At 49.1% G+C, this 139937-nt stretch overlaps 7 protein-coding genes and 1 pseudogene across 8 annotated transcripts; 3 read left to right on the forward strand and 5 right to left on the reverse strand.

Moving 5' to 3' along the window:
• Positions 1–9854: 9854 nt before the first annotated feature.
• RAD54L (RAD54 like) lies at positions 9855–21504 on the forward strand (the record flags this gene model as incomplete). Its single annotated transcript, XM_082003265.1, has 12 exons — positions 9855–10095; positions 10568–10692; positions 12492–12642; positions 14539–14665; positions 16724–16798; positions 17238–17368; positions 17474–17584; positions 17730–17853; positions 18172–18250; positions 18358–18537; positions 19952–20115; positions 21303–21504. Exons 1-12 carry the CDS (start codon positions 9870–9872, stop codon positions 21502–21504), a joined length of 1695 nt encoding a protein of 564 aa, XP_081859391.1. The 5' UTR covers positions 9855–9869.
• Positions 21505–22965: 1461 nt separating this feature from the next.
• Positions 22966–30969, reverse strand: LRRC41 (leucine rich repeat containing 41; the record flags this gene model as incomplete). The annotated part of the gene is made up of 10 exons (XM_082002632.1): positions 30867–30969; positions 30688–30774; positions 30122–30192; positions 28155–29322; positions 27486–27731; positions 26462–26626; positions 26018–26116; positions 25425–25547; positions 24442–24517; positions 22966–23200 (listed from the first exon to the last, which is right to left on the reverse strand). Exons 1-10 carry the CDS (start codon positions 30952–30954, stop codon positions 22966–22968), a joined length of 2358 nt encoding a protein of 785 aa, XP_081858758.1. The 5' UTR covers positions 30955–30969.
• Positions 30970–31268: 299 nt separating this feature from the next.
• Positions 31269–32803, forward strand: UQCRH (ubiquinol-cytochrome c reductase hinge protein). Its single transcript, XM_082002666.1, has 4 exons — positions 31269–31423; positions 31525–31548; positions 31878–32039; positions 32538–32803. Exons 1-4 carry the CDS (start codon positions 31382–31384, stop codon positions 32568–32570), a joined length of 261 nt encoding a protein of 86 aa, XP_081858792.1. The 5' UTR covers positions 31269–31381; the 3' UTR covers positions 32571–32803.
• A 932-nt stretch (positions 32804–33735) lies between these two features.
• Positions 33736–37387, forward strand: NSUN4 (NOP2/Sun RNA methyltransferase 4; the record flags this gene model as incomplete). The annotated part of the gene is made up of 6 exons (XM_082002713.1): positions 33736–33855; positions 34455–34885; positions 35047–35201; positions 35368–35522; positions 36191–36315; positions 37114–37387. 6 exons carry the CDS (start codon positions 33736–33738, stop codon positions 37385–37387), a joined length of 1260 nt encoding a protein of 419 aa, XP_081858839.1.
• A 1178-nt stretch (positions 37388–38565) lies between these two features.
• Positions 38566–49545, reverse strand: LOC309407307 (vitamin D3 hydroxylase-associated protein-like; the record flags this gene model as incomplete). The annotated part of the gene is made up of 15 exons (XM_082002793.1): positions 38566–38691; positions 39347–39492; positions 39830–39938; positions 40411–40450; positions 40937–40980; positions 42596–42695; positions 42858–42955; positions 44036–44161; positions 44798–44922; positions 45149–45189; positions 45664–45870; positions 46262–46395; positions 47381–47524; positions 47873–47986; positions 49336–49545. 15 exons carry the CDS (start codon positions 49543–49545, stop codon positions 38566–38568), a joined length of 1764 nt encoding a protein of 587 aa, XP_081858919.1.
• Positions 49546–55861: 6316 nt separating this feature from the next.
• LOC309407526 (vitamin D3 hydroxylase-associated protein-like) lies at positions 55862–66877 on the reverse strand (annotated as a pseudogene). The gene is made up of 15 exons: positions 66465–66877; positions 65346–65463; positions 64862–64998; positions 64402–64535; positions 63870–64076; positions 62832–62857; positions 62512–62635; positions 61609–61734; positions 60750–60847; positions 60352–60397; positions 60233–60276; positions 59541–59580; positions 57344–57451; positions 56325–56470; positions 55862–56050 (listed from the first exon to the last, which is right to left on the reverse strand). The product of its transcript is annotated as a vitamin D3 hydroxylase-associated protein-like (transcript).
• Positions 66878–69625: 2748 nt separating this feature from the next.
• Positions 69626–79643, reverse strand: LOC309407527 (fatty-acid amide hydrolase 1-like; the record flags this gene model as incomplete). The annotated part of the gene is made up of 15 exons (XM_082003073.1): positions 79341–79643; positions 78003–78116; positions 77170–77313; positions 76711–76844; positions 75427–75633; positions 74975–75015; positions 74284–74408; positions 73921–74046; positions 72671–72768; positions 72189–72288; positions 71855–71895; positions 70986–71025; positions 70323–70431; positions 69846–69991; positions 69626–69754 (listed from the first exon to the last, which is right to left on the reverse strand). Exons 1-15 carry the CDS (start codon positions 79509–79511, stop codon positions 69626–69628), a joined length of 1725 nt encoding a protein of 574 aa, XP_081859199.1. The 5' UTR covers positions 79512–79643.
• A 32444-nt stretch (positions 79644–112087) lies between these two features.
• DMBX1 (diencephalon/mesencephalon homeobox 1) lies at positions 112088–134164 on the reverse strand (the record flags this gene model as incomplete). Its single annotated transcript, XM_082002633.1, is given in 7 exon segments — positions 112088–112488; positions 112970–113324; positions 114518–114696; positions 118756–118921; positions 133738–133820; positions 133823–133857; positions 133859–134164. Coding segments are annotated over 7 exon segments (1266 nt in total). The 5' UTR covers positions 133906–134164.
• Between the last annotated feature and the right edge of the window lie 5773 nt (positions 134165–139937).

Raw genomic sequence — 139937 nt, forward strand, 5'->3', positions numbered from 1 at the left:
GCCTCCTTTTCTCCAAACTAAATGACCCCAGTTCCCTCAGCCGCTCCTTGTAAGACTTGTGCTCCAGACCTCTCACCAGCTTCATCGCCCTTCTCTGGACACGCTCAAGCACCTCAACGTCCTTCTTGTAGTGAGGGGCCCAAAACTGAACACAGTATTCGAGGTGCGGCCTCACCAGTGCCGAGTACAGGGGCACGATCACTTCCCTACTCCTGCTGGCCACACTATTCCTGATACAGGCCAGGATGCTGTTGGCCTTCTTGGCCACCTGGGCATACTGCCAGCTCATGTTCAGCCAGCCATCAACCAGCACCCCCAGGTCCTTTTCCACCGGGCAGCTCTCCAGCCACTCCTCCCCAAGCCTGTAGCGTTGTGTGGGGTTGTTGTGGCCCAGGTGCAGGACCCGGCACTTGGCCTTGTTGAACATCATACAGTTGACCATCGATCAGTTGAACATCATACAGTTGGCCCATCGATCCAGCCTGTCCAGATCCCTCTGCAGAGCCCTCCTACCCTCTAGCAGATCAACACTCCCACCCAACTTGGTGTCACCTGCAAACTTACTGAGGGAGCACTTGATCCCCTCATCTGGATCACTGATGAAAATATTAATCAGAACTGGCCCCAAAACTGAGCCCTGGGGAAACCGCTTGTGGCCAGCCTCCAGCTGGATTCAGTTCCATTCACTACAGCTCTTTGGGCCCAGTCACCCCGCCTGTTTTTCACCAGCAGACAGTACACCCATCCAAGCCATGAGCAGCCAGTTTCTCCAGGAGATGCTGTGGGAGATGGCATCAAAATCAAGTTGCTTCACTTTAAGCTCAAACTCTCGTCCTCGCACCTTCGTGCAGAGACAGCGCCTATCCTGCCAGCGCCTGATCCCTGGTACCGACAGAGCATGAGCAGGGCCGCCGCCTGCCCGTTACCGGGGAGCGGCAGGAAGGCCCCTGCCCCGCCTGTGGAAGCCCAATCCCGCCCTTCCTCTCGCCGCTGCCCGCCCATCAGTCTTCTTCCCGCCTCCTTTCCCTCCTTCAGCGGCGCCCCGAGCGAGTCGATGCGGCTCGGTAATCGCGCGGCCATGCCTGTTGCCTGGGGAAGGGGCGGGGCGGAGCCCGCCCCACTCCTTTCCCGCCTCCAGCACGGCGCGCGCGGGACGTTACCACTCCCCCTCATCCACTTCCCCGTGAGGCGATGGTGAGCGCGGGGCGGGCGGGGGGCGTAGGGCCGGCCCGCGGGTTCCCCCGGCCCCGCCGCCCCCTCAGGGTGTGTGTGTTGTGCCCTTCTTCCAGAGAAGGAGCCTGGCCCCCAGCCAGCTGGCCAAGAGGAAGGCGGGCGACGAGGAAGAGGAGGACCGGCATCCTCCGACGGTGAGCCAGGGGACCCGGGACGTGGCCGCCTCGGGGGGGGGGGGGGGCGGGGAGGAGAACGCCCGTGCGCCTCGGCACGGGCGGGGCTGGGGTGGTGTCCTGGTTCCAGCCAGGGTAGAGTTAATGTCCTGGCTGTGTCCCGTCCCAGCTTCCCGTGCACCCCCAGCTTTCCTGCTAGCAGGCCAGCACGAGTAGCTGGACTGTCCTTGACTGCTTAGCAACAGCTCAAACCATCAGCACGTTATCAACACTTTCTCATCCCAACTCCAAAACATGGCCTCGCGCTAGCTTCGGTAAAGAAATTACCTCTGCTCTGGCTGAAACCAGGACAGGCGGGCTCGGCCCGGTGGGACGCCCGTAGCCGCTCCAGCCGTGGGCGGGGGGACGCGGGGTTGGCCGGTCGCGGAGCCGCCGCTGCCCGAGTCAGTCCCTGGTGCCTGATGCGAGGTTGTCATCGCCGCCGTCTTCTGGGGGTGGAGGGTCGAGCCCTAGCTGCACGTCGTTTTCGTCTCTTTGGGGAAAGCTTGAGTCTGGGCGTGTAGTTGGTAGAACAACATCGTTGTGCGTAGGTGATGCTTCGTGGTTATGGAAAAACCTATCCCTGGGAGAGCTTCCAAGTGTTTTGTGAGAGGGCTGGTAACTAGGAATAGGTAGATGTTTAAGACAAAACAGAATGTTATGATGCTCTATGTCACACAGGTCAGAGAGTCTCACCTAGTGCTTTCTGTGTCAAATTCCTTTTTCTATAGCAGCAGGTGGTTAAAACCATGCCTCAATCTGAAGAGGCCTGTGTTAAATCAGGAAACAGATCAATGACTTACTTGTCTTTATGCCTTGCTGAGTGTCTGAAATTTTGGTTTCAGTGTGAGGCCTTTCACCTGCTTAACAACAGATGCCATGGGAGCCTCTGGGGACTTTGATGTAGCTTGTTCCATACTATCGACCCTTCCTTTTTTTTTTTTTCTTCTGCTTTTTTTTGGGCAGGGGCAGGGAGGCAGCATGAATCTTATTACAGACAAGCCTGATCTTCTACAGGTTGGAATGTGGTAGCTATTTTTGTAATTAGGAGAGTATTTTAGCTCCTGTGCAGGTTAAACATTGGGGCATTGGGACCCTGGTGGTGTTGCTGGCTCTGTCCTTTGACAGTGGAGGTGAGTAATGATTGGGTCTGTTCAGAGATACTTAGCTGGCTGGGTGGATTGTCTGTGTGGTTAGGTGCTTACTGAGTGTGACAGCAATGCATTTGTCTTCTGGCCTCTCCAGATGCTCCTGAGTTATTTTGCCTTGATTCTGTTTTTCAGACTCGGAAGAGACAGAAGCCTGTCAGGGAGACAGAGAGTGGAGAATGTTACAGGTCGCCTTTCCGGAAACCCTTGGCTCAGTTGACCAATAGGCCTCACTGCCTGGATAGCAGTCAACATGTAAGTGGGTGTTACTGCTAGCACACCATAGCAGGTGGGTTGCATGTGGAGCTCATTCATCAGGGAAGTCCCAGCAGGGCTAAATTTCCATGGACCCATTTAATCAGAGGTGTTATGGAAGTGCCCCACACACAGAGTCTTTGGGGGAAATCTTTTGCTAGCTCCAGGCATTTAATGTTGAAGGTGTGGTGGGGGTACTTTCTATAATGGAAGTCCTGGGTAAGAGAGTTCTGTGGAGCCTTTGTGAAGGACAGTGCCAAGGGATGTGGGAAGCTTTCCACACAAATGGCTCAAGTGCTGTCTGCTCGGTTCTCTCTGAGCTTCCATTGCTGGAGACCAGGTGCTGGACTGGCTGGGTCCTCACTGATCTGGCATGGATGTTTCTACAATGGTAACACAGCTCCTCTACAGGACATGAAAGCCTGACTGAATTACCAAGGCAGGGGGAAGCAATAGCGTTTAAAGTGAATAATGCCAGTGGATTTAAGATGATGGGAGTTATGAAAAATTAATTTCACACATTAGAAAACCCAAGGGAAAATAGTTGTGAAAAGCAGAGTTGGTGGGGGGAATTGTGCTCGTTGTTACTTTCTTCCTTTCAGATATTTTTGAAAGTAGTTGGGGTTGAAGCTTGAATAGATTGAATAGAGAGACTTTCAGCACTTGGCAAAGTTGAGTTCTCAAAAAATGTCCTGGGCTTGCCTTCTTGAAATCCCTGACTTCAGACTTCTTAAGTGCGTTTCTTTCTGAATTCCTAGGAGGCTTTTATCCGCAGTATTTTGTCCAGGCCCTTCAAAGTTCCCATTCCAAATTATAAAGGTAAGATGAGGAGGTTTAAGGATTGTCTGTGTGGACTGACTTGGGTAAAACAGATGACACTCAGGCCTGTCAAATGTATCTGTGGGGATTATTGTTATTTTTTGCACTGATGCGTATGTTCCAGAAATACTGACTTAATTCCAAAAGAAGAATACTGGCACATTAGCAAAGTCTTCATATTTCTTACTAGTGTTTAGTTTGGATAATCCTACATTTCAGAATTGGATTTTGTATTCTTACTGTTATGTATTTGATGTAGTGCCAGAAGATTGTATTTGCAGTATGGTGTACAAAAGCAAGATGAATTCCAAGCGATGGAGATTTACCATCTGAATAATATCCTAATGATACTAACAGACAAGGCTGTAGGTGAAAAAGATAGTATATGCCAGTTTTCTTTCTACTTGGCTTGGTGTGTTGAGTCTCAAGGTGATCTTCAAAGCAAGGCAGTTTTGAAGTTCAAAGCATCAGCTGGTTTGAATCAGTGAAACCCAAGATCTCAGAAACAAATGGGCCTGTTCTTGTCCCCTTCCCCTTCATGCTCCAGCTGAAAAATTCAAACACAGATCAACCAGTTTCACTCAAACTTTAGTTATAAAAATACATCTGTAGGCAGACACTGACTATTAAATGACAAGCCCCAAAAGAGTTTGACAAGGTTAGCTTGTGGAAAAGCAGATTTGTTAGGAGGCTGAAACAGAACTGTAACTAGAGAAGCTGCTTTCCATGGCTGTTATCTTCCTCTTTTAATTGGGAGAGGAGGCTGTTTCATGTGCTTTTTTCTTGGTGTGCATGCGCTGTTGCCTCAGCTTGTGATACACTCTCTTTTTGCAAGGAGCTTTAGCAAGCAGTGGGCAAATTGATCCTGCTTGAACCTTTCCCAAGCAAAATCATAGAATCTTTGCATTGGAAGGGACCTTTTAAGGTCATCTAGTCTAACCCCCCCGCAATGACCAGAGACGTCTTTGACTACATCAGGTTGCTCAGAGCCCCGTCCAACCTGACCTTGAATGTTTTGCGGGATGGGGCATCTCCCACCTCGCTGGGCAGCCTGTCCTAGTGTTTCACCACCCTCATTGTGAAAAATTTCTTCCTTATGTCTAGTCTAAGTCTACCCTTTTTTAGTTTAAAACTATTACCCCTTGTCCTATCACTACAGACCCTGTTAAAAAGTCTGTCCTCATCTTTCTTCTTAGCCCCCTTTAAGTACTGGAAGGCTGCAATAAGGTCCCCCTGGAGCCTTTTCTTCTCCAGGCTGAACAACCCCAACTCTCTCAGCCTGTCCTCACAGCAGAGGTGTTCCATCCTGCTGATCGTTTTTGTGGCCCTCCTCTGGATCCGCTCCAACAGGTCCATGTCTTTCCTGTGCTGAGGGCTCCAGAGCTGGACGCAGCACTGCAGGGGGAGTCTCACCAGAGCAGAGTAGAGGGGCAGAATCCCCTCCCTTGACCTGCTGGCCACGCTTCTTTTGATGCAGCCCAGGATATGGTTGGCCTTCTGGACTGCGAGTGCACATTGCTGGCTCATGTCCAGCTTTTCATCCAGCAGTACCTCCAAGTCCTTCTCAGCAGGGCTGCTCTCGATCCCTTCATCCCCCAGCCTGTACTGATGCCAGGGGTTGCCCTGACCCAGGTGCAGGACCCTGCACTTGGCCTTGTGAACCTCACAAGGTTCACACAGGCCCATTCCTTGAGCTTGTCCGCATCCTTCTGGATGGCATCCCATCCCTCAGGCACGTCAAGTGTACCACTCAGCTTGGTGTCATCTGCAAACCTGCTGAGGGTGCACTTGATCCCACTGTCTATGTTATTGATAAAGATATTAAAGAGTACTGGTCCCAATATGGACCCCTGAGGGACACCACTCATCACTGATCTCCATAAATCCTGACAGCACGGTTACCTGAATTTTGATGGGGAAAAAGGATTTATGTGCATGTCATCTTTATGTTCATCTACATTCCAAAACTGTCACATCAAAATATAATACTAGGAAATGGGAGTCATGCTTGATTTCTGTTTTTCACAGAAATTGGCTCCAAGGCCAAACATTTACTATTGCTCAGCAGAGAGAAAATAATACCCTAGAGTAGGTAATGGCAGTATGGTGCTAACTATGATACTGTAAAACTTCATCACTCTTAAAGATCACTTCTGACCTTTGCATAAAACATACAACTCTTGGATAAGTCTGGGTTAGGTGTCCAAGAAGAGGATTTGACCCAGTATATACTGTGTACGTGGGAATGTATTTATTGAGCTGCTGAGATGTATGTTCTGAAATCCTGCTTGTCTTTCAAAAAACCAGAAAAACCATCTTTGGGTACTGGCAGTAGCTCTAATGCCCACAGATAGTCAAGGAAGACATTGTGCCTGTTTATGGTTGGATGCCTGTCACACAGGTCTGGGACGAAGCTGTCAGTCACCTTGCAATACAGCTTATACCGTTGAATGACAGCATATATGGCATCTGCTGCACACAGTTGTACCCATTTTGGTGCGCTCAATGTGGTGGGCAGTGCCATTGCTCCATCTTTGCCTCTGCTCCTTCATTCTGTTCTTTCCTGCTGCAGAGCTACCTGCTCTGTGCTGGCGGAGTGCTGCCAAACAACCGCCCTGCCTGGGTTTGCTCTCTGCACCAGTTGTGCCTGCATCTCCACTCCAGCACCCAATTAATTCATTGCTCCTAAACGTAATCAGACTCCTCTGCAAGGCTCTGCTTTCTTCCAGGAAGAAGTTGTTCTTTGAGTTGTACCTTTGTTTGCTTTCAGGGCCACTGGGCTTGCGTGCGCTGGGTATCAAACGGGCAGGGCTGAGGAGTCCTCTCCATGACCCTTTTGAGGAAGGAGCTCTGGTTCTGTACGAGCCTCCACTGCTGAGTGCCCATGACCAGCTGAAAACAGACAAGTGAGTCATCACCTGGCACAAATGCTTCAGCTCTGACCTCCTTGTACACGTAGGTTTGTGTGCTTTCTTCCCAATTGTGTCTGAGCTGGAGTCTGAACATGAAGGGAAGTTTGGTTCCAAGTATTCTGCCTCTGAATTGGTTCAGGTATGGTAGCAATCAAAGAAGGGATGTACCCATGCTTGATTGATTGCGTTCTTCTGCAGGCTGTTGCATCTCCTAATCCTCAAATTTAAACTTGTTGCAGGGAATGAGCATGCACACATGGAGAAGCTGCTTAGAAAATCTTATGGCTTAGTTGTTAGTCAGGAAGCATCAGCATCTAGGGACAAGCAAAGGGAGATAACTGACAGTCAAATGTTAGGCTGCCTAATGGTTTTTATTTTTAAGTAGTTTCTTCTGTGCTGCTGTTACAACTTTTAAGGGCTGTTAGATGGATATTCATGGACAGAGGTTGGGGGTTCCTTGCTCCAGCAATGTAGTTACAATATTGTTATTGAAACAAGGAAAATAATGACGTTTTAACTTTGTCTCTGAACCACATTCTGCCCTTGTTTTAACCACAGCCCAAATACATGGTTTCACTGATGTGTTAGACTGTAGATCAGGCCCCTATAACTTCATTCTCAAAACGGAATTAATCCATTTTTCACTTTCTTGTTGGCAGTTGCTTCCCTCATGCCACTGGGGAGTCCTCAGTATAGCAAGTGAGATTTTAAAAAAAAACTAAACATATGCTGTATGGAGTTCATTAATCACTCTGTCTTCTTCCTTGACTGCCTCCTGCAGGGACAAAGCACCTGTCCATGTTGTGGTGGATCCTGTCCTCAGCCGTGTTTTACGGCCCCATCAGAGAGAAGTAAGTTTTCCATTGGGACCTGAGGGTATGGCAGGAGGACTTGGTGCATTTTAAAAAGCTGCAGTTTCTCTGCTGGAATTGTTACCCACCAACTGTGAGGCCTACATAGACCTCACAGACTAGCAGTCTGTGACAGTCTAACAGACTCCAGTCTGTTGCAAATGCAGTGAAAAACTTGTTTTAACTGTCCTCTTAGAGGCCTGAATGCTGCAAATATTCTCTGTCCTGTGTTAAGCAGGAGAACATACTGGGAGTATTACAACAGTCCTCTTTCTCCTTAAAAATGTGGAAGTTTACTGTTTTGTTGTGGGTAAGAACTTTCTCTTTTGCCTCTGATCTAGAAGGGTCAGAGCACTCCCAGCCTAAACACAATGCTGCCTAATGCACAGGTTTGTTCTCTGGGGGGTTTTAGGTCAGGTCAGCTCATAGTGGAAACCATTGTGCACTGGTTGCACGCGTCTGGGAAAAGCACCTTGGCTGAATTTTGTGTCACCAGTGATACCGTAGGAATAGAGAATATTCTGCAGGGAGGTGGAATCTTGCAGTCAGGGCTGAAAGTCTAGCCTTTACTTATTGTAAAGTCCGGAGATGTAGCTCTGCTAAGTGGAACTCAGTGTGGAAGGTGGTGGGATATAGTTGCAATAAATTATATTGCAGCCCAGTCTTGAGTTAGGCAGGGCAGACTGTCCACCACTGTTATTTTGCTGGTCAGCAGAATTAATTAGATCTGCAGTATTTAAGCCAGGAAACGCTGAAGCTCTTCTTTCTGGTACCATGGTTCCCAACACAAAGTGGAGTAGACTCCTACTTCATTGTGTTTTATTCAGAGTCTACCCTTTGTAGGTGTGAGCTGTCCCTGACCTATGTAGACTTGGAGTTTGCCAGTGGAGAGTGCTGAAAAGCATTTTATGTTGTAAATACATGCAACATCACAATATCGAAGCAGTGTGTACTAATATCAAAATACCTGATGTAGGTATCTGGGCAGTTTGGAGTTCATCACAGATGCAGTATGTGATCATTTAGGCCTAGAGGCAGTACAGATGGAAGCTCTGATTGCTGATCTTGCAGACTAAGGAAGGTCAAGCTGGATGTGTCCCTGTGTGAGAGAACTTCAGATGGCTCTGAGTGTGCTGTAGGCTGCTCCTAGCTTGTACTTTTATTTCAGAATTGGTACTGAACCTGTGATCCAGTGTAATGCTTGTCTCTGGCTACATAGCTGGAGGCACTGTGGTTTTGGGTAAGATACTGCCCGCTGGTGCGTTTGTATCAAGTAATGTTAGTTATGTTGGTGTCCTAGGCATGTTGGGGTTTTTTTTGACAGCTAGGTACCTCTGCTGATGCAGCCTCTGTTCTAGTCTGACTCGTAAGTCTTTGCCAGCTAAGATTCCTGTGCTGCTTTATTCAAGTAGTGCTCCCAGACTGTTGTACAGCTTCACTCTGTCTTGTCATGTCTTTTGGCCAGTTGCTGGGAGGTTACCCAACTGGATCCCCAGCCAAATGCACTCTTTTAGTCAGTAATGTATTTCATAGTTGTTCAACTGGCTTAAATAAACTTCATTAACCTAAGGGCCCAAGAAAGAAAGAAAAGGACTTGAAAGTGCAGATGAAGGTGTTCCATCTTCCAGTCCTAAATAATGGAGCACAGAGGGGTGAATCCATGCGGGTGTGTTTAGGTTGTATCCCTTACTCCCTGCTCTGTTGGCACAATGCAGAGAGGTGGTATGTTCCAAGGACAATGCCCCAGTTTTCTCTGACTATCATCATATGATAGAGGAACATTTTGCAGAGCCTTTTTTTTCCCCTTTTATCTGTCTTGGTGATGTGTCAGAGCCTAATGCAGGGCTGAACTCTTCTCCCACCACGTGATGTGGGCTATAACCTCAGCCCTGTGTCTTCTCTGAAGCTAAATCTGTTTTGGGCCTCGAGTCCCCAGGTGAGTCATTGTGCTTCTAGGCAGAAGCAATGAGGGCTGCTGAGGGTATTCTGGGAGTTAATCAGGCAGCAATTCTGCTCACTCTGTGATTCTATGTTTTTAAAACTACCTAAGTGGGTGGTGTTAAGGTGATTAACGTGTTTGCAGTGATTGATGCAGGTTAGCTGATGGCCTGGGCCTATCTAATCTAGAAATTTCTGGGAATTCATGTCAGGAAGCTTGTTATAATTGTACAGTTAAAATGTAGTAAGATTTCATGCATGTTATGATGTATGTGTTGGCACCAGTAATGTTGTTCCAAACCAAATGGGGCTGCATTTTAGCTGTGTCTCGGGTGATTTCCCTGTGTCTCATTAAAACACCGCATGTCCCCAGGGATGTGCTACACAGATTTGCTGTCTGTTGTGTATCAGTCCTGTGCATTGTGGTAATGAAGCTGCAATGAAGCTGTCATTCTGTTGATGTCCCCATCCTGCTCTGAGAGAACAATTTTTTGGCAGGGAGTGAAATTCCTCTGGGACTGTGTGACGAGCCGGCGGATCCCTGGGAGTCATGGCTGTATCATGGCAGATGAAATGGGGCTGGGCAAAACCCTGCAGTGCATCACACTCATGTGGACGCTTCTCCGGCAAAGTCCAGACTGCAAGCCTGAAATCGATAAAGCCATGGTGGTGTCTCCCTCCAGCCTGGTGAGAAACTGGTACAATGAAGTAGAGAAATGGCTGGGGGGAAGGATCCAGCCGCTGGCCATTGATGGAGGCTCCAAAGAAGAGATTGACCGTAAACTAGGTACAGAAATGTTTGCAACCGGTGTGGTTGGCTGGCTTAGGTCAAAATCTGCATTGGAAGAAGCCTACAGCAGCTGATATGAACATCTCTGAGCTGTCACTAGTGCTCTAGAGACTCATAAAAGTCTCTCTACTAACATGTTTAGATTAGACCCTTCTATGTTTGGCAATAGTTGGTCTTTTGGAATAAGCCAAGTCCAGTCATGTGCTGAAGTTAGGGCAGTCCCAGTGCCTCTTCTTTGCTCCAGCCAGAAGCTGGGAAAGGAGTGGGCAGAGGTGGGAGGGAGATGGAAATGGGGATGGTTGTGGGGAAAGGAGCATGGGTATATGTGGGTGGAAGGGATGCTACAGAGTAATTGAAATAGACAAGTTTTCCTAGATTTTTAAGGCAAAAGTTTTGACTACAGAGCTTGAACCCTTTTCTATTAGTTTTCCTCATCCCTCTTTTTTATCTTTTCCCCCTTTGTTCGCAGTTGGCTTTATGAACCAGCGTGGCCTGCGAGTGCCTTCACCCATCCTGATCATCTCCTATGAGACCTTCCGACTCCACGCCGAGGCATTACAGAGGGGCAGTGTTGGGCTGGTCATATGTGATGAGGTATGTGGGAATCTGTTCCTGGTATTTTCTTGAGATCTGGGCAAAACTGTCTCCACTTTCTTAAAGCAGGGGAGGGCAGCAGGAAACAAGGTTCAGCTGTGGACGGCACCCATTCTGGTGTTTGAGAGGCTCTGGGTAACCGGGTAACTCGCCATACTAGGTGAGCCTGAACAAGAGAGGGTGTTTTTGGGAGCTGAGATATGAAGAAAATCCAGGTGGTTGTAACCGTGGCCACTTCATAGGTCCCTGGCAGAGTGGGGGCACCTACTAGGGCCCTCTCAGTGTGAAATATGTAGCAGAAAGGAGATCTGCTGCCTGTCTCTGACTCTGAAAGAGGCCATGCTCTATTGGGATGGTAGTGCCCTGGCTCACTGATCTGGTTTTCATTTGTTTGTGTCTGTCTTTGCTAAATTGAGAAGTACTTTCTGTTTGGCCTGGCCTCATGTTCTGCCCAGTAATTTTTAAGTTGGCTCTGTTTTGAGCAAGAGGTTGGAGTGGAGACTCCTGAGGTCTCTCCCAACCTAAACGATTCTGTGATTCAGCACGTTCTTGTGTGTAGCGTTGGCTGCTCTCAGCCACCTTATCTGGCCATCTTATTCTGCTCTTGTGAGGGGGTTGACGGGCACTCACATGGCAGGACCCTCTTCCCTCTCTGTAGCCTCTTGTTTGGGGCAGAGGTAGGAGAGCTGGGTGAGGAGTTACCTCGTGTTTTTTGTTCAAGACAAGAAAGAGCTGGCTTGACTCCCTGCTCACTGACTGCTGGATCTAGCTTTGCCAAGCCTTTGTTGTCAAACTCTGCTTTCACATGGCTGAAATGGAGTTGTTTTTTCATTTATCGTTCCGTGTTTGTGGTTATAGGTAGTGAGAGACAGATGCTCTGAACGACAAAGTAAAACAAATGCCCTATGCCTCCTTGAAACGATCAAACTGGGGCCCTCAGCCACTGTTGGAGTGCCCTCCGCTGCCAGTTAGAGGGGATTTGTTAAATAGCGGTGCCACCCCGTGGCTTGATTTTGTATTTGCTAGAACAGTGCTGAGAGGAGCTTAGAGAGGGTGAGCATCCTCACAAGTGTAACTCCCACACCTCTCAGTGCCCCTGGGATGAGGCCAGCAGTTATGGATGCTGGGAATGCAGGTCCATGGCCTTGTGTCTTCTGTATGTTCCCAGTAAATACTCAGCTCTGCAGTGGTCTAGTGCTTGTAAAAAGCATCTCATCACTTATGCTTTGTCCTACAGCATAGCACTCGGATGTTAATAATGTTGCTTATCCCAGGCATTGGAAATGGGCATGTATTCAGATTACCCCTGTAAGAGGTGCAGAACCTCTTTTGTCAGTGTACAAAGGCCTGATAGTTCTGGATATAGGTGGTGTTGAATGGCTTGTGATCTTGACCTTGGGTGATGCAATGTTACTGGTCCAGAGTTCACTGCCTAGTGTTGGTAGCTGAAAATGTCCCCATGTTTGAACAGGAAACACTTCTTATAGTTAGACCATGTGGTAGTGGTTATTTTCATGGTAGGCCCTCTTGCCTGGGTGCGACTCAGATGTTCCTAGTCTGGGAAGCTTGTAATGTCATGTTTCATCACGTAATGGCTTTGCACCAGATTCTTGCCTTTGAAAGAAGTCTGTCACAACAGTTGAATACACATACAACACTTAGTCCACTCACAGGATTGGCAAAAGTGGTGAGATGCCTTGTGGGAGATACAGGATGTCAGCATTGATGAGGATCTCCAAGCTGCTTCCCATCAGGGCCGCTGGATTTATCATCTTCATTCCTTTTTTCTTTTTTCAAAGGGCCATAGACTGAAGAACTCTGAAAACCAAACATACCAGGCTCTCAACAGCTTAAATACACCTCGACGAGTCCTTATCTCAGGCACACCCATTCAGAATGACCTTCTTGAATATTTCAGCCTGGTGCACTTTGTCAATTCAGGCATCCTAGGTAAGATGTGAATGTGTGAGACATGAGGGAGGGGGATGTTGCTGGTAAGGCGTCCCTTAGCTACCAGTGCCAGGGAAAGCAGCAACCAAGACATCAGAGAGAGGAAAGGTCATGTACATGTTAGAGACCTATTCTCCTTCAGTTTGTATACAGAAAGACTAGATTGGAGTCCCCTGTTCTAGAGGCTGTATATCATCAGAGTTCTGTTTCAAGAAGATTGTAATTTAAAGTACACCAGTCTAACAGGTGTTTTGGAAGGGGAATTAATTATTAAGGTAAAATGAATATATGTCCTTGAGTACTACATGGCTGATCTTGTACAGCTATACTGGTCAGCCAAAATGTTCACGTAGGCTAAGAGTTTCTCTGACAATAAGCTCTTGGAGATACTGCAGGAGCTGCTGGGCAGGAAGAGCCAGCTCATAATGGTACTTCCCCCAACACTCCCAGGCTACAGCAAATTCAGAATTCTAAGCCAGGAATGATGTCTTTCTAGGGAGAGGCTCTGCAGAGAGGCAGGTTTGACATGACATGCTCTCTGTCAAGTACAGAGGCAGCCTGGGAGACAGCTTTTCCTTGTTCTCTCTCATATCCATCTGGCACAGGAGGTTGAAGTGACTGGTGCAAGGCAGAACAGTGTACCTTGTGGCGGAGTTAGGCAACAAAGCATGAATTTCTGGCAGTCTGCCATCCCACTTCCAGATAATCTGAGAGTAAGTGGAGGGTGATGTCTAGCATTTGGAATTAAGACTGCTCGTGTTTTTTAAGGTAAGGGAGGCCTGTGAATATGGGGTTAACATCCGAGATAGAATGAAAAAAGTCTGGAGGAGAGGTACTGAGTAGTGTGAGTTTACAGGATCAAACACCTTCTACAATTGCTGGTAGCAGACTGAAATATTCTGTCTCTGACTCCTATGCTCTGCTTAAGTCTGCAAGCTCTGTTTTCCTTTTAAAAGCAAAATACTCTTTGCATGCTCTCCTGCATCACTGGGTTAGGAGCCGGTCTACTGCTTTCCAGTGTAGAGCGGCTTGTCTTTGTCAAGAGAGGTCATTTTTATTTTTTCTGTCAAGGAATGAAAAATAAACCAATCTCTAAATCATTTCGTTATTGCTATAACTTGTCACCCATGTTTGTCTCAGATTGTTTGGTGTCCAGTCCAAGAGGCTTCTCATTCATTCCACAGCATGCACAACTCTAGTTCAACACCATTCTTCAGATTCTTAATCTTAGGAGCAGCATTTGGGCTGTATCTTTTTCTGTTCAGCTGTTCTGCCCCCGGGATTTCTCAAGGAAAAGATAGGATGGGGTGGTAGATGTTCCACATCTGCTTTTTCCATGTGCTTCAATTTTGGGTAGTTATTACAGACAGCTGATGTGAGTTCCCCTGCTCCCCTTGGCCTGTACTTTGGGCAAAACTAGTCTCCCTGTACTTCAAATGTGTTCTTCCTGGGATGAGGTTAATACTGCATGCATGCAGGAGTCTTTTTTTCCCTTTTTCAGACTGTCACCAGTAATAAGCAACTGATTACAGATAATTTTGGAACAGGCACACGTAATGCCTGTGCTGTTGTTTGCAAGGACAAAATCTGGGAGAAAAAGTATAGCTGGAATGTGAGCAAAAACAGTACATGCCTGACTGGACTCAGGTTTAACTAAAATTATATGACCTTTGGCAGTGCATTGTTGTTGGAGTACAAAATGATTTTCTGTTGTACAAGTTTGCCTGCTTTGTTTCAATCTTTCCTGTCTAGAAAGGAAAACAAATGATACTAATGGGGTGGGAGTTTGTTTTATCTGCTGGGCGCCATGCTTGTGGTATGGTAACTGGGACTGTGGGGTACTGATCAAAGGTTATTTGGTAGTAGTTGTCACCTTTTCACTTCTGTTTTGTACAGGGACTGCACAGGAATTTAAAAGACATTTTGAAATTCCCATCTTGAAAGGCAGAGATGCGGATGCAAGTGAAGCTGAGCGACACAAAGGAGAAGAGAGGCTTAAAGAACTGATCAGCATTGTGAACAGGTGAACTTCATCCATCTTGTCTTTACAGAGCTTTTGCATAAACCCTTGGTGTACGCTGGTATCTTTCCAAATCACAGTTGTAGCTGTAATGAATTCTCTTGCCAGTTACAATTCAGCAGTGATTGTGCAAGTATTTATTGCCTAAGAAATCCACATAGCATATAGCTTTAGTCTGAAAAATAGCACATTGAAATGGCACAGTTAGCTGCAGTCACCCCCAAGTACTTGGATACTGAATCATGATTTGACTCTTATGTTGCTGTTTTCTCCTAGGATCTGAATAGTCAGGGAGCAACCTTTTATTTGTGTTAACATAACTACAGTGTAGACTGGGTCAGTCTTGAGATCCAGCCAGCCCAGATGTTGAGTGGTAGACAGAGTATAAGGAATGTTGCTTAGTTCTGCTTGTTGATTGCCCAAGTCACAAGAGTCCAGGTCATACTTTCATAGCTGTGCTGGCTCTGTAGGGCTAATAGGAGTAGACTACTAGTGTCAGAGGTGTGACTTTTGGTCCCCAAGAAGCACCTCTGTGATGTAAAATGCTGTCTTATTTCTCTTTGGTTGATTTTTGGTATTTGTTTAAACTTGGCTTCTTTTCTATTTGTGAATACAACCAGTTTATCCACATCTGCTGGCAATCATTTGTCTCTCTAGAAGAACTCTTAATAGAGACTCTTCTGAATTCTCAGCATTGCTGGTGGCTTCATTTCTTTTTCTTTTTAATCTGAACTTTTGCAACCATCACAAATACAGTCCTGCAGTTCCTTGTCTGTACACGCTGAGTACAGCCTCTCTCTATAGAGAGAGCCCTGACCTTGACTCAGGTCAGCTTGCAGAAGCCTAAGAGAAAGGAAAAGTTGGGAGGAGAAGAGCTTCTTCATTCTTGAGGTGCATTTATTTCTTTTTATAGTTGATGGAAAGGGGCTGTAAAAGTGTGTTTGGGAATGCTTGTGCCTGGCTATGTTGAGGTCTGTATCCTTTAATGTGCAACGCCCATGACACATAAATAGGGAAGATGAAGCACGTAAGTAGTAACAGATGAATTGGTTGAATTTGATAGGGATTACAAATGAGGCAGTGATGCAAAGATATGTAGAATCATAGGCATAAGGCTGGAATGGCCCTGGAGAAAGCGTCTAATCCATCTTGGTGTCGCAAGGTAGAAGGTGTTAGACCTAAACCATCCCTTACTTAACCCCCACCCAGCACTGAAAACCTTACAAATTCCCCAGGACACTTCTTCCAGGGCATCACTGTCTTTGCAGTTAGAAAATGCTCTTAAAGTGTAATGTAAATCTTCCTTACTGCAGCTTAAGCCTGTTACCTTTCATCCTACTTCTTATGGATTTGGAGACCAGATCATTCCTTTCTTTAACAGCCTTTGGCAGATTTTTGGGTCTGTCATATATCCCTGCTGTCTTTCTTCTATATGTTTTGTAACATATTTTCAATGTTTCCTGGCAGAACTAGGTTTCTGCATCTCTTATTCTGGTTGCTCAGTTCAGCACTTTTTCTAGTCTTTTCCATCTTTTCTAAAGTGCGGTAGAACTGCTCCCTGGGGCATTTCTAGAGCCCCAAAGGATATATGCTCTTTGCTGAAATCTTGGGCCAGACAATGAACCCATCTTGGCTGAGGACAGCTACTGAGTTATTACAAGCAGAGGAGCTGCCTGCTTGTACTTTGGGTTATGTCCATAGCATGTGGTGGTTAAATCCTGTAGCTCAAGTTGAGAATGCTGTTGGTAGTCTGAGGAAGAGCGAGTTTCTCTTGTAGGGGACTGTGCTTCCTTAGATGGGATCACACCTGATTCCTCCAAATCTCATGAACCAAATTTGGAAGCCTCACAAAGACAGAGCCATACTGGGCTCTGCAGCATGGGCTGATGGAGCCTCTTAGTGTGGATGGTGGGTGTCTGGCCTTTGACAGTCCAACACATGGCACAGGCTTTTGGAGATTAGATATCAAAGGGACTTTGTATTGACTTCAAGAGGAATAATACTGATAAAACAGAGTTTTGATGACATCCAAGCATCTGATCTTCATTTCCCTCCCTGCAGGTGTTTAATCCGAAGAACTTCAGACATCCTCTCCAAATACCTGCCGGTGAAGATTGAGCAGGTGGTCTGCTGCAGGTACCAAAAAACTTGTACTGTGCATGGGAAAAGGGAGGAGCAACAGGAAGGACTAAAAAGGCACAAAAATCCCTTCATGTCTGTGGTGACTGCTTCTGTCTAGGAAAGAGATTGTAGTCATCAGCAGTATGTTGTTTTTCCTCCTGAAGCAGGGATAGACAACCCAAAACTGGTGGTTCTGCCAGCCAGCTGGCATGCTCTGGGCAGCTGTGTACAGCAGAGCCCTGGGCTGTGCAAAGTATCTGCAAGCTTCTCTTCCAGCTCTGGGCTGAGATAGCAGTGCTTTACCATCAGCCTTGGAGGCAGTTCTAGGCTGTCCATGCTGTAGGTAAAAAAATTGGGCACTGGAGCTAAAAGGAACATGCTGTGTGGATGGAGGTGGAAGGATGGAGTTGGTTTGGGGGCAGGCTGAGACTGCAGAGCTCTTGTTCTGTTTCAGGTTGACACCTCTGCAGGCTGAGCTGTATAAGAATTTCCTGAAGCAAGCCAAGCCAGTGGAGGAGCTGAAGGAGGGCAAAATCAGTGTGTCCTCTCTCTCTTCCATCACTTCCCTGAAGAAGCTCTGCAATCGTGAGTTGTTCCGCTCTTGTAATGGGTTTGGTTTTTGCACTGTTGGTGGGGTTTTTTTGGGTCTCCCTTGTGCACTTCGCAGTCTGAGCTCTGTTTGCTCTCCAGACCCTGCTCTTATCCATGATAAGTGTGTGGAAGAGGAAGAAGGTTTTATGGGAGCTCTGGACTTGTTCCCTGCTGGCTACAGCACCAAATCCGTGGAGCCCCAGCTTTCAGGTACTGTGGAACTCGACAGTACAAACGTGCTGCCCTAACACAGGCAACCATGAGGCTGTATTTAGCATATTACCAAGTGCCCCTCCAAGGTCTGGAATTTGCGAACTTCTGCTCTAGCTTGCTTCTTTCTTTCCCTTTTACCCAGGAAAGATGCTGGTTTTGGACTACATCCTTGCTGTTACAAAAAGCACCAGTAACGACAAAGTGGTTTTAGTGTCTAACTACACTCAGACACTGGACCTATTTGAAAAGCTCTGCAGGAACAGAAGGTTTGTCGTTGGGATTCATGTGTTTAATCTTGCAAGACTGTACTTGCAGCCTATACTGTGAAAGAAACTGACTATTTTTAAAGTTTCTGTCAGCAGGAACTTGTGATTTGTCTTTTACCTCAGAGGTTCCTGAATTGGAACTAATGTGTTTCATGCTTTAGCTACTGGAGTCTCTCACTAGAAAAGCTCTGGCCCTCTGCAGAAGCTCCTAAAGCCCAGGCCCTTGTTATAAGGCTGTTTGTGAAAGATTTTTCTCTTTCGAGTAGGATGCTCTAAAGGTCACAGCAGTCAGATTGTAGTAAATGCTGTATGTTCTAGGTATTTATATGTCCGGCTGGATGGTACCATGTCCATTAAGAAGAGAGCGAAGATAGTGGAGCGATTCAACAGCCTCTCGGTAAGTAGAACCTGCCAGATGTAAGGAGCTCTCCTGCCAGTTCTGAATGCTGTGAGTAAAAGTATGGCTGCTGTTGTAGTTTAATCCAAGCCTGCCTTTTTCCACAGAGCCCTGAATTTATCTTCATGTTAAGCAGCAAAGCAGGTGGCTGCGGTTTGAATTTGATTGGGGCTAACAGACTGGTTATGTTTGACCCAGACTGGAATCCAGCCAACGATGAGCAGGCCATGGCTCGTGTGTGGCGGGATGGCCAGAAGAAGACATGCTACATCTATCGACTGCTTTCAGTAAGTCTTATTCTTCTCACCTCCTCAACATGGAGTTCTTGGTGCCAGTCCAGACTGCAGCTGCTACAATTGGGATAAGAAGGGGAAGAACCCTTTTGTGTCGGTGACCAGAACTGACTGGAGCTTAATTGCTTCCTACCCTTAGATGTGTTACCATGGAAAACTATGAAGGTTCAAGCTGGAGGGTCATTACTGCAAGCCTTGTTTTCTGATGGTGACTGGCTTCTGAGAAATAGAAACAACTGTGGCTTTCCAGATCAGATGCTCCTTTGCAGTCATTTAGGCATCTGGCTGCTTTAATTTTGTGGGGTGTCTGATGCCAAAGTTTCTGTTTTTTTCAGTCTGACTGCAGTCTGTTTTGGATGGGTAGATATGTACTTAATAAACAGCAAGTACATTCCCAGAATTACAGTAGCTTTTGGAACGGGGCTACCAGTTAGCAGGTGGAGTAACTGGTCCGTAAAGGAAAAGCATGAAGGAGACTAGTCTTTTCAGGCTATTGTAACACTTTGTCCAGCAGTGCCAGTAGTGATGACTCAGAAATGTCCCCTCTCTGCCCTTATTCACCTTCACCTCTTACTAGTTTGGACTGTGGGTTTTGTTGTTTTGGTTTGTGGGTTTTTTTCTTGTTGTTGGGTGTTTTTGGTAAGCTTGTGTTCCTTGATCAATCATTATTTTACTTTGATAAAACAGATGTTCTTTGTCCATATCTTCCTTATGGTGTTACTCTCTTTCTCTGACCTGGCTGCACCTAGAAGCAGGGAGGTCCTTTGCTTTTAGAACTAGCAAACCGGTCTGCAAATCATGACTAATCACCCCCCTCCTTTGTATGACACTTTGTTTGCAAACAGACATTTTGCTTTTAGATTTTTGCCTTAAAAATGTAGCATACTGGGTTTTCTGCACATCTGTTCTAGAAGTAGTCATCTCCCTCCAGAGAGCAGGTGTGATTGATCTGTGTGGGAGTGAACCAGTAAATACTGCTGATGCTTGTGTCACCCAGGACTAGCCCTTGTTGCTGTTTTTTGGGGGAGGTTGTGTTTGGGGTGTTTTTGTCAGGGAGTGGCTGTAGTTGCTCAGCTCCTTTCCCTTCCTTTCTGTCAGCACAACCTGGTGCGGTGCGTGAGCTTCAGCCACAAGTGGCAGTTCCATTTCTTCCTCATCCTTATCTCCTGGATCCATTACTGTAGCCACAGTGAAAGACAAGAGAAGCAGAGTTGGGTTAGATCAGCAACCAAATAGGACATCATTGGAGTGCAGCTAGTAAAACTTGCCTGTCATCTGTACTGGTCTGGCAAGGTACTAAATGGTCCTGACAGCTTACTGCCATTTGATCTGTGACACTTTACCAATGTAGTGCTCCTTTAACACTAGTGTCCCAACTGTGCTTCATCTCTGAGTCTCTCTCCTGTAGACGGGGACCATAGAGGAGAAGATATTCCAACGCCAGACCCACAAGAAGGCCCTCAGCAGCTGTGTGGTGGATGAAGAACAGGATGTAGAAAGACACTTCTCACTCGGGGAGCTGAAGGAGCTCTTTACATTGAATGAGACCACCACCAGTGACACCCATGACAAGTGAGTATACTGAATGACTGATGGATGGAGTTAGCAAAAACAAAAACCTCCACAGTTTGGCCTACTGATTCAGGGGTTCCTCAGGCAGCAAGAGGAAGCTCAAGAGAGGGAGGGCGTCAAGTGTCTCTGCTTCTGAAGCTGTTAACAACCTGGAGATCAGCGCTTCCTTGCTGTCCTCCCTTTTTGTTGTCTTAGAAAAGCTGTGCTGGCAGGACAAGTGAGCAAACTATCTTGTTGCTGCCTGTGTTTGGAGGCTTTGAAATCCTGCAGCTAATGAAAAGACAGAAACTGATCAGAGCTGTTCAAATTGATGGAGCCTGACTTGGTCCTTTCTTGCCACTCTCTTCCTGGTGGTTTGTGATTTCCAAATGCTGAACTGCTGCTGCTGCCAGGGCTATTCCCATCTGCTAATTCATGAGGCCAACCCAAGTGCTGTTCTGGGGACTAAAAGAATTCTCTTCTCTGTCTGCCCTTTTCCCCCACGTGTGAGACCTATGGTGGTATAGCCACCAGAAAGGAGACAGGGAGTGCAGGAAAATGCTTCACTGTGAAGTGAAGACTCCTAGTTCAGGCAAGAAGTGAAGAGGATTAGTTTTAAGCGGACTCAAAGCTTAGCTCTCTGTAGATACCTTGTCTGCATGGCAATGAGCTTTGCTGGCAGGGCTGATGCTGCTCTATGTCTCCTTATGTGGCAGCTCAGCAGGGCACCTCCAAAATAGTCTGAGCACAACCCAGTGGCTGTGTTTGGAGCCAGGATGGAGTGGTTTGGAGCACGGTGTACTCTCTTGAATTTGGGAAGCCTAGTGTAGTGCTAATAATGTGTTAGCAGTGGGGGTGTTCACTCAAGATTTGCTCTAAGCAACATCCCTCACCTTTTGGCAGAACTCCTGAACTTCCTCTGGGTCCTGCTGGACCATTCCCACAAAGCTAAACATGGAGGGGGAGTGCCATTAGAAACAGAACCCTGGGGTTTTAAAAATGTGGCATTCCTTATCTGTCACACATGCCAGAAGGTGGTTGTGTGTTTAAATGAAATGTGTAGTAATTCATCCTGTCTGAAAATCCAGTTGCCAGTGTTGCAGGTGAAGGGGAGTTAATCCAAACGTTACTGGGCTGCATTTTTAAACAACCCATATGCTAAAGTAGTGGAGGAACCTTGTGCTGATCTTGCACTGACTGTGTTCCAGGATCAAGTGTCGTCGCTGTGTGAATGGCCACCAGGTACGGCCCCCTCCTGAAGGGTCGGACTGCACCTCTGACCTCTCCCAGTGGAACCACTGTGCTGATAAGCGGGGACTGCAGGACTCCGTGTTGAAGGCTGCATGGGATGCTGCCATCACCTTCACCTTTCATCATCACTCCCATGAGGAGCAGCGAGGGATTCCCTAACAGGTTACTGTCCCCTGTGGGGGCAAGTGCAGGCTGCTGTGGTGGTCCACCCACTTTAATCCCTTTCAAGGAAAGAGGCAGTGGGTAGCAGTACATGCTGGATTGTTGTGTGGCTCTGGAATAGTGAACAGCATGGTTTCTGAGAGGCTGGAAGGCCCTTAGCCTTGGTCAGTCGACTGCAACAGGAGTCCATGGCTTTTTCTCTGCTGTTGTATTGTGTGCCTGAAAAACAGCCCTTTGTGAACTGGGAATAACTGGACCTTGTGTGCTTGATCAGATTTGGCACTGGTTCTCATGCTGTTGGTGTGTATGCCCTCTACTCAGCCAAGTTCTGCCAAGGTTTATGTTAAGCCTGCAATTATATAGCACTTGATGTGCACAGTCATGTTTTTTCCTTGACAGCGCTGGCTTATAGCTGCTTATCAGAAACTTGCAGGATCCATTTCTGTTGTGAAATGTGATCCTTGCAGATTACTCGGGAACAAGAGGATTTGTGCAAGGAAAAAAAAAGCTTATGTATTGAACATCTGTTGAAAGATCATGCACGCAGTAGGAAATCAGGCTCTATTAAGGTAACTCTATTTCTAAAACCACTTCCTTTGTCATGGGCAGGATCCCCTGGTCTAGCAGAGTGTTTTAATTAAATCACTTTACAAGCCAGTAACAAAACTCACACTTTGGTACATGATGGGTCTTAATTATATTTTCATTATAAAAATGTTATAAAAGAACAAAAACCGTTCAAAATGTCTGTAAAATGACTGCACACATTGGAGAGGGGCATGAAGAATTCTTGTCCCAAACACCTTGATAAATGGTTGCAAATAAACAGCAGGCTACTTTGTATGTAATTTTTTTTTTATAAAGTAAAATTTTCCAAATGTAAAAGGTCAAGGCTGTGGGCTTTTATGCTTGTTTGCTACTCCCTTGCAGTGGAGGAAGGAGTTCTTATTTCACAGATCACAGAATGGTTGAAGTTGGAAGGGACCTCAAGGTCATATTTTCTAATACCCCTCTTCAAAAGTGAGGTCACCTAGAGCTGGTTCTGGAAGACAACCACCACATAGCTTTTGAGTTTCTCCAACTATGGAGATAGTTATTGATGAGACATTGGCTGAAACAACATGAAAGTTGTAACAACACTCACTGAAAGAAATAACTGCTTGTCTAAAGATCTGCAGGAAGTCACAGAAGCTCACTTGATACCCGTTCCACTTAAAAATATTCAAACTAAGAAGATGGTAGAATTAGATCACCTGCAAATGCAGCTGTTGACCCATGTGGTCTTGTGTGTCACTTCACTGTGGTACCCCATTTTCAAATGAATGAAGTGACAAGCACAACTGTATACTGCCTGAACCAGGGGAAGAAAACCCCACCTGTGCTGTGAAATAAATCTTATTGGCCTGGGACTGAACGCTTTAGTTCAAGCTGATCGGTTTTCTCCTGCTCCTGTGTCCATCACATGACACTGATGTAGTCAGCAAAGGCCTGGGAGGAGTCCCATGAGTCATTGACCACACTGCACATGGCTTTGAGACGCCGAAGTGCTTCTTGAGCTGTTTCAGCATCCTGGTCCAGCCAATTTTGGAAGAGGCGGAGGTGTGTGAACTGTATCTGTCCCCCTCTCTGCTGGATGTGGCCTTCCAGCTTCTTTGTGAACTCCAGGAGCCCATCAGGTTTGATGCAATTTGAGCTTTCCAGGGAAAGGAGGACAAAAAAAAGTCATTAAGAGTCTAGGCTATAATTTGAGCAGTCTAAATTTCTGTTCTTTCTAGTAACTGCCAGTGCAGGTACTTGAGGATGCTTCAATGCAAAGTACAACTTTCTTCAGCAATACAAAGTATGAGTGGTCTGTTGTTTTTCATCAAAACTAAAACTGAAGCACAGTAATATGAAAGGCTGAAAGCTTTTTAAAACTAAGGTGGTAACCACTGACAAGTTAAACTCATTATCCTGGCCTACTTACTACTGACTTGAGTAGTAAGGTCTTAAAATGTTGCTGGACTCAAGCTTCTGGCTAAGCAGTGCCAGGAGCACTTCAGTCTCTTGGCAGCTGTCAACTGCCTGGACCAAGGGACCTAGCCCAACCTACAGGTCCCAGTGCAAGCCTCAGCAGTAAGTGATCATTTATCTCTTCCGTCTGAGAAAATCAGGAGAGCATGTGTCAGGTCCTGCTGTTTCTAGGAGATTAAAAGGTCTGTTCCCCTGCATGGATGTGTAAATAAATACGAAGTTGCATGCTGGACTTAATCTTATGAGAGGCACAGTAACCATCAGGGTTCAAGGCTGCTGAAGGAGTGGCCATGGTTAAATAAGTTGTCAAGCCTGTGTACTCGCAGCAACCTGAGCCATTAGGATCTAAAAAAGTGGTGGAGGAAAATCAAGCAAAACAGGCATTAGTACTGCAGAAATGCCCCCCTCCATGTGCTTCATGAAGGTTACTGCCTATTTATCTTTATGGTCATTCTGGCTCAAAAAGAGAACAGCAGTTAAGATTGAAGACCAAAGACAATGAAAGGAACACAGAGGCATTCACAGATCTGACAGGAGCAATGACAGCATTCCCCTCCTATGCAGGAGCAGTGGGAACACAACTATTCACACTGATGTCTAAGAATAAATGTACATAGGGGAGTTAGTTCTAACCTACAGTGTAGGAAGGGTTTACAGCAGCCTCCCAAGGGAGCAGCAAACCAAAGCTGCTTTTAAGATGGAGCTTGACTCATTCATAAAAGGGACACTGAGATGCCTCAGAGATGCTGGAGTTCCCTGAGGTGGTATGTGTCCACTGCAGCATTCTCTAAGCTTTTCTTGGGCACACATTCCCTTGAGGAAGGAACAAAACCATGGTCTGGCTTCTCCTGCTATCTGAGCCCAGTTCAGCTCTGGCCCTCCCAAAAGAAGAAATTCTGTGTACGTAGAACAGCAGAATACCTGACATCCAGCTGGCAAAGAGAAGAGGAAGAATCTTCAGAGAAAATGTCTGCAAGGGCAACCAACCTGTGATTCCCTAAGAGGGGAGAAATGCAGGTGTTAGATGGGAACTGTCTTTAATATTTAAATGACCACAGGGCTGGGATAATATTGCAGAAAGGAGCTATAAGCATGTGCATGCAGCACAAAGGGCTCATCTCTCCCCTTCAGTGGCCTAAAGCAAGTTCATCCCCCAGAGCAGTGTTCAAGGCAATTGAAAGATTTGCTGAAAGGGCAGTTTGTTTCACTAGAAAAGTTCTGATTTTGTTTGAGAAGTCAATACGCAGCATATTTTAAAAAACAGCCAAAAGCACAGGGTTAAACGCAGACTTTAGAAATCATGTGTATTTCAGGTGATCCTAAGCTTTCCCATTTCATTTAATTAAAATAATAGAAAACAATATTCTGGATTTATCTGGAATTAATTCCTCAAACATTTCTACTTGGCCTGTGATCCCAAAAGCCTATAATTTCTGTAAATTCAGTTCCACTTCTTTGACACAAACCCTTCCTTTACTTGTTCTCATCTCTCCAGTAGCTGCCAACAGTTTTTAAGGCACAAAATGCCTACACTTGGGCAAAACCTGCACCTGTAAATGAGAGGCAATGCATCTGCTGCTGGATCTGTGCCTGTTAAAGAGTTGAAGCAGATCAGTATTCAGTCAAATCTGGAGTCCCCCGATACTTGCTTTTGCTGCAGAGAAAAGCAACCATAATGCCTGCACAGCACCTGGGCTGTACGTTGCTGAACACAACTGAAGTTCTGCCTTTAAAAAATTAACTCGATGCTCTTTATTTGGTGAACTAAATCCTCTCTGTCCATGCATGTGTTAAGTTCAACACTGAGGTCACCAGCTAGCAATGGTCCTAATTCCAACCCTGAAGTTATCTCCAAGAGAGCTGGTCTAAGGTCAAGGCCCCATAGCAACATTCACTGTACGCACCAAGGCGATTCCCAGGCAGTCTGAGGCTCTTCAAAGATGAATTTCTTTTCACTGTATTGATTATTTCCAACAAAAACTCAGTAGTAGAGCTTTCAAACAGCCGGCAGAAGGAAAATGTGATTTCTACGGAAGAAATGGATTGACAGTACATGTTAGTACTCCCTCTGCACTTCTTTATTCCATAATTACATCCTGCAGACAGCATGTAATCCATATGCAAGAACAAAGCTTCCCCAGCAGTGGATTGCATACAGCAGCACCACCACTTTGTTGCAGGAAGAGAGCAGAGTTTACACCCAGGGAAGTGGCTTTGTCACCTGACCCAGTCAAAGGCTGATGTCCTCTGCAGGTTAAAAGTCTAATTTATAGCCCAGGCTATGGACTCTTCTCTGCAGCATACGCCAGCTTTGCAGCTGCTCCTCTCTCTGCCCTGCTGGCACAAAGAAGCAGACGCATTCCCACTCTGCCAACAGCTACAGATCTGCTCCTGGGGCAGTGACGTTTGGCTAAACTTTACACATCCAACATCAGCCAGCAAAAAGCAGCCACCTGCAGCATCCTTCCAAGCAACAGCACCCAGGAGTTGGCTGTACCTTGCAGAATGGGATCCTGAAGCAAAAGCAGAACTTCTTTCTGGTGTTCAGCCAGGTTCATATCGTGAAAGCTCAGTTTCTTCAAATTTGGATTACACTCTAAAAGCAAAACAAGTCCTCAGGTAAAGTACCGTACATCCTTGGGATAAAAAAACCCCAACCCAACTACCAGCTAATGCCCAGAAACTGAGTGGGACTGTGGATAATTTGTGCTGGATTGTGGGTAATTAAAAAGGAACCATCCTGCTGTGCAGGATCACTCACACGCTGAGCACAGAAAGTGGGAGGGCTGACAGACATTTCCTTTTCTCAGGAGACTTTCCAGGATGTCCACACTGAAGAAATGGACCCGCCTAAGTTGGCTTCATGCTAAAGGATGGAAGATCACAGCAAGGAAGCTACTCTGTGTGTCACAGTGATGCTACCTACAGGTTAGCAGAGTACCTTTGAGGGCCTCCAAAAGGAGCCCAAGCTCCTGAGAACAGGGCAGCGTGGCGCTGTCAAGGGACAACTGCTGGAGGGACTTTGACGCCTTGAGCACTGGCAGCAGGAACGTGGTGTGCAGAGGTTCCCTGGGGAATCGGATCTCCAGCTGCTCCAGGCAGCTCTCTAAGGGAAGAAAAAAAAACAATGAAAGAGCTTAATCTGGAGTGCCTGTCTTCAACGTAGCTAGGTCCTAGAGCAAGCAAGAGGTCCGTGTACTTGACACAACTATCATTTAAGTTGGTAGAAAGTGCCTATGTGACACACCCTGTCCCACAGAGCTCTACGGCAACTTGGACCTATGGTAATATATATCACTTCGGCTCATTTCAGGACTCCTGCCAGACCACAGGACCACCAATTTCTACTGTGTGTTGGCAGTGAAACTCTTGAGAACAGGTCACCCTTTACGGACAAACCAGTCAGTGCCATCCCAGAGCACAGCTCTTCACTGACCCCACTCCATACTCGCTCAGGCTTTGTCTACTGCTTTTCTGGTCGTTCAAGGGCTAATAAGGGCAATGAGAGACCTGTGAGCTGAGAACACACTGCTATAGCTCCTAGACTGTAATCCAGAGGCTTGGGCCATGCTTTGCCATCACCTGTGGTATTGTGATGATGAAGAGATGCTTTCCTCCTGCTTAAGGGTACATCTAAGGCTTAGAGCCTCACAGTCAATAGGATAGACAAAGCAAAACTCCCAACCAATTTACAGTTCTGGCGGAACACCCTCCCTGTGGGCTGCATGGACAGTCACCACTAGCAGGTTATGACTGGCCTGTACAAAGTTGATGTTGCAGCAGGTTGGTACACAGCAATAAAATGCTTTGTCCAAGACTCAAGCTCCACAGAGCACGTCACAGACTAGAAATGACAAACTGCAACACCATCTAAATCAGAAAAGTGAGGCTATAAAGGTGTGCCAAGCTTTTACAGCTCTATCTGCCTGCCACATCCTGGTGATCGCTCAGAATCTGTTTCCTACCTGGAATTTCTGCCTCACTGCAGCTTGGATTCCCCTCTGGCCTGTTCCCCTCCAGCTGGTTTTTGAGGTCGAAGCTGACTGAGAGTGTGTGGAGCTGGGGAAAGACGCTCAGGATGCATCGAACAAGCTCCATGCAGGGCATGTGGGAGAAGACGTCGCTCACACGCACCACGCGGAGGTGGCAGTCTGAGTGGTGGGAGAGGGCCCGGAGCCCAGAGAGGATGCAGAAGACGTTAGCACCCAGGCCTGGAATAGCATTTGTACAGAAAGGTGTTAGCTGTGCCTCTACAGACACCAACGCACACGCAGCTGGAGCTGCACCAACAGCCAAGCAACCTAAGTCAAAGGCTAAACTCACAGCCTGCTTTATCCACACGTTCTTAAGCTAGACTGTGTATATGGGAGATGGAGATCTGGCTCTTCCCTTCGCCCTCTCTGGGTGGCGTTTAAGCACAGGGCTGAGGGCTGTTCTGGTGCAGAAGGGCCCCATTTTCTCCCTGTAACAAGTTCTCACACTCAGTAACCATCTCTACCGATGCCATTCTCAAGATAGGGTACCAATACTCTTACAATGCCCATAACAGTAAAAATAAAATCAGGGTAAACCTGAGCAATAAGTCAGACCATTAGACCAAGTCTGGAAGGAAGCAACCTGTTCACACCACTAACCGTTGTAAGACAGAACCAAGTTTTCTAAAGACACCCAGGAGCTCAGCAGGTTACTCAGAGTCCGACATGTCTCCCCAGTCAAAGGAATGGAGAACAGTTCCAGCGTGGACACGCTTCGGAAGCGGTGAGCAGCCTTCAGAGATAAGATCCCAGCAGATCCTCCTCTTTTCTTACAGCCAGCATGGCCAGTGCATGGAGATCCCAGGGAGGAACTAGTCCAGTTCTCAGTGTTTTCTCCCTCTGTGGTGCTGTTTTTGTTGAGTAACCCTGAATTATCCTCTCTAGCAACAGTAAAAACAAAATCATACAGGTCTTCTGGGTCAGTATATGGTCCCCTGCTTCGTCTGAGGCAGCGACGTTTCTTCCCTACTGCAGATTTCAGCCGTCTGCATGTCTTTCGACGACTGGGGCAACAGGACAGCTGGTCTGAGATGCAATGAGGCGAAGATCCTACACGAATGCTGGTGTGGTCACAGGGCACCTTGCTGCTTGCCTCACTGCATGCTTGGTTTTGCAGAGGAGGACTTCTCAGTCCAGAGAGGACAGAGTTCAGGTGAGCATCAGCCCCGTATCCACTGACCTCTGCATCAGCCTCCTCCGGGGCCCTGGGGGATCCCTTCTGGTTCTCACCATTGCTCCACTCCTTCTCATCGTCACGGCCCCTCTCTGCTCGCTCTTGTGCTGACTCCTGGCTTTGGGCTTTGTCCTCCTCCCTGCAAAGGCCACACGGGCTGCCGTGATATGTGAGGGCATTTCCTGAGCGCCAAAACCCAGCACTCATGCTCAAAATAAGAACGAGAAGAACTGTGTCAGGAACGGGCCAGGAATACATGGACACCTGGCTGACAGAGCCATGGTGAATCAGCCGGTGAAGAAGTAAAACCAGCGAATGCCTGATGGACTGGTCAGAGGAGAGAAGGTGCTGGAACTTCAGGATCCGCAGGGAGCTAGCCAGGTTTTCAAGCACTTTCTGGTTGTGCTCAGCAGTGAGCTCCACTGCGCCCTGCAGCATATTGCAGAGGGTAAGCTGGGAAACATGCGGGGAGCTATGGAGCAGTGGCGAAAAGTGATGGTCATTGAGGCGCCAGTCAGAGGAAACATCCAAGACACCGTGAAGAACGTTTGAGAAAAATGTTTCAAGGAACTTCTTCCTCCAACAGGTTATACTCTGCAATTAAGCAACAGGGCCACGTTAACAAAAAGTCAGCCACAATTTTTCTCATTCTGAGTTAAATTATTGCTATCTGCTAACCTGGTAAACATGATGTGCAAAAAAACCTACTGCCAGTACAACTGAGATGACCTTTCTAGTTCTCAACATCCTTCTTTAGTGTATTTGTTGAAAAAATGACTTACTCTCATGGCTTTCTCTTCATCCTGCTTCTGGCCTAATTTAAAAATATTCAGTGGTTTGAAGCTAAGCCATGTTTTTGCCTATTAAAAACAACATCATCAGGAATTTGCTTCCCCAGACTCTATTTATAGGCTGTGATTAATTGTCTGTTAACAATTCTTTTGCAATGCTGAATCAATGGAATTGTTTCAGATTTCCTACGTAAAACCATTCTTCCAAACCCACTGTCTTCTATAAGTATTTTTCTAGTGCTTTCTAAGACATCAGCACATTTTTTTGCCAGTGTAGGTGTAAGCATGATATAAGATACTGTTTTTATCCTCTGTTTCCCTAAGAATGACATCTCTAAAGACAGGATTTATTCTTTCAGCAAACTCACTGTTGTGGGTAGAAGGGTGTGACTATACACTACAGTTCCTTTTATGAACCCCGTTTCCCAAAATTACTGTAATACCAGGATCATGCCTTGGTCCTGAGCTCTATGAACGCTTATAAACAAGTGCCAGCAATTGCTTGGAGGCAGCCAGCAGGCTTCAAAAAGAAACCTCATGGAAGATGTCGGAAACGGGGCACCTGCATAGTGCCCCTTCTCCCACTGGCAGCATCTCCTCACCTCCGCGTTGGGCGGCCTGGTTTTCATCACGTCGTCCCACAGCTTGCGCCAGATGGGCTGCGTCGAGAGGCCTGGGGGAAAAAAATGATCAACTGGGCGCTTTCACCCCCTTTCATCGTCTGAGTGCCCTGCCCCGGAGCTTGCAGAGGCACTGGGTAGAGGAGGGGCAGCACTGAGGGGCACAGACCCAGACCCCTGCAGCAAAAGGACGGTGCTGTGCAGCGAGGGGAAGACCACCATCCTTTAAGGGACACCAGTAAAAAAAATGACAGGTTTTGTTGGTTCTTGAAAGGAGCGGAGCGAGTTACAGCAGGGGCATCCGTGCCCCGGGGCAGGGTCTGCGCTCCAGGGGTGTGTGTCCCCGGCCCGGGGTCCCATTTCCAGTCTGGGGGGGATTCGTCCCTCCAGCGCTGGTTCCTCTCTCCAGCTGGGGGTCCCCCCCGGTGTGGGGCTCACCCCTCCCTCAAGTGGGTGTGTGGGTTTGTCCACCCCATCAATTTTGGGGGGCTTGTCCCTCCCGTCCGGGGGCACCCCCAAGGGTTTGTCGCCGCCCCGGCCGGTGTCACCTGCTCTCCGCGCGGCGCCCTCGGCCCGCTCGAGGCGGAAGACGGTGAGAAGCGGCAGGAGCCCCCGCAGGAGGTGCCCGGGCAGCGCTGCGGAGAGCCAGAGGGAGACGGCGGCAGGGTGCGGGCAGGCCTCAGAACCCGCGCCCCGCCGCCCCGCCCCGTCGCCGCCGGCGCCTTACCCCAGACGTCCCGCTCCAGAGCCCCAATGCTGCGGCTCACCGCCGCCGCGCTCAGCGCGAACAGGCTGCGCGGACCCTCCGCCGCCATCGCCCCACTCAGCGCCGCCGCGCCGCCGCCATCTTGGGAAGGGACAACCCTTCCCTCTCTCCCGACGGCCCGCGCACCAACGCCATCTTGGGAGGAGGAGTGAGCTGGCGGCCATGTTGGGGAGGTCGCGCCGAGCGGCGACGGGGCCGGACAGGCCGGCAGCGCCAGCCAAGCCGAACCAGCTCCAGTGTTGCGATCCCCAGAAAGAAGGGCAAAAAGGCGGCCGTGAACGGCGCGGTAGCCATCTCGAGGCGGTCACTGGCGCAGCCGCTGCCAGCTGCCATGTTTGGAAGGGAAGCGCCCAGGCCTGAAGCACCACCCTCTGGAGTGGCCCCAGCGCTCGGGGGGCGCTTCCGCTTCCGGGTCGGGCCGCGGCAATTCCGGTGGGTGACCCTGGCGAGTCCTTCTGGGCGGCGGGAGCGGAGTGATGGGGTTGCGCGACAGCGTTGTTCACGCCGGGGAGCCCGAGGTGAGTGGAGCCGGGCCGGGCCGGGCCGGAGCCCCGCGGGACGGGGGCGGCCGGCCGGCCGGTCGGTAACGGCTGTGCTTTCTTTGTTTTTTTTTCCCCAGGAGGAGGAGGAGGAAGAGCTGGTGGTAAGTCCTGGGGAGTGGGGCCGGGGTGCAGCTGGGCCGCTACTGCCCAGGGAGCTGGCAGGCCTCGCCGGCGGCGGGGGAGGCCCGTAGCTGCGGCAGAGACTCGTTGCTCCCAGGGGTAGATGCCCGGTGCCTTTCAGCACTGGTAAACGAACTCGTAGGGGCCTGGGCCCCTGTCACTGCTCTGTGCTGGCAATCCAAAGCTTAGCGCGGAGGCAGCTTGGATCCGGCCTTCGTTCTGGATATATGGCTCCCTGTTAAAGCAAGGGCCTCGGGGGAGAATGGCGTTTCGGGGCCTCTCTGTTCTCACAGCCGTCCCATGTCTACAGGATCCTTTAACCACGATCCGGGAGCACTGCGAGCAGACGGAGCAATGCGTGAAGGCACGGGAGCGGCTGGAGCTGTGCGACGCGCGGGTGTCCTCCAGGTCCCAGACAGAAGAGCAGTGCACAGAGGAGCTTTTTGACTTCCTGCATGCCAGGGACCACTGCGTAAGTGAGCGCCCGTGGATGTGACATCCCTGTTGGGAGCAGAGCTGCTTTTAGCTGCGCTTCCCAGCATGCAGACAGTTCAAGCATGAGGTGTGGTAGCTGTTCAGTCACAGTAAGCTCTGAAGAGCTGTGAGCCTTGATGCTTTTTCTTGTCTAGTGTTTGGTTTCTCTGTGTTACAACAGTCCCGGCTGGAATTCAGTAGGTTATTAAACACTGGAATAAGTCAAACACATTGTTTCTGCCCTGCAAATGACACTTTGCTGTTTTGGTGTTGTACTTGCCATTTTAAAGTTAAACCTTTTTAACCAGAACTGAAACTGTGTAAGAAATTTCAGCTTCCTAGTTTTCTTGAATGACTTGCTGCAAAACAATGAGAGGAGTGCCAGGCTGCGGGGCTGTGTCTGTTAGTGGCCCAGAAACCCAAGAGGCAGGTAGTAACACCCTGGTGATTTCCAGCCCTAAACTAAGTCACCGAGTGTTTTGTCTCTTCTTTTCAGGTTGCTCACAAACTCTTTAAGAACCTGAAGTGAGGGCGGGCGTAATTGTCCATCTGCTTCCACAGCCCGTGTCAGCGGTTCCTGGATCACGGTGCTGCTTCCTGCCTGTTCATTGTCCAAGTATAAATGAAATGGCTTCCTGGCAGCGTCCGAGCGTCAGCGTGTTGCTACGTCTGTTCTTGTGAAAGATACGCAGCCACACAAAAAACATGTTAATGTTCTGTAATTTTCCATATTAAACATCCAGAGTTCCCATGGAAATACTATCTGTTTATTTCCTAGTTCTTGTGCTTCTGACTTTTGCTGGGTTAAGATGAAGTCAGTGGGTGTCAGAGCCCAGTTTGAGGGGGGAAGACTTTTCCTCACTTGTGGGAATGTCCTCCCTGCGCAGCCATGATGTGCAGTGGCTGGAGCCCAATCCCAGGGGGAAGAATTTTGCCTCTTGGAGCCACAAAGATTATTTCCAAGCCCCACAATACCAATATTGTTCATGTAGTAAGTTCTGACTGAATTAAACTAAAGGGAGTGGCCCTTCTCTAGGAGAGAAAAGTCTCTCCCCTCCTTGGGGGAGAATTCTCACCTATTGCTGCCAGCAGCTGGAAGAGCCTCCTGGCTGTGGCCAGCTTTGCTTTCTTGCCCAGAACACCTGACCGCATGGCTGCGGACAGATGTGGTGGTGGTTCCACCTGTTCAAAGCCCAAGCAGAGCGTGAAGGATCACCTGGGGGAGCTAAAGCCCTTCTGCTGACCGGCAGAAGGGTCAGGTTCGTGCTCTGCCTGGTTTTCTTCCGAGTAGGATGTTTAGTAGCAGGCAAAGTGATGCTTCACAGGGCAGTAAACCCTTTCTCAGCTATTCTTCAAGGTAAAAAACCCCACCTTTTAAAATTCGGTAGGTGAAAATCAACGCAGCAGTCTGCAGCCCTGCTGCTGGCGGGTTTCAAGTTCAATGCCCAGCGGGCTGAAGCGGAGCTGTACTGGGGTAAATGCAGCACATAAATGTTGGGAGTTTTGGGGTGTTTGTATTTTCCCGCCGCCAAGCCCGTTTCGCTGCTGGACCCTTTCCAGCCGCTGACGCCCAAACCCAGCTCCTTCCCCACACCTGGGGAGCCCACGCAGGGTTATTCGCGCGGGAGGCGGAGCGGTTGCCGCTGCCGGCGCCGGTCCCGCCCCGGAAGGCGCCGCGGCGGCGGCGGGCGGCGATGGCGGCGCTGGGCGGTGGCGGCGGGCGGGCGGCGGCGGCGGCGGCGCTGCTGCTGCGGCGGGGGCCGCCGCCGGGGCTGGGGCCGGGGCCGCGCCGGCACCGGTACAAGGAGAAGTGGGTGAGCGGGTCCCGCCGCGGGGCTGCCCTGCCCGCCCCCCACTGCACCCCCTTCCCCCCGGCGCTGCCTTGCGACCCCTCCGCTCCCCGCTGCCCCCCCTTCCCCGCCGCTGCCCCCTCCCTTCTGTCTCCCCCGCCCCCGTTGCGCTCGCACTATGCCCCCGCCGCACCCCTTCCCCTCTCCCCCATCCCACCTTCCCTATGCCCCTTCTGTCCCTGGTCCATGCCGCGTTGCGCCCCCTCCGCCTCCCCATTTTACCCCATTACATTGCAGTTGCAGCCCTCTGATCTCGCTGCACCTCTCATTGCACCCCATAGCACCCCCTCACCCACTGCACCCCCGTTAATGCTGCTCCGTAGGCAGCCATCCCCCTCCTTGCATGACCACCCGGTCCTGAACTCTCCCCTGGGGACTCCCAGCCCGTGGGTGTCGGGGGCACAGTCCCTTTCTGGGGCTGCAGAAGGGCCCCAGGGACTTTGGGCAGCACAGAACCCTGCGCTGGATTCTCCCGGAAAAACGTTGCGGCTGCGGGGGGGCGAGCACTGGGATATTGAAGTATTTTGTCTTTTACCATCTCTGATACTTTTTCCCCCCCAAAGGCTGCCACGGCCCCCCGCATCCCGCCCACGCGGCTGGCGCTGCACCACTTCGATGTGAGCTACAGCCTGCAGCTGAAGGACCTGTGGCCGTCTGTGCGCGCCAGCCTGCTCTGCGAGCAGAAGTACGGTGCCCTCCTCAACAACTTCTCGCTCGTCGACCACGTCGCCCAAGAGCTGGAGCTGCTGAACGCCACCGATTTTGTTTCCGAAGCCCCCAAAAAGGCGCAGCGATTGCAGCGGGGCGCAGCCACAGAGGAAGCGGGGAGAGGGGAAAGCGGGTCCCAGGAGGGGTCTGGCGAGGGCAGGACAGCAGCGCAGGCAGGGATGACTGCGCAGGCAGAGGTGTCACCACCGCTTCGTGCCTCCGTCACCTCCAACATCAAGTGTTACACCTTCCCCAGGGGTGACATCACGCGCTTTCGCCCTGCACGGTGAGACACCCCGGGGACAGACCGCCCGCTGTCATTGCGAGCCTTGGGGGCTGCCCGTGTGTGAGCACCCGCTGCTTCTGTGCTCCCCATCCCTGCTTCCAGCTGCTGTTTTCTTTTCCCCTCACATGTTTGCTTTTTCTGTGCAAACTGGTGGTTTCCAGGCCAGACACTCTGGGTCTCTTCGACTATTATCTCATGGACGCAGCATCTCTCCTGCCCGTCCTGGCGCTCAACGTGCAGCCGGGTGACTTTGTCCTTGACCTCTGTGCGGCTCCGGGTGGCAAGACTCTGGCTCTGCTGCAGACTGGGGTTTGTGGTAAGTGGAGGTGGGTGTTCCTTGTCCCCGTGTGTAAAACAGGGATGGAAGGGTGTGCTGTGCCCATTAACGTCTGACCGCTAACCATTTCTGGTTACAAGAGTTGGGAGTCGGGTGTGTTTTTGCAGGAGTGACATTCCCAGTGTGCCTCTTTTATCCTCTGAAGGGCATCTGGCAGCCAACGATGTCTCCATTTCCCGGACAAAGAGGCTGTACCAGATTCTCCACAGCTACGTTCCCAAGGAAATCAGGGAAACTGTGAGTGTCACATCCTGCGACGGAAGGGACTGGGGGCAGCTGGAAGGTGGCACTTTCCATAAGGTAGGTGATGGGGACCGGTGAAGATAAACCCATCTAGTTCACTTTCCTCCTGTTTCAGAGGAAGACAGCAGCTTGTCCTACAGTATAATCGTATAGTTTTCCATAACCTTAAATGCAGAGAAAGAAGACTAAACCGCATACAGAGTAGTAGTTTCTCCTGCTACACCCTTCCTGCAGGATCCGGTGCATATGGGCATCTGGAGTTCACCTGTGTAACACCCCTTAAAAATCCTGTCCTAATCCATCACCTGCAAGGGGTTAAATGTGAAGATGAGATAATTCTTGTTTCTCAGCCATGTCCAGCCGCGGGAGCTGGGTTTGTTACTGCGGGAGGCGTCGCTGCAGGAGCTCTGGCCGCGCGTGGTTGCAGCCGTCGGAGCTGCAGTCACGCCTGCCAGGAAGACGCACAGAGTAGAAACGTTAAACGAGGACACGTGCGAGAGCGGGATGCTATCCACCGTTTCCGTGTCTGTTTGCAAGAACAGCCAGGCGAGTTAGAGCTCAGCGTGGGTGCACGCCCGCGCTCGGGCAGCATCAGCTAGGCAAGGTACCGAGAGCTGCTCAGTGCGTGGCAAGGGTGGAGGGGTTGGGCAAGGGGTGGGCTGCTCCGGGAGACTCGCTGAGCCTGACCTGGGCCCAGGACCGATGCAGGACCTCTGGTGCTGCAGGTCCTGGTGGATGTGCCCTGCACGACGGACAGGCACTCTGTCATGGAGCAGGACAACAACATCTTCCACAGGAGGCGAACCAAGGAGCGTCAGATGTTGCCCATGCTGCAGCTGCAGCTGCTGATGTGAGTGAGCTTGATGCTGTGTTTTGGTGCTGTTTGTGTTACGGTAGCAGCTCTCCGTGGCCAGCACTGAAACCTCTTCTTACTCTATGGGTCCCCGACTGGGAAATGTGGAAACCTTGTGTAGTTATGTGGAATGGCAATAGTTGAACACATCAAATCATGTAAGTGTAAGACAGTGCAGATATTCTCAGTCAGATCAAATGCCCTTCCTGTACCCAGCAGTAGCCATAGGAGGTAGGGAGGAAGGTCTAAGGAACAGGATGGTGGTGTCCTTTTGTATAGTGTTCTTTTGTGTGGTGATCTTCTGGGTCCCAGCAGTCAGCCCTGGAGGATTCCGGAGTGTCCACATCTCCCAGCACATGGGAGGACATGGGGCACTTCATCACCCCGTTTCGCTGGGAAGGCTGGATGGGCTGAGTGCAAGCTGGGGCAATAAGGAAACAGATCAGAGAGTCCCATGGCAGCGCTTGAACTGCAAGAGCCTCTTCCCCTATACGTACTCTTGCCCCATTCCCTTGGAGTTGAGTACAGGATTAGTCCTTCCAGCTACTCTCAAATAGCATCTCTCCCATGGTGAGTACTTTATCAATCTAAGCATCTACTTGATGGCCCTGGTCTAAAACTGTCCTCAGGCTGCAGTGACACAGTGAGGCTGCTGAGCCTGTGGAGTTCACAGAGATTTGCCTCTTGCCTCCTGTGAGTTACGTGCAGGCTTCCCAATTTCGGTGGCTGGGAGTGCTGGTGTCCCACACAGTCCTCTCCTTCCCGTGACGGTGTGTGCGTTCATCTTGCTTGCAGGGCTGGGATCCTCGCTACCAAGCCGGGAGGAGAGGTGGTGTATTCTACATGCTCCCTCTCCCCGCTGCAGAATGAGTATGTGGTCGAGAGAGCAGTAGAAATTGCAGAAACACAGTTTAACATCAGTATCCACGTTGAGGACTTGAGCCACTTTCAGACGCTCTTCCAGGACACATTTTCCTTCTTCTTGGATTGCCGGCTGGGGGAGCTCGTTCTGCCTCACCTCACAGCCAACTTCGGACCGATGTATTTCTGCAAATTACGTCGGATGTAGAAGGGATGACAGACTATGAGACTATGTATGCTGGCTATCATATACCCCAGATTTCCAGGGAAAGCAAAACTGCATTGTATTTTTCTTTTTAAAATGTCCCAAAGGAAGTCTGCTTTTTTACTGCAGACATAGAGAATAAATGAGAAAGACCTGCTGTCGAGTCTCCTGAGTATTTTATCTGTTTGAGACAGAAGTGTTGAATCTGGAAAAGAGAGGTCGGTCACATCAGAGGGAGCGATTTATCCATTTGTCTCGGGACAGGGTAAATGGCCCTGTGTGGATGCTGCTCTCTCCCTCCTGTCTGACTGCTTTGATCCTACATGAGCAGGTTTGGGTTAGCAAACACCATCTGGGGATCTCAACCTTTCTGTCCTAGATCTCACCGTCTGCATAATTGAGCTGCATGTGTCTGTCTGTCTCCTACCTTCAGAAAGAGCAGCCTGAGGTCCTGAAGTAAGAGGTTCCTAAGAATGGCCCTGCTGTGAGGTTGAAAATGTGGTTGGGATGCTTGAGATGTGGTGGTGGAAAGGCCAGCGACTGTTCGACAGGAAAGCTGGGGTTGAGAGGGAAGGTGTGAACACTCCCATGCTGGGTGCCATTTAATGTCCAGTGGGAAAGTGTTTGTATGATTTTGAGCAATAACTCTGCATTTGTATAATTGCAGCCATCAGCGAAGGATTACTGCGGTTTATGGTAAGAGCTGCTTAATAGCTACATCTTTATTTTTGTGAGCAAGATACAGTGATGGGGAGAGCAGACATGGCTGTATGCCTCACAGGGCAGCCTATAGTTACATCCATATGAAGTTACTTCGGTGCCAGCAAGAAAACACTATTCAGTTTTTGTAATCTTTTTCTCTCAGCATGGCCCTGCTTCCGCAAGAGGCAGCACAGATGAAAATGGGGGTGAACCCCCATCCGTGTCCATCCTTCCAGGAAGGTGCAGTTCACAGATGTACCATCGTGTGAACCCAGCTTAAGCCAGTCCTGCCCTCCGCATAGCATCTTGGCTCCTTACAGGATCCGTGCTTATTGGCAAGGAGCGGGGGTCGGGAAAGGGCTTTTCCTTCCTCCTTCCCGCCTCGCTGAAGTCTTTGCGCTTCCCATTGCGGAGGAGGAGTCGTGCAGCGCTGTCCCTTTCGCCTCGCCTCTGGCCCTGCGGGCGTGGGACCCCGGAGGCTACGCCGCGCTCTTCTCGCGGCTGAGGGTCTCCACCTCCTTCATCAACCGGAGGCACAGCTCCTCCCGCCACGGCAAGGCCACGCACTGCACGGCCACGGGCAGCCCCGCGGCTCCCGCCACAGCCTGCGGCGGGGACACAAGCAGCGAGGGGTTACTCGGGGGGCTCAGACTTCCAGCAGCTTTTGGAAACTTGGTTCAGGCACGTGGCTCACGCTGGAGAGCGGGGAGGTCGTGGGCTGAGCCCTGCCATTCAAGCAGCGTTAGGACGCCGGGGCAGAGGGAAGGCTCCTGCTCTTCTTGTGGTAGAAATGGTTGCCAAACCTTGGGCAAAGTGTTTAAGACATCCCTCCCACGCGCCCCAGCCAGCTCTGCTTTGAGCTGCCGTGCAGCCAGATCGCTATTCCTTCAGCGTCCTCACTCCTGCCCCACGCTCCCCTGACAGCCTGCGCCTGGCCAAGGCGTCACGGAGCAGGAGGAGGGTGCAGGGGGCTGTGGCTGCCACAAGGACCTAGTCAAAGCAGCCTTGCTGCATGGCTCCCTTCTGGTTTCATCCTATAATCCAGCCTGAGGGTGCTCCCCCGGTCTCCCCAAAGCTTAGTGACTGATGGGTTTTGGTGCTTAGCAGAAAAGGGATTTGCAAGGGACGTATAAAGAAGTGGTGAGGTTTTTTGCACTGTACCCATGTTGATGGAGACATTTAGGAGCCACTGATTTCAGTGAAACTATTACTTGAACATCCACCAGCAGTCTCTGCTCCACCACTTTCCATGTTGCATACCTGTTTCAGCGTCCGGTCCCAGGGGTCATCACAGCATCCCTGGTAAAGCTTTAGCTCTTCCTCATCAGCTTCTGTCACTGTGCTGACGGGTACAACCCCAGCGGGGAAATTTAAGACATTGTACAACATTGTGGAGGAGATGGCAGCTAAGAGAAGCACAAGAGAGAATGCTGGTAGTCACAGCCTCCTGTCTTCCTTCAAATGTACACATTTTGTGTTCATTGAAGGCCCTGAGAACCAGCTGCTGCTGAGAGGAGACATTGCACAGGACTGGTCATCTGCAGGTCCAAGTTCTACGGCAAGAAACAACTGCCATCTGATCACTTCATCCATGTATCTGTCTCCAACTGATCAGACAGCTTTATGGTAGTTATTTTTCCTTCCTAAGTGGGTGGTGAAGCTCCACGGTAGTGGACATTTCCGTCCAGCCTCAACCACTGTGGTTCTCTGCCCCCACCCCGGGAAGGTCCCAAACTCACTTACTGAGGAGTTTCCCGGGGTATCCCGTGGTGAAGGCAGGCCCCAGGACAGGGCACAGTACAACATCCAGACGGAGTTCCCTCCACCGGGCGATGAACTCTGTGCGGTATGCCTTGGGGAGGAGAGGGGAGATGACATGGAGGCCGTGTCCACGCCTGGAGCATCTCAGCACCAGGCTCTGGCACGGCCAAGGAGGCCAGAGCAGAGAGCTGTGCTCGAGGGAAGAGGCAGGGGCACGTGTAAGTGTCTGCCTCCACCGCACGCAGCCAGACCGCGGCCAGGAATTGGTACAGTCCCTCTTTAGCTGTCCCCACTCCCAGGGACAGCCTTTGACCTGCTGGGACCACCGAACGTGGGCATTTGGGCATGAGCACTGTGGGCAACTGATAAAGTCCTGGCTGTGGTGACCCGAAAGCCCACCTACCCCATTCCTATCTTGCTTTTGTGCTTTTCCCACCGTCTTGTCTCCTCCCCAGCACCTCCCTGCACAACTCCTTTCCTAACTAATGACCCTCCGAGCTGGCACTTGCCATAAAGCTTCAACTTGTAGCATGATGCCAGAGAGAAAAGTCCTTAAAACATACCTCTATTTGATGGTGATGATTCCACATCTCCTTCACTGACCTGCAAGTGGAAATGGTAGCAACATTTTTAGGCTTTAAGAGGAGGAAGAATCTCTTAAATAATCCTCCACACTGATAAGCCCCGGTGATTTTAGCAATTACTTAAAACAACACATCTTTCACAATTCGTCTAAAGTTTCCTGGGGCATTTGGCCAAGCAATTAAGCAACACATGTCTGGAAGTGGTGGAAAGAAAGCTTCTCTTGTGAGCCTGGATTTAGCACTCGTCTCTGCCACAGGCTGCCTGTATGACCTTGTCCATCCAAGTCCCTCAGTCCCTTCAGGATAACACTAGGGGCAGTGAAACACTGGGGAGATGCGTCCCTAAAGGCTGAAGCCGTGCCCAGGATGGAGGGACAGCCCCTGCAGAGAGCAGGTCAGAGCCTGTCGTGAACCCAGTTGTCCCCCCAACCCTGGCCACGGACACTTAGAGGAGAGAAGGTACGGTTCATTTTCACGGGTATCCTTGGGGACGATGCCATCTTACCTCATCCCACCCAAGGCACTCAGATAGTCAGCCAGACGGGGAAACTGGAAAGGCAAAAGGTTCCTGTTAGGGACATGATATGGGGGTGCAGTAACTTGTGCCATCCTGGGAAAGCCCTGGTGCTGTCCTGCCTCCGTCCCTGGGGATGCTGCACTGAGGGTGAACGGCGATGATTAAAAATGCTCCTCACGGTTCTGAATTTACTTTGCTTCCAAATTCTGGTTGTTGGTTCCCAATTTGTTTCTTATAGCCCAATATTTCCTGCTCACAGAGGAATGTGCTGACTTGAACCACATCACCTTTCATTATTTTTGATAAATCATTTTTTAGCTCAGCATCTCACAGAAACAAGACCTCTACAAGCACTTTGATTGCATCCCGCTCACTGCTACCTTTTTGATCCTGTCAGCTGAGAACAACCCAACTGGACAGAGAGGCAGAGAAAATGGAGGATGGAGGAGAGAAGCCCTACAAAAGGATGCTCAGCTGGTGAAAGGCCAGCCCTTATTAATCACTGGGAGTCCCCATGAAGATGTGCTCTTTGGGAGGCCTCCGACACAGGGATAGAGCTTCAGCCTTGAGTCCCTGTGCATGCTGCAGTGATCCCAGTGCATGAGTCTGTAGGAAACTGGGCACTGCTAGGTCTAGCATTTGAAGAACCCCTTGCTGTGGGCTCTGCATTAGTCTTTTACAGCTCTTGGCTGGTCCTGGGGAGGCATTGGAAACTCCACAAAAAAATGAGATTTTGGAAAAATCTTGTTTGAAAATTAAAGAAAACCTGTGGCAGATTTCTCTTTAAGAATCTCTGACACTCCCAGGGAAGAGACACATAAAATTCACCGAAGAAGGTGACTGTCAGAAGTGGCTTCTGACTTACCTGCTTGAAAAATCTACCAATTCCTTTTCAGTTTATAAAGCTGCAATTCATAACCTCTGTGTAGAGACTCTTTAAAGCGCTGTTGCCAAATTCAGCAGTTTCTTGCATTTCAGAAAAGAGCGGTGTTCTTTCATCATCTGGACCTTCCCTGGTCCTAACCTTTCTGCAAGGATTTACACAGCTTTTCCAAAAATCTGCACCTCAATCTTCAGTCCACCTGAGTAAAAACAGTCTGTGTTCCCTAGCGTAAACTACAAAAAGCCCACGCAACTGAAACTCCAGGAGGAGCTTGCCATGGGTTTGTCCGGTCAGCTGCTTCCTCCTTGATCAGGCACCCTGCCTTCCATCCTTCGTCAGTCCTCAGCTTACCACACCACACATGTGCACACCCTCACACACACACCTCACTAATGAAGAAGAGAAAACTTTTATGGAAGGAAGGACATAATAGAGAAAAGAAGAAGGAGGAGGAAAAAGGGTCAGATGGAATGATGTAGCTGTGGTGCTAAGAACATGGTTTAGTGGTGGACTCGGCAGTGCTAGGTTAATGGTTGGAGCTGATGATCTTAAAGGTCTTTTCCAACTGAAACGATTCTATGATTCCCCTTTGCACTGGATAAATCCCAGCAGGGGTATAGAAAAGACCTTCCAAAGCGATAGCATGTGCCTTGGCCTGAAATCCGTGTTTCCAGTCAAAGGTGTCTCTCGGTACCGTCATGCTTTCAAGCATCTCAGGGCCTTGCTGACACCACTCTGCTTTGAGCCTGAGGCCAGAGACTCACCAGAGGTTTAAGAATCAGAGCCAGCAGCTTCTTCCCCAGCCTCGGGATCTTGCAGGAATTCACCTGTGCTTTCAAGCTTGGATCTACGATATCTCCTGTGCTGAGAGATGACAAGAGAAGGGGATCATGCCAGAGAAACTGTTTGCCCTTTCTCAGAAACCTAAGTGTCTCCTGTTCGGGGTGGGAGAGATGGTCTTGTTTTTCCTGTGCGTTGTGCTCGTGGCTGTGGGAATGGAAGTGTTGCCAGAGGACTCCTACTTACAACAGGTCCAACCAAGCACGGCCTCCATCCGCAAAAAACGTCTTCAAAAACAGTTCAGTCATGACATAGTGGATCCGAGGTGGAGAAAAGGGCACCAGCTGCACCAAAACACAAGATTATGTGGAAGCTTGGGGATGTGAACGATTTCGAAGGCCTGACTGTGGATATACTTCACAGGCAGTGCAGCACCTCCCTGGGCTTCACATGCCAACAGAGGTCATGGTTCAACCCTTTACAGCCCAGGCACGTCCCCATGGGATTATTCCTCCTTGATGGCTGTTTGGCTCAGCTCTGAGATCTCTCCAGAGCTGTTTCATCCCGCATCCTGCTCCAGGCAGTCCCCAAGACAGAAACCTTTCTGTAGGTTTAGACTAGATATTAGGAAAAATTTATTTACTGAGAGAATGCTCAAGCATTGGAACAGGCTGCCCAGGGAGGTGATGGAGTCACCATCACTGGAAGTGTTCAAAAAACATGTAGACGTGGCACTTTAGGACATGGTTTAATGGACTTGGTGTTGGGTTGACGGTTGGACTTAAAGGTCTTTTCCAGCCTTAACGGTTCTGTGATTCTGTAGAAACTGCACCAGTTCCCTGCCTGTCCCAGCAGAATTGACATCTCTCAGTCATGGACTCACTTTGCTTTGAAGAGCACCACTAGTATGTTTCCACAGGTAGGTCTAGATGAATGGAAAGGTATTTCCCATCCCCTGCCCCTTGTCCCTTTTCCCTCAGTGGTCCAGGAAGGACAGAGGTCTCCATGGGCACTGGGGAAGAAGGAGAAAAATGCCTCTCAGAGCCCTCCTGGGGAAGGACAGACCTAGAGAATGACGGGGCAACCTTCCAGGGTCAATTGCAGCACTTCAGGGATGCTGCTGTCTGGTGTGGAGCACAGCCACCAGGAGAGCAGAGGTGGATTCGTTACACCCCTGTCCCCTTGCAGGTACGAGTTCGCTAATTGCTAGTGCTGTTTCCCCATGAGATGCACTGCTACCCTGGGTAGGCGTGTGTCTGCGTTGTGTTACGTGGCTGTAGTAACTTCATCTCATACCTCTGGTAGGTCATTTATACCACAGCTGGGCTTGGGAGTTAACGCCTGGTTTCTGAAGGGTGATTTCAGCAGCAAGGAGCAAAGCTGGGGACCCCCTGGGGAGGGGAGCGCGGGGTGGTTGTGCTCACCTGGTGCCCGGCTGCCTGCAGAGCCTCCCTGGTTTCCCGCACCGCCCGCCGCATGCAGGGGGGCAGCGGGAAGTAGCCGTCTGTGTCGTAGTACCCGACGCGCAGAGGAGCGGAGCTGGAGTACACCTGGAGCAAAGAGCCACCAGCTAAGCATTTCCAACCCTGCTGGGGGTAGGGCTGCCCCCACGCTGAAGCCCACTGCAGAAGGGGACAAAAGCTCCAGATGTTAGGGAGTAACTAATTTTCTGGTTTGCTGCTTATAGTTTCCATAGGTTACCCTTCTCAAATGTCCATCCCCATCTTTTCCTCCAGCTTCCCCTTCATCCCTCCCTCCAGATGCAGCACAGCCACTCAAGACCAGTAGATTCAACCATTGCTGGTTGATGGAGGTCGAAAAACCTCCTAAAGTTTGTTTGCTGCAGGGGCAAACGAAATGCCCTCAGTCAAGAGATTTGCCGCAGGAGTTCCTGATTCTGTCTTGTTTTCCCCAAAAGATCTCCAGTTTTTTGCTCCTGGTGTTGCCTTCCTCCCCACGCTTTTCTGGGGTCTCTCAATCTGATAAGCTACATGCCAACTGAGAAGGCAGAAAGGTTAACTACTCATTAACCTATTTTTTTCACATAATTATGAATTGTGCCCTTAAAGACAGCTAACAAGTTACTGGAAACCAGTACTGTAAAGATAACTGGACCCTTAAAGACTGCATACATTGTGCGTGCAGCACCCTCAAAAGAACCAGTGCTTGCTGTCTTAGGGACTCACCTCCTCATCAAAGGGGATGGGGGGCACAGTGGGGTCCAGCCAGAACATCTCCTGGCAGAGCAGCGCCTTCATGCACAGGGCCAGGCTGTCCACGTCCCTCGCCATCGGCCCCAGCGCACAAGGAACTGGAGTGAGATGAGAGCAGATGTCCACATTAAGCAAACGGGTGCGCCATACACTGGTCCACCCCTCTGCACGGCCACGTTGGCTGCAAGGGGTGATCAGGCAATGAGGTGGGATGTTTTGGATGGACTCTGGACAGATCTTGGTTGTCTCAGGCTTTCCTCAGGCCTACAGGAGGACATAGGACTCTTCACAGCATATAAGAAAAGCAATTAAAAATTCATGTACCTGCCAGGATTCCACTAACTGGGGCACTCGCTCCGGACAGGCTGTGGGAAAAGAAGAAGTATATTGACATTTTGGTAATGGTGAGATATTCCCAATACATTTCAATAGCATAGTGGGGTCTTCAGTTCAGGACCTGAACCAGAAGGAAATTATTAGAAGTATTTCATTTGTGTAATGTGAAACAGAAAATTTTGGTCAAAATGAAAAAAAAAAAACCCAAACCAAACCCCAACACATCTTAGTTTTGGTTTAACCAAAATGTCCCATTTTGGCATTATTTAACCACTTGAGCCCCCTTTTCCTTTTAATTCCAGGCCAGATTTACAACAAAAACATGGCCATTTCCCCATGAAACCCAGCAATGCTGCCTCTTGGGAGGGGTTTTGAGCAAAGCAAGCCAGCCTTTAAGAAACTGTCCTTTCTTTTCCCCCCCAAGTACTCACTGAGTACCTTGCCCCTTCTGCTGGGTTTGACAGGCTCTTTGCTGGGTGGGAAGGGCAGAACCCAGCACCTACCTGAGCCTTTCGGCCGTGGGTTTGAGCCCGCACAGCCCGCAGAAGCTGGACGGCAGGCGGATGCTGCCACCGATGTCCGAGCCGATGCCCAGGATGGAGCCTCCCCCTGCGATCAGAGCTCCCTCCCCTCCTGAGGAGCCCCCGGGGCTCTTCTGGTGGTTGAAGGGGTTGAAGGTCTGGCCGAAGATGGGATTGCTGCAGTCATAGCTGAGAAGAAGAAAACCAGCAAGCAGGCTGTCAGGAACAGCCTAATGCCTTGAGTTTGTTGGCTGTCCCTTACAGTGAGCTTATGTGGCATAGCCAACCCCATCCTTCCATTCTGTGAATCCCTTGGGACACAGCTCATTTCCATGAGCCTCCACTCTCCCTCCCATGCGCAAGTGCACTTGATTTCTCTTATGTCGTGGTAGGTTTATTTTCCTCTTAATCTTATCTGAAAGCTATTTTCAGTTGAACTGAGATTGTTGGCAGTTGATGGAAGAGGGACCTATCCAGGCAACGTCTCAGGATACAGGAAGGACCCTGTCCCTGGGCCTACAGGCTGGGTTTTAGCTTCAGGAGCACAACCAGAGGAAAGATTTCTAATGATGTATGTTACTTGAACAGGGACTGCGGCACGTTGGTCATTGCAAATGGGATGGCCCCCTGGCCCTTCAAAACCTTGACTAGGACACTGTCCTCCTGCACCGGCGTGCCCAGGCATTGCACAAGCCCACAGGTCGACAGATGTCCCTGCAGAGAGGAGAAGTGACAATGGACATGGTCAGCACAGTTCCCCTGCAGGCTGATGATGATCAGTCCCCATCATCATCCCCTGATGATCTCCCCTGCAGATCATCACCAAAGGATGATCTGGTGTCCCCTTTGGTGGGTGGTGGGTACTAACCCACTCCCTTGCAAGCGCTTGCATGAAGAGCCGAGGACTCCCTTTCCTTCCATCCTTGGCAGAGAGCTGCCAAGCACTTACAGCGCTAGGGCTTCTCGTGAAGCTCTCCTTGCTCTTTTCCATGCTATTTCTCTCCCCTGACCCAGATGTAACTCCATAGGTGCACTACGTCAAGATCAAATGCAGTGTCCTGCTGTCCAAGTGGCTACCAGTGGATGTTCAGGGAGGGACTATACACTCCAGGCAAACACAGCGTGATCCTTTTTCTGTTAGGTGTATGGGGCTTGCTTTGGGCTGAGAGCCTTCTTAACTGTATTGGTACGTTAACATGGAGGAGACTGCCTAACAAGTTCAGCTCGGGAGTGTGTGGTCAATCCTCATCAGGGCTTGTCTGTGAGGGGGTCCCTGGTGTGCCTCATGCACAGGCTCTTGGCTAAGGGGCTCAGTGGCCAGGCTACAGCACAACAGGGGTCCAAGGATAAGGTTTCTGCTACTAATGACTTTCTAGAAGCTAAGCCATGTTCTTATCCCTGATACTGCAGACCTCTGAGTAGAAGTCTGAGTTATGGCCCAAACAACCACGTAGCCTAGCCTGTGCTGTCTCACATACCAGAGAAGAAATCATTTGTGTGTGTAACTATTCACCCCTTGCTTTTTTGCTGATGGAGGCTTTTAACTGCCATGAGATGTGGGGCCACAGCCTCAGACCCAGCCAGGCTTTCTGTGGTGTAAGCAGGGAGGGATCAGGCCCTCTCCCATTCTCTGTGTCCCACCACTTCACCACCCAGCCCAGCTCATGATGGAACACTTCACGGGCACAAAGAGAAGCACCTTGTGGCCAATGTGATCCTTGATGCTGACAGGGACGCCATAGAGCAGACCTTTCTCCTTCTGCTGTTGTATGTCCTGGAGCTGCTCCTCACACTCTGGGATAAAATGTCGCAAGCAGTTTGTCTGCTGGGTCACTTCCAGGGCCTGTGCCAGACACGTGGAGGAATAGGTGTTAGTTAAGAGCAGCATCGTTACACAACTGCATTCAGTAGCTACCTGGACCTTCAAAACAAGGGCTAGTGGCTTGGTGTGAATGGTAACCCCCTCCCCAGAGCACCCCAGCTCAAGCCATCTCAAAGGACTGTCCAGTGATGGGTCTGACCAAGGAGACAGAGATCCCTCCCTTTTCATAGGTTTCTCTTGATATATGCTATATTAAAGACTTGTCATAATCACCAGCTCCAACAAGTCTTCTCAGCCACCAGCCCACACACCATGGCACGGAGAACATAAGTAAGTGATATGCCCATCATACTGTGGACAGGCACTCACCTTCTCTAAGTAGGTGTAGAGGACAGTCCTGGGGGACAGAGACCCTTCCCGCAGTTTCCCAGTGAGTTCCAGCAGCGGCAGGGACAGGACGGCATCCGTCTGGACATGAGGCACCTGCAAGGGGAAGATGAAGGGGATGCCAGGACAGCAGCTCCAGTTGCCCTTTCCCTCAGAGGAGATAAGTCTCTTAAGTTTTGCCAACTTTATCAACAGAGCTTGCTGGAAAGGTGGAACCTGCATGTGGGAGTTCAGACCTTGAGCTGCTGTTTCATCCGGAGTTTGGATGTAATGAACACGACGCAAACACAGGAGCCCAGCTGTCTCTGAAGGTGTAGAAGAGCTGCATGCATCTGCTGCAGCAGAGGACAAGGCAACGCTTCACATCAGAGCCTCCTCCTGGCACTGTAGGACTTACTCACTGACCAAGAAGTATCCTCAGCTGAGCAAACACCAGCCTGGGCAGAATGTACCAAAGTCCTTGCACACAAGTCCCAGGCTGGCCCTTAACCCCTCAGAAGGGGTACAGGCACCGTGAGTCAGCCCAGTCTGAGGTCAAACATCTAATAGCTCCAGCCCAGGAAACTGCAAAGGTGTCAGTAGGGACTCACAGCTGAGTAAGGTCTGCTCAGGTGAAGACGACTGGCAGTCCTAAGTGCCACCAGCTTTTTTTTTTTTAAGATTTTATATGATATTTATAGAAATATATATTTAAGAAAAAGGTTGCAAAGATTTGTAGCTGGTTGCTTTATCTCCAGGTACGTTACTTGTGTAAACATAAGCTGGTTTAACCAGTACCTACTCAGAAGTGAATGGGCCAGGAAGGAAAGGTGGTTAGAAATGAGTGTTGCAGTAGGAATTCAGGGCCACATCTATGCTGGCTGGGTGCCTGCCTCATTCGTCCCCATGTCGTCTCCTGGTTGCTCCCAGGGGACACTGAATGCCCTGTGCTTCATTAGTGTTAAGTTAGGCCAAGTATCTTCTGGGCAGCCTGCTGGGCTGGGAACCCCAGTGAAAGATTTGAAAAGTCTCTGAGAGCCATCCAGAAGCCAGGTTTTAGTGACAAAGATATAGGGGTGTGGACGAATGTGTAAACTTAGACTTAGGAAGAGCAAAAGGCTTTCTCGCTTGGGCCCATAGAGGTAAGAGACATTTCTAGATCCCAAAAGAACTGGGATGTGGATCAATGAAGATCCAATGCTTCATCACCTGTGTCGACCAAAACCTCTTCCCAGTGAGTAATTCACGTCTCCCTGGCTGTAGACTCCCACAGCATCTCATCCAGCTCGAGAGCAGTGATCTCCCTTCCTCCCAAGGCAGCATTTCCTCTTGTTGAGGGCTGCTGGCACATCTCCCCTGGACTCCTCATTATAAAAGATATGGAGGCATGAGCTGGAAGGAGGAGCTGAAGAACAACATCAGCAGACACCCCGGAGGGACTCAGACCCCTGAGAAGGATGGGTTACCTGCTCCCTGAACTGCTGCACAGCCTTTGCCATTTTCTTCAAACCCTCATCCCGGGTCCTCCGAGCCTCTTCCATTTTCTTCTGGATCTGCCTTTTGCCCAGCCATTTCCAGACCACCACGGCTGCCGCCGAGCCGCAGAGCAGGGCAAGGGCAGCAGAAGGATCGACCTCCCGCTCTGGCAGGACCTGTCTCAGCTGTTGCTGGATCATAACGTGGCCTTCTGGTCTCCGGGGATGGAGCGAGAAAGAAAAGCAAGGCAGGAGCAGGAGACTTTCCCCGCGTCCCCAGACCCGTCTGTCCTCGCAGCACCAATGCCACGGGTCAGCAAATAGGTTGTAAGTCCAAAGCTGACCCCTGCAAAGCTGCCTTCAGTGGAGAATGATTGACTGGGAAATGGAAAAGGTGAAGTTTGGCCAGTGAACCTTGGGGCGTCAGGTTTACAGGGGCTTTCTGGACTGCGGGAAGTTCTCTGCTGGGGAGGAAGGGCTGTGGGATCAGCGGAACAAAAGAGGCAAGGAAATAGCTGCTCTCCCACTTCCTGCGTAGCCTGAGAGGACAATGGGAGAAGGGGAAAAAACAGCTTGAAATCACAAGATTTCCCTGCACGGGCATGGGGAATGGTATGACGAGAGGATGAATAGCTGTGGGGTACTCACTCGCTCACCAAATCCCTTAGCCTGTGCTGCTCCCGTGGTGGCCAGAGGCTGCTTCAGGAGGCCGGTGGATCGGGCTCAGCACTGCCTTGACGTCTGCATGCACCAGAAGGAGAGGCCATTCCACCCCATGACGGAGCGTGCTGGTATTGCCTTGGGAGTGGAAAATCCCACAGGGTTGCAGGCCAGAAGAAGCAAACTATTTCCAACAGACACTGGGACAGCTAGTGTGTGAGGTCTTTCCAGCACAGAGGCCTCTCACTACAAGCACACAAGAACCATGCACTGAGCTGAAGGCAGCAACCCAGCCAACATCAGCCCCAAAACAAATGCCATGGTCTGTCTGTGATCCGCTGATTTTGGGTGGTGGGTCCTCCTACGGGTCCCACCTTAAAAAAGGGTTTTGGGCAGTTAGATCGTGCATTACAAAACTTTTCAAGGTTGCACTTGATGGCCAGAGGCCCAGAACCTGATCCTGATCCAACGGAGTGTGGAACTGGATATGGAAAGGAAGGTGAAGAGTCTTCTCCCCTCAGGGCTAGGTAGTCCTCTAATGCTTGAATTTTCATCCATTGTCATGTCCATTCTTAGCGGTTATAAGAGGTCACTGTTGTTTTCTGTAAGAAGTTGTGTCAGTAGGGAATGTTCTTCTCTCTGTTCTTAACTGGGGGAATTTTTGAAGGACTGTGAGCAAAATTGGCTTTGGCATCCTCTAAGAAACAGTCCGGAGCCGACAGCAATTAGCTACGTGGTAAGAAATTAAGCCGGCCTCTTACTGTGTTCTCTTTCAGCGGCACCCTTGCTCAGAGGATGCCTCCTTGGCTCAGGCACTGCTGGTTTTAGGAAAGCGGCGGCATGGGGACATGGCAGGCTCTTTGCCTACGTGACAGCAAGATAACCTCTATGACGGGCCAAGCAGACGTGGGAGCTTTGTTTCCCCACGCTGGGAAGCGTCAGGGCATTGGCTTCCTGCATCCGCTTGTGCACTGGGACCTGTGCTCCGATCCTGCCCTTTAGACGCTCGGCAAATGTTTAACGGAGACAGAGCCAGCCGTGTCCGGACCCACTTGGTATTTCAAAGGGCAGATTTATCAGCAGGCACAGCTGCAATTCCAGGTGGCCGGATGCTGCTGAGGAAGCCCCTTTCCCTATCAACGTACGTCTCCTCCTGCCACGCGAGGCCACGCAAAGCACGGCCACGGGCAGCCTCGCAGCTCCTGCCACAGCCTGTGGCGGGGACACAGGCGGTGGGGAGTGACCGGAGGGAGTGAAGGTTGAATCCACCCTCAGGACTGGGATGGTTTCAAAACCCAAGCCTATTTTGCACCCTTCGAGTAGACCTGCGGAGGCACTCCCAGAGCCATAAGGAATTAAAGAGTCCCTGGCACAGAGGGGAGCAGCTACACAGAGGGGTCACAGGGGATGGCGTTGTGTGGACCCACATCTAGGCAAAGGGGAGCAAGGGATGCCTGGGAGAAAAGTCTGCTGAGAAAGAGGCCGCTGTCCCCATAGGGAAACCAAGGCAAGGAAGCAAAGGGCCAAAACAAAGGCAGGGAAGCCCAGGTGAAATCTCAAGTCCATAGCAGAGGAGAGAGACCTGCCTGACTCGCAGGTCAGTGTTCACTCCTCCACATTGCACTGGTGTGCACTAAATCACCAAGGCCAAGTGCAACGCTTTTGCAATGTTTTTCTCGCCTGAATTGACCCAAGTCCAAGGTCAAACTCACCAGTGGAGTTACGATGAAAGCCAAAGAAGAGTCAGCCTGTAGCAACTAGTCTGGGATTTCATTGTGCATCCTTGACATCTCCTTCGCTTCGGACCACCATAGAAAAAAGGCAGTTAGACCAACTCAGACAGCCCACTCCTGTCCTCAGCAAGAGCTGCACCATCTTTGCTTGCAAAAGCAAAACTGCACTGACTTACTGTCATCACACTCCATCCAACACCTTCAGCTCTCAAGCAGGCTGGGTTTTGACAGAAATTTTCTATAAGGAAACTACCTCTAAATTGGTAATAATAATTATTTTTAAGTCAGCTTTGACTCCATTTTGATTAAAATGACAAAGAATAAACCCTGACAGTTGTATTTCATGTTCATGTTTTTGGAACCAAACACTCTGATGTGCTTTTTCAAAACAATTTACAAAATGAGGTATGTTAACTATGCTGCTCTGAAAGAATTTTAAAGACATTTCACAAAATGCTGAAATCACAGTGAAATGGGCTGGTCCCCTCTGGAGAAGTTGTTCCAGTTGGCTCAGAGGGCTGAATAAATGTTTTCTGGGAACTCTCCAGTTTCTGACTCATTTCAGCCTGGAATATCTATTGGAAGCATGAGACTTTCCTCAATTCCAGTCCAACTCCACCAACACTCATGGAACATAACAGCTGGTAAGAAACTTGCCACTACTTAATCTGCACCTTTCCAGCAACGAAGAACATCAGTTGGGAGGTGAGGGTCTATCAACCCTTTTTTGCATTGCTGAGCCAGGACCCCATTGGTCCTCCCTGAATAAACTGCAATAGGATGGGGGGAGAAACCTCCCGTACCAACCCTCACACCTCTGACAGCATAGGCTCCTTTCTCTCCTGACCATCGCTACCTCTTTCCCACTTTTGTGGGTATTGCACTACTTCCCTTGCACCTTTCCATAGCCAAGTGGGTTATATGGAACCTACTTACAACTTTCCCAGCCAGGTAGAGACACCATCAGCAAAGATGCTGCAGAGATCTGTTAGTTCTTCACCAGAAGTCCAGGAGCATTTCTACTTCTTCCATCACGCCTGGTGTCTTGCACAGGTCTGTCCCCACCAAGGAACAGCAGAGACTTCAGTGCCCTTATGGTGAAGGACTGGGATGTTCCCAGCTGCTCCATGGCTGGGCACAAAGCTTACAGCAAGGAGTTGGGCTTTTCACCGGTCTCACCACGGGGAAGCAGGGCAGGGGGAAGCCAGGTGATTTGAGTGCACAGTAGAAGAACAGTAATGGCGGGGGGGGGGAGAGAAAAAAAAAGAGCAGATTGAGACTGTGCTTGGAGACATGAGGGTTTGTGCAGCTAACAGCTGTTTCAGTGAAAGGTGTACCAACCCCAATTCTTGCATTTTTGTGTTTCAAGGGTGAGCCTTGCTATGTCAAGGTGTTTCATTTCACTTATTTTTCAAACATTTGTTTTTAGCTTCTTCAACTACCTCGTCCTTCGAAACTTGTTTGAAATTAATGTCTGGGGTCCTGGGGATGTTCATGTCTCTAATGCCCTCTGCCACTTTCTGTTACACCAGAGAGCTCTGTTCCAGGTACTGTAAGAAGCCAACTGACCTGTCCTAACAACTCACGTTCTGCTGGTATCGGTTCTTCTGGAGAGTTTTATTTGCTCCTGATGTTGTGACTATACAAAGTCTAACCTGCAAACTAAAGAAAAAAAACAGTGCAAAATAAAATAAAACCAATAAAAAAGCTGGATTGTCTGATGACTCAATCTCTCAACCTTGCTCAGTTACTTATCTGGCCACAGAATGAAATATGGGTTGAGGAGAGCAGACTAAATTCTTGTTAAAATCAGGAGGAAGGAGGAAAAATTATCCAAGCAAAGACCACAGCCACAACATTGTGCTGGAGATGAGAGAAACTAGTAGAAACAAAGCCCTTTTGGCCCAAGCAACATTTCTATCTAATTCTCCAAGATAGACCAAAGCCTGGACTTCGGTCAGTGCCAGGCAGCTGCACAAGCACTCTGCAAACACACGGTGCAGGTCTGCAAGGGCTGCACAGCCTGAGTCAACAGCTTACGGTGAAGGAGACATGAAAGGGTTTCAAAAACACAGTGGCACTGTGCTGGTAGGTGTGGGAAGGAGCTGACATCCTCTCTCCAGCCCAGAGGAGGTCTGGGGAAGGAACTCTCCTGCAAACCTAAAGTTACACCCTACTAAAGGCCTTTCCCTCCTTAAGTTTCAGCACCTGAGCTCACCAGACTGCTCTCAGCATCACCCTCTCCACTTCCCCCCCCGATTTATGCAGCAATGCCAAGTGACATCATGGACAACCTGTCTTGAGAAGGACCCGTAGTTTTACTCAGGAAGGTGCTTTGCTCTCTGCCAAGCTGAGGCACTTACCTGCTCTTTAAACTCCTGAACAAACCTGTACATCTGGTCCAAACCTGTACCTTGTTTCCCCCACGCCTCATCCATCTTCTTCTGGACATGTCTCCACCTCATCCACTTCAGTGCCAGGAGAGCTTTGGCTGAGCTGCAGACCAGGGCTGAGAGCACCCATGCACTCTGCTTCAGTATCTGCTGGACCATAGTGAGAGCTTCCCTTTGGGTGCTGCGTCCTGGGACCTAATGCTGTGGGATCCTGAGATCTAATGACAGGCTGGCGGCAGGAGTGGGGAGAGCAGGAGGAACAGCAGATCCCTTCCAGAGCCACCCAGAAAGAGCGGCTGGAATACAGAGCGTAAGTATGCATGGGGAAATTCCTTTTAGAAGTAGGACCCTTTCACTCCATTCAGATTTGCAAAGATCTGAAGGGATACACGAGCAAAAGACACTGCTCTTTCCTTGCAAAACAAGGTCTGTGCATGCTCAGGTCTCCCAGTGTTCTTCCTAGCCAGGAATACTACCTGGACAGGTTACCTGTTTAATGGTCAGCTCCCATCTTCCCTATGAGAGGACAGGTAAAAAGCCTTTGCTCCCGACCTGAGATAGGCACGGTCATTTGGCAGTCTCCCATCGCCCGGGAGGTGCAGAGGCAGGGCATCTCCTGGGAGCAGGGCTGTGCTGTGGACCTTCTCCCTGCTCCGTGCTGAACGGAGGACGGTGAGTCAGGCTGAGCAACCAGGACTCACTGTGTGACTCGGACCTGCTCGTGACCATGCGAGGCTGCTGGATGGCTGCAGCATCCCCAGGGGCGCAGATAAATAACACGAGCGGTGTCGCCCCTCGGCCCTGTAGCTCTCGCTTTCTGTTGGGGAAATACTGCCTCCAGCCCCAGTGCCTGGAGAGATATGCAGGCTTGGAGAAGGCACGGATCATCGCTAATGTTGATGCCTTGTTGCAAGGCACACTTGCTTATTCAAAGCGTTTCGGTCTCTTGCATTACTCCCACCTTCTCTTCTAGCCTCTTCCTCCACCTTGAGAGTGAAGGATGGATCAAGAAACAGCACACAATTGTCACAGTGAGGTTGGAAGCACCAAACAGTGTGAATGGTCTAAACGTAGCCACAGAAAGCTAAAACTCAGTTTTCCCTCAAGTGCTTATAGGCAATAAAAAATCCCCAACCTTCTTTTCCCATTGCTTAACTGAAAGAAACAATGAGGAACAGGAATGAAGACAAACCAGTTACCATTTCTCACCGCTTATGCTTAAACAAAGAAAATTAAGCTTTTCAGTGCTCACTGCACAATTAAACTGCAGACCCCACTGCCACCCGACGGTGTGGAGGTCAAGAAAGTAAATGAGTTCAGGAAGGGGCCCAACAAGTTCATGAAGGAGAGTTTTCTTGGCAGCTATTAAACACGATGGGCTGACTGCAAGTCTTTGCCAGAAACTCCTTAGCCAAGCAACGACATAGCCAGAGAGGGAATCCTGCACTTACCAGGTTATATTCTCACACAAACATCTGCTCCTGCCTGCTGTTGGAAGCAAAATAATAGGGTAAACAGCTCTTCGATCTCGTATCATGCAACAGATATTGTTGCACTATAGTTATTGGACTCCTCGTTATTAACTCTCATTCCTTTCTTTTGGTTTTTGATTCAATTTAACTCTAACAAAGAAGGACAATTTGGACAGCGATGAGATTTTTGCTGTCTATTTTTAAATGGTATTTATTGCCTGTTTATTGAAACAGCAGTTCAGAGTCTACAGATTGCTATCTACTTTGCTTTGTGCATCAGGTGGAAGGCGGCTGGAGTGAAGGCCAGGGAATGAAAAGTCGTCATAGTGAAGATGGGTTCCAAGAAATCACAATTTCTCTTCGTGCCATGGGCAAGCGTCTCCACCTCCTTCATGAAGCGAAGGCACATCTCCTCCTGCCATGGCAGCCCCACGGCTCCTTCCACAGCCTGCAAAGATTAATCACAGTGCTGAGCCAGAGCACCTGGGGAGACACAAGAGGGAACGCTGCCTTTTGACATTATGGGAAGAGACACTGGAAGACATGCAAGGGGACATGCTGGTGTGCACCAGCCTAGCTGCACGGCACTCGGGGTAGTAACGTGGCGTATGCAAACTGCATTACTAAACAAGCTCCCACTCTCATCAGGAGATGTAGAAAAGCCTTGGGACAATGTGCCAGTCATAACCTTCTGCTAAGACTTAAGCTCTTTCCCTGCTGACCTCTATCAGCCTCTTATCCCAAGGGCCCCCACAGTGTCCTCAGTGATGCTGCAGTTCTTCTTCGTCAGCTCTTGTGATGATGCTGACTGGTACGACCCCCACAGGGAAGTTTAAGACATTGTATAAATTGGTATAGGACATCACAGCTGGAAAAGATCACACAGAACATGCAAAATGGCAAAATTTAGTGTGCTGGGCCAGCAATGACTTTTGGATGATAATTTGTGTTGCAGGAAATGTGGACTGGAGTTGCTGGACCTGAAGAGACCATGAAACCTTGCTGCTTTCAAAGAGACTTTTGGTGGGAAGGTTTGAGGTCTCTCTCTACTGAGACCAGAAAGACCCAGGCCTTCACCTGTCAGTCAGGTGGAGGTTAGATTTGTGCCAGGAGAGAGAGATACGAGTATTTGACCTGATTCTAACAGAGTCTGCATCTATGTCTCACACACCGCAGGGAAAAATGCCAGCTATCTTCTCAAAATAATCCTGATGTCCAGCTCTGTAACACCATCTTGGGGATTTTGGATCCCAAAGGGCTGTTGCTAGAGAGATGAAGAACCCTGACTTTTTGCCGGAAGCTATAAAGAAATGGCTTTTTTCTGCTATTTGCAAAGTCTTGGGAAATGTAAGATGGCCACATTCAGAAGAGCCTGGCCTTACGCTAAGGTCTACCACCCCTCTGACAACTATCCTCACAGCCACTCTCTGCCACAAGAGTAGCTCTTGGCCTTTCCACAGGACAGACGATGCAGGGGAAACTCACCCAGAAATAACTGGTACAGATGTGCCACTAATTGCTGCCCCGTAATAATCAAAACACCTGCAGCTCAGATGAGATGGGGGCATGAGAAGACCCACCCAGAGGAGACCTCTCCTTTGCTTTCTTCCCCACAGGGAAGACCAGGCACCACACATGATTTGGGGAATCCAAATCCATCCAGAAGACCAAAGTACCTTGCTCCAGCTCGGCCCACAAACACCACCACGGATGCAGCCAGAGACATCTCGATGGAGATTACCAAATAGCTTCCCAGCGTAGCCATGGTTAAAGGCTGGCCCCAGCGCAGAACAAAGAATCACATCAGCCTTAGCTTCTTCCATCTAGCAGTGAATTCAGTCTGGTAAACCTGGAGGGAAAGACAGAGGAGATGACAAACAACGTCTGTTGGACAGCAGTGGCAGATCAATGCCGACAGCATGGGAAAAGGAGGAAAAAAATCTTTTTGGATACAACTGAAAAATCAAATAAAATCTGAGCTGTGCTTTGAAACAGCCAATGGATTTTATGCTTCCACCCTTACGTTTCCTGCCAGAATACCATGTGCTGCTCAGACCTAGACATTAGTGTTAGGTGGGCATTTCAGAGTTGATTTGAGTGTTAACACAATTCTTCCTATGAACAGTTTTGTCTTTGAATTTTATTGAATAGAGATCGACAGTAGTTCAAAGAATTACATCCAGCTGACCAAAATGTCAAATTTCCTAAAAGCTGTGCTTATTTTGGTACAAGAACCAAGGAGACATGAATTAAAAATATTTTCACAAAACCTTCTTTCATTCTGCATCAGGATAGAGGTAAGAAAAAGAAGCAGCAAAAGACAGATAGATTTGTATCCTGGTTTTCCACATCTTTGCTGAAAATTGGGCAATGGATGAATCCATCCTCAAAGAGCTGTTCCACTTTGTCTTAGTAAATGGACACGGATGGACCACAGTATGGCTGCTTCTGCAGCCATATGCAGGTTACAGGGACACATTTGTCCCATGGTCCAGCCCCTGTTCTGCACAACTCTCTCACTCCAAGTTCTCTGTACAAGGGTCTCCCACATCTCTCACAAAAGCCCCAGTCACAAAGCTATTTTTCAGTCTGACTTCAATTTCCATCTGCAGTCTGAGATCCTGCTGAAAATTCAACAAAGGAGATGAGTTTCCAGGAAATACAGTCAGTGTAGCTAACCTGATTTTTTTTTTCCTGAGAGAAAAGCTGGTCGCTAGCCAAAAATTTTGAATCAGCTCTTGTTTGAAGTAGATGGAAAAAAATGTGAATATGGTTTCACTAAAGAAAAACAATTCAAAATATCTCTGAGGTCAACAGACCTTTTAAAAAGTTTCCTTTTTTTTTTTTTTTTTGTTTTGTTTTTTTCCTTCAGGGGGAGAGGAATCTGTTTTCACCTAAAAAAACCCAACCAAACCCATTTCCTTCCAAATACTCCCATCAGCTCAGTGACCAGGCAGGTTTTTAGGAGTTTTTCCTCTGCCCTACAGCCTGCCAGACCTGCTGCCGGTGAGCACGCAGCTCCGTGCGGTGACCGGCACCGATGGAGGCTGCGTGGCGCAGGCGGGAGGTACGTGCCCGTTCTCGGGGAGGGTTGCGAGGGCGTCCCAGGGAACACAGATCCTGCCTTGTGGGAGGACACCAAAACAGCTGAGCTGCTTCAGCCGTGCAAAACACCAGCTGAAAGGGGATACAACTGCTCTCTATAAATAGATCAAGGATGAGGGAAGCAGTGGAAAATACCAGAGAGAAGAGGCGCTGCTTTAGCTCAAGGATAGGAATAAAATGAAGATAAACTGGAAGTGAATAAACAGCATGGGAAATGCGAAGGTTTCCAACCATCAGAGCAGGGAGGAGAAGAGCTGGCCAATAAAAACAAATGCAAACATAAGACTGAACTGGTTTCAAAGAGGAACCTGGTTGGTTTGTGAGCAGCCCTGGACTCAGTTGTCCCGGAGAACACGCCCTGCCCTATGTTCCCAATCCCAAATGAGTTCATACAAAATCCCCCTAAGCCAAAGAGTTCAACAACCACAATTTTTGACTCATAGGGTCTCTGCTTGATAGTTCAAGTACGGTCTTAGCTAGTGACAATAGCACCTAACATCTGAAATGAAGGATTTGCCCAACAGACGGAAAGAGGGAAAAATGAAGCCTCATCTTTAGTGGCTGTTCTTATGCTATTTCTGCTTAGAAAATGCAGTGGAAAGGATAATCTTTCCTCCCCATCCTCCAGCAAGTAGAGACCTCCACATGAATATCTATTGCCTTGAGCTTGACTCCTTGCAGAGCTTGACTTTCAAAGAAACGCCCAGCTGCTTTATTTCCACATGATCCATTTCCATCACAGAGCTCAAAGCAACTGCTTAGAAACTTCATGGATCTCTCACTATATTTGGGGGGGGGGGGGGGGGGGGAGTGGGGGAGGGAAATCACATTACCGACACTGCTCCATGCTGAACCCAGAGGTTTTTGGCAGACCTGGAGAGGTGACAGAATTAATCAGTTTTGGGACTGTGGCAACAGAAAACAATTAAAAAAATGTACAGACAGCCCATTGTTATGGAAACTACATGACCCTTCTGGGAACAAGCTATAGTATCACCCAGCTGATTCCACTGGGTTCACACATGCTTACAGGTACATAAAAAGAGCTTACATTAAAAGTATGCCACCATGTCTAGGTGCTCTAGCAGCTACACAAAGACCATGGCAATCTTCTAACTTCACTTGCTCCCAGTTTGGTGTGCCTCTCTCTCGAGGGGCAGGTACCTCACACCACACTGCACCCACCTCAGACACCCCTGCCTTAACTTGGCACGTGATGCTCTGGGTACCAGAATCCACCTGATGGGGAAAGTAGCCCGTATCTCTCTGCTGACCTCCAAGGAGATATCCTAGCCCTGCCACGATGCGGATCCTTGAGCTCTTAAAATAAACTCTGGCTGCATAGCTCTGGATAACACTGTGCTAAGCCCAGCTGGTGCTGAGGCAGCACATATTCATCTGGCTCAGCCTGTGCTGCACAGCCCCGTGACAGGGCTTTGCACAGCGAGCTGGTATCTACCTGCATGACCCGGTGGACACATCCATGTACATCCCCCTTCTCTAGAGCTACTTCAGTGCATCTTACCCCACTCCACGGAGAGCGCCGAGATCCCGAGCGATTCGTGGGTGCTTTTGGAGGGAAGAGAAAAACTTGGGATTAGTCAACAACAATGCAGCTGAAATAGCTGGCTACCATGCCATTGCCTTTTGGGCACACTTCTTGTCCTCCTCGCTGGAGCCACCTCCAACCCTGGGCATGTTTTACCTTGAAGTGAGCGAGCCGCTAGCCAGGGCTAACTCCCCACACCTCCGCAGGAAGTTCTGTAACGTGTGATGTTTCCCACGTGCCACGGACTAATCACATACATAAAACCAGTTGCTGCAGCACTGCTGACACATGGTATCTTGTTACCCTACCATGTCATCTGTGCGTGTGAACTGCTCTTATGAATGAGCTGCTGCTAAATTCATCCTTCCCGAAATTGCTCCTCTGCTGCCTATTATTCAGTTTGCACCCACAAGAATATAAACAGTCTGGATGCAACCACTGGCTATACAGTGCCAACTCTCAGGGTCCCCACTGAAATGGGGGGTTTACTCACAGGCAGTCCACCAGGTGAGCAGCACCATCCAAGAAAATCCCTCTGATGAATAGCTCGTCTACCACGAAGCCAATCTTGGGCACTGCAAAAGGAACCAAGTTGCAAGAAAACCATCCCCATGCAAGACATAACAAAGATGAATGATTCATAGAGCCCGCTGTGAACTTCCCTGCCTCACTAGTGAGGCAAGTGGGACGTGGTGGGAAACTTAGGCCCTCCTTGCTGCTGTAGGACAGCAAAAGCCCATTTTCAAAGGGACCTGGGTTAGCAGCATCTGCCCACTGTCCTTTCTCGTCTCCAAGGCAGTAACACGTATTGTGACCTGGCACAGGCTCCACTCCTCCACACATTAAAGAATTCTTAGAAGCTTCAAAACACCAAGTATTTTTAATTAATTTGCATCATTGGAACGGCTCCCATATAGAAATCCCCATTGGTGGAACCACAGAGTAGTTTAGGCCAGAAAGGGCCCCTGCGGGGGCAGCTGCTCCAACTCCCTTCCCACTTCACCACCAAGAAATTCATAAACTGCGTTTAACAACTGAGGGATCATGGAAACAGTTGCGAGATTGATATTTATGGGAACACCAAACACGGTGGAAAAAAACAGTGCTTTAGAAAAGGTGTGACTTGGAGATATCTGAAAGTGATTCTCCTGTCTGCTAGGCCACGAGTATAAGCAAGAACACTTCAGTTTGGGAAACAAACTGTTGCATTTGCCTTCCTCTTCCTGATCTTTGCAGCAGGGAGGGATGGTCCCTGTTTTATGGGCAGCAAAAGCGGGGATGGGAAGTGACTTGTCCAAACTCTGTAAGGAACAGGATAACAGCTCCAGGCAACCAAAGGCATAAAAACCCACTGTACGCCCTGCATCCTGGAGGAGCTTTCCTGTTTGCTGGATGGCCCGTTTCATGCTGGCTGAGGGCTGGAAGTAGCCATCTCCTTCATAATACCCAGTCCGAAGTGGCTTTGAACTGGTGTAAACCTGTGAGAAGAGGCGCTGTCACATGCACGCATGAGATGCACAAGGTTGGACCATTCCCAGGGCTCAGGGACGCAGCAACTGAGGTCTCCTGGGTTGAAGGAATGATGGGAGCAACAGGGCTGGTGGAAAGCAGTGTTGTCCAGAACACAGGTCTGCAGCAATGGTCCTTGTTATGGTCTTTCTGACACCACCTCCCATCATGTAAACATGTCCCAACTTTGAGATAGCAGGTGTGATAGCACCTGTACAAGCCACATGCCTGGATGCCTGGCTACAGACAGAGTTCAGAGCCCTGTTCCTCTGGGTAAGCAACTGGTCTGTATTGTCTGGGTGTCAGGGACAACTGAAAGATCCTACAATCCTAGGACCTGAGCCATGATCAGATGATAGAAGCAGAGAGCTAATGGCAAAGGGCAATGATTTCTTTGGTCAGTGACTCTCTAATTAAAAGTGTGAGGGGTGAATTCCTCTGATCAGTAGAAATCAGCTCCTTTAGGGATTGGGCCAGGATGGAGCCAACAAGCTTGTTTTGGACAGTGCTGGGAAGCGAAGGGGTCAGTATCTGGCAGGTCTCATCAGGGCAAGCCAACAGGGGCCTGACAACCCTGCTGGGTGGCTGCTTCTTGTTGGTGGCCATGCTGGGTGTCCTCTGTCCAGAAGGACACTTGCTTCCCTGGGTCCTTCACTATCTTTGAGACATGAAACCAGCTAGGAATCTCCCAAGATCTCACTTTGTTGCTGGGCAAATGGAGGCATGGGATTGCCTCTGAGCCTTACCTCCTCATCAGAGGGGATGGGGGCACAGTGGGGTCCAGTCGGAACATCTCCTCACCGAGCAGCACCTTCATGCAGAGGGCCAGGCTGTCCACATCTCTCGCCATCGGCCCCAGCATCCCTGTCACTGCAAGCACAAAGGTCCTACCAGTGCAGGTGGACTGGCTGGTGCCATCTCAGTTACCGGTAGGGGCCCAGCGTAGAAGAGTTTCAGTCAGGCCAGGGAAGAGGAATGGGGAACAAACGTGACGTGCAAGAAGCGAGCAAGGAGGTCCAGCAGGGAGCAGGGACAATCTGTAAGTCCTCAAGCAGAGGCAACCTACTGAGGCTGACCTTCTGGGCCAGGCTTCTGCAGGCACAAGGCCCACTCAAGAGGAGCGCGGACTGCAGCCTTCCTGCCAACAGCAGTACTGCCTGGAGGCGGCCGAAGCCGGCAGAGTCTCCTGGAAGCGTCTCCAGTGAAATATCCCGGGCCTTTGGGATGCACGGCTCACGTTTCTCACCGCCACGCGTTGCATTGCCTGAACAGGAGTGGCTTCAGTTCCGCTCAGATTCAGCTAGCGCCTACCGCCATCCAGAACAGAATAAATGGTGCAAAGAGGCAATAGCACGAGGCAGGCCCTGGTCTAACAGATCTCCAGTTTTGACTGGCCATGAGAGACGTAATGGCACAAACGCATTTGCTGGCATTTCAGCAGTAGGAGGAGGTGTGAGAAGCAAAGGTTTGACAGTGGTAACATGTCATCTGAATGGACTTCCCTGATTTCATTCCCGTGATGGGAGAAACCACATCCAGTTTGCTAGGAGCCCACTGGGAGAAACAGATTAGCAGCAGCTCTCGCTGTAAGGCAGGTCACGATGCTGAGTTGCAGACTTCCCACTTGGCCCCAGTCAACATCTAGGAGGGCAAAAGGTCCTGCAAAGACTTGATACTTCTCGGCTAGGAAGACTTCCATGGTCTGTAAGCTGCTTGGGGCTAGAGACAGTTTTTATCATCTCCTTCCCTGATGCATCTAATTCCTCATCTGTGAACAAACCACCTCTGATAAACAGAAAACTCTTACAAGCAAAGCAAGGGCTGGAAAGCATCTAAAAATGAGATGACCCTGTAGTATTCACTTTCAGCTTCCCGATCAGGGTTATTAAAAATTGAATAAGTCTTTGCTGTGTTAACAGATGGAGATCATCACGTGCCCTTTATGGAGCCCTTAGCCCTAACTGACACAAGGACACACGCAGGTTAGGGTGCTAACTTAAACCTGGAGGAAACCATGGACGCTATTGCGAAGCTTGATGCACTGTGGGGGACACGCTGCAGTCTCCACAGTGGGTGGAAGAAGAGGGCAGATGTTGGGATGTACCTAAGCCTGTTGTCTGTGGGTTTGAGCCGGCACAGCCCGCAGAAGCTGGACGGCAGGCGGATGCTGCCAGCTACATCCGAGCCGATGTCCAGGATGGAGCCTCCCCCTGCGATCAGAGATCCCTCCACTCCTGAGGAGCCCCCGGGGCTTTTCTGGTGGTTGAGAGGGTTCAGCATCTGGCCGAAGATGAGGCTGCTGCAGTCATAGCTGGGGAGAAGAATATCAGCAGCTGAGTGAGGTCCTTCTGCCTCTGCAAACCATAAATGCAGGGCGTAGAGCATCCGTGCAGGCATAAGTGTGGAATTAAAACCAGCAGGTAGAATCAGCATGAAGTAGATTTGTTGGGACAGCTGAATTTAAGAAGAAAGAGGCAATAAATAAGAGAAATAATTTCAGACTGAATTGATGAGGCAATTAACTCAATGTACATGATTAGCTTGGACAAGGGTGGCAGCTTGTGCATGCAGGCCCACCCTCTCTCAGATAGCAAGAGTCACATATTGTGTTTTCATGAAGGTGAACACTCAGTTACTTTATCAACATCTGTGGGATGTTGGTTTTCACGAAGGGGATTGTGCCCTGGCTCTTTAGAATCTGGATGATGACGCTGTCTTCTTCCTTCACTTGGTCCAGAAACTTCACCAACACTCCAGAGGAGACATGGCCCTTGGGGATGGGAAGCAAAGCTCTTTAGTACCAGAGCTGTGACAATAACAGATATAAGTCCTGTCACCTCCTGTGACAAACTTCCCATCTAACTTTTCTCACAGGCAGAACAGAACCCAAGTACCCCAGGGAAAATCAGATCGGAGCAGGTTAGAAACTTCTGCAGAAAACAAAATTTTCATCAGAAGAAAGGCAGGTTTGCTGGTCTCACAATATTTGGTCCAGAACATCCTTGTCTCTGGGAAGTCTTAGCCAGTCCTGATGAGGATGGGACATCCTGGCCTGTTCCCACCCCCAGTCAAGAGACAGGGGAATGAGGGATATACCTTGCAGTTAATGAGGTCCTTGATGCTGATGGGAATGCCATAGAGCAGCCCCTTCCCCTTCTGCTGCTTCAGTTTCTGGAGCTGATTCTCACAGCCATGAGTGAAGGCTATCATGCAGTTCAACTCCCAAGTCACCTCTCAAGCCTCTCCAGAACAGAGAAGAACAGCAATACAGATGAGTGGATGGAAGGAAGGAAACAGGATTTAAATTGAGTTTTCAAGCTGAAAATTCAATCTCCTGAAACCTCCAGCATTCATTATTCAGACCTTACCTATAAACTTCAGATGTTTCTTGCTGGGATAATTTCCTGCCCTGGATCTCTGTCCTACTTATTTGCCCATAAACCACCCTCCAGACATCACAGGATTGACAAATTGTAATCCCCAGCATTACCAGTTCTCTCAGCAAATGGGCTCTTTCTTAATTTGAAAGCCCCCACTGCAGAAGAGCCCCACGGCATCTCGCCCATGCTGGAGATATCACTCACTTTGCCTACGCAGAAGTAGAGGACACTTTCTGGGGACAGGGACCCCTCCTTCAGCTTCTCCACCAGCTCGACCATTGTCAGTGAGAGCACATGTGCAGTCTGGGTGCCTGGGTTCTGCAAAGGGTAGGAAATGGGGTGGAGAGGGAAGAAAATGACAGAAAAGGCTGATGTTGAGGCTGCAAATACTCAATTACAACATCTGCCCAGCAATAACTTTGAACAGAGAACTTTAGGAGACGTTCCCTGTAGAAATGCAGACCTCCCACATCGCACTGCCTGTACTGGAATGGGGAATTTGCTGAAGGGGAATTTGCAGAGTCTTAGTTCATAAAAACAGAACCAAAACAGGCAGAAAACTGCTTCTTGACTGGAGAGTTGCATGAACCTGTGAGAGGTTTGACCTGTCTCTGCACTCCTGCAAGCCTTCAAGCCGCTTCTAACTCATAGACAATGTGTTGAATAGCAGTTCAACCAGCTAAAGTTTTACAAAATTTATCATTAACGTGGGGAAAAAAAAAAAGTGCATGGGCTGTTTCCAATCTCCCCCACAAAAAAATAAAAGCAGTAGGTATTTAGGTATTTATTACAGGTTTAAGACAAATCTCAAATCCAAGGACCTGGCCTCCTAAAAATCCATGTGCTTCTCTACCGGGGCATGGGCAGGAGGAAATGGCTTTTGGTCATCGATGTGCAGATGTTGGAGGGATGTGAAGCCCCGGTACTTTGAGAATGATGGGGCAGACAGGTCCCTGTGGAGGGGCAGAGGTAAGGAGGATGGGAGAGGAAAGGCTTGGCAGTAGGGACAGATGAGGAGGAAAGGGCATAGGGAGGTCTGGGGTGGTGATCTGATTCACGGGGTCCTAAACTTCAATGCATCTTTCATCCTCAGGATTCCCTCAACAGGTCTGTATTAAGAAATACTTCCTTTACACTGTCTTTACGGGAGGGTTTTTTTGTGACAATGGAAGTTGGTGACCCTCAAAAAAATTGGTGATGATCCAAAATATGCACATGCCTTAACCACCATTCAAAGAGGGATTGAGCAGCACTCCCCCATTTCTTTGGTTACCCAAAATACAATCTCTTCCTCCCACGCACACTTTCCCCTAAATTACCTCTTGCTTAAACTTGTGAGCTGCCTTCTCCATTTGATCCAGGGCCAGATCCTGTGTCCTCCTTGCTTCCTCCATCTTCTGCTGGATCTGTCTACATCCCAGCCATTTCAGTAGCACAACGGCTGCAGCTGAACTGCAGAGCAGAGCCGAGAAGGTGCAAGGGTCTCCTCACAATGAATCTAGAACTTGCCACTGTTGCTCTTGGGTCATGATTTCTCTCCCAGTCCTTCCTGTTCTGGTCCAGCTACGGACACCTGGGTCTCCCACCTTCTCCTAAGAAGGGCTGACGAATGCAGACTATACGATTGCCTGCTGTGCAAGATCAGCTCGGAAGCAGAGTTGCATTAACAAAGTCCAGGAATAGACTTTTTAGACCACAGACTTTGAAAAGGGCCTGCCTGATGGAGCAGCATTGTGGGTTGGGCTGCAAAGCAGCGTGCTCTGCTCACGGCGGGTTTGGGGGCAGGTGTCCCCCAAGGCTGTGTCTCCCCAAGCCACTGGCTGCTGCTGTACCTCACCACACAGAGGGGACAGAGCTGATTACCAAAGCTGAATGACTGCAAAACCCAGGTCTGGGCTACCCCTACCATATCTGTGTTGAATAATCAATTAGCATTTAAGCCCATTAACTAGAGGTGCTCAGCCATCATCTCTCCCTCAGGCAGCAGCATGTGCAGCCCTTTGAGCCTGGGATAACATAGCTCTGCTTGTCCTGGGGAACCTGGTGCAGGGGGTGAAATTGCACCTCCTGGAGAAGAGAAGGCTCAGGAGAACCAAGAGTGGAAGTGTGGAAGGAACTATCTAAAGATGCCTTCAAGAACTATGACTGCTCTGTGTCATTTTCAAGCCAACTCACTTTGAAAAGCATCTTGGTGACCCACGTCGGGGGGGAGCACTTTTGGGAAATCCTCTCTGATGGATCCAGTATCCTACCTGCTTTCCAGTTTCTAAGCCATCTTCCAGCCAGCACAAGGCAAAGGAGCTGGACTATGCAGCCCTGCCAGCACCAGGAGCTGGCCCTTGCCACAGGTGCTCCCCACCCATGGGACTGCCTCCAACAGTACAGAAAGGAGGGATGGAAAAAAAAAAAAAAATGAAACTTCTCTCAAACCTCAAGGGTCCTCCAAGGAACGAACAGGAGATGCCTCTGAAAATTCACTGCCAAGATGCAAGGCAGCGTTTCTGTATCTGGAGAGGTGCTGGCTCTGCTCCAAGAAGTAGGATAGCAGAGCTTGTGAGGGGACTGCATCCAGGGTAATCATCTCTCTCTAGTGGAGATGTCTTGTTTGGGGACTGAAAGCCAGCGATTGTGCTGCTATCATGTTACCTTGCCTGTTACAGACTCGTCCTGTGGGATTATTCCTGTGGCAGCAGGGAGGGAGGTCAAGGAAGAAGCAAGACCTGATAGAGAAATTGGTTGCTATCCATGAAGGTGAGGAGGATCCTCCTTGTTCGCCCAGGACAGAGAGCAAAAAGAGCCAAACAACTCATCAACCTCTCCCCACTGACTGTGGGCATGGGGTCTTCATTGTCCCATCCCAGCTCAGTGCTGCCATTCACACTGACCTCCCTCTGTCCAGGCTGGGCTGGGAGCAGCCTGCAGCTGGCCCCTTTTGGCAACCTCCAGTCCCCAGAGACACACAGCAGCTTTGGCCCTGCCTGGTGCACTGTCCCATGACAGTGGGCACGGCTTGCTGGAGGTCTTCACCCAGGGCTTCCAGTGAGGAGTGTTCACAGGTTCAGGTCCACTGGTGTCTCTGTTCTTTGGCCTCCTGCATCCTGCCCACCTCTGTGGGGTGGGGAGGTGGGAGCCAGGGAGAGAGCTGCTAAACTAACAGCGATGCAGTGCTTGGCTCTTGGGGAGCATGGGTGCAGGTGGCATTGCTTCTCCTGGGACAAGCTCCTCCAGGCTTGTATTTTTAAAAGCAAGCAGATAAACCCCGTGCAGCATTTTCTGCATGGGCAGGGAGCACCTGCAACTGGTGAAAAACCCCACCCAAGCTCTTCTGGGGCTTGGATTTACATAGCATTCAGTCCTGGGATGCCTGGAGCTCCCTCCCTTTTTCAAAGCCTGTTGATAAAGAATCAGGGTCCCGGGGGCTGCTTTCTCCTAGGCTGGGATAAACCTCTCTGCCCAGCCCTTGAAAGGACCCCATGCTTTTGCATGACTCTGGTTTAAACAACAATAATGCATTTAAAAAAACAAACATAAATCCCGCCAGACCTTTGTTACAATCCGCTTGTGGCACTGCTGCATTAGGAAAACACTTTGGCATTGTGGTATCCCTTCCTGGAGCACCCTTGGAAACCTGCTGGGAGCAGCCAGCACTGCCAATGCCGGTGTCAGCAGCTGCCAGTGGCTGGAAAACCCCACTGGAAAACCTGGCATGGCCCCCTCCGCCAAACGGGAGGAGAAGGTGTGCAGGGCAGGCTGTCCAGCTGGCTGTCTGACCCTGGCACGCTGCTTTATACGTGCAACACCGTGAGCTAAAGCGCTTCGTACTCCTGCCCTGGGGAAAGCAGGAGTAGGTATCTCAGGCAGATGGGAGTTAATGATCGCTCCAGATTCCCCCTCCACGGCGTGCAGGGTGCCAGCAGCCCTGCGCTGCGGGAGGCGGTCCAGCTCTCCCTGCTTCCAGGGCCTGCAGGCAGGCTCAGCTTTGACCTTGGATTGCTGGTCTGTGGCAAGGAAAACACCAGATTTTGTCCACAGGGAACTGAGGAGCTGAGAATGGAGGGGAAAATCCCTTTTCCTATAGCACTCCAAGTAGAACTCTGAACACCTCGGACAAAAATCAGTCCCCGTGCCTCAGTTTCCCCATATGCAAGAGAAAGATCATGTTCTTGCACTTCACCGGGGGGGGGGGGGGGGGGGGGCGGTGCTGAAAGGGTTATTAAAATCCACTCCAACCCCAAACACAACCACAGAACTGAAATAACAGACTTTCCGATAACAAAAAATACTGTATTAGGACAGTGATTGGAAGAGCTCCACCACTTTGGAGCTCGCCTTGCTTTCCCCTTGTACCCCAAAGCCAGCAGCCAGCCCAGCCATCACCGCATCCTCACGGAGGGGAACACGAGTGCTGCGGGCGAGTCAGACCAAAGGATGACCTGAGCTGATGTTAGCTGGGATCCTGCTCCGGGTGAGTGTGCGGGACTCAGATGAGCCTGTTTTTATTCAGGATGAGGGTCTCCACCTCTTTCATGAACCGGAGGCACAGCTCCTCCTGCCACGGCAAGGCCACGCACTGCACAGCCACCGGCAGCCCCACACTGCCGCGAAAAGCCTGTGGCACAAAAAGAGGGGGAGAGGACAGGGGGATGTCCAGGGGAAGGGATGGGGATGCTCGTGCCCCTGGGGAACCCAGTGCCACTCACCTTTGCCAAGGTCCGGTCCCACCAGTCCCGAAAGTACCCCTGGTAGCCCTTCAGTTCCTCCTCATCCTCGTCCGTCACCATTGTGACGGGAACCACGCCGACGGGGAAGTCCAAGGCATTGTAGAGCATGGTGTAGGTGACTGCCACTGGGGGAGAGGGGGAGCTCACAGAGTCAGCCTGCCACAGGGAAAGCCTGTGCCCAGCTCTGTGTACACGAGCTTCCAGCTAATGGGGCCCTCGCACTGGGAATTCAAGGGCTGCGGGATGGAAACCTGCCCTTGGCTCCCACATGCACCAGGGGAGTTGTCCTGGGTGCACCCCACCACGGGCTGGGGCTGCAGCTGCCCCAAGAGGCGAGCTCTTCCCACCACTGGCCAGTGCCTCGGGGATGTGAGGGGAGGAGGAGGAACGCTCCTCATTGATACGGGTGGAGTAGGGGCACACTGGGAGGCAGAAGTCCCCCATTAGCAGTCCTACCTGAGAGCTTCCCAGGGTAGCCGATGCCGAGAGCCGGGCCCAGCATGGGACAAAGCATAACATCCAGATTCAGCTTTTTCCACTGGGCAATGAACTGGTGGCAAAAATCCTGTGGAGGAAACATACTGGTGGTCAGTGGGGTGGATGCACTGTCCCATGCCTGCTGGCTGAGGCTCTCCTTGGGTGCCCAGCTGGGCTCTTGGCCCTTCCCCAGGAGCAGCCATCAGGCTACATCAGGCCTGATCCTGCTAAAATCCAGCAGCCCTTTGCTACTTGGCCAACAGCCCTCCCAGCGTAAAAAGCACCCTCCCCCTGCTAAAACTGGAGGTGGGGAAAGATTGAATGCTGGGGCACATGGCAACCTGGGACACAGGCATGGGTCTTGAGGAAACCAGAATGGAAATAAAGGCAAGCCTGCTGCAGCTGCTGACCTACGTTTTCAAGTGTAGGAGTAAAAGAATTCAGGTCTGATTCAGGATCATGAATGTGTTTACATGTTGTCCTAATCTTTAAATATGCTGGAACTTGCACACCCAAGTGAGATCTGTTGAGGAGGGACCTATGTTCCTACCTCATACTCCTAACCTTGCTGGGTACTGAATCTGCCTCTTCTCAAAGAGAAATAAACCAAAAACTATCTAAGCCCAAATTGCAATACTTTACCTCAATTTCATGATGAAGACTCCAGACTTCATCCACTGTGCTGAAAAAGGAAACAAAACCAATGAAAGGCATCAAGAGGTGCTGCAAAGAGCAGCTTTAGGAGCAGGGAAGAGCATCAAAAAGCAGATGGGCACAGGTTAGCTCTGCTCCTGGAGCTGCAGCCAAGGGAAGAGAGGACTTTGCCAAAGTCCTGGCTTTTCTCTGAAGGGCTGGGGATCTTATTTCTGCTTCTGCCCATGATGGAGGGCTGAAGACTAAAAGCAGGTTGGTGCGGTGCTGCTTCGGCCTGACAAGTGTCCAGTCCTATTACCGCCAGTGTGCTGAGGAGCTGGAAGCCCACGTACATAACTTCTCAAAGGCCAGGCTGCGTGAAGTGGACTGATCCTCTGATGTGGGGACAGACGTGCTGCCTTGGAGGCACAGCACAAAATACACCCTCTCTGCTACATGATTTGGCTCCTTTCTCACCACTAACTGCCCAATGCTGACATCACAGCAAGGAAGAGTGACCCTCCTTCCCTGTGCATTTACCTTCCTTCTGTCTTACGGGGTCCCTACCCCATGGCATGGGGGCTCCATTAACTAGTGCTGAAGCCGACACTGTATTTCATTCCCACAAGCTTCCTAAGCAAGAGGCTGTGAGCCCCCACCCTCATTCCCATCCTCAGTACTGGAACAGTTTGCCAAACCCTGCAGGATTATGGTGTTGACATAAACTGCTCTCAGTTTGCTCCCACCCTTGTGTTTTCTACCTTCTATTTTCTTAAATGCATGCAGCTGGGGCAGTATCCCTGATGTAGCAAACACTGCTGCTATCCAAAAGAGAAACTCAAATCTTCACACATTTGCTCTGGCTCAGATTTACTCACTTTGCTCTCGTACTTCTTAAGATATCTGAAAATCGAGGCACCTGAGGAGAAAGTAAAAAAAAGAAAATAATTTACATTAACCTCAGCCCTGTCCTCTGAGACGGCTCCGCCACAAATAAAAGCTGTTGACTCAGTGCTCAGGCAGGACTTGTGGATTTTCCCCAAAAGGGGAGAGGAGGAACAGAAATAGCATCACTCCAGTTTGGAGATGTGTCTAAGCACAGCCAGGATGCAATGCCTAGAGACTTCTCTATGAAAAAGCCTTACTGCAATAGGAGACAAGTTATTCACCATCTATCACTTAACATCTATGTTAGAAAGAAGTGGACCTTACGAAGGGTTTGGCAATCCAGGAGAGGACAGTTTTCAACCAATTTGGTAACTTTGCCAACCAGAAGAACAGCCCGATGCTGCTTTTCTCCAGCTCCCCTTTGCTGAAAGAGAAAACAGTGGTTAGCTGAGCAGTGTTAGGAAGTAATGACAGTAGACCAGCTTTCACAAGGCCAACCCCTCTGAACAGTATATCTAAGTGACAAAAAGAGGTTTGCTCCATTCCTCTCGGCTCCTATGATTCTCACAGTATTTATAGGATATCAGCACCCAGTTTCCTTTCATTTGTCAAGGCTGGTAACAATCCCAGAGACCCAAGGTTCAGCTGAATCGCTTGATGGTAAGCTCCCCAGTAAATCCCAGAGCGTATCAGCCTCTATCTACATCCAGTAGATCTGCTACCTGTATCCAGATGCTAGTCAGACCCATGGGAGGATTTTCATAGAAAGGCACTGATCACACCAAATCGTTCCAGGCTATACTTACAATTTCTTGAGAAGGGTGGTGCCCCCATCTCCAAACATTCCCCTGACGCAGAAGTTAAAGAACATGTAGTCCACATTCATGAGTTCAAAGGGCACCAGCTGGAAGGACAACGGAAGAGGAGTCAGTGGCACAAGCACAAACAAGCTGTGTGGGAGAAGCTATTGAGGGCTTGCAATGGGTCAAGCTGGGCTGAGGTTTTCCTGACAAGCCCTCAGGAAAGCCTCTAGAATCTGAGGCCACCAGATCCTCCCCATCCCATCCATCCTTCCCTGAAAATGCAGTTTTCCCTTTGAGCAACAACTGATGAGTCAAAAGATACAGGATGGGCTTGGCCCCCTGATGTCCAAGCAGCGCCAAGGCAAAAAAGTCCCTCCAAAACTGGTAGTGGGTGACAGAGAGCATGAATCTGTGCTCCCCACTTCACTCCTGATCCTTGTGCAAGGGTAAGGGGGAGGTGTGCAGCCATGACCATGCCTCACACACAGATGACACGCTGAAATAGCAGAGAGGAGGAAGACGACAATCTCTGCTCAGCACCCCAGAACCCTGAGACCCTAGAAATGGGTCTGGGTCAATACGGAACTGCTTGGCTATAAAAGATCTGACAGCTGCAACTACCTTTTATTTTCTCCTTAGGTCCTTGTTTCCAGATACGAAACCAGGAGGTGGCTTTCCATGCAACATGCAGCAGATCTGTAGAACTGCTTGCCAAAGGACATGATGCAGAAGAGCTGAAATTGTCTTGAGAACAGACTAAACAAGTACTTGGACAACAGCTCATCACAGCCACTGAAGAGAGGTGGTCCATGAGGCTCAAGAAACATGCTGAGCTACCAGTAATCATATACCACCAGGACTGTAGGCTGCCCAAGAACTGCCCCAGGACCCAGGTTGTACAGCACCTAGCACAATGTGGATCTTGGCCTGGGCATGAATAAATACACCCACACTACAGACAAGTCATACAGCAGTTTGTCTACTCCCTAGCACATGTTATGGACCAGGGTGGGCTCCCTTTTCTGTTCACCAGGACCTAGAGCACTGAGATCCTGCTGAGAGGAGAGATCAAGTTGCTATATAAAGAATTTCTCTTTTCCAGAAGTAGTTATCTACTTTCATCAAAGCTGTGGGAAGCTGAGAGGATTCCAGGCCCTCTTTCCCTGCCAAATTTGCTTCATGTTCACGCATAGGTCCCAAAGACACGGTAGGAAGGAAGAATAGATGCAGCATGACTGTTGGGTTCATCATACCGTATGGCCAGCATCCTCCAACAGCTGCTTTGTCTCCCGAACGGCACGTCTCATGGCAGGGCTCGGCATGGTGAAGAAATCTGTTTCATAGTAGCCTATGCGGAGGGGCTGCGTGCTGGAATACACCTGCAGAGCAAAGGAGAGTGCCAGCTGGGAGGATGTCAGCGGCATCAGAAGCCAACAGCACACCACCCATGCCACAGGGCAAGTCTGGAAAGCAGCAGGTCTCTCGTCCACGTGCCCACCCACAACACGTGGCAGGTTAGTACAGGTCCTGGAGGGCTCCCATCAGCCACTGGCGTTTTCAGCCTGAGCAATGGCAGCTCTTCTCAGAGATCCTTCATCTCCCTTGAGGTCCTTTACCTCTTCATTGAAGGGAAGCGGAGGCACTGTGCTGTCCAGGCTGAACATGTCCTCGCACAGGAGCGCCCGCATGCACAGCGCCAGGCTCTCCACATCTTTTGCCATTGGCCCCACTGCTGCGACCACTGGAAGAGAGCAGAAGAGAGCATTCATGGCTGGGGGTCTTTCAAGAGCATGTCCTGCAAAAGCAGGACCTTTTGGCATCATTTTGATTTAGTCTAGTGTTGGCAACAGTTCCTCTTTGAGAACCGGGCTGGGGTTGCCTACAGATGGCTTCCCACCCCCAGGCCCATCGTTATGGACCCAGAGTTGTTACCCATCAATACCTGCTCTGATGCCTCCATTTCAAGATTTACAAACAAAAAGCTTTGTTGATCACAACACAAGGACAACATAAGACACCCTATTCAACTGCTAATCCCACCGCCCACGAAGCAGTGGCAGACAATGCAGCAACCTGGGGATAACAGGGAACGTTGAGGTTTATGTGTTACACAAACAGTTCCTCTCGGCTCATGCATCTTCCAGTTTCTCGGGAATCACGGTACGGGGGTGGCTCTCTGAAAGAGTCCCTGAAATGGAACCTGCTTCCCTGTCTGAACGTGTAGGAGAAGGTCCCCTTTAACCAGCTGATGGTCCTTCCCACCCCTGCCCTACTTCCCTCCCTGGGGGACAACCATCAATTCCTTACCTGCCTTCTGCCCAAGGACACCAGAAGCAATTCCTTTTTTACTGCAAAGAAGGGAGACACACAAAATACAGCAGTTGAGTAGTTTTCACTTAAGGGAAAGGCTTTAAGCAGTAGCAAGGGGTAATGAAAACACTGCCCTCCCTTTGCAGATCCAGAGGTTGGCAGAAGGAAGGGCCAAGGGGAAGCCCAAGAGAGACCCAACCTAGGCCAGCATGGTTTATGCCCTGTCAGTCAGAAACAACCACCCCCTTAGCATGGTTTCCCCATCTCCATTCTGGGGGAACCAATGCTTCACTCCATACAGGCCCCAAAAAAGATTGGGCAGGAGGAAGAAACGAGCCCTTCCCAGTTCTTCCCAAGTTCCCCCTTGCCCACAGGAGCATCCCAGCACAGTGGTCAGTAGGGTGGTGGGTGGGTCACACCCAGAGACATCACTGCATTACTCGCAGTACCTGAGTCTATTCCCGGTGGGTTTGAGTGCACAGATCCCACAGAAGGCAGCAGGGAAACGCAGGCTCCCTCCTACATCCGTCCCAAAGCCCAGGATGGACCCACCTCCTCCTACAAGTGCCCCTTCTCCACCAGAGGAGCCTCCAGGGCTTCTGGTATAGAGCAGAGGGTTGAACGTCTGACCAAAGATTAAGTTCTTGCAGTCATAGCTAGAGAGAGAAAAAGAGAGAGTGCAAATGAAAGGAATGTATACAGCTGCTGGTGTGGACTCTGGTCACTACAAAAAGACCTCCAAAAGGTAATTGCATAATTCACTAGCTGTTACATTGACATCACTTAGTCTGAGGGAGATTCCCAAAGTTCCTGTGAAGACCACCAGCCTTTTCATGGTGGTCTCAGGACGGGAATTCGCTGCCAGCTACCTTCAGGTCATCAAGCCTTCCCCAGACAGACCCTCTGACAGCGCAAACACATCTAGCCTCCTGGAAAGGCTCCCCATTCAGGCGGTCCTGAGTGCCACAGGACATCCAAAACAGCCCACCAGGAGCAGGTCCAGGCCCCTCCTGGGGGGGTATTGCTGAGCCCCTGCTTGGGAACAGGCCAAATGCCAACTGCAGTGATATTTGAACACTGGACTTCCCCACAAACTGGTGCAAAATCTGATTATCCTTGGAGCAGCCTCTTTGTGTGGCTTTTTTTTAAAGATGGTCAGTCATTGCCAGGTCACCTTAACGAAGGCTTTTTGTGTGGCTGGGCAATAGTCATCCACGGAGGAGCCTTGCCAGAGATCACTTGGCAGGACACCGGGACACTAGCAGGGTGGCTGTCCAGCAGAGCGCACCTGACCTCACTCCTTATCAATGACATGAGTGGTCTTATTACCAGACACAGCAGGAGGTTTGGGGGCAGCATAATTTAAGGTCATTAGCTTAACTAGCTAACAAGCTTCCCCTGCCATGAATATGTATTAACAGTGCAAACAGGACCACCTCTGAGAGGTTAATTTAAAAAAAAGTGATTTAAAAACACCCAGCACAGGAAAGAAGGGCAGGGATTTCTTTCCTCTTCTCCTCCTCTTTTGCTTCTTTATTTCATTTGGAACCAGAGTTAATTTTCATCCTTACTGCAAATGTGTTTACTTTTTCAAGTAAAACTCAGAAGACACGAAGGATGGGGACCAGGTGTTGTTATTTAAAAAGAAGTGGGAAGTGAGAATTAGGCTTGATAGAAACCCTCACTTGAGATGAGGGAGGGAGGACTGCAGAGGGGAGGGAGCGCCCACCTACCTGATGAGGGACTGGGGAATGTTGGTTTTGACAAATGGAATTGCTCCCTGTCTCCTCAGCACCTGCACCACCACGCTGTCCTCTGCCGCTGGTTTACTGAGGTTTTTTATAAACCCTAATGTGGAATCATGGCCCTGGGAACACAGGACAACGAGGTTTCCAAATGGCGGATCACAATTTCCCCTGCCCCCTGTATTGTCTACATATAGAGGCATGTGCGTGCACCTCCAACAGCCCATCCATCACACACACGTTGCGTAGCATGTCGGTAGTAAATCTGAGCAGCTCTGTCGGCTCATATGGGAGACGGGCAGCAAACCCCATCACCTGCCAGGGTTGGCCAGCCCACATCAGCTACGATAACGTCCAGCCAGACGCTGCAGTCAGACCTCCCCTCCCACCCCACAAACTTCAAACCACAGGGATCTCGGGGTGCAGGCGGCATCACGCTGGCCGTACCTGGCAGTCGATGGAGTCTTTGATGCTGACAGGCACCCCGTAGAGCAAGCCCAGCTTCCCTGGCAGCTTCGCTTTCCGGAGCTGGGTCTCGCTTTCCTGCAGATACTCCGTGACGCAGTTGGTTTCTGTGGCGATTTGGAGGGCCTTGGGGAAAGCAGGCAAAGCCCACGGGTGAGACACGGCCCGCAGTGGCGCGCAACAGCCCGCTGTTTTGCAGCGGACACCTGCTGCTTCCCCCTTCTCTAACCTCCCCATCTGGGCAGTGGGTGTCAGGGAAGCCCTTTCGGCTCCTTGCTAAGAAGTTTTCATGACAAACTCCAAAACACGGTCCGGACACGGCGGGGCCGTAGCACCAGCTGGTGCGTGGCGGACAGAGGCACTCGGCGCAGCAGAATACCAAGGGCTGTTCTCTCAATTGAGCTTCTGGAGTGGCATAAAATGATAACCCCAAAGCGTGAAACCAGGAGGTGATCAGGGCATTATGGCAAAGGTAGAGAATGAAAGTGGACACGAAGTCTTTGAGGCCTACCAACCCCTTTGGAAATGGAGGGGAGACAACAGCAGCACTCCACACCTTCCCTATAGCTATACCTGCCCCTGGGTATGGGCTCTCCAGATGCTGAGCTTGCTGTTCCCGTTCACTCCAAACCAAGCCAAGAATCATGGCAGCCAGGCATCTGGCTCTCAGAAACACACAGCAGGGCCCAGCACTGACCACCAAGTGGGGACAGCTCAGCAGTATTTGAACCAAGTTTGAACCTTGTGCTGGGCTTCTCCCAAGAGAGCCTGCCCCACCATGGGTGAGACTCTGACCCACCACCCTTGCTCCTCACCTTGCCCACGTAGGCGTAGAAGACGTGCTCCGGAGGGAGGGAACCATCCCGGAGTTTCTTGGAGAGCTCCGGCAAAGGCAGAGAGAGGATGGAGATCATGTTCACGGAAGGATGCTACGGGAAAGGTTGAACACGCAATGATGCACCTCTGCCTCAGCTGGTGGGCTCATCTTCTCCCCTTGGTGCCCAGCGTAACCCACCCTAAAAACATCTGCTGTTCGGTGGCCAAATGCAGTATCTGTCTCAAGACCGCAATCCTGCTCCTACTCTGACAGCAGGGAGCATGGGGTGAAACCTGCAGGGCCAGTAGTAACCCAGGCTTTCTAAAGCCTTGTCTTCCTGGCCAGACCGGTCTCACCAAGCACCTGCTGTTTCAGAGAGAGCCTTTTGCCGCAGCCTTGTTCAGACAGGTCTCAGCTGGGCCTGGGGGAACTGCTCGGTGCAACGTCCTCTGCTGAACCGCGGTGGGAATTGGAGGCATGGTTTTAGACATTGCTCCAGCAAGAAATGAAACCGGACCTGGCGCCAGCTTTTCTGGCATCACCACGGTATCCTACAGGGAAGCGCACAAACCTGGGAGCCTCTTGGCTGACAGCAAATGGGTCATTTTGGGGCCAGCAGAGATTTACCTCGCTACCGACTAAATGCCATGAAAAAAGCATCATCCCCCAAGCTGGACTCTGAACACGAGCGAGTCCACTCCAGCCACAGGCACGGCGCGGTCGAGCCGGATTTGCTGGCATCACTCCCCGTCCCTGCGGCTGCACTTCGGCCTCTGCTGATAACACATTACCTCTCGCCCTTTTTCCTACAGCCTCCCCGGCAGCCAGGCTGAGCTTCCTACCATGGCGGAAGAGGCCGGGAAGCATTCAGAAGAGGGGCAGGGATTTTCCTCCCCTCGCTGCCGGTTCGCTGTTCTGCTGGCGCCTGCGCCGCTGCCCGTTATCCCCCGCTGCACCGGCTGCCCGGGAGGCATTTCCCTGCTACAGAGGGGACCGCTGCATTGCTGGGCGGGGGGCGTGCGTGCACGGACACGTGGATTTGAGGAGGGGGGGGGAAGAAAACGAAATCCCCGGAGCCCCACATTAGGAGCCGGGATGCCGCCTCGCAGCCGGGCCGGCTCTGCGGGAGCAGCCCCGCAGCTGCCCCTTGCAGGGACACACCCCACCCCCGCCCCGCCCTGCCCGCAGCAGGGGCTGCGCGACCGCTGTGCCGGGGGCTGTGCTCGGGGGAAGGGGCGAGGGCCGGGAGCCATCGCCGGGCGGGCGGAGGCGGCTTTGCCGATCCGCAGCCTCTCCCCCGGGGGTGGCGGGAAGAAGCGCGGCTTATGGCACCCACCTGCTCTCGAAAGCGCCGCACAGCCATCTCCATCTGCACCAAGCTCCGCTCCTGCCTCTGCCGAGCTTCCTTCACCTTCCTCCAGAGCGCCCTGCGCCGCCGCCATGGCAGCAGCAGCAGCAGCAGGCTGGCGGCCGAGCAGCAGAGCAGCGCGGGCAGCGGGACGCGCATGGCGGGGCTGGCCGGCCGGCCCGGCGCCGCGCTCCTCCCGCTCCCTGCCGCTTCCAAGGGCACCCGCTCGCCAATGGGGAGATCGGGAAGAGGAAGGCAAAACCTGGGAGGATTCCCGGGCGGGAGAGGGTTGGGCTCGCTGGAGGAGGATTTAACCAGTTTGCTGCTGTAGCGAGCGGCCCCACGGGTAGGGAGGAGGAGATTTGGGAGCAGGAAAAGCTCCTGGATGAAAACTCACCCCTCCCTGTGCCGGGTGGTCTCTCTCTGATGAGGTTTATTTATTTTGCCCTTCCCCAGGCTTTGATCTCTCTGTAATTTTACAGCCTCTCTGGGGATAGTCTTGGCTAGGAGCATCAAAGAAGTGGGGCGGGGGGAGTCCCAAAGATACCCGGCTCCTTTGCGTTTCCTGAAGCCAAGCAGTCGCGTGGGAAAAAGAAATAATAAATGTCCCAGCCTGTGCTCAGCGGAGTCCACTTCATCGCTGGCAGAGCACGGGCGTGCCTGTGCTTTGCAAAGTGCTGCGGCTGCCAGCAGAGAAATCTGGCATCCCTGCTCAGGCAGGGGTGTGCTTGCTGATGCCTGGCACTCAGTTTTGAGGGAGGCTCCAAAATAATTTCTTTGTCACCAGCCCCACGTGGGGTCTGCCCTTAAAAAACCTTCACCGCTTGCAAAAGTTCATGAGCAAATATGTCAAGCTATCCATTTTAGATGCTGCCCATAGAATTGTGGAAAACCTGTTGGGAAGGATTTGGGATTTCTTCTCTCGTCCCCTGTCTCCCAGCAGGGTGAGCTGTGCCTAAGCCACGCCCGGGCAATTGCTGAGCTAGAAAATGCGATGGAGAGTTATATGCCCCCAGACCTGATTTTCCTGGCATTATTGCTCAGGCCACTGGCTTTACTTCAACCTTCAGGCCATCAGGGCTCCTTCAGCAGCAGCGGAGCGGCTTGCACCAGAGCCTGGCTCCCCCGGAGGGAAATGCTGCGCTGTACCTCCACGGCGTCCAGGCACTCTTTGCTGACGGGTGTCGAAGCCTCAGAAATATTCAGCCCTCACTGAACTTGTGGCCTATAGCTTCTTGCTCTGTATTTGAGGATGAGCATCTCCCTGTTTTCTGAGTCAAGGAAATTACATGCAAAACCAGCCTTTTTTCCCACTGTTTTTCTTTGCCCCCCCCCCCCCTTTCAGGCTGTGGGGCTCAGAGGATTATATAGTAATGGGAGCTTCCAAGGGCACTGCATGCGTGCAGTGGCACTTCCAGGCGTGCAGACAGCTCGGGGCACAAGAAACTGTGAGGGAGAGGGGTTGGTGGGGGTGCCCTCCCAGTGAGCCAGGAGGATGGAGTCAGCTCAAGGTTGGTGAGAGCAAATGCTGTGATCTCTATCTCCTCCTTCTTTCTCATGCTGGAGGCCTCACACTCTCCTCAGCTGCACTGATCTCACCCCACAGCAGCACTATGCCAAAATAGGGCTGTTTCCCTGCAGGCTGTAAATCCAGGTGCACTTGAAGTCTTTTAACAAGAGAACAAGAAAGATGGTGAACTTTGGAGAAACAGAAGTTAAAAACTAGTTCTGGTGGAAGACAAAATTGCTTCTCCAACCCTCTTCCTCTTAGTTTAAACCCTGATTAAAATCTGTCATGCAGGAACAATTTTCAACTTCTGCAGTTCAGCTTCTCAAAGGGAAGAAAACAAAATAAGAGCTTTATGCCTGGAGCACCTGTGCCTCCTGGAGCTGCTGCCGGAGGTCCCCCTTCTCCCCTCTCCCTGGCAAGTGTGTGGGGGTGAATAATAAGGGTTGAGGCATCAGGCAGGACAGTAGCAGGCTTGGATCTCTGCTGGGGCTGGCCAGCTCCAGGCGGTTAACCCACAGCATGGGAAACTCCAAAACGCAGCAAGTCTCTGCTGTGACCCAGCTGCCACCAGAGATAGGACAGGGCAGAGGACAGGGGGGCTCCAGCACAGGCAGATGGTGGCTGGGGACACCCTGTCCCAGAGGATGTGCCGGGGGCCACCTAAGAGAGGTAAAACAGGTCTGGTCTTGCTCCCCATGGACTGGGGTGGGGGGCCAACTGCTGACTTGTGGGGCGAGTGATGCCCTGATGTCCCTTTGGGACACTGGTGTGTCCTTGCTGGATGAGCAGGAGGAGCTTTTCTGCTGTTACGTCCATAGGGCTCCCCATACGCTGCAGCAAACAGGGGTGCTGGAATCTTGAGGTGCTGGAAATGAGGATGGATCCTGCCCCTGCACCTCCTCCACTGCCTGGCAAGGCTGGAGCCTGTGGCTAAGAGAGGGTGAAAGGATCAGCTGGATCCGTGAAGGTTTCCTTCCCTACTGCCCACACCCCTCCAGTGTGTCCACATAGCTGTGAGTATGTGGGTACCACCACACCCAGAGACGCTGTAACCCTGTGGTTACCAAAGGAGGGGCAGAAAGGCGTCATCTTCTAACCGTGACAACATCACACATGATCAGCTGGACTGGCTTGGGCTGAAGCACCAGCTAGCCCCTGTTCATCTGACACCAGAGCAGATGCCAAGAGTGTGGCAAACACACAGGAATGTTTTCCTTAACGCATCTGGCATCTGGAGAGCTGTGGCTTCTCAAGCCAGAGGTTAGGCTTCAGTGACTAATAGCTGTGTCCTCATACAGATATTTCTGGTGTGAAGTAATCCAATTCTGACACTCACAGCATCCTGCAGCAAGGAGATCCACAGTTTGTGCATGTACTGCAGGCAAGTGACATCTCCTGTTTGCCACTCTTGGCTGATTCCATTTGCTGCCCCTTATTTCAGAAGAGGAAATAAGAACTTGTTCACTGGTTCACCCAGGAATTTATACACTTCTGTTCTTCCATTTCAGCCTACTGCTTTTACACTGTTTCCCAAAGGTTAACAGCCTGCTTCTGCCACCAGCTGACAGTCACCCCCTTCCCGGGGTCTGGATCTCTGGAAGAAGATCCAAGCTTCATTTACGACAGCCAACAGTCCCTCTTGCTTCGTTTCTCCTCTCCTTGTAGGTTCCTGATTCTCGAGTGGGATTTGTCAACATGATCTGCAAGAAGGTGAAGCAGCCTGTCTCAGAGCTGGAGTTTAACCCCTGGAAGAAGATTGTCCAGCAGCTCAGGCAAGAGGTAGTATCACGTGGGAGTGATTCCTTTTGCCCCTGCAAGAAAACTGCATGTTTCAACCAAGTTGTTCACTTGGTGACATCTTTGTTGTTCACTTTGTAGTCACCTCTGCCTGCAAAAGACGCTTGTCCTCCTCACTGATGGTGCTCCAGAGCTCTGCCAGTGGGAGGGCTGCATGGATGAAGGGATGGAGAGCAGCTCTGCCGAGGAGGACTTGGAGGTACTGCTGGATGAAAAGCTGGACATGAGCCAGCAATGTGCGCTTGCAGCCCAGAAGGCCAACCGTATCCTGGGCTGCATCAAGAGGAGTGGGGCCAGCAGGTCAAGGGAGGGGATTCTGCCCCTCTACTCTGCTCTGGTGAGACTCCCCCTGCAGTGCTGCATCCAGCTCTGGAGCCCTCAGCACAGAAAAGACATGGACCTGTTGGAGGGGATCCAGAGGAGGGCCACAAAAATGATCAGCAGGATGGAACACCTCTGCTGTGAGGACAGGCTGAGAGAGTTGGGGTTGTTCAGGCTGGAGAAGAGAAGGCTCCAAGAAGACCTTATTGCAGCCTTCCAGTACTTAAAAGGGGCGTAGAAGAAAGATGGGGACAGACTTTTTAGCAGGGCCTGTAGCGATAGGATAAGGGGTAATGGTTTTAAACTAAATAAGGTAGATTTAGACTAGATCTAAGGACAAAATTTTTCACAATGAGGGTGGTGAAGCACTGGCACAGGTTGCCCAGAGAGGTGGTAGATGCCCCATCCCTGGGAACATTCAAGGAAACAAACACTCAAGGGCTGCTTACTCCCAAATCTGCTTCAAGCTAGAGTATCCGAGTTACCGTAAGCAGATTGAACACATAATTTGTGCCAGCTTTGTGGGCTCTGTTCTGAAGCAGCTTAGGGACTGCTCACGTATTTTCTCCATAGCAGAGTGGAGAAGGAGCTGACCTGGAAGAGGGCCATGACTTGCACGGGCAACTTGCACTTGCACAAGCTCTCTTGTTCCTTGTGTACCTTGCAACTATTGCATGTTAGCTTGATGGAGAGTAAGGAAAAATTGAAGAGGTCAGAGCAGTGGGGTCCCCAGGATGGGGAGGACCCTTTGGGAGATCCCGAAGATTGCTGAAGACACCCTACACAAAGAGTTTCAGGCTTTGAAAACCTCGTTTCTATACAAATGGGGGAGTGGGGACTCATTTCTAGTAGTGCATGTGTTACAGCAACTTCAATCCAAACAGCTTCATGTGAACATTAAAAAATAAGAAAGAAAAAAAAGAGAGAGAGAAAGAAAATTTAAGTGGCTAAAATTACTCCTGTAGTTGTTTTTTTACACAGCTGAATGAAGATAATTGTATTGGCAATTGTGAGTCATTACAGTATTATCTGCCATCAAAAAAGTTATTTTTTTGAATGCTGAAGGAATTAATGACACATAAAACTGTGCTTAGATTGAGTGCATTCATCAGCAGAAATGCCTCGTGCTGGCACTGCTACACTGTAATTACTCCAGCCGCTCAGAGAAAGAGCGCGGGACATAGGGAGCTATTGTGGATACTGCCAAAGATTTACATACATTTACAGGCTGAGCAGCTCTGGTGCTTTGGGAGGGGGGAGCAGAGCCAGGGCAGCCGGGGGGACAAGTTTCGCCCCTTCTTTTTCTTTATTGTGCATTACAGAGTGAAGAATGGGGGGTCATCGCTGTGTTTAGAACTGTACAGGGTGAAGCCAGTATGGAGAAGATGGTTAAATGCTCCTCAGAATAGCAAGGGATGAGCCCAGGCTTTATAGGCTGCTGCCTCATGGTGTGTTGAATCGATAAAATGAATCCTGGGGTCACAGGCAGTCGTTGCCCAGCCTTGGAAGACCGATGGTGGTGATGGCAGCGGCAGTGGTGGTGTCCTCAAGGGACATCTGCTGTGCCCTCTGCTTCGAGTGAGCCCGTCGTGCTGCCACGTCGCTGGGGCTGGCAGAACGGTACGTCTCAGCAGGGCCATGAGGAAATAGAGAAAAAAAAATCAAGAAAAGCCAGGAAAGCTCCCTGGCTTGTTCCGCACCATGCGGCCCTTCAGCAAGGAGACACGAGATGGAGGGAGGGTGAGGTGCTTGTAGGCTGGGGCATTGCAGGAAAGGCTGTTGCAGCAATCTGCGTGGAGCCGCAGATTGCTTCCCACGATGCACAGAAATTAGAGGGGCTTTTAAAAAAGGGCAGTGGGTTGCAGCCCCTTTATGGAGCCCATGGTCCCTCTCCAGCGATGGACCCATGCTCCGCTCAAGCAAGGACTCTTAAAACCTTCCATGATCTCCATCTTCTTGTGCGCAGTTGCCTTCTGAGCTGTATTTTGAGCTAAATTAATGAAGAAAGAGGAGCACAGGCCCTTTCCAGGCCATGGGGGAACGCCAGGCCAGGCATGGTGTGCATGTCTCACTGCTCCAAGAAGACATCGCCGCTGAATGCGTTTGGCCTTTCGGGTGTGAGCCACCAGAGAGCAGGGTTGAGCTGCAGAAAGCTTATGCTCAGAGGTTTGGCACCCTAAAACCCAGCACTATATACCCTGAGGAGTGTTGGACAAAGTAGAAAGCCCTTTTCTGGCTCTTTGGGTGATGGGACAGCCCCAGCTTTTGTGGGAAGCAACGCTTTGATTTCAGGCGATTTTTGGTGCTCCTATAAAATGATGGGAGGTTTGCTGCCGGCCCCTCCCGGCCTGGCTGGTTTTGCTAAGGGGGACATCCCAGGAGGGCTGATCCTGCGGACGGCCAGTGCTCAGAGACCTGCAGCTCTGCTGCTGCCAGGATTTGTTGCAGTGTCCAGGACAGTGCCTCAAATCTGGCAGGCTGCCTGCACTTTTGCATGAACAGGGGCACCTCTACCTTCTCTGAGTGCGTATTGCAGAAAGGGGGAAACAGTATTATTTGTGTTTGAAGCCCCACAGGTCAAGTTTTGAGGCTAACAGGAGCAGCCCGAAATTTAATCCTGACAGTCTTCCCCCAAAGCAATGTTCTTCCATAGTTTGGGGTCAAGATTTAAGTGGGGTCCTGAGCCGTAGCAGGGTCCTGAGCCCTTGTCCATCTCTGAGTGTGACTGGGCTGAATCCAGACCTCCTTGGCCACCGGTACTGCGGTTTTCCTTGCCTGGAAAAAAGGACACAAATCCTGAATTTTCTTTTTTTCCCCGAGAGCCCTGCTTTCTGAACAGGCCGGGAGAGGGAGACAGCCAGCCAGTTACTGCACAGCCCAAATTTCCAGCTCTCCCTGTTTGCAGAGAGATGGGAGCAAACACACTTAAATATACACATTGATTTTCCCAGCGGGAAGGTTTAATCTGTGCAGGCCCCCGGGTGACCTGCAGGTTACATTTACACAAGGAGGATGGGCATCGGGCAGGAGGGGAAACTGAGGCACGGAGCGGGCCCATGCCTTGGTGGAGCTGGTCGGTGGCATCCTTCTGCTTGAGGACCCCCTGCGTTCTATTGCAGGTTGTGATCGCTCTGTGTCAGTCGGTGTAAACACCCCTGCGGTCGGGGGTGAGCCCACCAGCTGGGCGGTGGGGGCCATTTTAACATGGCCTCGGATGTCGCTCCTATAGGGACGCGCAACTCGCGTGATGCCGATGCGCCTCCCGCCCCGTCCGTGCCGAGTGTCTGTGCAGTGTCTTGCAGACCCAGCAGCCGCTTCCCGGTCCGGACCCCACGCTGGAGAAGCGGTGGGGACCCCAACCTGTGGGCAAGCCGTCGTTGGTGAGCTCACCCCAGCACAAACGTGCTCGGGCAGCGGCGGAGGGGCCCTCGCTGGCTCCTGCCATGTCATTTTCCTGGAGCGATCGGAAAGCCGCAAAGCATCGCGGCCTGTGCTCGCAGCAAAACAAGTCGATGGATCGATCGATCCCTCCCGCTGCCCGTTTTTTCCCTTCCCCTCTCATCCCACCCGGGCCAGCACTACCGAAGGACTGGTGAGATCACCCCTGTGTTGAAATAAATAAATAACCAAATAAAAATGCTGACGTGGAGAAGTCAATCAGCTTTGTGTGGCCTTGTAATATCTCATTTTATCCACGCCACGCTTTATTAAATTCTCATAAACCTGTCAATGAGGACAGATACCATTTCAGTTTACCCCATTAGTTCTACACAATGACGTTGGGGGAGAGGAAGACGGGGAGGTGGAGGGGAGGCACTCGGCACGGAGAAAAGAGGAATGAATTTAAAGAAAGCAAAAAAAAAGAGAAAGAGAAACCCAGAGCCGAACTCGGCTTCGTGACAATAATGTAATAACATCGGCGCCCAGGGAAAGTAATTGTATTAAGTGGCTTTTGTTAATGGTTTTAAGATTTAGAAATGTAAATAATGGCTAGGACTCTTTAATGGGACTCTGGTTTTAGGTAACTGCAGCCCTCAGAAGAAGAAATGCTTTGCTGTTTAATATGATGTCAGATAGTTTTGTTACTCCTCCGGTTTCATGCCTGCAAAGCATATTTTGCAGTTTTAAAGCCGGATGTGTTTATCATCTTTCCTTTCTAACTTCAGACGGAGCTTAATTCGGGAGTATTTGCATGAACCCTTCTTAGCCAGTCCCTATCAGTTATTTGCACCGCCAGGAATAAAGTGTTATTTCTTCCGAGCTGCTTTGGAGAACTGTCTGGCTGTGGGGTTACTCTGCTCCGAAGCCTCCCGCCTGATTGCATGTTCGTTAAAGGCGGCGGCAGCGGGTGCTCTCGGCGGCCGGGCCGGACTCGGCTCCCGGGAGTAACGCCGCTGGGAGCAGTGACGTTACACCGAGCTGAGGCCAGTGGGGATGGAGAATCCAGCCGGCAGGTAGGATGAGCCGAGCGATTTAGAAATGACTTTCATGGGAACTCGTTCTGCTTAAAATATTATTGGATTTTCATTTAGGAACCTGTCAAAGTGCAAGAATAAAGTCTGAGCTGCCTAACCCACATAGGTCTAAACAAACAGTCCTCCCTTCTGCTCTGGGATCCGAGGGCCCGCGGATGGGAAAGGGTCCTTCGTTAAGGCACGGGCTGAGCCTCGGGGCAGAGTAGGGGTCTTTGCACCTATTCAGGCTGAAAATCCCCCCTGTTGCAGGGTGAGGGCGGGCGCCTCGTCCTGGCCGCGCCGCGGGGATGCTGCCTTCCTCGCCCGTCCCCTCGGCTCTGCCCGCTGCCGGGTGGGCGGCCGCCGCACGGGGACCTGCCGCTCCGCTCGTGCCGTGCAGGGAGGCGAAGCCTTCCGATGGCTTTTGCTCCAGCCCAACAGCAAGTGAACAGCTCTGCGGACGCCGGGTCGCTCTGACGTGTCCTCGGGGGAGCTGCCTGCCGGTTTGCTTCACCCCTAACCTGCGGCGGTCGCTGCTATTGATGGCTTCAGCTCTGCTTCTGTGGCTGGAGAGCCTGCCTCATGGCTGCAAGCTGTGCTTCCCGTGCGGTGGGATCTCGGGAACTACACGGCCTCAAAAGGCTTCCTCCATCACCCTCATAAGCCTCCTACCATCACCTTCATAGGCTTGGCTGGAAGGAGCCTGAAAGCCCCAAGCCAAACCTGACCCAGCTCACTCGAGCAAAGAGAGAGTTGTCTGATTGTAAATGCAAAAATAAAGGGTTCAACTTACACATTTGTGCCCGGGGGTTTTGTAAGTTGGTTGTTCGCAAAAAAAAAAAAAAAAAAAAAAAAAAGTAAATAGTTCGGTTCCTCCTGGAGAATTTGAGAAGAGGTTTCTCGCTGCTGTCCATTTGCCATACTGCTGTACTTAGAGTGCAGCTGGGGTAGAACAGAGGGGCTTGTTTCCTCCCTTATGGAAAGGTAAAATAAGAACAAGAATAACATTGAAAATAAAACAAGAAATCTCTCACTATTCTCCCTGCATTAGAAAAGAAAACCCAACTGCCCTATTAATGACCAAATTCTTAAAAACAGCCCCTGACGTAGAAATTCCCCTCTGAGAGGTCCCTTTTTTCTGACCGTGCCGCCGTGGCACTGACCGTGGCAGAGGGAGAGGCAGCTGCAGGCTGGGCTCCTGCGCTGGGCTCTCCTGCGGGTGCTGCGTCCCCATGCGGGGTGCTGGGTCCCCCTCTCCTGGGATCCTGCAAATGGGATCAGGGGCTTTCCCTCCCCTGTTTCGATGTAGAAACAAGATGGGGGTGGATGCCTGGAAATTTCGGGGCTCGGTGTTTTCTGTCCTTCCGCGTTTCCCAGCAGAGGTGGGCGGCAGGCTCCTCCTGGGACCCCGCTGGGATGCTGCTGTGTCCTCAGGCGGGGCTACAGGACTTTTCTCCCTAAGTCAGAGTCCTGCTCTCCTGTGTCCTTCCAGGGAGCCAGCGACCTGGTTTGGGGGAGAAGAGCCGGGGACCTGGGAGAGGGGTCACGCTGCCCTCCGCCTCCAGCGATGCGGGCGGCCACGGCGGCTCCCTGCCTGGGGCGACGGGACTGCTACGGCTGGAGCGCGTGGGTCTGCTTTGCAAGTCGGGGTGCTCAGCAACGCAGCAGGATAGCTGATATTTACACAGCCTTATAGACAGGTAAGAACTATTTAATGCTTGGAGAGCCATTAAATAATTTGCCACGATAAGACCCAGGCGGTGCTATTTTCTGCAGATAAAAATCAAGTTATTTTTCATTAGCTGTAAAAAGGCTGTTGGCGGCGGCAGAACTTGCCACCGGGTCTGTGGCTCGAGACAACAGGAGCAGATATGAGCAATATCCTAAAAATAATTGAAATCCACTGAGGGCTTTGTTGAACTGCTTTTTTAAAGTGTATCAGGTGAAGCAACAAAGGGATGGGATGACCCTGATTCAGGAAACGGTGCCGATGGATGGGGAGGTGCATACACAGGTACCTTGAATGGGAGATGGGAGCATGCCGGAGTCGTTCCCAATCTGCCGAAACTGCGTGTGGACAGGAGCCTGGCCCTGCCTGCAGCATTTTGTTCAAACAAGACTGAATTGCAAATTTTTTGGTGGGGCTGGCCTGGTACTGTCTTCACCGCCGAGCTCCCTGCTCAGCCAGGAGCCTGTTAGAAGCAGACGAGTCCTGCGAGCCAAAGAAAACAGACTCCAGATGATTTACATGGAGCATGAGGGACACCAGAAGGGCAGCCAGCCCAGAAAATGAGATTATAAACTATCATCCCCTGTTACACACTGGGACGTGGCTACAGGGTGGCCCTCTGGCATCATTCGGGGAGGCAGCCATGGCCCAGTGGTGAAAGCAGAAGGCTTCTATCTCCTCAGATTGCAAAATCCCCCATCCTGAGGAGTGTCTGAGAATACATTTGGGTTTCTGCCTTCCCTCCTGCGGCCCTTTTCTGACCTGTGCGCTGCACCTGACACATTTGGAGGCAGCAGGGACATCCTGACCAGTCATTGCCATGGCTTGCTGTCCCCATGGCGTGGTCTGAAGATGTTTGTGAAGTCTGGAGGAAAGGAAGAAGACTTCCCCCAGCTGACCAGCTCCTGCGGAGTGTAGCGCCTGAGGTGGACCTGCTCCTGCAGTCGAGCTAGCAGCTCTGGGGCTGGTGGTACCTGAAGGGCATTGCTCTTACCTAGTTTAAACATTGCCTCTTTTGGGGAAAGGAGAAGAGAGGAGAACCTTGAAAGGGAGTACGGGAGCCCTAATGTGAATGCACAAACCTGCTTAAACTGATGTAGGGTTCAAGCAAGGCCGGTATTACATCTGAGACAAGAAAATCCAAAATAGTCCATCTGCTCAGGTAAGTGTGAGACCCGCTGGCAGAGGCTTGGGTTTTTAATGTTCTTCACTGCTGCCACGTGAACCGGTAGGAGGGGGAAAAAGCACTAAAAGGAGTCCTCAGAAGAGGCAGAGCCTGGTGTTTAATCTGTACTGGTGTGGAGGTGGTTAATAAGATAATCTCCGGGTCCTCTAACACAAAGAGAAAGTGAGTTTTCTGATCCATAAAGGATCAGTCTGCAGGAAGCCCCATCAGACTCCTCAGCGTGAAATTACACCACAGCAGGGGGGTACAGTCCTGCTACTGTACAACATTAAAGAGATGAATTAGGACTTGACATTCATGTGTTTAATATGCCTATTCCTGGCATTATCCCACAAGGACCAGTCACTGCCAAGGACTTACGGTCACCAGGTCTAGAAAGGTATTTAGGGTTGCTCATTTGCTTGCTCCCCGAGCCAGGCTATCTGGCTTCCCTATCTAATCTCTCGGCATTAGGAGCAGGGGGGAGTGCAGCCCAGCTCTCCCCTCTCACAGCAATCTGCTTGGTGAATAAACACCCTTGTTGCTCGAATAAATCACAGTGATCCTCTGGATCCTCCGGTGAGTGCCGAACCAGGGGAAAAAACACGATGCACATAAAATCACGACTTGGTCCTCAAGAGGCTGAGAAAGGGGGAAAGAGTCAACCCTGAAAGTATGTCTCTTGGATGGTTGCTGCTAATGAAAAATAAATATTTACTGGAAAGGAAAGCCTCAGCTAGATCTATATTAGACATTACCACAGCGGGGTTAGCCTCCCCAGTGTTAAACTGGTTGGAGGTGTACCTTGGACAAACGTGGGCACTCCGAGCTACTTTACTGACCAGCCTTGCCAAGAAGTCAGAGCTTTCCAAGCCCCAGGTCTGGGCTGTGTGAAAATCCCGCCTGTTTGAACTCCGGGCCAGGGCAGAGTGCTTTTGGTTTGCTTTTTATCCATGAAGTATTTTGTTGGGAACAAAATTTTAGGGGGAGGGGGAGAATCTGCTCCAAATTCTGGAAGAAATATAAAGGAAAACGTTGGCTATGAGGCTGAATAGTTCTGTATTTGAGCTGATCATTTTCCAAGAGAAAATCCAATTCTTTTTTTCGGAAAGTAGCTGTCCTGCAGGAAATTCCTGATTTCACGGGTGTGCCGCACTTCTGGAAAGAGCACTTTCAATCAAACTGATTGAAAAGCCATTTAATTGGAACTGTTTTAAGAACTGATTGAAATTTGGCAGGGTTAATAGGGGGAAGCATAGACAGGCCCAGCAGAAAGAAACGAGAAGCAGAGTCCTCCCAGAAGCTGATCTTGCAACAGTCTGGCTTGGAGAAAGGGCAAGAGCCTCCCTGGCACAAGGACATCCTTGTGGCTCTGATCACATTGTGTGGCACGTGGACGCTTTGCAGCCCACAAATCCTGCTCCTCTCGCTGTCCTCTTTAACCGTTTTCCCTGAGGGAAGGAGAGCGGGAATATGGTGGGATCCTGGGACTCACCTGGACATGGATGTGGTGCTCAGCCTGAGCGTGCTGAGCATGAACATGCCGGATCAGTCCTGAGCCTGGCTGTACAAAAACATCTCTTGTGTTGGATGCAGTGGATGCCCAAATTTGTAACCCGTTTCTACTTAACTTTGAATACTGACATGGTCTTACTTGCCCTGCTTGAGAAGGGATATAGCCGGGAGGTCACTAGGCAAATTAATGGGAAAAAAGGTGAATCGTGACTCTCAAACACAAAGCTGTGGTTGTTGGTATGGGGACTGTGCCACCATGCCCCTTTTGTGGCTTCTCCTGCTCTCTGTTAAGCTCATGGTAGCCCATGGGGATGGAGATGAGGAGTTCTAGCAGCCTTTTTTTCCTCAGGCTCGGACTTTGTGGGAATATTTTTCTACTCAAATGTAAATCAGAGCTAACATTGTCGTGGGTGAAATCAAATAACAATTTATACCCAGATATATTTACTCTTTTCCATGTGACAGAAGTTTTGGCACTGGTCATCAAACCAGGCATGGAGGTGCTTCTTGGACATATAGAGCAGTCTCTGGCAAATGCAGTTGCCATCAGAGAAACAACAAATGGAGTTAATGGTTGAGGTGGTTGAATACCCCATCCCTACAGATAAGATGTGCTCCCCCTGAGTTGTTTTCTCTGCCTAGAGGCATCATCTAGGAGAGTGATGTGTGGTCACCACCCCACCTCTTAAATCTTCAACAAACTAGTCTTCAAGTCCAAACAAACATTTTCAGGATGAAACAAGAAAGGATCCTTGGATGCTGAAAACTGCCCAATGTTTTGGTTGTCCCATTGTCCAGACAAGGCAGACACAAAGTGTTCCCAAACCCATTCTCTTGATTTAAAATAAATCCCAAGAAAAACACCCCTAGGTAAACCAATGTGTGGAGTCTGATGGAGCACTTCACACCTGAATGATAAATCCCCATTCTCCAAGCAAGTGACAATTTTTTTTTTAGTGTGCTTGGCTTTTGTCTCCTACGAAATTAGAAGTCTCCCACTGAGGGTTGGGTTTCATGTCTGGGTCACAGTTTCTACAGAAAGGAATTTTCATTATGGTCTTGGAAACACTTAAGCCTCCCTGTGCAACTGATCTAGCTGAGCTTTTCATAACCAGCAGGACCATGGATGCCATCAGCAATCAGGGGTGAAATCTCAAGCAACCCGAGAAGGAAGTATGAGCCTCAGGATGAGACAGGATCTCATAGCGAGATTAACATGGACTGTGAGGGTAATTAGCCACAGTAACTGTTAGCTGAAGGTGAGGTGGGGGTACCTCCTTTTTGGCAAACTTCAGACCATAGGATGGATTCCATGTTTCAAGGGGGAGTTAATTCACCAGGGTCCTTTGGCTTCTGTTGTGCGGAGTGACAGAATAGATTATGAAGCTGGAACAGAGGTTTGAGGACCAGTCTAGCAACAGCTGAGTCCTCAGGCCACACAAAGTGTGAGAAATAAATAACTGTTCCCAACATATCAAATGACGTGAGAGGGAGAGTGTATCCCAAAGAGAGATGAGGCCTAGGGACTTCTCACAGGGCATAAAGCCCCAGATACACTCTGATCAGCAAAATTCAAAGAATATATTTCTTAGCCTGGGACTTGCCCTGTTTTCTGAGGACACAGTGAAGGGAGTAGCTCCTGCACTATAAAAGCCCTTTATGTAGTTAAACCAGGCATATATTTAAGAGTCCTTTTGCTTTTCTCTCTCCAGTTTACACAACATCAATAGTCTTAATTTTTCTGCATGGATGCTGTTTTCCAGTTATTCTTGTTATTTTTCTCTGGACTCTCTCCAGCTAATACACATCTTTCTTGAAGTGGTGCTCAAAACCAGACATGGTTTTCTATCTTGGGTCTAGCCAGAGATGAGTAGTGAGAAGATGCATGCCCATGTCCTATGGGCTCTATCACGGTTGTCCATGGTTGTAAAAGTACCTCATGGGTATCGTATGGCTTAAATCAAGCAGTTACACCAAAAATCTCTGACGGCAGTTGTGTAGGCTGAAAATGGCACACTCGTCTGTGATTTTCCCCTCTTGTTGAATGTGATGAAAATGTGGAATGTGTCTCCTCCGCCCACTCCCCCCACTTTCTCTGCAGAAGTGAGATGCCAAAACCACAAAATGCATTAAAAGGAAGCAAAATAACTGCTGTAAGGTGGCCCTCTTCATCAGTGTGCCATAGTCAAAGGTTTTTCTGCATTGACTAAAACAATTTTTGGCTTATAATTGCAAGAGAGAAAATCTGTAAAGACTCTACAATAGCTTATACCGTGACAACGGGTGATAATCTGTTGCAATCCAGCTGGTCTCTAGAGGTTTGGGGTAAATCTGATGAGCTGTGAATCTAGAGCATCAATGAATGTACAAGGATATTCAGCCTCCTTTGACAAACAGGAAAACAAGAACCAAGAATGTGGAGCCTTTTCTCCAAACCACATGTAATGGGGCATCAGAGACAACACCAGTGAGACAGGCATCTTTGACTTGCTCAAGGTCAAGGCTGCCCTGTTTCTTAACTGCAATTAATCCTTTAGTGTGGGTGGTGGGAGCTCTATTTTTAGGTCTCTCTATTCTTTTATAGCTGGTCAGATTTTTCTCTCCTGGAAGCTGCTACACAGTCTCACAATGCTCTTGCAACAGTTTTTTTTTATTTTTCAGAATAAAACTGCTTTTTAAACATTTGGCCCATGAGCAACTGAGGAGCAGGCTTGGGTGGTGCTAAGGCATCTCTGGGCTCTTCAGACCAACCTCCTGCCTGGAGCAATGCTGTTGCTAACATCAGCTCAGGCTGGCCATGGCTGTGTCTAGCCAAGTTTTGAAATCCTCCAAGGACGGAGATCCCCCACCTCTGGTGTCCTACCTCAGGGCCATACCACCGTTACAGAATTCCTAATGCTCAGTCCAAATCTCCTAAGCTGCAAGTGGTGGCTTTTGTCACTTGTCATACTGTCATCTTATGGAAAAAAAGTTTGGCTCTAGCGTCTTTGTGCCCTTCTTGAAGCAGTTGTCAGCTGCAGCTGCTAGAAAGGGCTAGGAAGAAAGTGCTGATGGAGCTAGTGTGAACGCAACTGTGAACCAGAGCCAGCATGAAAGATGGTGGTCCTGGGAGAGTTAATAACGGGACGCTTTTGCAGTGCTGGGGATATCTTAGCTCTCTGAATTATCTGCATTCTCTTTAACGACCCAAATTGCCTGTGCCTGTTGTAAGGCAGTTCCTCTTGAATCACAGTATTTATAGAGCAATAATTGGGGTTGGAAGGGGTCTTTGGAGGACATCTGGTCCATACCTCACCTTGCTCATGCTAGACAGTATCTGAGGTTTGGATTGGTAGGGGCTCATCCTTCTTCATCAACTGTATAGTAAGCAGAAACCAAGTCCCTGGTTTCTAGAGGACTGAAGTGAGCCAGGATGGAGAGACTGGTGGTGGTGTCAGAGTCCCACCATTTCCTTAGCCCTGGAGGCGTAGCACATGGTGCTGTTTTAATTACACAGCAGAGGAGGCTCAGAGTTGTGAGGTCTGTGTGGCAAATATGAATGCTTCTTACGGGCCCACATGGAGGCTCCTTCCATGCAGGAGTTGTTAACCTATGTTGGGAAGCTCTTCAGGGCAAGCAATGGGACCTACATGTCTCTGAGTGCCGAAGGCTTCTGCTTCTGATGGGAATTACTGGGAGATCCCAAATTATGTTCACTCATTTCATTTCTACAAGACTTCTTGCGTGCTGCTGGGCAAGTCCCTCGATGTCTCCCCATTTCTGCTTCCTACCAGGAAAATGTCCTCTCCTTCTCCCACCTCCATCTTCTCCATGTAGATGACGCACCTCTCTGAGGAAAAGGTTATTTTTACATACGATGGCTATGTACAAAGCTTTGCACCACCGGGCTCTCATCCTCCCGAGGAAAAAAAAGCCTCAAGCAGGATAAAAAATAAATACTAAAAATAGCATGCTGCTGAGCAGGTTTGTGGGGCCGCTCTGTGGAGAGCCAGCGAGGCAGCCCTTAGGAATGCAACCAGAAAAAGGACGCAGGGCACGGGGAGAGACAGCCCTTTCCACCGGCCCCCACCTGCCCCTCTTTCCCCTACTGTGTGAACCTACTGTAGATTTCTTGAATTTCCCTTTGATGTTTATCTCCCCCCAGTAATTCTATTTGGGGGATTTGCTAAAGCGACGGTTAGAAGAATACAGCCTGGAATAGGGCGGCCGAAGGGCGAAAGAATGTTAGAAACAGGATTAAGATCATATTCTACAAGCGGTTGTCAGCTGCTGAATAGGGCTAAAGTTTCTTATCGGGCCGGGGTGCCAGAATGCCTTTGGATTCTTCTCCCCTCTTTCCCCCCCTCCGCACAGGGCTTTCAGCGTGGCGGGGAAAGCACAATCATCGCCCTGAATGGGGATGTGGGCTCTTGCAAGCTTCACCCCACGGCGCAGAAGCTGGGAGAGGGGCTCAAGGGATTGCTGTGGGTGTTGTGGGCAGGCAGCCCCGTTGCTTGGGAAAAAATTAAAAAAAAAAAAAAAAAAGGCAATGGCTGTTAATGCTGAAGTGGCTGGAGGATTTTAAGGTGCAAACCTCTATATTAAGGGGAGAGTATTCCCTTTTGAAAGCCCCAAGCTCAGTTTCTTCTTTTTTTTTTTTTTTTAATTTTTTTTTTGCATGGGATTTCATGGCTTTCACTGGGCATTTTAGCTGTTGTTGTTTCTTCTTTTTTTCCTCCTTTTTTCAGGTGAGATTGGCATCCTGGTGGGAACTTCATTGGAAATATTTGGGACTTGCTTCTGAATGTTCCAGATGATAGGAAACAGAAGTTTGAGAAAAGTAAAAGAATTTGGAAATAAGGAAGGGGGGAAAAGTGTGTTTTGAAAACCAACAGAGGCAAAAATACTTGGGAATTAAAAGAAATTTTGGAAACATTTGAAGCTACTTTCATATAAAACAAAAATACAAACAAACTGAGCTTGCCTGGGAAGTGGAATCGAGAAGTATTATGTTCCTGTGTGTGCTCGTTTCAGAAAGCTAAGGTCATACAGGCTTTTGATGTTTCCACCTGTAAGGAGCTTTTGCCTTTTTTACAGGCTAGGGCCTTGGAGAAGATTTGGAAGGGACCAGTGTCCTCACCTCTCCCAACCTGCGACACACCAGATGGACTCGTGTGAGTCCACTCGGATGCGTATGTTCCAGTAGAAAAGAAGTGCTTCTGCTAAGATGTTCAGATCCATTTAGGGAAATCTGGGTTTCGTTTAACTCATGTATTTATACTATGTGGGCGTGGAATGTTTTTCACTTGTTCTGCACAAAGCAAACAGAAACCTTGCCATCATTTCTGGTTTGTGTTGGAAAAGGAAGTCTTGCAGGTACGATCATTTCTGGGCTGATCAAAATAGCTGGAGAAAGGAACAAATCAACTTTCTGGATCATGACTACATGTAGCTATTCTATAATGAGGGACTGTGTTTTTCTGTAGCCCTTGCCTGATTTAAAGTGTCAGGAAAACTTTGTCAACAGACCCGTTGACGAACAAGAGCTCAGCAGAAGCAGGAAACCCGCAAGAGGAACTGTTTCCCCAGAGTTTGCAATATCTGGGGAGTGAGGCAGGTGAAAGACAAAGGGGTCAAAACTCACCTCCTGGAGACCTGTAAATATGAAAGCATCTCTGCTTTTAAATGGTTTTCTCCCTTGTGGTTTACACAAAATGTGACAGCCGAATACTGAAGTCAAGGAGTCCTTTGTCTACATGACAAATTCTCATTACTTATTTTAGGGACTTGAGAGAAATTTTCTTGATGCTCGTGGTTGGTAATACTGTGAAACTTGAGTGAAGCAGGGAGTGAATGTCGTTACCACATCTAAAAGCAATGAGGTTCAGGAAAATTAAATAGCCCACACAAAATGCTGTAAAATAAATAAGATTTTTTTAATTCCTCCATTTTTCAATAGTCTTTTACAAATAATGCTTTCAAGTCAACTACGAGGCTACATTCTGTAGTTCTTATTGATTTCAGTTTTTGCCTAAATAAAATGTGCCCACTTTTTTTTTTCTCTTTAAATCCATCATTCCTTGCTATTACTCCTAGACTTTGTGACGTTGCTCCCCGCTACGATCAGCCCTGGTTGCATGAGTGCAATCTACTTGTATGCCATAAGAGCTCCTGCCCCAAGGAGCTGACAAACTGCTGTATTTTTGCACTTAAAACTGACACTTCCAATAATCCTTAGTCATTTAAACTACTGGAATATGAAAAATCACTCCTCGTGCAAGGCGAGCACAGGGAGACGGGGTTATGGGAGCAGAAGGGAGCATCACGAGGGCTCTTTGGGCAAAAGATGCTCCGCGGTCAACGTCCACATGTATCACTCTCAGATTCCTTCTCCCATTTGGTTCCTGGGCCAGTGTTTTTTATGAAGCTCAAGGGTTTATACAAATGGAAACATGATGAATAGATTATGCTGGTTAAAGATGGTGGTGTTAGCTTCCTCTCGCATTTGGGGAATTCAGAGCACCTTCAAAGCCATGTCAAGAAATTGCAGTAACTCCATCGAGGTGAGCCAGGGTACAGGAACCACCGTAATGCTCCTTCCCTGGCAAACTTCTCCCCGAGGACATGCCTGAGAGCAGTGAGCCTGCTCTTTCCCTCCGGTTTGCACTTGTCTGCGGTTGTACCCGCTTTTCCTGAACACCCATTGCCGAGTGTAGCTGGGAGACGTTGGGAGCAGGAATTTTGCAGGAGGGCGACACAACTTTTGGAAGCCAACAGAGTGCAAAGCAGGACTAGATCTGGCTCCTTAATGCTCATAATCTCAACGTCGCAGCAATGCCTCCACCTTGTGCGAGGGCAGCTTCATGCCCAGTCCCACACTGCAACTCAAGCAGATCAAGCGATATCAAGTATTTATTCTAGAACACCTAATAATCTATATCATCTGTTTGGCCCTTTTAATTGCCTTTCTTTTTTTAACCAGACATCATAAAACAAGGGCTGGTACCTTTGAAAGAGGAGAAACCTTTTCAAGAATTGCTGAGAGATGGGCTGTTACTCCACATGGATAAAGTGGAAGATGATCAGTGAGGAATTTGCTTCTACTTCATAATTTTATGATGCAACTGCCCGCATTCGCTCCTGGTTGGTTCAGCACCGCCAGTATGGTGCAAAGCGCTCTTCGTTGCATCGCTCAAAGTCACTGCCAGACTAATCCAAGTAGAGATCCGAATATTGAATTTCTTTCCCCGTGATGCTGGTCTGTACCATGGCCATCCTGGCGAAGGCTGATGAGCTCGGCGGTGGCTACCGGTGGCAGCAAATGGCTCACCGGCACTGGGTGACAGCTGGGAGCCTGCGAGGGGGACAGGGGACTCTAAACACATGCTTAAACACGGCGCTATTTGCCCAATAATCAGTAACGTCGAGAGGGCAACATTAAACAAAATAATAAATTGTGTGCTGGCCTTCAAATTGGATCCCTTTTTTATTTGATTTTGCTAGGATTTATTCCATTTGACAAACCATGCTGTTTAGAATACAATAGTGGCATAATCACAGCCCGGGGCCCTCATTCTTCAAGATAATGGGATACTTATTCATCTAAGGCAGGTACAAGTCTGTCCTTGGCTTTCATTTTACAAGATTACTTGTATTTCTGTCTTGTTTGCAATAGGTGATATCTGTCAGAAAGCAATTTTCACCCAATTTGGGGTTCTTAATATTTTGTCTTTAAACTCCTTTGTTGTTGATTTTTCCTTCCCCCTACGGCTTGGCATGCACTTGGCAAGCAACCTGCGCACAAGCTGCTTTTCCCTCCTCCTTTTAAACAAACAAACAAACAAATAAATCGCATCCCCGTCCCTGTTTACATAGCTCGACGATTTATTAGTTAAGCGTGACAGCACAGGAATTTTTCAATGTACGAGACGTCCCGGCTGGTGTGTGTTCCACTTCATCCTCAAGAAAAAAAGAGCCATGCTCGCTTTTGTTTGGCCTGACAGTCTCAAAGTTCAGCAGACAGGAGCCCCTCGTCCCCCCAGAGACGTGCCAAAAAGCGGTGTTTTAAAGGCCAACCGGAGGGGCTGAGCTGAGGTCCCGATTCAGGCTTCAAGGGCTTAACTGAAACATTTTTGTCAAGTGAAGGTGAATGAAAAGCGGGTTATTTTTGTGGCAGGAGCGCAGTGATTTTTTCAGGTATTGTTGGGAAATGAAAAGAAAAAAAAAAATCAGTCCGCTCTGCTTAGTGCTAGAAAGAAACATTTGTTTTTTCAGTTAAAAATTAAGTGAAACAGGGAAAAATATGTGATAATCTGTTTGGACCTAAAAAGCATTTAGATAAAATTCTAGGTATTTGGGATTTCAACCCTTCCAGATTCTCTGTGAAAAGCTGTTCTCACTTCCCTGCTTTTCCACTTCCACTTGCTTGCCCCCGCAGCCTTCTCTGCTGCTTTTGGGTACCCCAGGTTAATTTGTCCTTAAATTTCAATTCTGAAAATGCAACAGCTCCATCTCAGTCGATGCTTTTCTTTTCTTTCTCCTCTTCCTCCTCATCCTTGCTGAAAGCTGCAGGAATGTGGGCAGGTGTGAAACCCCCTCCCAGCCCCGACTCTTGTGCTGAGACCTGATGGAGACGTGACACATTCCTGCAGGTAACGTAGCCCCGCAAACATCCTGGGAGGTGGAGGGACTTAAAAACACAGGTGGAAGCAAAGCAAACAAACAAAATCGGGGAAACGGGGCTAAAATCAAAAGCACATCTCTCGTCTCTCTCCGTTTAAGCCGGTTAGAGGAGCTCCGTGCAAAGAGGAATTACTTTGAGGCAGCTCAAACACCTTTCTTTTCTCTATGGGTGTCTCCGAAGGCAAAACTAATTCACTTCTTCTGCTCCATCAGGTCTCCCCTCCATTGTTCCCCACCGATGTAATTTTTTTGGGTCTTAATTCAGAAACATTCCTGCCTGAGTAATCGTCTCCAGCATGGAGAGCAAGGAGAGGAAATTAAGATGCTGTTGAGGGTTTGAGAGATATCTCATGTTTCAGAGTGGATCAGAAGACTTTTTTTTTTTTTTCCCTTTAAGCGGAGGTGAGGCAAATGTGTTGGATGGTTTAGCTGGGGGAGAAGGCTGAGGTGGAGTGGGGCTGGTCTTCAGGAAGCCGTGACGCTTCTCCTGACACAGCAATAAATAAGTCCTTACTTCCACGCACAGGTTCGTCTACAGCAGATAATCTCTCAGTTTCATCTTTGGTGGTCTCCACAGGGCAATCACAAGAAGTTTTATACTAGATGGTTCCCAATTTTACTTGGGGAAGGGAGGAGGCTGCACTATGATGAGATATTTTTGGTGACATGAAGCAAAACTGAAGCTGACACATAACTTTTGAGTAGTTTTTTTTGCCTTCCACAATCACAAGCTGAAGGGAGCTGAGCTGCTTCCAGCAGGTGAGGGATTTACTTTGTTATAGGAAAGTTCATTTTTTAACTAAAGAGCAATGAGATCGTACACATGAAAATCCATCAGCAAATGTTTTTCCAGGGTAACGCAGTGGGTTTCAGTTTTCCTCATGTGTTTTCCAGGGCAGCTGTGGAGACCCACATGGGTATTTTAAGCCGGCTTCAGAACTGCTTTGTTTTTCTCTGCTCCTTTTAATGGAGTCCTTGGAGAGATGGTCTCCTGCCCCTGACAGCCACCTCCACCGTGGCCACCAAACTGCTGAGATGGGCCACTTGGCTTAACTCACAGAGCCTCTGTGGTGCTCATGACCTATTAACTGGCTCCGTAAGAAAGAAATAACGGGGAAATTAGCACAAACACTGCACTTGGGATTAAACTGTGCTTGCAGCTGCCTTTGCAGCAAGGGGTGGCATGAAGTTTGCTGCTCAAAAATGATAGCTCCAAAATTGGTCTGGGAATAGCAGGTGCCTCACCTGAGCTTCTTGATGGTGATGTGATTCCATGGGCCACCCATGGGCATCTTTTCATACAGAATAGCTCCAGTCACATCCTTTCCCCTTGTCCAATACCATGTAACTTTGAGCCTCCTAATGTTCTGCAGAAAGAAGAACCCCCAGCTGGTGATGCACTCTGTAAAACGAGACCTCCTTGGTTTGCTTTGCAGGTGATGCAGTGACTTTGGGTTTGTTCATTCAGCACCTCAGTCCTCCCCAGTGCAAGAGAAACAACCCCACAGTCCGGGGCTTTGCAAACTGTGGGTGAGCTGTGCTGGGAGCTGGACACTCACAGCGTGCGGTGAAGTGGAAAACAGCGCTGCGCAGACCGTGTCACCAGCACGGAGCACTTTATGTCAGTTCATACCATTTGTATTCTGGCTGCTATAAACCTACCCAGAGTTCTCAGTCATGTCCTAGAGTGGACCAGTCATTCTGTGATGTGTTTTTCCACTACGATTCCTATAAAAAGACATAAGGAGGAAGTTTGATCTCCAAGGAGAAGAAAAATCCTACCAACGTTATCTTTTATTGGACCTTTCACTACGTTTATTGAAATAACCTCGCACCCCTGTTTATCAGTTCGCCCATGTGTTTTCTTGTGGCTACGGTGCAATCCAGCCCTGATGTTTTGCTTTACTAATGCAGGGAGAATGTGTTTGAAAGCAAGCCAAGCTGGAGCAAATCCGTACCTTGCTGGTGGACTGGATATGCTTTTTGCCTTGGTGTGTGAGTGAATTCACGTTGCTTTAGGTCCCTGCATTCCCCGCTCCGCACTTGTTGGGAAGGTGATCTGCAAAACCCTGCAGGGTGGATGCTTCTGAAAGCTTGAAGGTCTGCGAGCACGGCTGCTGCTCTGGTAGCTTCCAGGAAAAGCAAAGCTGAGAAATGGACTTGGCTTGTCCCAGCACTGCCCTGCCACCGGCAGGAAAACGACGTGGGGTGCAGGTTTGTGCAAGAGAAGGAGTATTAGGGCGGCAAGGGTGCAATACAGACACCCTGCTCCTCGTCCTGCAACATGGACGTGAGCCTGGGACTAATCGCAGGTCTTGGCTGAACTGCCCGGATGAGTCCTTGGTGAATCCAGGCTTGGAGAAAACTATTTCACTGACATCTGTTGAATTCTGTGAAAGTCAGACAGCTAAACACCTTCCAGGCTCTGGGTCTAATCTGGTAAGCCTAGTGCAAGTGAGACGCAGCCCAACCCCTTCTGCACTTGGACGCTGTCCTGCCACTACAGGAATGAAAATATTTTCCTCCATCAGCTGCAAAAGGCAAAGGATTGGCTGCAGCCTGAGGGCAGGGAGCCTGGGCTTCATCCCACCGCAGAGTCACGCTCCCCGGGGGATGCTGGGCTGACTGTACTTGGTGGTGGGAGAGACCAGAAAAACGGAGATGAAGAATTTCCCAGGGCTGAGCAAAAAGCCAGCCTTCATCCAAAAAGGGGCTACAAATCCTGAAGACACCAAGTAAAATGTAAGCAAAAGCCTCAAGTGATAAACGGACAAGAGTTGCAGGTACTTAAGTCACTTAGACGTTACCAATATTTGCTTTCTCAACGGCAAGATGGGTTTCTCTGACATGTGCCTTGCAGCAGGTTAAAATAAAAACGCAGCATGGTCCCTTCTGGACTTGCAGCTCCTGAAAACAGAGCCAGCCCCAGTGTGTAATAGGATCTTCACTGCTATTCCGGGGCTTGAATAACATTACGGTGACTTTGCATAGCTTTTTGCCCTTAATGCAAATAGGGAAATGATTTTCTAATCAGGTGAGATAAGGCTGAAACATGATAGATAGAGTTGGGCTTGTTAATGAAATACAAAGAAGTAGCCTGTAGCTTCATAAACTATTCTTTAAAATAATGCAACGTTATAAAAAATGAGTTTCTTTGGCTAGCAGTGATGTGAGAGAGCCTTGATGCAAATCTTTGTAATGAGTGCATTTCGATGAGCGTTTGAAATATATATATGTATTTATTTGCATTGATATGTTTATATGGCTTTACATATCAACTTAGTCAGGAAAAATTGAATAAAATGTCTCAGGTCTGGGAAATGAGAAGAGATTATGAAAAGCAGATTTAATATAGCACCATTTTTTGATGTTTGTGGCACATTTCATCATATTGCCAGAGACACCCAATTACACAGCTTGCAGAGTAATCAGCAAATGGGGGATCCAAAGGAGAATATTAACTGTGGTCTTTTTTTTGCCCTGCCTCCTCCTCCTTCTTTAGCAAATATTATGTTATGCTTTATGGAAATGGATCAAAATGCCACATGTGCAGTTAATACTGAGCTCTGGAGCTCTTTCAAATCTTATTTTTCCCCTCACATTGTATTTTTCTGGAACAAACCTCCCGCTATCTTTAGGACATGGTCTTCAAGGCCAAAACATCACCTTAAACTTCCTGCAAGTTTGGGTTCCAGTTTTAGCAGGTGGTTGACTTTACCCGACCTTGTGTGAGGGGGAAAATCAGGTCTTAACTGTTAATCGTCGCAGATAACCACGTGCAAGGACGTGATCACAACTCATCTGTTCACTCTCGGTGGAGGCAGGAACTGGCCGAGCTATTTGGTGGCCTTGAAGGTCACAGACACTCCTTACACACAGGGTTTTTAATATTCAAAGCAAACCTGTAACTGCAGCGAAAAAGGAGACGTAGCGATTAATATTCCCCTTGTAAAAACAATGGCGATGGTTGCAGTCTAGGGCAATTGTGGCCGGCTGATATTTTGGGTGCGTGTGATCAAACAGTCCTCGAAGGCACTGATGGAACCAGGTCAAAAAAGTTAGAGCTAAAAATATTGCAGGCAGGGGTGTTCCCAGGCTCTGCCCATATTACCACTGTTCCTGGCTCTCTGCCTGGTTTAAGAGAAAGTCACTTTTCTTGAGAATGTCAGGAAAGCTATGAATCGTTATTACAAATGCGCTTGCTTTTCCCTCCCGATGACTTTTTCCCTACTATGTTTTTGCCTCTACAATGTTTCTACAGTTGGGAAAAGAGACTAGGAAGTCATATTGGTGGGGGGTGATATTCTGAAATTGAATAATTTGATTCTTTGTCAAGAGCTTCGTTATCAGATGACTTCAGGAAAACCTCAGTACATTCAGAAAAAAAATTTTTTTTCCATCAGCTTCATCAGGCATCAAATTAGGCCTGTAGCCGAGATGGAAAACCCTTGACATTGATAGCAACTTCTTGCCCAAACAGAAGTTTCGGCATCTATGTGATGTTCAGATTAACCCTGAGGGAGCAGCATGGTAGAGGAACAAGCTTTGTGAAAGCTTCTCTGCCATCTTCTTGAGCACAGCCCACTATGGCCAGACCTAGAAAAGGGGACGGGTCTTCCATCAAAAAACCCAGAAATATCCCCAAAATGGCATGAAAGCCCCAATCATTTGAGAAAGGTCAAATTTACCCTGCAGCGCCGTCTTTAAATACGAGCTCTCTGGTCAGGTCTTTCCCATCATCACCTCATGAGGTTTGAATTTGCCTCCTGGCTTGCGCTGGGAGATGAGGAGGGAGCCGAGCCCTCGCGCTTGCCTCGCGCAGGGTGCTGCAGCAATTCTTTCCGTGCCCGGCAGCCAAAGGGGGCTTTTCACCCGCCACCCCCGCGGGCGATGTGACCCCGACGGCGAGAAGCTGCGATTCTGCGCCTTTCCGCGCCGAGCTTTCCGCGGAGTCCCAGCCTCTCCTGGCTGACGGGCAACGGCACTTGCCGCCGTCGGCAGGGACGTGGTGGGGCCGTGGGGCCGGGACGGGCAGCGTGGGTTTTGGCGTGGGCACCGGCACCTGGCCCGCTCGCTGTCTCCAGGTTTTCTGCGCTAGAAAACAGCGGGCAGCCCACCAGCGACACGGCTCCGGTACGGAGCAGGTCAGCCTGCTTGCATCTGCTGACCAGCTCAGGTAGTTGTGAGTGATGGATTCGCAAAATAAATTTTCCCTTGATTTTTTTTTTTTTCTTTTTTATTAGCGGAGTATGAAAACAGGCAATAATTTTACATAAAGCAGGACTGGCACAATCAGTACATAGCATCATGCTGCAGCTTTTTTGGAAATGAATATAAACTCTTTTTTTTTTTTCTTCTTTTACCTACCAGAATAAATAAATATGATACACATTTGAGTTCCTCGATAGTGAATTCTAAAGCACAAGGTCTTACACTACAGCTCAATTTTACAGCGATCTGTACAGTATATTACTTTGATTTCCTTTTTGTTCTTTAAAAGCCTTTGTTCCTTTGCAAGATAGGTTTGACACACAAACACGGTTACACTTTGGAGCTAACTGTACGCCTTGGGTCAGGAGCTGGGAAAAAAAAATAAGTGGATTGCCTCCTGGCATGAGAAAATAAACCAAAAAGTTATTTTCCATTGCACAGGCACATCTAAACTTCTCCAGTATGAGATGGCCCTGCTCAGCTGCTAGAGCAGTTAGAAAAGGCTTTGGCCATTCGTAGGGCACCAGACGCGCTGTTTAACTCGCTGTGGGTTTAAGTCTTTCTTAAAGAGCTTTTGCAGAGGGCTTTTAGCCTGGAGCCCAGATTACAAAAAAAATTAAAAAAAATTGTAGGTTTTCGTTAGTATATAACACATCTTATATTCTTTACAAATTAATTTTGGAGCTAAATTTTGTCCTTGGCTGTGGCATTGCTCCGCTGAAATCGGTGCAATTATTCCACCATGGCAACACAGCAGCAGTGATGGAGGTCTTACTTTAGGCAATGTCTGGGTTTTACTTTAAAAGTCCCAGCAGGTTCCTCTGAAACCAGTAAGATTGCATGACTGGGGCCACATCCTGAACCTTGTATGGGGTCCTGAGGCCGTTATGGGAGAGAGTTGTCATTAATGAGAGCCTTCGTTAATGAGAGGCACCCAGGCACAGGAGAGGTGACATTAGCATCTCCGCTTCGGCGTGGCTTCCCCAGGCAGCCCGAGAAGGCGGGGGACAGCGCGGGCGCCGCGGTCTGGGCAGCTGGCGACGAAAAGCGCAGAAAACCGAGGCCGTTCATCACCTCTGGGCTGCTTTGTAACACGGTGGGAAAGTCACACACGCGTCAGAGCAGGGGATTTTTTTTGTTTCTTTGATTTGACCTTGCTTTGCTGGAAATTTGTTTGTTTGGGGTTTTTTTGTTTGTTTCTTGCACCAACCTTTTCTTATCCCTCTGCTGTGGGTTTGGACTGAGATCAGACCTGTTCAGAGAAATAGCTTTTTTTTCACTCGATAGAAAACACAGGAGATGTATTGTGTTGTTCTAGAACAGATCATAAAAAATCAGCAAGGGGCACATGGAGGGGTAAGGAGGGAGGAAAAGAAAAATCAACACAGCTTGTGAAAACCAGCAGGAAAGTTCTGTAATTGACTTTTTTCAAGCTTAATTGAGTTATGTTTCATAGCTACGGTAATTAAACTAATAGAACATGTTGGATTTGAATTTGCATTTCCTTTCTACGGACGTTTGTTTAATCCTTTACGTATGAGCTCTTCAGAAGCGTCCTGAAGTTCTTCAGAATTGTCGTGTCAATGGAAGACAGGGACAGTAATAGCTCCAGTTCCCTCCTCTGTGTCCACGCACTTTGGTGTTTCTTCAGCAAAGATGAGCCGCTTTTTGGCTGGCTGCAGTGGCAACAGAAACCTAGAACTGGTTAAAATTCTTCACGTGGTGAAATACCTAAATGAGAAACGAGATGTGGGGCGATCCGCTTGTTGGTGCCTGTTTCCGTGTTCGGGAGCATTTTTGTTTCCTACACCGCAAATGATGGTGTTTGGTGGGGGAAATACGGGCAAAACTTCTCTCTCTTTTATTCCCCTATTCACCATCAAGGATATTTTCCCTTGTTTGCCAAAAAATAAAAAAGAAGAAAAAGGAGAAAAAAAGAGGTTCACTTTCTGCCTCCCAGCATCATTACTGGATCTTCTCTCACCGGTAGTAAGTATTTAGTATTTCTCCTGCACTGTTTAAGTACCTGCTTTAGTTGATTAATACCTGTCAGACTTCTCTTGCAGAGTAGAAGAAATTTAGCTGCAAACGCTTACCCTGAATATTGTGACCTGTTTTCTCCTGGGCCCTGATCCTGCAAGGACTGTAGCTAAAACCTTTAAAAATTCGGTAAGCAGGGCTTGGAGCCGCAGCTGGTTCACCAGGCAACGTAAGCAAAGCCATAGGAAGGGGAAAAGACCAGCAGAGGAAATCTCCAGATACATAACCTGCTTCAAAATAGGAACTAAGGATGTTTTTTTCCAGCCTCTCCATCACTGTCTTTAAAGGACCGGGCGTATCCTTTTCCCAGCCTCCATGCCATGCTATGCATTTATCTGGAATTCTTTTCATGCATTAAAAAAACAACTCAATCGTCTGCATTACAAAACACAAAATGTTGCCTCTCTTTTTGCATTTATCTCCCGGCAGCTGAAACTGTACCAGGGATGCCCTGCCCTGGCGCCAGGTTGGCACAGCATCCCGAGAAGATAGATAGCTTTTTTTTCCCACCCCCTAATAGTTCATCTGTCTGACATCTCCCTCTCTGGGTTGCACTCCAGGCATTTTACGGCTGTGATGGAAGAAACTGTGTTGTATCCAACTGCAATATTTGTTAAAATACAGTGAGGGGAGGGAAACCTCGTTCTATTTTGTTTCTGAGACTTCGTTAACGACCTCATTTTCCTAAATAGCTGGGGCTGGTGGAAGGAAAGGGAACAAGCAGACCTTACCTTCTCCGTCACAAATCAGGGGGGATTTGCAGGAGTTCTGCCCACCCGAAGAAAATTTCAGGTCTTTAAAACTCAAAGAGGAATGATGCAGAGTCCCTTTGGTCTTCCCACTACATACACAGGCTTGAATAGGGTGGGGAGTTTCTCCCTGTGGGTTTTATTTATTTGTTTATTTAAATCAGGAAAAGCCCAAAAGCCCAGAGGCATTAAAACAATTTGTAGGAAAAAGTTAGTTTTGACAGATAATTCATTATTAAACTTTTGCAAACCGGGAGCCTAAATTCTTGCTTTTTTACCTTTCCAAATCAATTTTGGCTTTACATGTCAGCTTACTCCCAGTGTGGATGTTTGATTTTGACCGTAAGAAGGTAAAACCCAAACTTGGCATAAAATACTTCAGGGGCTCATATATATTTAAGGCAATATATTTTTTTGTTGTTGTTTATTTTTAATTTTTAGATATTTCATCCTGCTTCAGAATGGGAGAAATAATCTCCACATAAGAAATATTCTCATGCCCTGGTCCAAGACTAGCTGCACCTCTATGAGCTGCTGCACCATGCAGAGGCAGACAAGGATGACACTGAAGAGACATCCCTAGGGAGTGATGGAGATCCGGATGTCTCCCCTCCCAGTTTGCTTTCTGGGCTGTGCTGGCCTCATCCCGACGCCTGGGGTTTTAATGGCTTGCCAGATGCTCCGTCTGGGAAGTGGCCGGTAGCTGATCCAAGCCTGCTGTGAGGATGTCAGCGATATCACGGGGGACGAAGGGGTCAGGCATCAGAGTCGGTCGAGATGTGTGGAGACGGTGAATGTTAAAATGAATTTGTGCACCGAGGCACAGGGAAGACTTTCCCTCCATGGCTCGGTGGGAGAGGTCTTTTCTGCTTCTGGAGGATCACGGCAAATCTAGCTCTGGATCAAGCGAGCTTATCTCCGGCACTCCATGTCCTTGCCTTGCAGAAGCAGGGCATAAATCCACATATTTTGACCTTCCTGTGGCAGATGCTGTGGTATCCATCATGACCCACGGTAAGGCGGTATCTGCCCCGATCTGACCCGACGTCGCCCTTTCCAGCCCCGTGGTACCCAGGCAGGGGAGATGCCTGTCTTACCTGGGATGGCACAAGAGCGACTAAGCCCCTCTGTTCTCTGCCTGAAACACCCACTGACATGAGTTGCAGTTTCACGGACATCTTTTATTACTTAAAGAAGAGCTGAAGTCCAGATCTGGTCTCACTGCCAATTAGCACCCTTGTTTGCTTCATCACCTCAGTCTAGACTGGTGTCACATCAGAAGGGGCGTTAATTAAATGTGCAGTTGCTCTGCTCTGGCAAAGCAACTCCATAGCCTACAAATGTGCTGAGGTTAGCAGGAGGCAGGGAAAGTAAAGGTGAATATAGCTTTTTGAGGAAGAGGGAGGTGAAAAATTAAAGCTTTCTTTTGGTGTCCCTGGTTTGGGCGACAGGCTACAAAAAATGAAAGCTGGGGCTTCCAAAGGACCTATTTGGAGACAGTAAGTGCACTTGGGTGGTTTTAATTTAATCAGACTCCTTTGAAAGCGGTAGTCAAAAATCTACTTCCTATGAATACATTTGGTTTTGAAAAAGTAGCATATTCTGCTGGTCACAGGGGCAGATTTGACAAAGTCAGGAAAACTAACGCAGGAAAGAAAACCCCAAGACTGAAGTGTTTGGCATAACAGAAATATTTAAGGAAGCTGCTCCATTTCCCTTGGAAGCTGGTGCGGTCAATGAACTGCCTTCTCCGGAGGTCTGCTCTTGCTACAACTTTATGAGGGATAAAACATCATTTCCCACCAAACTTGGCTATTCTTACGTCTCTATTTGCAGGAGTTAGATGCTTTTTCAAGAGGCATCAGTTGAGTTGAAAGCACTCTTTCCCCCCTGTGTTTTAAGAGGCAATTTGACCTCTGGCTTCTGCCCTGGTGTGAAACAAGGTGGGAGCGAGAGGGGCTGTAGGTTATGGGTCTACACTTCAGGCTTAAATCAAATATGGACCAGCTGATCATCTGCAGTGAATTAGCACAGCTCTGCCCAGTGTGTTAGTGGCAGACCTGGCTGACACACTTGGGATTCAAACCTAGAACCTGCCACAGTCAGTCTGGATTTTTTTGGTCCTAGGCAATATTAGAGATTAGATCTGGATATCATCCCTCCCTAATGCTCAGGATAACAGCAGTGAGTTCAAAGGATTTATTTGGTTTGGCAAAAACCCCATCATTTGAGTTGGCAGAAACATTGCTTCTCAACAAGGAAAACCACCCCAGGTTGAATGATAGGTCATTCAAATAAAACGAGGCTGAAACTTTTCACTGAAATTATTTTGAAGCTGGTGAATTTTGGTTACTTGCACACCTTGTATTTTTGGCAAATTTATTTACACCCCCTCAGCTCCAGAGAATATGAAGAGAATATAAAGCCCCTGCTTATCACCTGTTTTGCCTCCAGCATTGCAGCATTTTTCCCTTGTTACATTTTCACTTGCTAACCAGTTTCTGAAGCTGCAGGGCTTGAGGTTAGAATTTGGTGATCAGAGCGGTTTTCTAAACACAGCTTGCATTAATCAAGTTTTTGTCAAAGAACCATATAATTCATGGTGTATGAACGCACCAGGAGTTCATACAAAGTTTTTATTATTCTCTATTGTCAAAGTTGAACCAAAATGCTCTCCAAAAAGAAAACCCCGTAATTTGTAAATAGAGGAGTTTACACTTCACTGACAATCAAAGAGGAAACAATCTAGATAGATAGATAAAAAATAATCCTGTGAATTTGGCTTTCATTTTTCTCCCCAGCCAGCAGCATTTGGCCAATATTTTGTCCTCTCTCTTTGAACAAGTGCTATTAAAAAGTAAACAAAAAATGCTTGCCTTATAGGAAGTGCTTAAACAGGAAATTCACCTTCACATCATTTCCCAGCTGTTATAAAATTGACTTTAGCAGAGGAGGGAGAAGTGGAGCGGTGAAGTGCACAATCGTTTTTCTTTGCCATAAACACCTTTAGGACACTGACCCAAGAAGAGCAACTAGCTACAAGCCAAGGTCGTGAGGATGGCTGATTTGTAACTTTGATACTAGCTACTAAAATTGAGAAGGAGAGGGGAATAAAAGTAAAAGAGATCACAGTTCTGTAACACTGACAGTAACACACAGGTGATGGGTGCTGTCAACATTATAACTATATACAAGACAAAGCAGGACTCTCTCTTTTTCCCAAAGAACGCAACAACAACAAAAAAAGGTGTATATAACACAGTTGGCACATCATTGCGGGGATGAGGAAAGGGGGCTTCTCCTGAACGTTACAGGCTTAACTCATGGCAGTCCAGAGGAGAGTTCATCTGCCTAAACATACATCCTCTCCCCCTTCCTCCTTAAATATTTAGCAAAGACCAGGCCAGTAGCCATGTCTGATGCAATTGTGGTGCTAATAAGACGTTAATAAATGCAAAGTTTTCCCTGAAAGGGAGCATCTTACTCCAGGAAGAGGTGAGGGTGGGTGAGAGTTCAAGGAGTGACATGTCTAGTGCCAACCTCTGGTACATCTTCTGGTGGGCAACGGTAGCTCATCTGGCAGTCAGTTGGGTAGGGTGTCAAGCCCAAGGGATGCCGCGTGCTGCTTTGCCCGGAGCCTTAGGTTCTCAATACTCGTTGTTTTACTGTTCAGGCTTGGAAGGGAGCTGGATGCCTGCAGGATGGGTGAGGACCAGACCTGCTGTGCATGGGAGAGCGACTGGTAATACGACTGACAGTGCAGAGAGCTCAGCGGTGCCATGTTGACGTTCATGCCCAAGTAGGGCATGGCAGACGGTGTCCCCATTTCGAAGGAGGAGTAATGGACCAAGTTGTTGGTGGCCGCCATGTGCTGGCGGAATTGCTCCTGCAGGCGGAAGAGGCTCAGGGGCGAGGAGGAGTAGGAGTGAGTCTGAGCCAGGCCACTGCTGGATGAAGGCGTCACAGCCGTGCTGATAGGGGACTCTGTAGCAGGAGACAGAGGGGATGGGGATTATTTCTACAGGCGGGAAGCAGGTGCTGACCTGCACCCCAGTAGGGTTCAGACTGCAGCGTGGGGGACTTGATGATATTAAAGGTCTTTTCCAACTTTAATGATTCTATGATTCCAGAAGGGCAAATGAGAGGGGTTGTGTTAGCTGTGTCTGTTCCATACTTAGCATCTTACAAATGGGGCTGACCTCTGCTATGGCTTTTCTGCTGCTGCTGGGCACTGTTCTCCCCAAGTTCTAACCTAAGCAGAATGTCTTCGCTCTTTCTGTGCTCCCGCTACAATAGACATCATGCCCTCTGTGGGTCCTGTTTAGTCTGGGGGCAAGAAGGCAAGTCTGGGGCAGACTACCTGTCCCCCATGACATAGGGAATGAGGGACTATACCCAACCATCAGCATCTCCCTTGGAAACGTCAGGTCCTGACACCAACCCTCGTCAAGATGCTGCCCCTCACCTGCTTTTGGGCTCGCTCTCTTGCAGTTCAAAGCCTTGCTGTCCACACCAGGGCTCTTGTCCACTTTGGCCTCATCCAAGGTGCTCTTAAACTCCTCCTCTCTGTCAGTCTGGTCCTCGGGTGCTGACTCACTGGCCGACTGCTCCGACAGGGTTAGGTTGAGGTCCGTGCCTACCTCACTTGGGAGGCTCTGGACTTTCTCGGTGTCTGGGGTGGTGGCCTGGGTCTCCAGCATGGGAGGCTCCGTCTTTCCCTCACCATGGCTCCCTTCACAGTCCTTCTGCTTCTGCAGCTGCTCCTTCTGCAGGCTACGCTGCTTCTTCCGGAATTTGGCTCTCCGGTTTTTGAACCAAACCTTCAATGCCAGAAACAGCAAGGGGGAAAACTGGTGACAATCCTGCTTAGTGCCAAATTCAGCATCATTCAGCTTGGGAGATTTAGGGGAACCACAAGTAATGAGGTACTTCAAGCCCATTGTGCCCAAATGTCTTGCCACTTTGCTTGATCTTAGAGCTCTACCTGTTTTCAGTGCTTCCACAAATAGCACAACAAATATATTTTTAAAAATGTCTAGCCTTTATGTTGATTCTTTAAACCACTCCACTGGTGTTGTTTTTTGCTGGTTTTTTGGTGGGTTTTTTCCTAAACTGGTCAGGCAGTTGCATCCAACCAGAACGTCTTATAGCCGAGTCTGATGACATTACATTTGTTTACATTACAAGGCTCTATTAGTTTATAAAACCATTCTGTTATAAGTGTACCAAAACTATGGAGGCAACACTCAAAATAAGTTATTACAGGCATAAGCTGTTATCTGGGAACCTAATTTAGGGAAGGAGGAAAGAATCCATATTTTTTAACCTAAATGAGTAGACATGGATTGGAAGAAATATATATTGCAAATCTTGTTAGTGTTGTTTTGTTAGTTAGATGAGGAAATAAAAATTATGACAATTAAAATGCCTTGACATTTGTATAGAAGAAATATATTTTTCTACTACTTATCCACTTCACACTGAAGAACCTGCTATTTTGTCTTTTAAAGCCCAGCCATGCAAGAACCTCCCCACTAGCAGGGTATGAAGCACATTGCACTAGTTGAAACAAAAAAGAACCCCCCAAAAACAAAAAACAAACCTTGGCCTAAGATGTTACAAATATTGACACTGGTGGAAAAAAGCAACTGGAATTACTTGGGTTTCTGCTCTTCTGAGAAAGTCAGAAAAGCCTAACAAATAAATAAAAAAGTAGACTTCTGTTGATGTTGCTAAAATTTCTCCCAAAGAAATGTAAAAGAACAAATAAAAACCAGTGGACACTTCAGACAACCCTAAATTTAAAAAATGTGTGTGTGGATTAAGAATTTCTTTAGCAGGTGTGTGACTTTGGATGATATTATTTCTCCCTCCGCCTTTGACAACTTTACTGCCCCAAAATCTTTGGTCACACTGGAAGAATCTTGAAAGGTCAAAGGAGCTGTCAGCCCTTTGAGAATCCCGCTATATTATTTCAAACATCCCCGCTCACAAAACCACAAAATATCGGTACCTGGACTCGGGCTTCAGGTAGGTTTGTGCACATAGCCAGCCGCTCTCTCATCACCACATCTGGGTAGTGAGTCTTCTGGAAGGTCTTCTCCAGTGCCTCCAGCTGCTGGGCGGTGAACGCTGTGCGACTACGTCTTTGTTTGCGGTGCTGGGACCCATAACGTGCCTCCAAAATGATGTCTTGAAATGTACAGCCGTTGGAAGACAAGAAAAGTGGCCAATTTAATTATTGGAATTTGTGTGCTGACAGTCGAATAAAGCACTTGCTAACACCAGACAAACCTACAAAACTTTTTTTCATGGCTGTAGATCTAATAAAACACATACATGCATTTTGCTCGTTGAGATGTCCAAGGAGATAAAAGCTCTGACTGGAAAACCGGTTCTGGAGAGGGAACCTCTTTCTATGACAGCTGTGGAAACTGTTGAGACTCCAATGCTAAATTTGGTTGAAATAAACCAATCTTCTCCGTCATCAGTGGGGCAGGACATGCAGATGCCCAGACCCAGCTGTGGCATAAGACTCTTTCATTAAGAAACACAATTAAAAACAAGGTGAGGAGATTCGCTGCTGTAATCAGGAGAGAGCCCCAACATTATGTGCCATGTTCTCCTTGAAGCCAAGGGCAGAACTTGGGGTAGGTTTCAACACTGCCACAATGCGCTGCGCTGATCGGTGGCAAGAGTCCACGCAGCTCGAACGCAGCTGCCTCTAGCTCATTTTGTTGGCTGCCTGCATTAGAAGACATGCATCTTCCCAGAAACCAGGCTGCGATGTCTCTTCTTTAGTGTCTCATATGTAGCTCACTGCAGTCTTCAAGGCATGATACTGGAGAGCTATTCTGGAATCCAGTTCAGGAAAGCACTGAAGCTCATGTGCTTGGGTGTGTTTAGCTTGAAAGCACGTGCTGTACTGAGCACTGACACTCTCCGGCATCTGGGGTGGAAAGCCAGGAACCAAGCCCAGCCCCACTGATTGCAAACCCAGGGCTCGTGTGCCTCTTCTCAGCAGAGAAGCTACTCAGAAGGTCTGACTTTGCAAGCTATGCTTCCAAAATTGAGGGCAAGAAATTCAGACTGAGGAAAATCTGAGGCCAACAGTAAAGGGCTTATTATTTTACCAGAGGCATTATTATTGCACAACAGCTAGTGGGAGTATAAAGATCTTAAATCAATGAAAATAAGTTACTTTAAAATGAAAAAAACCCACCCTTTATTATGCAAGTTGGGACACGCTGTGCTACAGTGTTGGAATGAAATAGTCTGGAGAGAGGTTTGCTCTCAAAGAGGAAATGCAGAAAGAGCCGTGTCTGGTATCACTTTTAATTCAGTTAAGAATGTGACTTCCAGTAGAAGGGAGGAACAAACACACTAGAAAACAACCTAACAGTGAGAAAAGTCGGCGTTATTACTGCGCAGAGCCAGATGAAGGCTCTTGCCGCTCTTTATTTGTGCTTTTGTCACGAGCATCATGGCGTGAATGTAAACAACAAAACAAAACCTGCTGTCAGGCCAGCCCCAGAACCACGCAGCCAGGTTCCAAATATGTTGGCTAACGAGCGTAGCAAATCAGCTTTGCACTACTCAAGCATTCCTCTTCCAAACTTCCAGCTGTTTTATTCTAGGCCAGCATTTGCAGTGCCTTTCTGGGCGCTTGCCAAAGCCGCGTGGCTTTGGCAACCTGGAAGAGACGCGATCGGGCTAAAGGTCTTCGGCCAAATACAATACAGTGTTGGTTGCATACAAGACACTTTTGTGTTCGAGGTATCGGAGCTCCTTGGGGAGTTAAAACGCTGGTAATAGCAGCTGCTTTGGAAGCAAAGACACCATCCGTGATGCAGCTGACACAGCTCACAGTGCAGCCAGGCGAGGAGGAGGGATGTTCCAGAATAAGAGATTGAAGCTGGAACCCCGAAACATTTTACAAAGCTAACATTTGTGTTTCAAGTACAAGAAATCAGGAGAAAGGACACTGGCTAAACACCCTACCTGCAGGCTGGAATATTCCAGGATTTCTAGAGTAGAGGTTAGATCTACCAGCTCCCCAGAGGCAGCAGCTCGTACATTAAGTTTGGCCACTCCAACGAGAGCCAACCAGCAATTATTTTAATGTTTTAACTATGTTTTCAGGCTTTGTGCAAGAAGGAGAATATAAATTGCAGGTGAGGCTTTGCAGTTACAATCAGAAACCTCTGTTTTCTGACTTAAGGTCATTTGCTTTTGTGCTGCTTTATTCTGACTGTCCCTGGAAGGCAAATGAGATCTATAACCGGCACTGAAAGATATTCAGAAGTAACAGAATGTGAAGCAACTGCAAAGGAATGAGCTCGTAGGTATATAATGCCTACCTTGCCAATGATAAGCAGGCAAGGGGACCATGGAATTTAATGCAGAAAGTATTCCAGGTGGATTACTCATTTTAAAGATAAGAGGTCAGAAAACCAATTGAATCCCCTGGTCAAGAATATGAGAATAGTTTTTTCATTCTTTTTGTTTTTTTATCTCCCTCTGCTTTTACTCTAGCTAAGCTCAAAGACATTAAGTCGCCCATGCTCTATTGTAAAAGGTACAGGTGATCACAAAAATCTTTCAAGAAATCCTTGCATCTAGGAAAGGGGCACCTTGAGACCCAAGGTCCACAAGGCACATTGCAGAGTTCAGGCCCATTGGCTCCCGTCTGACCACCTACACACTGAAAGAGGGAGGGAAGGAGGGGATGGACAACCAGGACAAGGAAAGTGCCCACCTGTCATCACTCTGCAGCCCAGCAGTAGAGCCAGGGTTAGAGTCCAGGTATTCTTGATCAGACTTTGGTTCTCTTTCCATGAGGACAGTGACTCCCTGCTCTGTCTTGCAGCAGTGGTCTGAGGAACCCTGTTAAGGTCACTACTAGCAGCTGGATAAGGGAGCATTGCTGGCAAGAAGATTTGAGAGTCAGCTGTGGTTCACTGATCCAAAGATCCAAGAGTCAGAGGCATTTACCACCATGCCTTCATGGACTACCCAGCTAGGAGGACCATCCTGAAACTTCTGCAACCTTATTTTGACTTAAGCCTATGTCTCTCAAATTTAGCCCACTAAAGTTGTCTGAGTAGGTAATTTTTTCCGCCTGCTCTAGGCTGGAAGGAGTTATTCCACTTTTTTTTTTTCCTTTATTATCAGACAACTAGAAAGCTATCTTAAAGCAGGTGTCTAATTTTCAGACAGTCAGGGAAGATTGTTCCGTTCTGGGAAGGTCTCTAGAATCACATCTATGGAAATTTCTTTTAGCTTCAGTATATTGGTTGTCAGGTCTGCTCTACTACACTGCATCCAAGCCCTGAGCAAAACGATGCTGTTGCAGCTGTTGGCCATTTGCATTGCAGTAGCCTTTGATGATCTCAGCCAGATCTTGGTACTTTGTGGTAGGCTGAAATGTAGTGTAGATATATTTGCCCTACCATACTAAATATTCTCAGGTCTCCATCCATTATTTTGAACAATTCCCCCTACCAAACCATAAAATACTATCTGGACTTTGCACTTCCTTCTAATGACAGTATCAATGTAGTGCTGTTACACTCATGGCTGAATGCAGAAAAACAGATCAGATCCTCTGAAGCAGTGGCTCCTGTCCCACTGTCCGACCATCAACAAGGCTTTGTAAATAATACCCTCTGGGTAAAGTCACATGTGACTTTCTTTGAGCTTAAAAAAGCTTTTTTTTATGGAAGGCAAAATAAAAAAGCAACAGAGAGGGAACCAGCAGGACCTGCAAGAAAGCGTCACTCAAGTCAATGTCTAGGATTCCCAGGAAGAAATAGGTCAAGGTGAGACCCAAAAAAGATCCAAATGAAGATCAGTGGGGGAATCCAATTCACTGCACACTCGTGTTCATTGTGCTGTTATTTACTAACAAGCAAGTAAGATTTTCTACTTTTTTTTGTTCACTCGTTAGAATATATTTCAGTGTCTTTTTAATTCTCCCTTTTCAATCCCATATAGTGGGGTTGCGTCCTTTCTCGCCCCCGGGCTCCCCAGCCATCGGAGGCCAGTCTGCAGTGAGGTGCAACGGTCCGCTAGCAGCCAACACTGGAGGGCATATGCCACCTGCAGAAGTTGGCCACATGGCCAGTATTGGGGACCACACCGTGCCAGTTGGCTATGTCACATTCCAACTCCTGAGGAAGAGTTTCACTTGGTGCAAGGGATAAGGTTTTTTTTTCCCAGGGAACGGCAAAAGCCATGAGTTGTTCTTACCAGCCAGTCTCTCTGCCAAGGTGAGGGCATGGACCGAGGGCCTGTAGTCGGGAGCGTGCTGGGCTTGCTGAGCTGCTTGCTGGTGGAGGTTGTACATGGCGCTCAGTGAATTCATGGCGTGGAGGGAGTAACCGTTCACTCCATAGTGCTGCATGGCGACATAAACCTGAAAAACAGCAGCCGGAGGAGAGAGGTGCTTAGGAACGCGGTACTCCAGCATGCTGGTGTCTCGGCAGAGCTTTGGAAATGCTGAGGTCAAAATTAAGCTGCCACATGCAAGGCTCACTTCCAACCTCTCAACCCCAACAGGTTCTGGGACAGGAATCAAAATACCTCGCGTAGACGTAAAGCACCGGTGACACCAGTCTGGCTTCCAAGCTTAAAGGTCAGCATCTGACTATGTCCCACTTATGATATGCTGAACAAAAGATGGGAAAGGATCTTTTTTTACATACCATAGTAAAACATATCATACTGTTGTTACTTCTAATGAACCAGCCTAGCCCTATCCCAGAACTAGATGGGATTTTGCCCCTGTCATTGCCTGCAGTGGGCTTTCCATAATCCCATTGCTATAATGTCAAATAATCTTTCTCATCTGAACTCACTCATACGTAATTTATTTCCATTAATTTTTCTTAAGGTTCTTCTTAACAAAACACAAACGATACAGAAAAAAAAGGAAAAAAACCCAAAACGCCAAACATCGTGTAAAAAAAAAAAAAATCTGTGGTGTAATAGGACCAAAAATGTTATGGCTAAAGAGGGAATTAAAGTTTGCAATAAATACTGACATTTCATAGCTCAATAGCAAGGAAATTATTTTAAAAATCTAATGGCTTTTTTTGTACTGTGGACTCTGCATGAAACTTCAAGCTGTTTTTCCTTACAGACCATCTGTAAACCTGAGCTAATATTGATCTCAAAAGCTGAGTGATGCTTCCTTCATCCATGTGTACAAATGACTGAGGGCCTCCAGGATGCCGTTTCTGTAGTTTATAAGACATTGAAAAAAAAGTTGTGAAATATTTGCCATAAAAGAATATTTTAAAAACAGAATTTACATAAGCAAGTCATCGTCTGGAAAGTCAGAGAAGTCAGACTGTTCAAAGAAAGAGGTCCAGCTGGACTAACTTAAGGAAAGTAGACAGATTATCTAGGAAACCTCTTAGAAAAGAGTTTTGGTCACTGAAGGGAGGTGGTTCAACTCCTATGATTTTAGGAGAAACCTGATGCACTGAACAGCAAAAATTTGGATGAAAAATTATCACTTCTTTTTTCTGTACTGAGGAAAGACCTTCATTTTTGCCTGTAGAGGATTTATACCATGGAGGATGGACTCTCGGTGAAGAGGGAGGAATGGAAACGAGTCGGTGCCACTAACCCCCCTGCTCTGAATTCCCTTTCTTTCCCAAACCACCTTCATGTAAGGAAGCACAAACATGGAGTGACCTGTTTAACATCCAGAGACCAAGCTGTAGTTCCTGGGAAAAGCAGTTGAATTCTGTGTTGCAGGGTCTAGCAATGACCTGGGGCATCTTCTGGCTTCACCCTCACAAGCATCTCTCCATCACAGTGCCCAGGAACGGCGGAGGGAAGCCATGCGGCTGCAGTTTGGTCAAACACCCTGCCAGCTCAGGGATGGTCCTTGTTGCTCTGGGATGGTTTGTTTGGTTTTTTTTATTAAGGGATTTTGTGTCATGAGTGAGAGTGCTGCCTTTGGGATTGTCTTCTCAAAGAGGCTGCAGTGATTACAAACCGGTAGTTTGGAAATCTAAATCTAGCACTTGGCCACATTCCTGTTGCCCTGAGTCCCATCAGCGCTGCCACCACATCATTTCAGTGCCAAGGGCAGTGGTGGAGGGCAACAGATCCAGGTGTGGTTACACCATGAAAATCTGATACACACCCTGATGCCACCTTCATCTTCTTTGTGTCTCCCTGTTTGCCCACTCTGGATTCATTCCCCAATTATTTTTAGGTTTAGACTAAAAAAAAAACCACCTCGGTGGCTGTCCAACATCTACATAGAATCATAGAATATCTCAAGTTGGAAGGGACCCACATCCCACCTCACTCTGCGGAATGTAAGCCACATCTTTATGACCCACAGAGAATGTTACTGGTCACATCCTTTCCTACCACACCCTATATGAGAGTATAATTAAAAAAAAAAACTACCTCAAAATACGGGCAGAAAATTTTTATATGAATAGCTGATTTATTGAAAAATGCATTTCAGGGTGCCTGAGATATATTTTGTAGCTAGTTCTGGAAAGCATGGGAAAATCAGATCTGCTTTGTTTCATGGTATCCAGGCAATTAATTTTGAATTAGTTTTCAAAATGTTTCATTTCAAAATTTACCCAAGCTTAATTTTTAGAAAAGCAAAGACATCCCCAAAACAAAGTAATAACCTTCATCTATAACCTGTCAAGGTTTTATGCAGAGAGAAAGCCAAAGCTATTCTAAGCTGAACCACTGTGAAAATGGGTATTTTTGGTTCAGATGCTGACACAAGAATGCCATAGCTCTGCTCTAATCGAGCTTAAGGAAGACCTAAGTGATGCCAACATTGTTTGCTGGTTCTCTGATCAAAGTGATGGACTTCATATGCCAACAGATTTTTGGCATTTGTATTTTCCCCACAATGGGTACACAGCAAAATCACAGCAGGGATGTTGCTTTGCTGCACAACTTTGCTGCTGGTGGCACTTGCTAAGGGACAGGAGCACGTCCCAGCGACACGTGCCGTTGACTTGGCCATAGAGGACATCGCCCATCACCTGGGAAGGACCTGCAGGTTCCCAACCCAGACACTACTCTGGGTGGTTCTGGCAGCATCTGCGGCTCAGCCTCACCCTGTCCTCAACACGGTTCGTTTCCAAAGAGCATCATCCCACCCCAGCCTGTGGCAGAGCAGCTCTTGGTGGGCAGCAGCGCTCGGCTGGTCCCCTTCGGCAGCGAGACCGCTGCAGCTATCCGGAGAGTTGTTTGCTGGTTTGCCTTTGCAGTCCAAGAGCAGAACTAGCTTTTCTGGCCGACACAGGCAGGGAAACAGAGGTTTGCATCTTCATTTTACCTCCTCCCTTCCCACTTCCTAACTTGTGAACCAGCTGGCCAGTTTCACCAGCTTTGGCTGGCAGGGCAGAGGTCTCAAAGCTTATTAAGTTCCTGCGTGTTTCGTGAAAACCATTTGAGGACACAGAACCTATTAACTGCCCTGGGCTGCTGCCAGACCTCCATCCTTAATAGACCCTGGAGAATCCGCACCGGGGCTCAGCCTTGCCAGGAGATACGTGGGAGGCCAAGTGTCTTTGACTCCCTACTCACAGAAACGCCTGTTTCTTTTCTAATCCCCCTTGCATGCCGTTGGTTGTGTACCAGGCTGGCACATTAAGGGAAAAATGAAGAGGGAGAGGAGGGGAATTTTCCCATACTGTGCAGTCTTCTGAGGACACTGACAATGATGTTGTGCCTGCAGCCCAGTGTTTCCACTTGCTCCGGGAAGATTTCAGTTTATTTGATTGTTAAAAGATGCTTTTATGTGTACATGTGTGTCTGAACAAACTCTTCTGGGTGGCCTAGAAGAAAGTGCAGCAATTAAAAAAATAATAATAAGAAAAAAAGCAGGAGACTTAGTAATGATGGACTCATGATGGGAGTCAATACCCATCCCAGCTTTAGGGATAACCGCCTGGCGTGCTGCGGTGCGGATGGCAGGCAGAACTTCCTACCCACTTGTGCAGCAAATGTATCATCCCAGATTCAGTAAAAATGGGGGAAAAGGAGATATCTTGCATTTACTAAGCGAGACTGTTCAGCCTAATAAGTAAAGTTAACCAAGACCGCAAACAGCTCCTCTTTAACTGTCAGCTCTGAGCACACGCCAAGCCCAATAAATTAAATATTTAAAAGACATCATGCAGCAATTTTTTGTAATGGAGAAAGCCATTCATCAAGCCACCGCTGTGTTTCACAAGCTGTCGAATAGTGCTTACACTGGTTAAAATAATCTTTATATTTCATTAAGCAACCAAATAAGCTGATCCCTCCCCACCGGCTGTATAGATGGTTTTAATTTTCAAAATCTGCAAATGCATCTTTTCTGTCTCTGGGTGGCTGGAGGGCCTCAGGAACAGCCACAGCCGGGAAGAGGATGAGAGTAAAGTTTGAGCTCTTGCTTTGTGGAAGGGTAGGGGCTTGAGCGGTCATGAATACAGCTGGGAGGGTAACGTAGGGTCCATCCCGAAAGAAAGGGGATGCTTCACCCTGATTTGGTACATCAGAGATTGTTGAAGGGTTGGGAGTGGTGGAAAAAGGCGATGGGAGCTGAGAAAAAGTGCAGGAAAACAATAGGTGAGAGGAAAATCTCTCTGTGGGGTGAGGCTAAGCCTGGGTTTGCCCCTGCCGAGAGCCTGCGGGCTGAACCCTGCAGCATTCGCTCAGCACAAGGGGCCGGAGGCCTCCGTGCAGTGCCGGGCCGGTACCTCCCGGGGGCGGTACCTCCCGGGCCGGTACCTCCCGGGGGCGGTACCTCCCGGGGCCGGTACCTCCCGGGGCCGGTACCTCCCGGGGCGGTACCTCCCGGGGCCGGTGGTTTCCTTCCGCACGCAGCAGTGACCCTCCCCTCGCTGCCGCCAGAAGACCCCCTCCCAGCTACCCACGTTTTGCAGCACCGCACTGTGAGGTCTCCAGCCGTGCCCTGTGTTGGACCCTGCTGGGATCTGCGCTCGTTCCGCCTTCGCAAGCCTGACATTGCCAGCTCAGTCCCGAAAACTTTCCTGTCGCTTTCGCCTCTCACTTAAGCTTTCACTATGGAAGTCTCATGGATGCGGTGCTCATTTTCCTTCCCAAGCCTGCAGACCCCTCCGGCCGAGGGGGCTCAATCCATCTACCTCGGCTTTAACTGCTGCTGGCCATGGGAACCCCAGGTTCCTCCATGCCCTGCATTACTTAGAGGCCATGCAGGTCTCTGCCCATCTCAGGCTGATCCGGAGAGCAAACTGCTCTTTATTCAGCTGCTGCTGTTCAATCTGATGCAAAACAATTCGCACATCTACGCACCCGGGACGGGAACCCCCTCATTCCGGAGCAGAGCTGCATTCGTCCCGGTACAATGTGGCTCCCGCCTGCCCCTTCCCAACACCGGCCTCGAAAACCTCAGGTTCCCATAAAGTCATAGCACAAGAGTGGTGCAATTTATTGTACACCGCTTAACAGTGTAGCATATAGGGGAAATTTGGCCCTGGGCTTTAATTTTATCAGCTCTGGGTTCTCAACTTGTATAAAAGGCTCTAAGTTTCCCTATTTAACTCCTAACTAATTGCATATCCAGGCACATAACCTTGTCCTTAGACAAGATGCAAAGAGGAGAGAATCATCAATTTCCTTGCCAGGTAAAAACTCCTATCCCTAGTGGCTTGTGTATGTGTAGGATTGAAACAGGTCTGAGAACAAAACATCTTTTAAAAAGGAGATACCGAGGTTTTCTGCAGCGTATTTTGTAACAGAACATCCATATTTTCCCTTCTATCAGGGGAAAAAAACCAAAACCACAAAACCCACACTGGAGCTGTATTAACTGCAGTCAAGAATTTGAGATGGGGGACATTTTCTGCTCGCTCCTCTTTTCATTTCACCCCCTTACCCCCCCCCCATCAATCTGTACCTGGCTTCACCTGCCAGTCACACACAAGGCTTTTAACAAAAATACAGAACTGACAAAACTCATTAAGGGAGAAACGTATCGATCCTTGCAGCCTGCAAACTCAGGTGTCACTTGTGCTGGCCACCGAGCTCGTGTCAACGCCGGAGAGCTTGTCCCCGGGCTGAGCTGTCCCGAATAAGGACACCCATGGCAGCTCCCTGTGCCAACGCTCCTCTGGGGGAAAGGGGTTCTAAACCAAGACAGAGGTTTTGCTCAAGTGCATTTTTCTGCAATAGACACATACCCCTTCCCCCCCCCCCCAAATCTAAACTGCGTCAAAGTGGAGAAATTTTCTTCAGTAGCTTATTCTGACCAGTTTTCCCAGGTAGAAGTAAAAAAACCACCTAGGACAAGACACTTGCCCTTCTCAGACAAATGCCGTTGGGTGAGATGCGTTTGAGGCTGAATGCAGGACCCAAAGCTTTGCAGGGGCTTGGAACCATTTTCACTTTTCCTTTTCAGTTGGTCCCTGCCAATACTGAGTCATCCCAAGCTCAAAAAAGTACTGAGACTTAATTCACTGACCTAAAGAAGATTCTCAGGTACCATCACGGAGAACAGGGTAATAAAACCTATGGGGTCAGAGGTAAAAAGACTAAATTTTTCTTAGAGGAGACAAGAAGAGGATACCAGAGCCTGCTTTTGACTGGTGGGCACTATGGGGTGTTAAGTTGTTATTAAAACTTTCCAGAAATTGGGGAGGATTGGTGATGGGCGGGTGGGTGGGTAGTGAGACCTTCTTTGCACGAAAAATAAGCTGTACTAAAAAGTTACATCTGGATTTTGACAGCTCATTGGTAGAAGTGAATTTTAACACCACAGCTCATTTCTGATGGAGAGAGATTCGCCAGAGATGCCTTTGAAGTTTGGAAGAGCTCAGCACCACTTTGGGTCTGCGCCCTGATGCAAGAGACAGTTCGAGCATGGGAAAAGGATCAGCTTAAAAAAAACGTGGGAGAAAAGCCTGGTGTTCTTCTCTGGTGTTTGGGGTCCTGCAGGTGACGTAAAAAAATAGGAGCATCCCTGACAGGTAAAAAGGAAAGTTGCGTTCCTCCAGCCCGGGCGGTACAAATCGCTCCTCGTGTTTATGCAAAGCGCAGGAACCCGTCGGTCCTTGTTAACGGGGAATAACAGCAAATGGTTTGTGCTAACAGCGTCCCCCTTATTACTGCCGGCAATAAACACCATCGAAAATAAAATCACAACAAAATATTCCCCCTGCCCCTCCTGGAGCTGTTCTGCTTTATGATTTTATGCTCTGAGTCCTTATTCAGAAACACTTTAAATCAGCAAGATAAATAATGAATCTCTGCCTGTGCTTATCTGACAGCCAAGGAAAATAGGCTCACTCTATATACAGACATCGGTTTTCTATGTATTTGGTACTAAATGAATTACATACCTGGGGGGGATTAAATAAATGATCCTTGCAAGAGGTTTTCTTCAATTTTTTTTTCCTATCCCTAAATCTTTAAGATATATAAAGGTCCAAAATCACATAAGATAATAAGCAGCACGTTATAAATCAGTTTTGTTCCTCATGTGAGGTTGCTGAATGTCTAAGGAAACAATCTCACCTTTGTAGTGGATGAAATATAAATAATTTGAAATACTGCAACACATCATATTTTCTCATTCAAACGTCAAAGTCCAAGAGCAACACACACCATAAAAACAGGCTTCCAAAGGACTTTTCTTATAATTGAAATAAACGAATTGAGAATAGCGCTCAAAAAAAAAAAAAAATCAAGATTCCCCATTTCTGATCTTCCTGCAATATTTTTTATACCTGTGTAAATCCCTGCATTTAATCACAGTTAATTTCTTGTGCAGAGTGAGATCTTAATTAGACCTGGTTTAGTTGAACAAGTTGCAACCCACCGGAAACAAAACCTGACTGATTACACCAATCCTTGCACCTCCCATTCAGCTACCACTACTTGGTATAAATGAAATAAAAATTTAAAATCTTTTTTCTCAAAACCAGGAAGTTTGCTAGTAGCTGAAATTTGGAAGTACTTCCAGTTAGGGACAGCACCACAGTTTTTTGGGCAGATCTTGTCAAATAACGGCCTCTGTCGGGGCTGTGTTGCTGAAGAGCACGGCAGCTGTATTCGTAACGCTCATTTATTTGTAGCGGAGGCGTAATAGGATGTGAGAGAGTTTGAGAGTTTTATAAAACAAACCTCAGAGCATCCCGCTGGGACGGGGAAGTTTTATTGTGGGGCTCTACAAACTCAGGCACCAGGTTGCGAGTGGCTGAGATAAGAGGCACTGGCTGACGGGGGTAACTCACGTCACTTGCCGGGACTTTTATTTAAGGCTTTTATGAAATCATCATTTCCCCCCCTCTCAAAGCCCCAGATAACAGAGCGGAGTGATTGATTAGACAGTTCCTGGCGAAAGACCTCCCAGAGGCTCGAGAGGTCTGAAACCAAGTCAAATAAAGACAGCCTCAGCCTCTTCGCTTCTCAGCCAGTTTTAAGGCTTGGAGCCCTGCGATTTGCAGTGTAGAGCTGGGACTGGCATCACTAAACGTTACCCTGCTGCTAAATCGCTCGCTTGCCCTAATTCACACGTGGCAATCAGTGCTTAAAGATCAACTCGGTATAAACACACCTCCCTTCTCCCCTTCGGAGCAGCGCGCACCCCTCAGTGAGGGCCCTTGTCATCTATATTGAAGCAGAAACATTTTCCTGAGTAAATAAGAAAAGCTCGCGATACGAACATCACTTTGGCTCTAGTTTCAGGATCTCATTCTGCTGTCAACTCAGTCAACAGCAAAAAAAAAAAAAAAAAAAAAAAAAAAAATTTCCACGAAAAAACCCTCCAAACCATGAATTTTAGTTTTATTGGGATTAATACCGTAACGGAAACCAAACCCTGCAGCTAAGACCGACCCCGAGGAGTTTGAGTACCTACAGCCCGGCTCTGCCAGCGTTGCTCCGCACGCTCCACGTTCGTGGACGCGGAACGCAGCAGCATCGCGCTGCAGCCAGGCTCTCGCGTACCTGCGCTGCCCGCCTGACCTCCCCTCCCAGACCCGACGGCATCTCTGCCTCCAGACTGGCCCTGGCTTCAGGACTTGGAGTAACCTTAAAGCGCTGTGCAATCAAACTACCGAATTCACAAACAGCTTAAAGTGTTTAAATGCCAAAAAAAAAAAAAAAAAGAAAAGTACTTTTCCCCCCGACTCTTTCCAAAACAAGCATGTTTCTGGCTTAGTTTTATTTGTATGCGGTTTTTCTGGCTCAGCCCTTCCTCTCACTTCTGCAAAAATGGCTTTGCTTGAGAAGCACCACTTCATTTGCCCTAACCCTGGCAAAGGGGATTTTCCAAACCGGACAATGGGAGAGGTCCAGACTTTCCAAACTCTGCCCTTCAGGGCTGCTGGCAGCACGAGGGGCGGCTCACCGCTTGCTCTCTGCCCCCAAAAGTGTTGCCTGCAGCATATTTGGCCACAGATCACTTGCCTGAGCCAACTGACTGGCTGCAAGGCAGCTCCTGGGGACTGCTGCTGGGGGTTTGGGAATCTCCAGCACCCCTGGAAGACGGAGCAATACCCTGGAGGACTTTAGCCATGGCATGGTCTCGTTAACAAGACAAGGATCTACAGTTCTGTGTCAAAATATGTTTTTAAGCCTGTGACGTTTAGTAACCAGGACCTCTGTCTGTCCCGAGCACGACAACCACGACGCCGATCCTACGTCCCAGCCCTGAGCCCTAACAAGAGAGATGGGGCACTGCACGAAGCGCTGGCGGCAGAGAGCCCTGACAGACAAGCTTTGTGAAGATTTGCCGAGGCGGTTGAAGACATCCCCTCCCGCTGCTCCTCCTGGCCGGAGGGAACACGCCTTCGCTCCGGGCGCTCCCCGCGCGATGCCTCAGCCCAGGCGCTGGGCTCCAAGGGCAGCAGCTGAGAGGAGGCACGGAAGGCGGGTGACTTCTCCCCCCGCCGCCACTGTTCATCAAGTAAATTTAAGTTGGAGCCGTAAGTTCTGGGTGTTAAGCCGTTAGATACGCACACAAGGAGGAGAGAGCAAAGTGTCTGTGTGAAACGCGGTGGGTTGTGCCGCATCGTTGGAGTTTGACCCGCTTGGCAGAAAAGGACTTTCCCAGGTGCTCTTTCAGCTGCTTAGCTGGAAAGCTGCAAGGCTGTGACACCAAGTGCAATTTTGCTTGAAGCTGATTTTGGAGAGATCTAAAGAACAAGCACACTTCGAAGGAGACAGAAGCGGAGAGCCTGAACCCAGGATGTTTCTGCAGGTACAGCTGGACCCTGGGTCTACCCCCAAGAGCAGTTGCCAAGGTAAGCAATATATTTTGGCCACCAGCAGGTGATCTGTGCTTTAAAGAGCTGCGTGCTGCAAAGCAGGCAGAGCAGCTGAACGTTTGCTGGGTTTAGCGGGGAGATGCGCAGACCTTCAGCAGAAGCACCTTTACCCACCTTGGGCTAAGGGCATGCAGAGCTGCTGCCCGCTCGCTCCCCTCCGTACGGTTGGGGACAATCGGCTGAAGACATCAGGTTTCTGCAGCTCCCTTTGCAGGACCATTTTCTGTCCCCTGAGAGCCAGCAGCTCGCCTCCCCCAGCCCAGCTGTTTCTCTTTTTTTTTTTTTTTTTGGAGGATCCTAGTGGAGCTCCCTAGTGTCACCCCACCACACACACACACACACTTTAAGTTTTAGCATCTGGACAGTTTTAGAGCAGCATTTCTCAAGTCAATGCTTGCTCTGGCCATACAGGGCTGCAGTTGATCCTAAAGAGTTGTGCCAGCAGCTACCAGGAAGAAATCACATTTGTGTTGTGGTCCACCCACAACTCCTGGCTGTAAACACCTGTTTCCCCCAATTTGGTGAACTGCTGGTCCATCCTGGTCCCAGCCCTCCCTCAGAGACTCTGTCCTTCCCAGGAGCTGTATCTGCACCAGACCTTCTGTAGAAAACATAAGGAATCTGATCCCAAACCTGATGAAGTCAAAAGGAAAAAATAAAATTAATTTCAGTAGCCTTTGGACTGGAACAGACTGGTGGGAAAAGACTCAGGGTCTGACTAACCCCAGTGCACCATGAATTAATTCCTGGATATTTAGCTGCATTTCAGGATTCTCCACCCTCTTCACAACAAGCATATTTTGGTGGACATCCTCCCAAAGTAAATTAGTTTATCAGTAGCTGCACAGGATTGGAAAATTTGGGTTTTATTGAATCCATGTTCTTCAGCATTCTCCCTACTTCTGTGTTTTTGCCAACTGAAACACGGTAGCTATAAACATCCCTGTTTGGACACGAGCGTGTAGAAATCAGCACTGAAGCTTTTAGAAGGGTTTAAACGCAGTTGACACTTATCAATGCCTCAGCAGAACCATTTCCAACTTGATGAGATGAATTTTGGGATGCCCCTCTCCCTCCCCCCCCCCAAAAAAATAAATCACTGAAAGAATAACTGGTGTCTTGGAAAACATGGGCTACTTCTAGCTAAGAGGTTTACCCATAGCTTCAACAGCAAAACCAGTAGGTAGCCACATCAGAAGAGCTTGGTCCTGGACCTTCTCTGCAGCACCTCTGTTTTGGCAGGGCTGGTTGGGATAACGACAGAGGGGAGAGAAACTCTGTTCACTCTGGCTTCTTTTCATCCGATTCCCTCTTTCTCAGCGAGGCGTTCTTTTAAAGGATAAAGACACTGGGAACAAAACCCACTGCAGTCACTGCCTCTATGCCTACATTCTGCAAAACTTGCCTGGCCAGCCTGCCCTTCTCTCTGACCTGTGGGAAGCTCCTCTGGCTCTGCTGCTTTGATGCAGATAGCAACCCTGGCACGAAGGAGAAGCAACATCTGCACCAGCTCCGCAAAAACAGAGCTGCGTCTTCTGAGACGGCAATAAGATCGCTGCAGGAGCCCGCTGATGTGTGTGAGCGCGAGAAGATCGTCCCATCAAGATTCAAATTAGCAGGGAAAACTGGAAAGCAAATATAAACTGGCTTTCTGTGTACCAACAGTACCATTTTGGGTGTATTTTTTGCATTGAACACATTGGTGTAACTTAATACAACCTCTTGTCAGTCATGGAGTAATTCAGAGTTGTAGTCACTCTTGCCCTTTCAGGAATTTTTTGCCCTTACGGTTCTTAGTTAGAACAGAAAAACTGAACTCAGAAACATGATCTGAAAGCCAAAGGGCTGTAGGTCCAAGTGTCTCCGGCTGGAGCAAACGAGGAACCAGGATTGACTCACATCGACCTACTCATGGGTGAGAAGTGAGCATCGAAGGGAAAAGCTAAACAGTCTGCCTGCCAATTCTGAGATGTGGTTCAGAAAACGCGGAGCACTCAGGCTGCAGGTTCACTCTCTGCCCCTGATCGCACAGGAGCGTGGGCCGGGGAGGGTGTAAAGATTCTCCTCCTCGGGATGAGCCCAATCCTGCGCTCCCTAGGGCAGGGGAGCAGCCTCGTCTGCACTGGGGCACGCCATGGGGCTCAGCCTTTGCCCCCCCATCGGTGACATGACTCACACCCTGTGGGGAGTGAGGAATCCAGGACCCACTGAAAACAGGGGGACAACCCGGCTGTTTCGGGTCAGCTGTCCACGGCTTGGAAACTCAGAGAGGGAAGAAAAAAAAGCAGCAGGGATTGCTTGAAAGCGCTTGGGAAGGGGGTGCCGGAGGCTACTCCCGAGTCCACCCCGGCCAGGCTGGGAAGCGGCCGGTGGCCCCCACCCCCGGAGGACGGTCCCCAACCGTCCCCACCGAGCCGGCAAAGAGCGGATTTCGCTCCTCGTTGGCTTTGTGTTCCGTGCAGAGGTGAGAGGAGAGGGGGGAAAAACCACCCAAACCCTCCAGCCCTGCAGTTGGGGAAGCGGGAGACTACTTCAGAGAAAACTGTTATCCATTAACATCCAATTATCACTTGGTCCAAGCCATTAATTATAAATCAGCCTCCTAATTGGGATAATTAGCTCTTTGCTACTTAATGTAGTATGACTGATGCGTTTGGAAAGAAGGTAATCACTCCATTTGTTTAGCGTTAGGCGAACAAATCCAACTCTCATGGTTTAATTTCAGCCTTAGCTTCTCCCCCCGGCCCCCCATCAGCATTAGAAGCTCTTTGCAGCCCCATTAATTGTTTGGGAATCACGGCGGGGATGGGCACAGGCAGCCCCCGGGCTGGGGGTGCGATCGTCGCTCCCCCCGCCCGCCCCGAGGGGGAACTGCTGTGGTTTTGGGGACGGGGCAATTAAAGCGGGTGGGTTGGAAGCCGAGCGGCACCCACAGGTGCGATCGCTCCGGAGAAACCGGGAGGCTCCCCACCCGCCCCGGGGCCTCGCTTTTAAAACCATTTTGGGGAGAGCGGAAAAAAAAACCCCAAACTTTTCCTTCCTTTTAAATTTTTTTTTTTTCCTCCTTTACCCCACTTCCCCTGGATGTCTCATTAATCCCGGCTGCTCGGCGAGCCGCCGATAGCTGCGGGACATGATTAGATATTTATTACTGTCATTTACATGGAAAACTTGAGCTAACCAAGTGGAACTGGAGGGGGCCGCCAGAGGGGACGGGATGGGGCGGAGAGGGGGAGATTTCTTTTTTTCCCCGGCTCTGGAAGCAGAGCGGGAGCGGCGGGTACGGGGGGAATCCCGCAGACCCCCACATGACCCGGGGACGTAGGTTTTGGGCCGAGCACACACATACCCCCCAGCCCCGCGTCCTAGGGCTTTGGTGCCGTTTCCTTCTGTCCGCGTTTCGTTTCGAAAGGGATCGGGGCAGCGCTCGGTGCGCGCATCCCACCGGGAATCGGGGGGTGGTCGTGTCACCCGCCTCCCCTTCTCCTGCCGGGCTTGCCGCGGCGACCCCGGGGGCCACCAAGGACTCAGGAGGTGCTGACCTCCGCCCCTCACCGGCCGAGGTCCCCGCCTGGAAATAAATGGGAAGAGCAGCCGGGAAAAGCAGGGGGACCGGGAGAGCTCCATGCGGGTAGTTTCTTGCCTCTTCTCCCCCCCCCTCCGAAAAAAGGGGCAGCCATGGCAGGTCTCGCAATCAAACCCCATCTCCCTCGGAAGAGAAACTTCCCCGAGCGCCTTACTTCGGCTGGAGAAACCAGCGTCCCCCTCCTGGGGAAGTCAGCCCCGGCCTCCCCTTGCTCCCTGCAAGGGGGCCGGGTCCCCGATGGCCCGGGCCGCCGGCACCGAGCGGGGACACGGACTTCTTTTCCGCTCGACCCCCCCTTTCTCTATCTGTTATCCCATGGCCCGAGGGGCGACTCTGGCGGAGATGTATGAGATCTCTTGCGGTAAAAATATGCACGCTGGTCCCCATTTGGTTAGCCCTGTAATGGAGGTGTAAATAGGTTTCGACTGCGAAGTCCTTAATTTATCAAGCGAGCCTGACAGCGCAGGTCCAGGATTTATATACCTCTTAAAGTGAGGGCGGGGGCGGCCCAGAGCGGCCCCCCAGCTCTTTGCAGGCGGATCCCCGTCCGCTTTGCCGTCTACCCTTGCAAAGGGGTGGGTGGGCTGAGTCTCCCTGGAAAGGTTTCCTAGCGCTGCCGGAGCCCTGCCCGCCCTTCCACGCTCAACTTCCAGCCGTACCAGGAAAAAAACAAACAAAACAAACCACAAAACAAACAAACAAAAAAACCCCGAACCCCAGAGCCGCCCCCCAAGCGAGGCCATCGCCCGACCCCCCACGCCCCCGGCTCATTTCGTGAGGGAGAGGGGTTCTGCCTCCGGCGAGCTCTCACCGGGCTGCGCGGCTTATTAAAACATCATTATGTAAATGGAGTGGCGAGTTGCGCTCTCCCCCCCGGAGCCCGGCAGGCGGAGGGTTGCGCGTCCCCTCTCTTCCCCTGAGCTGGTTTGCACCCCTTTCTTCCCCGCCAGCTGCCTAAGCCCACACCGGAGCGGGCCCACGGTCCCAGACCACGCCGCGTTTCGTGTGAACGAGATGAACGAGACCCCGGGCTGGTAGTTGGGCTTTTGCCCCCTTTTTTTTTCCTCACCCTCTTTTTTTTTTTTTTTTTTTTTTTTTTTTGAGGAAGCGTCGTATTATCCAAATAAAGCAAAAGAGAGGGACGGGAGGGGACGGAGTTTGCGCTGGAGCCCAGGCTGGGTTTTCCCTCCCCAGGGTGCGCGCATCCCTGCCGGCGGCTCCTCCGCCGGGCGCGGAGTCCTCCACGGACAGGTTCCCCCTCCTCGCAAACGAACCCCAAACTCGCCTTCTTTCCCCTCGCACCCCCAGCCCACCCGGAACCACGCTGCCTCGGGAGCGTGCGTGGGCTCTTACCTGGGGTGGCTGAGGCGCAGCCTGTCCGCCCGCCGTGGGAGCGGCGACACGCGTGGGAGAGCGGCCCGCGCGGGGAGCGGGCACGGCGCTGCGCCCCGTCCCGCCCTACTGCACCCGCCCGCGCTGCCTCCGCGCCTGGCGGAGCTGCCATCTACCGGGAGGCTGCATTGAAGAAGGATTTTTAAAAGGAGCTTCAGAGCGACCCGGGAGCTACCCAGCAAGATTTTCAATGGTCCTCCACACTGTCAATCAAAACGGGGCTGCCGATACAACACCCCCCCTACCCCCCCCCCAACACTTCTTACCAGTCATTTACTCCAAGCCGAGGTGTAAACGCCTAATTAAATCCCCAGGAGCGGCTGGGATGCCGGTGGAGGGAGGAGGGCTAGATCTAGGGTCGGGGGGGGCCGATGGGGTCCGTAAAGGCACGGGGGAGGGAAGTCTGCCTCCTCCCCACGCCCCCCGCTTAGCACCGGGCTGGAGCGGACCCTGAGGTTTCCCTCTCCCCGATGGCCCCTGCGTGGGGGTGCCGGCGGGGGATAATCTCCCAGCGTTAATTACAGAGCCGCCGCGGCCCCCCACCCTCCTCCTGGCCCTGCTCGCTGTCCCAGCTTAGCCTGCTGCACCCCTCGGCTGCTCTTTAAAACGCGGGGTGGGGGGATACGGCATGCAGAGATAAAATTAGGAATGATGGAAGGAGCCCAGAGGAGCCGGGGACGGCGGGAGCGCAGCCCGCCCCGTCGGGAAAGCTCCGCGACGGGAGTACACGGGGGGTTCTGCCGGGGGGGGGGGGGGCAGTGGAAATAAGGGAGGGAAAGGGGCAAGGAGGAGAGGCCACGGGGCTTCGGCGGAGACGAAACGACCAGTTAACGCAGCCCCCGCTTTTTAATTTTCTTTTTTATACGCTGCCCCGACATTTTTTTTTTTCTCCCCGGGATGTAAAAGTAGGAAAAGCAGCTTTTCCTTTTCTTTCCTTTTTTTCTCTCTCTGCGGGGTTTTCTCGGGTACTCTCCCGTCCAGCGGTCGGGCTGGTTATCTGGCAGAGCTCACTGACTGGAGCGGTGGTTGTGTTTGCTTTTCAGCTTTGCCATGCCTTCGCAGCAGAAAGAGCAGTTTAAAGCCTTTAGAGAGATTGCTAATAGATGCCAGCTCCTTGCCTTTAGATTCTCTCCCAGCCCAGGAGGATTTAGGATGGGATTGGGAGACGAGACGCCATTTCAGGCTCCAAAACACCCTGTTTTAAAATGACTGCGGGTAAGAGGATTAAAACAATAATACCCTTCTCTTCTTGAAGGTTTTTTTTTTTTCTCTCTCCCTCTTATAGAAAAGATTTCTTCTCCCAGAGCAAAACCGTTTAGACAGGAATTAAGGCAACAAGAAAGAATAAGAAGGGGGAGAGGACCTTTTAATTTGAGCTTGATATTTTGTACAAATTCTGACCAAAAAAAAAAAAAAAAGAGGGGGTCGTCTGGCTCAGGACACCAGAAGGCTCCGAGTGCCATTTTCTTTTATTTATTTTCATTGTATATATGTTTTTGGGTTTGTTTTTTTTTTTTTTTACCAGAGGTTATGGAGTACCAAGAGATTGTCCCGGGAAGGAGAGGGAGGGAGTGAAATCTATTTAAATTATTCCAACCTATTCCAGCCCTCGCTCTGCCACAGTCCCGCTTGCTCCCCAGGAAGGAGGGGAGCCCCCCGCACCCTCTAATTAACAACCACCCGCTTTTGCCCGGGAAACCGATCGGGCGAAGCTCGGCCCTTCGATTGCCGTTATCGCGTTTTGGGGGCGTATTTCGGGGTGCCGTGCCCGGGCTGGCCTGGGTACCGCCCCGCAAAAGCCTAAAAACCAAACTTCCCTTGCTTTTTTTTGGGTGGCTCGCAAAAGGGACATCCCCCCTACCCCTCGAATTTGGAACTGGCACCTTCCCTACTCCGCTAATCACAACGAGATGAAACGGGTAACGGCGGGAGGCAGCTCGGCGATGCTTCCCAAAATTCAGCGACCCCCTTGGAAGCCCCCCTTCGCCCCCCAAAACCTGGGTGGGAGCCGCCCCGCAGACCTGTAGCTCGCAGGAACTGGGGCACAAACCGCAACCCCGGGGTGCAAAAATCTGCTCGAGTCACCGGCAAACTTTGCAGGGCTCATTCGCTTAATGCAGCGGGGAAGGGTGTCCCCGTGTGCCGAGGTGGGGGGGGGGGCTGCGCATCCCCTCGGTTGTTTCTGAACTGCCCCTTGCAGCCCAGGCGCAAGACCTCAACCCCTCGGACGGCGATTTCACCCGTCTCGCCTTTCTGCTCGCCGAGATCGTTAAAAACTGGAGATTCTGTGATTGCTTCGATGAAAAAAACTTAGTTTTAATTCCCCCTTTTCCCCCGAAGAATTAACAAGAGTTTCCCTCTGTCTGCAGAAAACCTTTCCGACTTCTCCAGCGACGGGATTTATGCTCTTTAACCAGCCACTATAAATAAATAACTGCGCTTAATTCAGCGCGTCTTTGCAGAAATGAGTAAATAGCTCATTTAGCGCAGCTCGGACAAGTAACCCCAGTTTGTCCGCAGAACGGATTTATCACGTTTACACCCCCCCCGCCCCCCGGTATCGGTGCGAGCAAAGCACGGGGAAATCGCTACGAGTTGTGTCAAGGTTACGGGAGTTTCTTCTCCAAAACGCGGGGATGGGTGCGGGATGAGCAGGAGGGACGGCAGCCCCGGCAAGGGGCGGTTGGCGGCGAGGGGGGTCGCGGGGGAAACCCCCGGCCCCACTCTCCCCCCCCGCCGCCCCGGCCTCCCCGGGGCTCCGCAAACTTGCGGCCGGCACCGGGTCCGGCACCAAACCTGGGCTTGCCCGGGAGAGAAACGGCTGTTTCCACCCCCTCCAATATAATAATAATAATAATAATAATAATAATAATAATAATAATAATAATAATAATAATAATAATAATAATAATAATACGGGGGAAGGGGGGGCAGAAATCGTGCAAATTTTTGTGTGGAATTTTTGCACGAGAGAACAAAATGAACCATGAAAATACAAAAATCTGCCACCCCGACTTGATCGTGCGCGACAAGACGGGGTGGGGGACAATTTGTTAGTTCACCAAGTAGAAAGGACATTTTAAGTTTCTGTGATATTAACGGTAATATTCTGGCTAACTGGCTGGGTCGATACACGTACCAAAATATCCCCTTCAAAGACCATTTTTAATGTGTTTCCGAAGCGCACCGGGAATTTCAGGTTTCCATGTAGGCTCTAAGCACTCTCACCTGCATGACGGGAAGGACAGTTGATACTTTTAATTTGAAAGCTGCTTTTTGGTAAAAAAAAAAAAAAAAAAAAAATCAGTGGGTCGATCAATGCATAATGTTAGAAGAAAATTGTGCTTTCTTCATTTTATTTAGAAACATCTGTAATTTCCCTATCCTGGGTATTTTACACACTGCCCCCCCTCCCCTCCCTCCCCATACACACAGAACTGTGTGTTTGCATTTGTACAGAAATCGTGGCTGTTTCCTTCAGAACAACTAAAACCAAAGCCAAGCTGGTTATGTTTTAAACAGCTAATGCATTAACTCCCTCCTTCTCTTCCTCTTTGTTTTTGTGAATTTTATCATACCTCTTGCCAGGACAGTAAACTGTGCTAGAGATGCGGACATGTAATTTTAGATTGAATAAAGAGAAATAAAGCTCCATCCTTGGAGGATGGAGAAGGAAGAAAACTGCAAACACTGACAAACCTCCTTACCCCTGGATCCACGGCAAATACAGTGCAAGACGATTTCTACTGGCCTCAAATTATAATGGCAACAAAGTCTTAAAATAGCTACTTAACTAAATCACGGCCACTTTGCTTGGTTTTGTTTTGGTGGGGTTTTTTTGTTGTTTTGGTGGTTTTTTTGGTGTGGTGTTTTGTTTTTTGGGGTTTTTTTTTTGGTATGGGGCATCTTTGTGGGGGTTTGAAATGTTCCAGACATTGTCCAGTACTTTGTCCCCGACGCCAACCGCATTCGTGTGAGACCGAAAGGGGATTAACTTGTGAACTTTTAAAAATCAGAACTTAAATGAGAGGCAAATCTAGGCCACAGCTCATTGTGGGAACCGTTTCTTAAGCAATTAAAGCGAGAAGAAATTCCTCGCAGCCTTTTTCCTTAAAGCAGCTTTCTGAAGGATTTAAGGAGGACTAGTGTCCGGTCCATCAAGAAAGATTTAAACTGCACAGTGATATAGAAAATCTCCACTTGCTCTTATTTAAAGGGGCACTATCACCATTTCCATAAGACCCTTGACATTGTTTCTTTAATCTTGTTTATAAACTTAAACAGATTTAAAAAGTTGCTTTTTTTCCCCTCTCCCCTTCCTCCTTTTTTCGCATGAATTCATTGAAAATATATTTGATGCAGCATTTGAAGAGACCAAAACAGGCTCACTTTTAAGGATTTTCTGTTACTGAGAAGTCTCAAGCCACAGCTTGCTACATTTCTCCTTTTGCTCTTTGAGATCTGGAGGAAAGTGAGATTGAAGAGGAATTTTTTTATTTTCCTCTGGGGTCCACTATGCAATAAAAGTTCCCTTCTCCCCAAATTAGAAGGACACAAAGCAACTTTCCCCCCCAAATCGACTCAAACCTTCATCTGACGTTTGCGGTTTAGCACATTTTCCCTTGGCTGAGAGCAGAATTATATCCTAAGCAGCCTCCTGCAATGTGGGGTTTCTTTTATTCCCTCCCTTCTCCTTCTTTGCCCCACCATACTTGTGGTCTCTGCTTAAGTCCTGGCTGTTGTGGCTAGTTCCTACCCATATTTAGAGGTCAGCCAGTATTTCTTAACAGTTTTTCCAATCTGAGCTACTTGGCAAGGTTTTCTGCACAGCATTAAACAAATACCTGCTAACCTTATTCCAGCAAAACCAGTTGTTCCCCCTTAAGTCTTAAAAAGAAGAAGAAAAAAAAAAAAGAAAGTGAACACCTTGGAGTCACCAAAGCTTTTGGTGCTTATAGCTAATTAATAGCCCTAATGATATTTTTCCAAGTCCATGAATACATTATGTTTGCAATCCAAAAAGGCGTTAGCCCCATTCAAGGGTACTTCAACATCTGCTCATTTAAGGGCAATTAATCATTTTGATATATGGTTTAAAATTGACTGCTTCCAAGGGACTTTTTTTTTTGACAAGAATAACAAAGCAATTTGCCAGGAGCCATCTTCTGGACATGTTATTAGCAGAGCCTTCATCTTAAAGAGGGTTTAAAAAAAATCCTCAGATTTAGGTACCTGCTTTAAAGGGAACCCAACACCTCATCTCTCCCGCTTGCTTTCTTACACTTCCTCCGATTCTTCATCCAGCCTTTCATTCCTCTGACAAGAGTTAGAGATCTCTTCCATCTTAGACCTAAAGTTTATACCTTGATTGCAGAGGCATGTGGGTTTATAATTTCACCCCTCGAGGAGCAGAGCTGAATATCACGAAATATGGAGCTCCTACTCTCGTATCTGCTCTTCCTTAATTATGTGTTTGAGTAAAAATGCTTCATATGCCCTCATCGGCCTCATCCTTCTCTCAAAAGTAGCCAAAGGAATTTTTTTTTTTTTTTTTTTGCTATTAACTGCAGTTTGTAATGGTAATAAGCCATTCCTTAGTTTAGCCTATTTAAAAAAAAAATACCTGTAAGGAATCAAATCTACCAAGAGTATTAGGTGAAAACAGCCAAAGAGATCAATTTTCTCAGCCTCTGGTTTCTGGTAAAAGTGTTAGCTGAGAGAATGTAAAGGGGAAGTCTCTCCCGTGCAGGGAATTTAAAGTACAGTTATGACGGGCAGATCTACTTATTTATTTATTCAGTGAATCCCAGCTGTGTTCAGAGTCTCCTGCTGAACCGGGGGCCTTTTCTAGCCCAGGAGCTGCAGATGAAGTGAGAAACAGGAGGGCATCCAGGGCAAAAAGAGATAAACGGGAAAGGTGAAGAGGAAAAAGGCAAATAAATAGTGATGTGCCCAGCACCACCTCCAGCGCCGGGAAGAGAGACCTGGCTCGGCCGGGTCCCTGCCCCGCCGGGAGCCATGGCCTCCGGGGTCCGGCTTCCCACGGGGTCACCCCACGCCTGGACCGCTCTGTCGCACAGGCACAGGTGTTTTTCTTCCTTTTTTTCACAGGCTGCGTAGAAAGAATCAACAAAACAGAAATTTTGCAATAATAAATCAGA

Source organism: Phaethon aethereus (genome assembly GCF_964289735.1).
Source record: "Phaethon aethereus genome assembly, chromosome: 8".
NCBI lineage: Eukaryota > Metazoa > Chordata > Aves > Phaethontiformes > Phaethontidae > Phaethon > Phaethon aethereus.

Bases quoted from the DNA above. Each gene is read 5' to 3' on its own strand.
- UQCRH (XM_082002666.1), top strand. From the start codon at position 31,382: ATGGGGTTGCGCGACAGCGTTGTTCACGCCGGGGAGCCCGAG. The intron at 31,424-31,524 runs GTGAGTGGAGCC...TTTTTTCCCCAG, and splicing joins TTCACGCCGGGGAGCCCGAG to GAGGAGGAGGAGGAAGAGCT. The intron at 31,549-31,877 runs GTAAGTCCTGGG...CCATGTCTACAG, and splicing joins AGGAGGAGGAAGAGCTGGTG to GATCCTTTAACCACGATCCG.